Below are 119878 nucleotides of genomic sequence, written 5' to 3'. Positions count from 1 at the left end.
AAGTATTATTAAATATAGTGATATAAAAATTTATTCATAAATACATATTTAATGATAAAAATAATAATGCTGTTTAATTATTGCATTATGTGGAGTTAATAAGCATAATGTTAATTATACTTTTTTATCACTTAATTTTAATATCATAAAGAAGTCATATTTTTACCATGTTACACATAAAATTATAAATACTCTTTCCTTTTTATATTTTCATAATATTAAATATAAACATATTAATAACTTTTCTTTCTAAAATGTATAACTTATTTTTTTTTTCTTTTTACTATGTATGTATTTTCTATATTTTTAATGAAAAAAAAAATTATACAAATTATTAGATCATTATTAATATAAAATAAAATGAAAAACTATGACCATGTATTTTATATTGTAAAGATATTGATATATTTATTTCTATTTTGTATAAATAAATTCGCATGCCAAAATTTATAAATAGAAAAATTGTAAATAATAGCGTTTTCGTGATAACTATTGATGTGCTATTTTAAAAACATTTATATTTGAAGTATTTTATTTACTCCTAAATTGTAAATAAGTTTCGTATATATAAGTTAACATTTTTATTATTGACATACTCAGTTAATGTTTATATAATATATATATGTTTCCTAAAAAAGGTTTAATAAAATATTTATATAGTATACTTCTAAATATTGAAAACACACAATTATCTATACCAAATAAAGCTTCCTTATGTAAAAATGCATCTTTAAAACATAAATTAAAATAACAAAAATATATATATACTGATATATATATATTTGTAAACTATTATAAAATTATTCCAATATTCATTAAGTTATTTGAGAAAGTCATATTTTCTTTAGAATTTTACATATTATCCTACGTTGTGATTTTCTTTATCTATTGTGCTTACTATATATATAATATATTCAAATACAACAGTTAAAATATATAATATATTAATAAATGATAAACTATGTTTATTTACATATTCTCATATATCATTATTAAGCAACATATAATAAAAAGAAATAGGGTAGAATGTAAGGCATTAAAATAAAAAGAAAGAATACAACAAAAAAAATTCATATAAATAAAATCAAAAAATAATAAAATATTAAACAATTAATTCTTTAATACAACAGTTTGATTAAAGATAAATAGAACAGATTAATAATTTGTGTTAATTAACTATTTACCAATATTAATTATCAATTAATATATTTTTTTTTTTTTTTCATTTAACCTTCTCTCCATTCATTATCTCTTATGTACTTATTTCAAAAGAAAAATTAAAATTTGAAATAATTTATTTATATTATAATAGAATAATCAATCATTTTGGCATTAATTTTAAATCTTTATGTAATTTTAATTACCAATTAATGTGCTAAAAAGTATTCTGTATTAATTCATGACTTTTTTTTTTTTATATTTCCAAATAAACATATATATGTAAAAAATATATATTCATGTAATTGTCAAATTCAAAATAAGAACCAGGAATAAATAACATAATATTAATCTATATATTCGAATATATATATGAACAGTTACAGAAAAGTTATTGGAACACATCCATATATTTTGTTTTAAATATTGTAAGATATCATTCTATTTACATTCAGTTATATTATTATGATTTCTCATTATAAAGTTCTAATTTATTTTACATTTTTTAACATAATGCTTTAATTAATTCTACTGTAATATATACTAATAATTTTTCGCATGTTCAATACGTGTTCAAATATAATTTAACTAATTAATATGCCGAACGATACATTCTATTAATTAAAATATGTAATCAAAATTAAATAGTTCTTATTCGAAAGTGACAAATAACATATAAAATAAAACCCATATATGTAATAAAGTGTACTACTTAAAACTATTACATAGCATAATACACATACTATACATTAATAATTTTTAGGTAATTCATATGTATATAGTATTAAACGGTACAAATACATTATAACGATATGTAATTTCAGCAACAACATATACATTATACCATAATTTATATAATATTAAATCATATCTATAGATACAATATATTAAAAGTAAAAAACTATTAACAAGAAATTTACAACACTATAATATCGCCGTATAAAAAATTAATAACTAATCTAACACAATAAAAAAGGAACATACCCTCAGTAATAATTACGATTTGGTTTATGAATTATTCATTTTAGGAATATCAAAATATAAAAAAGAATTATTTACAATAATACAAGTAATAATATATATAACATGTGTATATCTGTACTAAAAAAACAAAAAAGGCACCATCCACATATTGGCGATAAATTTACACAAATACAATATTATTTATTAATGTAACTTATATCTAATATATTATTGTTAGTCATTTGTCTCTCCCTTTATAAAGTGAAATTTGATATTTTATAAAATTATATAATTTACTGTAACTTAATTTCAAATTATATATATCATATATCTCCACTTGTGATATATTTATTTAATGTAATAAAAGGTAGGAGCAATATAAAATAAATATTAGTGTATCCAATTATATAACAGAACATATAAAAACGCATATCCATTAGATAATCCTTTAATTTCTGTTAATATATATTAATTTAAAATTAAGCTATTGATATATAAAAAGATGTAAATTTGCATTGTTCGTACAGGTGATTGTTTATGACATACTAGAATAATATTATAATGCCACTATGTCAACGATAAAATTTATTGCTTTTTAGTATCATTAAATTTATGCATAAATTATGTATATATGAACCAGATATGATCATGTAAATAATATGAAAATTACTGTTTAAATAATTCTTACTAATTCTTTTGAATCCATAATTGGTTAGGATACGGATATGCTGAAGGAAATTACGTTTTCAAAAAATAATACAAAAGAATTGGAAGATATTTTGTAAAGGAAACTACTTTATCAAAAGACAAAGACAGAAAAAAACAAATTTAAACAAAAATTCTTAGTAATGGCTAAATATCTAATAAAAAAAATATTTCACCACCATATACTTAACAGAATGTTCGGAAACTAGTACATAAGAATCATTTTGAACATAAAATTGGAAAGCTTAATAAATGAAGTGGTTTTTCTATCATTATAGATTATATGGATAGAACAATTTTGCAATTAATGTATGAAGAAGCTAATTTTCGAGAATAAAGAAAAACGTACATAGATGAAATACGGACCTATAAATAACAGAAAAATACGTATAATTGTAATGGATATAGTTAATGTATAACTACATTTAAAGATTATAATTCATGGCTTACATAAAGAAATACCTATTTAGGAAAAAAACGTAAATCCTTAAAATAATTCTAAAATAATAAATACCAAAATAAAAATTAGAACTCTAATTTCATCGTACAAAATAGTCAAACATTTAAAAAACACTTTAAGTGCTTAATCTATATATTTATAGCTTCAATTTTATATTATCTAGAAGATGTTAGAAGTGCACTATAATAATTTTTTTAATAATTATGTTTTGTAACATATTTTTTATAAAACGTAATTTATAGACGTTATATTATGTTTTTTACTTAACATAAAAAAAATATGCACAAATACCAACAAAACAAGATGCATTTACAATCTATCGTTAAAAACCGAAGAGTATACTTTTACTTCTAATTTAAAACCAGTAATATATTTTCTTAATAACCTAAAAAAATAATAATTTTATACTTCAACCGTATATACAATAGAAAGAACTTATTGGTTATAATATAAATTATCACAAGAATTCTATAATATTATATGAATTTTTCTATTATATATTTATGTTAGTTCATATATATAAGGCTTTTATAAAAATGAATTTAAATAGGAAAAATAAATATATATTATTACATATATATTTAGGCTGACATAATATTTTATGTTAAGAATTGAAAAATATTAAAAGGTTAAAATTCACAAAAAAGTTAAGAATTTATTTTACACTTTTGTATAAAAGATGACACATATATGCAGGTTTATTTGTAAAGCTTAAGTAATTATAGCTACATTTAATAAATAGATGACTAAAGATATTATAAATATTACTTCACATCAACAACTTCTTTATAAAAATAAATATATACATTAGCATTTAATTATTTTTTCGTGAACTTGATATTTTCAAATTTTTTAACTTTTTTATGGTAATAAACAATCCATAATATAAGTGTGATACCCAATATAATGAAAGGTAAGACATAAATTAGATAAACAAAAAAACTGCTTACATATGATTCAGTTACCTTTGTCACCTTTCCTCCCAATTCTCTTACTACTTCTGATGTCACAATGCTTTTCCCTTTCTTGAAAAACCAACCTAAATAAGAAGTCCTCAGAAATTCATGAAAATTGTTTATCCAGTCTGGTGTTAACATTGTCAAAAAGTAAAATAACCAATTTATAAACCCATAAGAACAAGAATAATCTAATATGAAAGATATTGGTAACAGAACAAACGTTAATAAAGGTAATACAAGTCGTAATCCGTACTTTTTACATATTATTTTTTTGTAAAGTTTATCACTAATCGTCCTATTATTTTTAAGATAATTCTCATAATCAAGTTCCTTGAATATTTTTTTTTCTAAATGGGAATATTTTTTGGTTTCAAACATACAGCATTTATTTTTCATAAGATTTTTATGGTATTTCTCATTCATTAATGAAGTTCTATGTGATATTTTCTTTTTTCCTCTGACTCCAATTTCACCCTCATGTACATTATATTTTTCTTGTATTCCGTTATTTGGTATCTCTTGTATTAAACGTACATTACTTGAATACTTATCCTTTGTACATTTTGCTAGTAATCGATAATATCTTCCACACAATATTGTATCATGTTTGTATTTCTCTTCAAAATATGTGTTCCAAGTGCTCTAAAAAAACAAAGAATATATTCATTATTTAAAATAATAATTAATTTTATTCAAACAAAAAGTATTAATAAAAAAAACACACGATATTTTTGAATGAAACAAACTTAATTTAAAAATATTTCCTTACAGAATCATTATAAAATTGGGAAATCCAAGTTAATAGGACAAAGGCGACAATTTTAATAAATAAGAGTAACTTCATTGTTTGTTCCTTGATGTTAATTACTTATATTTTAATATATTCATAAAATAATAACTTAACAATAGTAAAATATTAATTTAATGTTAAAGGATAACTTATTATTGATTTAATTTCTTTTTTCTATTCTATTTTATTTTTTCTTAAAAACATCATAAAATATATATATATAATTTTTTTGACAATAGAGACAAATATAAATAACTTTAAATGTATATTATATAATTTTAATTTTGAAAAACTAATTTTAATTAAAATAGAATAACTTGAATTTATCCCTAAACATTCAGAATATATGATTAAATTATTTAATAGAGTAACTAAATAATGTTTTAAATTAAAACTTTAAAATATATAATAATAAAAAAATATAAAATTTTTTCATATTTATAAATATAGATTTAATGCAGAATATTAACTGTAAATACTATAGTATATGTAGAATATAGAATATATAGAATATAGATATTACACTATTCTCTATATTGAAATGATTATAACTAATTTTGACAATGTTTTATTATTAATATAATTGTATAAATATTATATATTGGAATAACTTGTTATTATTGTTTAATGTTATTAATTAATATAATAATATTAATAATGATAAGTACAAAAATCAAAATTTTGGCATAACATCATATGATATATTAATTATAACAATATCTTTCTTTAATGGTCTATAATATATTTAAAATATTTAATGTATTATATTCAACCAAATATATAAAACGTTTCATATCTTATTGGTGAATAAATTATAATTTGTTATTTTTCTATAACAATTTTTTTAATTTTTAATTTTTTATTATTTATAATATTATGTGTAAATGTAATATTTTAAAATTGCATACTTAGTATATTATTTTTTTTTTTTTAATCATATATATAAAGAATATAAGTTAATATATATTCTGATGAACAATAAAATAAACAAGCTGAAAAAATAAAGTAATTTTCAAATATATATAGTATTACGATTATTTTTTCAATACGTAATAAAAAGTATTTGTTTCCAAAAGGAATCAGTTATTTGATATATGCTTTTACATAATCTATTAGAATATTTCCATATATTTTTTATTTTTCCTTTATTAGGAACAATGTATTAACAATATATTTCATTATTTCTTCATTCTCTTTCATGTCACATACTTTCTTATGGTTACGCCTTTGTAAGCTTTTCTCTATTACTCTTACAGTATTTGTATTCATAAATTTTTATTTTAATTCAGATAAATTAGCATATTTAAACCAAAATGATTCTTTTTAATAATAATTCCTCGTCAAAAATGTTCTTACCTTGACAAAAAGTTCTTCAATCTTATATATTTACAATTCCTTTTTTTCATCATGTTCGACATGATTATTTTATGTTTTCCTCGGTATCTGAATGATTTTATTTTTTATTGATATAATTTAAATTCTTCATATTTTTGATTGGTAAATATAAAAAGAAACATTTTGTACTATGTATATACTTTATTCATATATTCTTCTAATTTCATTATATATATTATTCCAAATAATTGCGTCGTTAAAATTTTTATTTTACAATTATGAAATTCATTGAAATCTTCTTTAACTTTTAAACTTCCTAAATTATTGTTAACGAACATTCTTTAACTCCTATACCACATATATATATTTCTCATTTATATATCTTAATCAATTTCATAAATTATCATTTAAAATATTATTCTATTATGAATAATTTCTTCATTAGTCATTTATTTATTCATATTTCTACATTTTCTCTACAAAATATAAAGCAGTGAAATTTACAGTTCATAATGTTCACTTATCTTCTTATATATACATAAGTTTTCCTATTCATTCTTTCCATATAATCTTTTAATTATGTAATTGAACTTATATTTTGCCTACTATTTTATTCTATAACTCGTTTTATATTTGCAAAATAAATTAAAATTTCATAACGCATTTTTTAAATTCAAATTAGACTCATTTTATACAATATATATAGTTGTTTTTTTTTCATGTTTTCCACGTAATCCTACATATATTTCTAAATAATATCACTTTTTAAATATTCATTTATCATTTTTTTATTGATATGATAATTCTATATTTATATTCATAATACATTTTTTATGCTTTTTTTTTTTAAATATATTTCTATATTCATGTATGACCATTTCTCGATTTCAGCTACCCTTTTTACAATCTCAGTGACAACATAGGCTTTTGGATCCTTTTACGTTTATGCAGAAAATAGTAATTACCTATTATTAACAGTTTATTAGATATATTTCTTTTTTTTTAGTTTTTTATAAATTATAAGTATAAATAATGGTATCAATAATTTGAGATTAGGTTTTTTTTATAAGCGGAATTTTATATAAAACAATGAGTGAAAAAGAACAATATGTGAAGGCTATTATGTTATATTAGAATACCTTGAAACTTTTTATTTTATATTTAATATTAGGTAAAAGTACTTATCTATTTTTAATTATTGTATATTAAAAACAAAGATTCTAATCTAGAACAAATACTATATAATTTCCTTTTTATTCAGTAACACCAACTTGAAGAATTACCTATGTACTAAAAAAGTAAATTAAAATTTGTTTTGAAACTATATATTAATATAAATTAATAAGTTTTTAATAAAAATTTAATTTACATATTTTACATGGAAATGTACAAATTGTGTTTTATACTCTTGCATTTTATATATGGCAAACTTTATAAATGTAAAATCTCGTATTTACAAACAAAAAAAAAAAAATAATACTTGACAAAATGTATCAAAAAATCTCTAAATAATGTCATATTAATAATTGCTCTAAGAAAAACGGAATGCTATATAATATATCACACATAAGTACATTTAAAATGAGCAAAATAATGATAATTATGTATATTCATAATTAATTGGTGAATTTATAAAAATTCTTCAAAAGAATGAAATAGAAATATAAAAATATATTAAGATTAAAGCATAGACATATAAAATTAAAGACAAATAGAGCTTTCAATAAAATGAAAATAGTTATTAAAAAGGAGTTCCGTAAACTATGGTAATTTACAGTGAAGACAATAACTTTTTCAAAGACTTTTAATAATTATTCGTAAAAAAGTGCATATTGAATTAAGATGAAAAATAATAAAAAAATATAATTACTAAAATTATTAAAAAATACATCACTACTGAATTAGAGGAATTCCTAACTTTTTCACATAATCAAAAATAAATAAGTTGTAGTTATATAATTACTTAAACTATGCATCTGAGAAGATGGCGTTTTAATCTTATCCTTTTTTGTTAAAAATACAAACACTTTCTTATATGAGAACAAAATACTTATGATTTCTATACTGTTAAAAATATTTTGATTCGTTAGTTATAAAATACATTCCATGAAATAATAAATGCGAATCATAGTTAATTTAAAATTCATATTACTTAAAAATGATTTTAATTATACCAATGAGATGTTATACGATATAAACATAAATAATATTAAAAAAAAAAAAAAAAATTTATTTCAAAAAAATGATCTACAAATAACTGAATAAATTTATTTCATTAATTTAATATATTAATGATATAAAAATATAAATATAATATATAGTTCATTAATATAGTAATATCTGTATAATATATATTTAATTTATTTATACAAAATAGAAATAATTGTATTATTAAGGACAAATAATAAATGATAATATGTTTTAAGTTTTCTTTTAATTTTAATGATTTATAATTTCCAAGCCATTAATCATTTATAAATAATACATAATGGAAAAGATATGTTTTTTTATTATATATTTATAGTTTCACATTTATACAATGAAATAAAAACTAAAAGCTAGTTTATATTATTTTTACAATAAATATGATTTGTTGAATATTTATCAAAATTTTATATTACATAATAATTATTAAGTCTTTTTTTTATTAAAATATATACATTTATACATATATATATCAATTTAATATAAAACATTCATTCCCGTATATAGAATACAAAAGACGGCATATCTATTTTTAATTAAAAATCATTAACTGATTTTCTTAAAAACCTGATAAAACAATAATATTAGACCAGAAAAAGATACAAAATAAAAAGAAAAATAGTTTAGTATAATTATATATTATAGCAGTTCCACATAATTATTTGAACTGTTCAATTATATATTCGTTCTAAAGCATAAATATATATATTCATAGAAATATATCCTAATACACAAATATATATGTTATACCATAACATGTAGATAAGAAAAACACGTTAATTAAAATCCAAATTAGGAAAATTTAAAACATACTAATAAACAAATAAACGTAAATGATATATTTTTATTGTTGTATATAAGGTGTTCAGGTACACATATGTGCACTTATAATATAATATGATATTAATTATATATATGCTTCTTAAGTATCTGACTAAAATTTCTACAATTATTTCGTCATATTGATGAATTCATTACAAAAAAGTATATATAGCTGATTATACAATTTACTTAGTCATTAATTTAATTTTGTTATATTTTTCATTATTTCTTAAGATCTTATACAATCCAATAATAAGCATAACTGATAACGTAATCATAATTACGCTAAATAATGCTAAGTAAATATAAAATTATTCAATCTCCTTCAACTGTTCTATAGATTTATACAATTCACCAATTAATGGGATACTTTCAATATTATTCTTTATACTACCCCAAAATGCGAATGTTGGTAATATTGATAATCCCACACCAAATAAGAAAAAAATAAAAAATTGAGCAACTCCAAAACCGTAACTTCTAAATTTTATTTTTTTTAAAGCTATGTCACAAATTCTTCTATTTCGTTCAACTAAATTATCATAATTTTTCTTTTTTATCCATTTTTTTTCAAAATGGAAATGTTTTCCATCGAACATTCCACTATCATAATCCACAACTTCTGTATAATATTGCGCCTTATTTAATAAATTTCTATTAATTTTTTTGTTATTTTCGTTGGCCCATTTTTCACTACTAGATACATAATTTTTTTTGCACCTTTCATTATTTAGTGAATCCCCTTTTAAATGCGCAATATTTGAATCCTTATCTAGTTTATATTTTGCTAATAATCGATATTTTCTTATACCTAATTTTCTATCATTATTGTAGTTGTCATAGAAATATTTGTTAAACTTTCCCTAAAAAATCAATATATTTTTAATTTAAATAATAATTAATTTATGTTAAATAACAGTATTAATAAAAATAATATAGTGAGAATATTTAAAATAAATATTTCCTTATATATTATTTTTTTATTACGTTATTGCTAAGATCACATATCCAAGTTAAACCTATGAAAGCATATATTTTAATAAATAAGAATAACTTAATTTTATGTTCCATAATAAAGGTCTATAATATTCTAATATATAAAGTAAGTAAAAATTAACAATATTAATATAATATATTTTTAATGATAAAATGCATTATTAGTTTTTATAAATTAAAATTGATAGTCCTTTTTAAATACCTAATAAAATATATTAAGTGTAATACATTTTATTACAAGGACAAAAAAAGTTTTTAGAACATATAATAAATTATTTACATAATTTTATTTTAATGTAAATAATTTATTCAATAATAAAATAATCTTAGTTCATTGAAAAATATTAAAAAATAAAAAATAAAATAATTATGTAATATAGTGTAATAATTAAATAACTTTATTATTAAAACTTTTTAAAATAAAAAATGATTTCTAAATATTTATATAGAGAGAGTTTATATAGATTATAGATAATATATAATATAGATAATTAATTCGTCCTTATAGTAATAGAATAATTACTATTTCATAAAAGTTACAAATTAATAATTTTTATTTTATATAAGTTATGTTTTTGAAATTTTTTTATTATTTCATGAAATGTATTAATTATTATTATAATAGTAACAATAGATGAAAATAACAATATATGACATATCGTTCTGTGTTATTAATATTACCTCCCTCAGTTACTAGGCGAAAATATGCATTCTTGTTTGTTTTATAACATATTTTAAAATAATAAACATAATAAATAATATATGATAAAATATATATTTTAAGACTAATTAAAGATTCATCTTTTATTATTACAGTATAAATTTTAATTATATATATTTTATACTATAATTTTTAAATTAAAGATTTTTAATTTTACAAACATAATTTTTTTTATTTTATTTACATATATATATATATATATTTATGTGTATTTTGATGAAATTAGATTAAAGAAAAAAAAGTGACGATATACATAAATTATTTTATAAAATATAATAGAATCAAAAAGTTTTTAATCTAAATATGTATTAGTTTAATTCAATCAAGAATAAAAATACATATTTTTTGATTATTGAATTAATTTATACTAAATTGTTAAGTGATTCCTACGTAGTACAATTAAGCAATTGTAACAAGAATGTAATATATGTATTTAATCTTTCTTTCATTAATAGAAATCTGTAATACACAAATTAATAATATTCTACTAACTTATCCCCTTGAATTTAAAACTGTACTAAAGAAAAATTTTTAATATCCTTCCTTTAGTCATAATCCTAGGACAAAATCCTTACGTATGTATATATATCAAATGCATAAAAAATATTATTTCGTAAAATATCATAACTTTGTATATTTATAAAGAGAAAAAAAATTAATGTTCTTACTACAATTTTCATTAACAAAAAGATCAATATTTCTTTTGTATTTATTTACAAATATTAAATTTAAGATGCTGAGTTTTAGCTGTATTTATGCTAATAAATGTAATTCTTAATATTTTTCTTGGATATGTAATACATTTTCAAATGTACGTACCTCATGCTTAACAAATTGAATAAGAATCTTAATTTAAGATTTATTTTTGAAATTACGGGAGAGCATTTTGTGAAATATTATAATTATTCATACTATAATACTCATATATAAATATCACAAAAATTCATATAACCTATCCTTATGTAAGTAATCCTTATATACATAATAGAGAGTAATATTTTAATTATAACATATAATAGCTTATAAAATTAGTAAAATAATTATTGAACATGTATGAACTATATATATATATCAATTTACTATTGCAATATATTTATATTTTTAAAAGGAAGTGTAATGTTTGAAAAAAATCTTAGTCATTAATATAAATTAATTATATTTTTCCATATATATAAGTTTCCATTAATTCCCTAGTAAAAGCATAAAGAAAAAATTCATTGAATAACAAATGTATAAATAATCATCTATATATATTGATCTCATAAGTACAAATAAAATTTATCCTTAAAATTTACTTAAATATTATATTATGAATAACTTAATTTCATTATATATATTTTACTCATTTTAACTATATACATGTAGTTTCAGAAAGAAGAAAATAAGTAATTTCTGTATTATGCATTTCAATATTAGGCTAACTTTGGTTCAAATATATATTAGCTACATAGTGTCGATAACAAATATTTATATTACCCGTCTATAATAGATATAAAAGTAATATTTATTAAAAATAATTAACTTCATATATAATATAACATAAATAATAAAATATCAATCTTGATATAAACCACTCTTTTAATTCAAATATATTATAAATTATTATATTCTTAAGGAGCTATTAATATTTGATTGTAATAAGTAAAATTATATTAGTACATATGAATATATCCTAATTAAAATATAGAAAAAAAATATATATATATAATAAAAATATTTTTGTATGAAGTTTTGTAATATGTATTTCTCATTATAATTTTTATTTCAAAATAGTGTTTGCTAAAAATACATTAATATAAAAAATAAATATGCAACAAAAAAACAAAAAAAAAAAAAAAATTAACAAAAATAATAGTAAAATTTTCTCTATTCTTCTCTATCTTGTAAATGAATTAATTATTTATATTCATGATTACATGCCAGAGTTGTTTATATACAGTCTGCATTAATACATATATACATTTCCTAATGTGCTTATTTATTGGTGTAGAATATTATAAACATGGGTATCTACGAGTAATTCAAAGTCAGAATATTTATACTTATATTCATATATAAAGGGTGCTACTTCGATTTAAACTAAATTAACTTTTACGTTTGTATTTATACTTTTTCATTTTTTACATTCTTGTTTCATATTTCCCAGTTTTTACAATAAATGTACAATATAAAAAACCCTCTAAAAAAATCATCTATAAATGTATTCAAAAGTTTACAATTTGGAATCGATATAGAATGGGGATACACTTCAATTATTATTTTTTACAAATTAATTTAAACAACCTCCTGTACAGGAGGATTAATGTATATTTTATTTTTTAATCATTTTAATTATTAACAACATTAAGAGATCATCTCTTTCAATAAACTTTATGCATTGGTGATATTCTCCTTTTCGTTCATAATAATTTTATCATATGTTTTATACTTTCCTATTCACATAAACTTACAATTACATGCAAATAACTAAAACGGGGGAACATCAGAAGGTAGTTAGAGACCTAACGTGTAAATAAATTTTCAGTACACAACATTTATATATATATATATTTATTTATTTATTTATTTACGCGCTTCCTGTTATGACTTTTCAATATAAACACTCTAACACGCGCAAGAAAAGCTAGTACATGAAAAAAAAAAAAATATATATATAAACATGCTATATGCGTACGTAAGCATACATTTATGAATAATGATATTCGATGAGAGTACACAACATTAAACTAATTGGTAACCCATAATTTTTCATTTATTTATATACTTAAAATTACTTAATGATAATAAATAACCTATTCGATATATTTTATTTTAAATGATTTTAATATGCATTGGTGTTTTTATAAAAGTATTCTTCTTATGGGTTCCTTCGTTCGCTTCACATATGTACGAAACAACAACATAAAAAAAAATCTACATATATATATATAAAGCTCAGACATCAAAATGAACTGCCATAATGATTTCATAAGACAAAATAGATAAATGAAGTTGTAAAAAATATATTTCATTTGTTTTATTAGTTATTATTATTTTTGTGTACCGTCTGTTTATACAAGAAAACACACCTCTATCAACCGTATTATAAATATAGATAAATAATTAAATATATTTTTCACGTTTAAAAAAAAAAGATACGTCTTTTGAAATGTAGAAATATACATGTATTAAAATATATAAATGGATACATTATATTGTATAAGTATACATATTTATATATAGGCACGCGCCTATACGCATTTACATACATGTATGTTCATCGCCAATGCATATATACATGGCATATCAGAATAGATGACATATATAAATTTTTCGAAAACAATATTTATCAACTTTTATATATCTAATTCCCAACAAATTATATAATTAAATGCTTAATTTTTCTATTTTTCACCCTCTCATTCATGCTAAGGAAACAAAAAGTAATTTAGGAAAATGCTTTAAAAAGATACACAACCATTTTATTTCTGTCTCTTTTTCATAAAGTACTTGTGTGTATATCCATTTTCCTTTTTAGAAAAACATCTTTGTAATTTCTGTTTGAACTTAAAAAAAAACGGAAAACAAAATTATCTTAAAATATCAAACTATACATATACATTGTGTATCAGTATTAACCATATTTCATTATATTTTACTTTTTTTTATTTTACTGGAGCCACTTTCCCATGGCCTTATCAGATAATGTTTATCTCCTTTTTTATTCCTCCTTTTCTAACATAACCTTCATTCAGGATGATTAATTTATCTTGATAAAGATACAGTTAACCTATAAAAAGAAAGCGTATAATTCATGTACCCAGCGATAATTCCCTCAATTCTCATATTTTATATTTATTAGAATTTATGCATTTACATTTCATTAATATTTAAGCCTACAATGATAAGCAATACACCAAGTGAAAAAAATAAAATAAGTATACCAATTAGTATTACATGCATTAATACAATAATTATAACAGTTCTATCTTATACTTACCATACATTGACTTTTTTACAATTGTAAAGCTAAATTTATAATTTATCTTATTTTTAAAAATTTATACACAAGGAAATACTATTACAATTTATTAATATATTATTTTTTTATTTTAATTTTTTACATACTAACTTCAAAAAAAAAGAAAGACAAAAAGTTGGGTTAAAGTCAGATAAAAGGGAGAAATGAAAATTTCAAATAAAGAAAATTTTAGGGATATATATACATGTACATTTTATATTATATTCTCATTCATACATGTATATACATAAAAAGCGTTCAAAAAAAATGAAAAAAAAAAGATAAAACTGTATATATAAATTGAAGAGACTCCATAATGAAACAATTTATATACAGTAAAATCAAACAGAAATTAAAATATATACATCGAAGTATATAATATATATTGGAAAAAAATTAAAAAGAAAAAGAAAAAAAGTAATAATTTTTTTGTGTTTACACCTTGTATCATATGCATAGTCTTCAATTTATAGTTATATTTAAAAAAAAAAAAAAAAAATCATTATAACATTAGAACAATGCTATATATTGACATACAATGTCATTTTATATATAACACTTGTATTAAAAGAGTGTATTATATGTTGTTTTTTTCATATGGTTATATATCACAGTTCAGTAACTTATATGTCTGTCTATATTAAAATGTAAAAATAAAAAGAAAGAATATTTTAAAAAATTCATAATATATGAATTGAATTCTTATATAATACTCTAATAATACATATATAATTTGTTCACAGATATTTATTTTATTTATTTATATATTTGTTCTCCTATACTAATTTTTTTATATTGCAATTCTATATAATTAACAATTAAGAAGGTTCCTTTAAATATCGTTTACAGCTGTTTTTTAATTAATATATTTTATACGATTTACTTAAATTAACGTACTACTTTATTTCGAAATTTCACAATTTTTTAAATTATAATATTATCTAAATATTAAAGACGTCATAGACGAATATAAAATGATTGTGAGTTACTATAGTAATCCTGTTTAAAAGTCAGTGCAACTAAAAATATTAATTATCTGTAACTATGTTTTCATATTATATAAAAATATAATTTTTATATATCATTATCTGTTGATACAAAAGTAACCATAAAAATCATAATCAAATATAATATTAGACCACTTCATTTATAATTACAATAAATAATAATATTTTAATTATAGTGTTCTTTGAAATATATATTCTATGAATTCCGCGGAAACGTACAAATAATTACAACAAATATGACTTCTTGTGTGTAATGTTCCTTTCTATAATTTTCATCCTATATTCAATTAAAATAATTATATAAAAATATAGAAATATTTAAATTGTTCTTTGATTTATCCATAGTATCTTATATTTACATGGGCTTCTGTAATAACCATCGAAGTCTAGTATATTATTATAATTCTGATAATATTATTTGATAGAATATTTGTATAAACCTCGTAAAATACTTTAAACAGTTTTTATAAATTTATAAATCATTTTTATTATAACATATAATCTAAAAAAATTTTAAATTCATGGATATTTCAAATTATTATGAACAATATAACAATAAATATATAGGTTATTTTATGAAATAAAAAAAATGAAACAATTGTAATAAATTACCTTTCGATATTTCTTCCCAAAATTTTAAGTAAATAAGTATCGATATTCTCAATTTTTACATTGCCTTTTATTAAACAATTACCATATAAAATAGAATTGATTCTAATTCAATTAATAATTTTTTTTTAATATAGTTGATAATGTAAACGTAAAAAAATACATTATCACAATAATTTATGCCATATATATGCTTATATTTTATTTATAGAAAAAGATATTCTATTCAAATAAAATAACATTTTATGTTAATAATATATATATAAATATATATGTTTTTTATTTAAACAATAATTAGAAATATTTTCGCTGTCATACAAAATTTTCTATATATGATGTTATTATGATCTTCAATATATATGCATTTATAAAAAATGGGATATTTATACGTTATTTAAGAGATTAAACGATATATTTTTAAATTCATTCTATTATTGTAACTAAAATATATATTAAAGATATATTATGAGTTTGATTAGAAAATATGAAAAATTAAATTTAATATGTGAATTTTATTTATTAAGTTTACTCGAAAACGGTTGAGAGCAGAAACATATTCTTTAAATTTTTTAACTAAACGGTAAAAAAAAAATATATTAAATTTTGGATTATACCTTATTTAAGAATATATAACAAATATTGAAAATATTACGCATTTACAAGTTATATATTAAAACAAAATATTCCTTAACATTTATTTTGTTTAAAAATTGTTATTATTTTTTGAATATATTATAAATTAATATAAACATTATTATTATATACAATTAAAATTATTTTAACAACTTACATCATATATTTATGCAAAGAGCGTAAAGAGCACGAATATGTAATTATTTATTTACAAATAATTACATGTTTTTACAATGGTATTATATATATTTTCATTCTATTTAATGAAATTTTTTTATTTTTTCCCTCATACAGAGTATTTTTCTAAATTTACCATCATGAAAAAGCCTTAATAATAAGACTAAATTGCGATGTATTAACTAATACAAACGAATTAAATTCAGTTCACTATTTTAAACATTCAACGACATAGGATATATAAAAAATACTTAATATATTTATAAATAAATTTTCAATATAATAAATATAAAAACAATTTTTAAAGAACGTATTAATGATATAGTAAATCATTATAATAATGAAATATATGTTTTTAACTCTTTAAGTGCATATAATTAATTTTACCACGATAGTAAACTATTATAGATTATTCATATTTTAATATGACATTTTTTTTTTTATATTTTTAATGTCTACATTATACTAAGCATATAAAATTAGCAAACATATATTAAAATATTTTTTACAATAAATATATTTTATTATACGTTTATTATAAAACCTTAGGGAATAAATATCAAGTTTTCTTAAAAGTAAAAAGAAAAACATAAAACTATATATATGAATACATCAAAATACTTTCACCACATTACTTTAAACATATAACAAGATACATTCATTTTTACCCAAAAAATAACAAAAAATATTTTTAGTTTAGTCAATATATAATAGTTTTACTCTGGAATATTGAAAATTAGAATGTACAATATTTTATAATTCAAACATTGATTAACACCCTATTTAAAGACAATTATATAAATTGTCTTATTATATATGAATTATAATATAAAAACATATATTTTTCATAAGAGTCCATTGACATACTCACATATATATTCTAATTCATGATGTATATTTAGTAATTCTGTAACAATTGCAGAATATACATGTTTAGAAAAAAGGAAATTTTAAATTCACAAAAAAACTAAGAACATATACTTTAACTATTGTACCCTAAAATTATCACATATATATGGGTTCAATTATAAAATATATGAAATTATGGGAAGGTTTATTAAGCATAGCAATAAGGATAATACATATATCAGTTCATATTGAAGATTACACAAACTAACATATTACGTATTATAGATTTTACCTTTTCCTGAACTTAATTTCTTGATATTTTTTTACTTTTTTGTGGTAGTAAAAAATTCCTAATATAATGGTGATACCCAGTAATAGGAGAGGTATACAATAAATTATATAAATTAGAAAAGGTTTAGTTATAAAAGTCCAGTCTTTTTTTAAACTATTATTTACAGTAACCTCAGATGTATACCACAAAAAGTCTAAATTAAGTTTCCGCAAGAAAGCACGTAAGGGTCTTGACCATTTACTTTCTAGTGTTGCATTCAATATTTTTAACAACCCCCCAATAATTCCATAACCACAAGAAAAATCTAATATTATAGAGATTGATAAAAACAAGAATAAGAATAAAGGTAAACAAATTCGTACTTTTTTTTTTTTAAATATTATTTTTCTGAAAAACTTATCAGTAATAGTTCTGTTGTTTTTAAGAAAATCTAAGTAATCTAATTCTTTGAATATTTTTTTTTCTATACGAGAATATGCTTTTGTTTCAAACATAAAAGATTTATTTTTCATATGTTGCTTATGACCTGCTTCATTCACTGATGCGCTTCCATTTGACTGCTTTTTTGTTTCTGGGGTTTTTTCTTCATTGTTAGATATGTACCTTTTTTTGTTTGATTCATATTTTGGTATATATTCTTGTAAATATAAAGCACATGAATCCTTATCTTGTTTATATTTTGCTAGTATCCTATATGTGCTTTCATCTATTTTCTTTTCAATCTTGTAGTTATGAATCGTAGACATCTTAAATATACTCTAAAAAAAACAAAGTAAACATTTGTTATTTAATGAATGAAATATTTTATGCTAAAAAAGCTTGTTAACAAAAATAAAACACTAAAAATGGTAATAACCAAAATATTTTCAAGTAATACTTTCATACTACGTCATTTTTAAAATGGTATGTCCAGGATAAAAGTATAAACGCATAAATTTTAGTACGTAAAAGTATCATCATTGTTTTTTCCATGATATAAAATTTTAATACTATAACTTATTCAAGAAAGAATAAATAAACAATAGTATAATATTCTTTTAATGTTAAAAAATAATTAATTATATATTTAGTATTTTTTTCATTTTTCTTTTATGTATTTATGATGCGATAAAAAAAAAAAGTACATATAATATCTTTAACAGCAGACACAAAGAAAAATATCTTTAATAATATATAATAAAATACTTATCTTTATTTTTCTCTTAATAAATTAATTTTTATTAAAAAAAAATAATTTGAATACATTTATAAATATTCAAAAAATATAGTTTAATTATTTAATGTGGAACAATGATTAAATATTTTTTTATTGATCACTTATAAATATGTTAAAATAAAAATAAGTTTACTGAATATTTCTAAACATATATTTCATGTAGCAGCATATATAATGTAGAGAATATAGGTAATGAATTTTTCCTGTATTTAGATAATAACCAATTTTAGCAATATTTTTATTTTAATAATCCTAATTTTAAGAACCATTTGTTTTCAAAAATTGGAAATTAATGTTATATAATATAAATTATTATAATATTCTAATAATAATAAGGTTAAATAAAGCATAGTTACTACAACTGTTTATATTATATTAATTGCGACGCTTTAATTATTTAATGATCTATAATGTATTTAGAAAAATATAATTTACTAGATATTACAAAATATATAATTTAATATATATTTAAAAATTCAATAAATGAGAATTTTTTATTTTTGTATAATAATTTTTTTAAACTACGATTTTAAATTAAGTTTAATTCATATTACTTGTAAATGAATTGTTTTTAAATTCTACTATATAATTTATTAATTATTTCGTTTTTTAAATAAATATATATATATATACTTAGAAGAAATTTTAATATTATATAATAAAATAAAAGTAATAATATATATTAATACTTGCATAACTCCATAATTATTAGAATATCATTGTTTCAATAATATATTTTTTTATGCAATAAACAATAAAAACACATAGATATTATTCTTTACGTTTTATTACATTAAGCACATATAAGTAATAACTATAAAATGGAATTAATTGAGGAACTACGTAATAGTAATAATTAAATATTAAAAGTACGTATAAACTTATATATTACAACAACTTTGTCATAAACCATATTAATAATAACACTCATGCATTTTATAGTAAAAACGAAATTACACTAATTTGTGTTGAACAGTTCTTAGAAATAACTTGAATACTAACTCGCGCATATAAACCAAAAATATATTTGTATATATGAATTGTATATAAGAAAACAGTTTGTGTTTTTTGTTTTGTTTTATTTCATTTACAAAATGAGAATTTAAATATAAGTGAGTTCTTATCAGTGAATATAAACTATATGTATCATTTCGCATTTTTGCAATAATATTAAATCTTTACTTATATATTTATAAAAGACCATAAATATAGTACAAATATATAAATAAATACCTACATATGATGAAATGATTGTAAATATATGTATTTATTTCGATTACTATTGATGATAATTTAGATTTTTATAGATACATATATTGTATGTTTATCATGGTACAATTATTAGAAATCAAATCCCCTCCCCCAAAAAAAAAGAATTTTACGTAATTAATAATAATATATAATTAAAGTTAACTCATTAACATAATGATTTAATAACATAAAAAATAAATTCATAATATATAACGTAAGTTTATTAAATTTCAAATTAATAAATATTTAATTGATTTTTACTAAATTTAATTAACACTCCAATTAGGAATAATAATAAAATAATTGGTGTAAACTCTTTCCATAACTGTTATTATATTGAATCCCTCAATTAGTAAGAAGTTATAAGCATAATTAAAAAATATAATTTTATTTTATACATTTATAACTGTACATTTATTAAATCTATAAAAAACAAAATATCTGTTAAAAAGACGTTTACAATTAATTTAAAGAAAGTAATACTTCTTTTTAATTAAGTCACCGATTAATAATTTTGGACTAAAAAAGTAAGAGAGTTGAAAAAAAATTACATCCATGTTTTGCTATTAACAACACGAAATACCCTATTAAATTAATGAGATAATGCTTTATGCTCATTTATAAATGAATTTTATACAACATATATGTATATATATATCATTGAATAAAAATATACATATACACAAATATATTATGGAAAAATATCAAATTAGGTTAAATCAATTCTCTATATAGCAGATTTTAAAAATACAACAATGAAAATCACTAAAGATTAAAAAAAAGTATTTTTATATTTAATATCAAATAGTTAGATATATATATGTGTTAATATAAAAAATTTGTATGCACATCTCTTATTTATATATTATTTTTAAGTATACTATCATCATTTTATTCCATATTTGATGTTCTTCTTATTAGTAGAATTAAAAATATTATAACATATTTTTAAATTACCTTCCTTTTTTATTTTAAAATTTTCAGTCTTATTAGAAGTATAATTAATACCTGATAAAATTGAAAGATCCATAAATACTAAAAGCACATAAATTGCTGATAATTTTGGAATTAGTATAAAGGTGATTATTTATGAGCTACCTTCATTCTCTTAAATCAATTTGCCACAACATAAATAAACAAAAATGTATGATAAACACAAAAATATAAATATATTCTAGTTTTTTTTTATTATTTATTTATTTTATTTTTTTTTTTTATTTGATGAATAATTAACAAATTTTGCAGATATTAAGATACTGATATTACTTATTTTTTATTAAATTCTTCTAAACAATTTACTAAAATATTAAAGTCTTGTCATTTTATTAATTTCACACATTTTAAAAATATAAATACAACAAAATGATAATGAAATTATATAAAAGCGTAAATATAAATATTACACAAATCAATCCTTTCGATTTTATGAATAATTCTTATTAAAAAATTTTCTTTTTTAATAATATGATGACTCTCTTGGAATTACATTTTTTATTTTTTTTAAATTTTGTTTTTCAGTATTTTTCTCTATTTTACATTTTAGAATTATGTTGTTCTGATTTAATTGTAATTAACCAATGTACATATGTAATATAGATTTTTAGTTATTGCCAATATTATTAATTATTAATACATTATGGAAAAATATATGATAATATATTTTGAATTAAAAACTTTTAGAAAAATATAACGTAATTAATTGTATAAAAAAGGAAAAAATTAGTAGATAATTAGTATAAGTTTACATGTTTGATATTGCTGAAATTCATGTATCCATATAAAAGAATATGATGACCATATAAGATTTAGAGTAATGCATATTATATTATAACAAAATTTTTAATTATATTATTTTATGTATAAATTAAAATAAATAAGTAATATTATAACATGTTACAGCTTATTTTTAATTTTTTTTTTGTGTACCATTTCTTTTCTATTTTTTAGAAATTTAATTATATATTAACATTTATTTGTTACAAAAAAAAAACTGAAAAACCCTAAATATATATATATGTTCATATACATGTATTCTGACAGATAATATATTGTTATTAATATTTTTTATGTCCGTCACTCATATTTGATTATATAATGTGCAGTATAAGGCATTTATTACATTTTAATTATAGTAAGTCCTTTAACATATGATAAATAATATATAATAATAAAAAATATTGCAAAGTTTTATGTGATAAGAAAGCCATTATTATTATACTAACATTTCACAATATTCAGATATTTCACTATTACCATTATTAATTTTAATAATATTTCTATTCTTGGCATTCGCTTTAAATATTGCAATTTTTATAGATATTTCTTTAAATTCTATTTTTATAGTTTTGAGAATTTTTATGAATATATTTATATATTCTCCCTTTATATTTATATATTTATATATTAATTTATTTAATAATTTTTTTTTTTTTAAAACAAAATTATAACACCTCAAGAATTTGATTTTTACTAAACTAGATTTGATCAACTTGTCATTGTAAATTTAAATGTAAATGTTTTTTTAAATTTATGATATTTGGTTTATAAAAAATATTACGCTGTATTTATAATGTTTCAAATATAATAGTAACTGATATAAACACACATAATACGAAAAACGTTTTAAATAATATTATTAAATTTTTGAATAGATAATATAATTAAACAAATATTACCCATAAAATTGATATCATTTAAAAATTAACCAAATCATATCTTTTCTTTTCCATTTGGATGAAGTTATTAAAAATCTATTTATAATTTATCATTATATGAATACTTCATTCTATTATCCTTCTTTCAATCTTAATTTTTCATTTTGATTTACTAACATATTATCTGTCCTTTAATTCTTTATACATATATTACTAATAAAATATTCATCGATTTTCATAATAAATACAACGATAAAAAAAATAACAATATAAATAACAATTAAACATTTCGAAAATATAATGTAAATAATACATTATTACTTATACACAGATTCTTGTGAAAAGCTTAATTAATAATAATGTAGAGCATTTGTTTTTATTAATAAATCAAAATAAAAATTGTGCAATAATTTAAAAATTTACGAATTAACCTATATAAAAAATAAAGATATATAAATGTGTTAAATCCTTTAATTTACTCTTATAAGTAAGTCCTCCATTCACATATTTTTTATTGTATAACCTACGATAATCTTTTGTTATATATATTTTGTCTTAATGACAAAATATAGGAAAAATGTATGAATGCATTATTAATTATATGAATATCTAATAGGCTCAATATACAATGAATACATAGAAATTTAGTTCAAAACTTTTTAAAAAATATATAATTAAAAACAATATTATGCAAAAGTTATAACTTTATAATTGAATCATAGGATTATTGTATTTAATTGTTAATAGTTTTAAAAGTTACATATTTTTTTGTTGCATAATCAAAAAGATTTACTATACGCTAAAACAAATAATATATTTTTTTCTGATTTTATATAAACACTATAATTAATATAATAAATTATGCACTAAAAAAGCAAACTACATATCTTTTAGAAACAATATTTAATATAAACAAAAGCATTATTAATATGCGTTTTATTTGTATTATATTTGGAAAAATAAACTAACTCGAGAACTCTCATATTTTTCATATTTCAAGTTTCATAAACATACAATTTTCAACCATACAAGCAAAAATTAACTGGAACAGTTAATAACATATCATACTGAACTTATAAATAATGTGATTATATTAATAGACAAAGTAATACAAAGTACATAGATATTATTTTCCTTACACTAATATATCCTGAAGTAAAAACAAAAAGAAAACTACAAATAGTATGAGTTAATTAGTGAACTCATAAAAAATTCCAAAAAAAATCAAGTGCAAAAATTAAAAAATGCCTAAAATAAAGCATGCATAAATAAAAATAAGAATACATAGAATTCATAAAAACACGAAATGTATTATTATAATAAATAGTAGTAACCTTCAAATTTATGGCATTCAAAGATAATCATAATTTTCTTATTCAAAAAGATCAAAAATTCAGGAAAACAAAATGTACATTGTATTAATATGAAAATGAAGAAAACATAAATTTTTATTCTTAAAGGGTTAAATATGAATTTTGTAATTTATGAGCATATTTACTATATTTTCGCTTATTTAAAAAAAATATATTTTTCTGATATAAAATTTCTTAGCCTTTGTAATTGAAAACAGTACATTTATAATAAAAACCTTTTCGATGAAAATAAAAACATTGTTTCATGTGAAAATAAAATATATGTATTAATATTAATTATTCAAAATTATATATATCATGAGTTACGTAAATTCATTGGGGAACTAATTAAGGACATTTATTCGTAATTTAAAATTCGTACTAATTATTAATATAAAAAGAACATAGATTATAATTAGGAACTATTATACTTTAAATAAACATATTTTTGCAAAAAAATAATAAATTATTTCAATTCAAGTTCTTTCAATATTTAATTAAAATGAATTCACTAATTTAATTATTTGATCACATAAAAAATAACCATATGTATTCTATTTATTTGTGAATTTTTTACCTAATTTACATATAAACAATTTTTGCAGAATTTAATTAGATTTATATTTAGTATCAATAATAACATAATGATCGTATTTAACAATTAACAAGATTGTAGTCATTTAGAACTCCAAGCTAGTAAACAGTAACAAATAGCCATAATTAAAAAGGATATTATTTCATTATATACTTATAATTTCACTCATATACCATAAAAATAAAACTAAATAACTTTTAAGTATGTGTTTTCAATATATATGTTTAGTTAAATAATTTCTGCAAAACATATTATATAAAATAAATATTAAGGGTTTTTTTAAGTAAAAATAAAACAATATATATATATATATATATATCAGTGCCTCATAATGTGTTCTGTTAGAAATATGAAATACGAAAGATGACATATTTATTGTTAATTTAAAACTAATAATACATTTTTTTTTATTACTCGAACTAATAATCATTTCAGGATATAAAAAATATAAAATATGAGACCACATATGTTATGTCAAATATAAAAAATCTTAGTTTTATAAAATTATACGAGCATTTCATTTTTTATTGAATTTAAAGCAAAAAGAACTATTATTCGTAGAAATCTATTTATATGCATAGATATATATATATAATTCCATATGTTTTTAATTAAGCAGAAATAATATTTTAAAATACAAATTTAAAATATGAAACTTTCAAATTCACATAAAATGAACAAGATATATTTTTATTGTTGTAAATAAAAGAAATTAGTTATACGCGTACTCATTCATAATACTTTGGAAATTATGCCTAGCTTAGTAAGTATATTACTAAAAATGTTACAGTAATGGCTTCATTTTAATGACTTATTTATAAAAATATATATATTCTTTATCATTCGGTTTACTCTCCCATTAACTTTATTTTATTATATTTTTCATTATTTCTTAAGATCTTATAAGTTACTATTATAAGAATACTAGATAAAATAGTCATAAGTACGCTAAATAATGCTATAAAAATGTAGAATTCTTTTCCTTTTATCAGTGGATCTATAAATTCTTTAAAAGTATACCACGATGAATCCTCAGGAATTTTATCCCATATATCCTTCAAAAATGACAATCTAGATAATATGGGCATTCCAATTCCCAGCAAGAGAAATATAGAAAACATAGCAACCCCAATTCTATATTTTCTAAATCTTAATTTTTTTAAAGCTATATTACATATTTTTTTGTTTCTTTCAAGAAAATGATCATAACCCTTTTTTTTAATCCATTTTTTTTCAAAATGGAAATACTTTCCATCAAACATTGCATTATTATAATCTATGACTTCTGTATAATATTGCGCCTTATTTAATAAGTTTCTTTTTGATTTCTGACTTCTTCTTTTGGGTACCTTTTCATTATTGGATATGTGTTTCTGCACATTCAATCGATTATTCAGAAATTTTTCATTAAGCTTTGTATTATTTGGATTTTTATAAAATTTATAATTTGATAGTGATCGATAATTTCTTATAACTAATATTCTATCAGAGTGAAAGTTATCATCTGCGGATTTATTAAATATACTCTAAAAGAATAATGTAATTATTTGCTATATATTTGTATACAAAATAAAACACTAAAAAAATAATTAATAAAAATAATATATATAAAATAAGAATAATTCAGAAAAACATAAATAATTTTGTTATACCACATCATTGTTAAAATGATAAATCCAAGTTAGAAGGAGGAATAAAATAATTTTAATAAATATGACTGAATTAATTTTATATTGCATTATATAGATCATTAATGTTGTAATATATTACGGAAAAAATTAAGGATTATATATTACACTTCTAATGATAATTAAATCAATATTTATATAAAAAATTATTTATATTATGGTTTTCTAAATATATAACGAAATGTACTAAATTATTGTAAAATTTATTACAAAACAAAATAAAATAACTTTAAAAATATATTACATAATTTTTACTATGACTTTATATAAAAAAAAAATCATTTCCATTGAAATACAACAATATTAATTGATTCATAAATATTTAAAATATTTAATTTGTTCTTTTAATATAATGCACTAATTAAATAAATAATTTTTTAATCATGTTAAGAATATATATAGATATAAATATTCGATTTAATATTAAATATATATTTTAAGTTTATATACTGTATGGAATGTAGAGAATATATATGTAATAGATTTCTATACATATTAATATAACAATTAATAATTTCAAGTATACTATTCTATTAATATTTCTAATTTTATAAATATTGTATTTTGGAAAAAATATTTATTCTTAATAGTATGTTAATTATTATAATAATATTAGTAGTTATAAAAAAATAAAACATATTATGATGTGTTGAATATAACACATTCACTAATTTATTCATAATCACATACAATCTTTCGTTATGTATAATTTTTATAATAAGTTCTATTTATATGTTACTACTTAATTTATGAATAAATAAGTATTCTATTGAAAAGGAATAATTTATATAATATTTTTATAGGTTAACACTTTAAAATTACGATATTTTATTAAATTTAATTTATTCCATTATATTTAAATGATAAAGCTTGTATTTATATATTTAAATTTTTAATTATTTTATTTTTATTAATTACATATATTTAGAAAAAATATTAACATAGTTAAAAAAGATATTAAGAGCATAATCGTAATAGAAACATAATGTGCATTTACATTAATTCTAGTATATTTAAAACGAATAAATTCACAAATAAGAATAATATATATATTGTATAATATATACGTAATAAACAAGAAAGTTTAACCATATTATATATTAAAATTTATGATTTGCAAATTTTTCTGTTGTTAATTTTATAATTTATACATTATTTTTTATTCGTTTCGTTAAGAATATATAATGACAAGAACATATTTTAAATGTAAAACATAATAAAAAGACATAAATATATAAACAAACAATATTTTATTAAAATTATTTTTAACGACAAAATATATTAGACCTATATATTTATTGTTATTATATGCTATAATTAAAGGAAATATAATAATGTGTTATGTCCAAAATATAATTCTATACATCCTAAACTTTACATTATATTATGGTTTTCTTTAAAAATTTTTACTCCTCTAAATGAATAATTAAATAATTTTAAATGATTCAATATATTACAAAAATTATCATTATTATATTCTTATATTTATACAGTATTTATACATTCATAGTACTATGTATGAAAACTCTTATATAGCTTCGTATAATTGTTATCATAATTTGACCTTTTTAGATTTTTGTTCACATCTAATATTTCATTATAAAATATAATTCACACAATTTTTAAAATGTATAATAATCCATATATATATTATAAATTTAATTATGAAAAATAAGCTCACTTTATATTGTAATTCTGCTAAACAATTATTTATAAATAGTGCGTGCCTATTTTAGCAAGCATGATAATTTTTAAACAATATTTGAAATTTTTTTTAAAAATGATCTATAATTCTATAGATAACTCTTATCCCTAATTAAGAAATAAATAAAAAGAGGTTAATTTTTCCATAAAATACTTATTTTACTCTTTTAATATTTAAAACATAAGTGAATTACTCTTTCATATATATATGCATACTAAAGTCGTAATATTATTTCAATCGTCTGTAGATCCAATATTATATTCTGAAAGAATATTTTTTAAATCTATTTTTTATATTAATATATTTTATTTTTAGGCGTAATAATTTTCAAATCTATAAGATTTTAGAATGATTCATTTTTATTTTTCATTAAATAAAATTGCCTAATATGTACTTAACATATTTTTGCATTTATAGCGGAAATTTTAATAATCTTTTCTATATATTAAATTTTACAATTACTCCAAAATTCTTACTATTAAATTGGTGCACTTATTTAATTAAAACTTCTACAAAAATATATAAAAAGTTTTTTAATAGACTCATTTAAAGCAAAAGTAATCAAAAAAAAATCAAAAGAAATATACTTATGAATTATTTAATAAGAAATAATTTTATTTTTTAATTACATATTATTTACAAAAGAAATGTTATCTCTATAAATTAATAAGTAATTATCAATATAAACTACTTATATTTTTATACTACTTCATAGCAATATTAAATATTTATATATTAATAAAGATAAAAAATGAGAAAATATACATAAAAAAATACTCGCAAATTATTATATGAATGTAGAAAAATTATATATCTTTTTTCCTTATCTTTAATAATAATTTATCCTTTATGCATACATATAAATGTATTTCAAGCCTTATTATCATAAAAAAATAGACAGAAAGAGGATTTGTATATATCTTTTATTAATTTTTGATTACATTTAATTTATTCGTTTAATCTTTTAATAATAAAAATTATTAGTATATTTATATATAAATTTCAGTGTAAGTTATATTTAATTAATTATTGTGATAATGATTTAATATCACAATTCACCAAAATAATAAAATAATAAAATAATAAATAGTGTTAATTCTCCATTTTAATGTGAATATATAAAATTATTAAGATAACTATTATAAGAACCCTAAATTTAATAAATATATTTTATTATATATTTATATTTTTTTTTTTAAATCATGCAGAATAAAGTAAAAATCCCTTAATAAATGCTTTAGAATGAAATTTTTCCATATGGTCGTTCGCATAACACTTATTTTATTTAATAAATATTAAGTTTTCTCTTATTTAATATATACAGACAAATACAACAAAATATATTTGCTTCGTTTTATGAAAACAATAAAGGACATATATCCTTTTAATTTAAAGCTTACTAAACATTTATATATATATATGTCAATTAATAAAGGTTTTATTCTAAAAAACGATAAAAAATATAAACAAGCATTATTTATAGTTAAAAAATAAATTAACACAAGACGTCAATAAAATTATATGAATTGTCTTAATATATATTAATCATAGTCGACAAGCTTGTATTTTTTATAGGAATTTATTGAAATACACAAATATATATATTAATACAAAAAATTCAATTAAGCTGAATAGATACCTTAAACTACGAAATGAAAAATGTAAAAACATTCACACTCGCTAAAAACTAAGAATATTTTTTTTACGATTGAGTAAAAAAGGCCATATATATATATGTTAACATATATAAATCAATAAATTATCGTTATATTTTTTATGTAAATACATATAATGAAGATATTAATTCATATTGAATACTTAATCTCAGAAAGAAAAATATTACTTATTATATTTTTTATCTTTTTTTAAACTTAATTCTATTATATTTTTTAACTTTTTTATGATAATAAACAATCGCTGATATAAGTACGAAACCTAATATAAAGAAAGGTAGAAAATATATTATAAAGTAAAAAAATGCACCCACGCAGTAGTTAGCATACCTAGTAGCACCAGCCTTTTCTAATTTTACTACAGTATTGAAGAGCCAACTTAAAGGTGAATTTGTCAACCATATATGTAAAGATTTTATGGCTGGAGAAATTGCATGATCATAAACAGTTCCAACAATTGTGCTGTCAGACACAGGTGAAAAAACATGTATTATATTATACAAAGCATTTGCAAGACCATATCCACCAAATTTATCTAATATAAATGATAATGATAACACCAGAAGTAATAATAAAGGTAAAGCAAATCGTAGTCCGTATTTTTTACTTATTATTTTTTTGTAAATATTTTTGCTAATTGTCCTGTTTCTTTTAAGAAAATCGATATAATCCAGTTCTTTGAATATTTTTTTTTCTAGTTGAGAATATTCTTTGGTTTCAAATATACAAGATTTATTTTTCATATCTTTTTTATTACATCTTGCATTCTTTGGTAAACTTCCATTTGATAGTTTTTTTTTTACGGACGCTCTCTTTTCATTATTAGATATATATTTTTTATCTTTAATTCCATTTTCTATATCTTCTTTTAAGCATCCGTAACTTGAATTTTTATCCTGTTCATATATTTCCAGTAAACGAAAATTTCTTGTATATAATTTTGTACGATGATTATAGCATTCATACAAAGTTTTATTATGCGTACTCTGCAAAAAAAAAAGTTATCATTTAAGTAAATGAATGGACTCTCAGTAAAAACGAAACACTAACAATATAAATAATATAAATATACTTAGATAATATTATCATACCACATAAACGTAAAAACGACATATCCAATTTAAAAGTATAAACTTAGAAATTTTTTTAAATAACAAGGAATTAATTACTTGTTCCATTATACGTATTTTTAATACAATAATATATTCAGGAACGATATAATTAATAATAATAAAATGTTATTTTAATGATGAAGGTCACTATTATTATTTAATTTATTTGTTCTTTATTATTTCTTTATAAACACATAGTAAATAGTTTATAACTGTAATTTTTTTTTAAAACAGACTTAGAGAAAAATAATCTCAAATATAAACTGTATATTTATTATCTTAATGTTATTTACAAAAGACATAACTTTAATTAAAATAATATAAATTGAGTTCATTCATACATATTAGGAATAAATAAATTATTTATTTAATATAATAATGTAAAGAAATAACTTTTTTTATTAATTCTTTTCAAAATTAATAACTAATATATATATGACTTCTTAATATTTCCAAATATTGAGTTTATATAGAATATAGAGAATATAGATAATACACTGTTCTCTACATTATAAGAATAATTAATAATTTCAAAAAAGGTTACCCATTAATAATTATAATTTTATAAAAATTACAGTTTGAAAAAATTTGTTATTTCTAAAATAAAATTAACTATTATAACTGTGTAATAATAGTTATAGTAAGTCATGAAAATAACATTTTGTACAATTTTCTTTTTTATTTTATATGTATTATTAGCATTAGTTACTACGTTAACCTATGAATCTTTTTATGTATTATAATAAATTTTAATAATCAAATATATAACAAAATATTTATGCTAATAAAAGCGTATACGTTTCAGAGGCAAATAAGAAATGATCTATGTTTTTTTTAATATAATATTTGAACCTTAAACATTTTAATTACATATACCTTATACTCTTATTACCAAATGCAAAGTTTGTAAATTTATGCACATATATTTTTTTTTCTTTTCTTTTTTATTTAACATATGTTTTTAGAAAAAATATAGTTAAAAAATTATAGTTATTTATATATATACATAGTTATTGTTGCATGAATGTAATAACATGTGAATATTCTTATAGGAATAACGTTGCTGTTTAACTATTCCAATTATTAAAATAAATGTAACATTTTACTGTCAATATATTTTATCATTTATGTTTAATTAATTTTCATAAGAAAGTATTAACTCCAAGAACTACATAAATTAAAACGTAAAATAATAAATGTTCTTTAAGGAACTCATTTAAATATAAATCTTCATGAATTACAAAGTTAATAATATACATATAATAATTCATTTTTAAAAAATAATTATTTTATTACATAATCATAATTTCATAATTGAAATATAAAACAATCCTAAATATATAGTAGAAATATTCGTACATCAAATAAATTAAGAAAAAACACATATATATTATAATAATTTTTTAATGTAGATGATATATTATATGTACCTTTAAATAAAAAATACATATAAGAACAAATGGACTAATTGTTCTGTTTTGTAAAATAAAGAACAATGTAATTTATTAAAATTAGAAGTAGTATATATTATATGTATTAAAAAAAATTATTCAAATAATTAGTTACAACCTTAAAAAAAAAGGGAAAATTTTTTTTTATAAATATATAAATTGCCTTATTTGTTCAGAGTATTTATACAGATTGTAATTTTCTATATTAAATTGAAATATCACCAATTTATTAAAATGTAAATCCACATGAAATATATACACGTATAATGCTTTCATATAAAGCACATATTGTTTTTGTCAATATTGCTAAAAAATTATTTAACATCTTTATGTATTTTCCTCCAATATACATATATATTTATATTAAGTCAGAACACTATATTACCTCAAAAGAATAATTTATAATAAGAAAATAAATGTAGAGATATTTATATTGATAAAAATAATAAATGTGCATATTTTTACTTTTATTTATTAATATACATTTTCTTATTATATAGGATGAAGAAAAAAAAATATACAGATATAGAAGAATTTATTTTTTTAATAACAAAATTTCGTTAATAATAAGGTAAATTTTTATTTTGTGTTTGCAAATGATTATTTTTAAAAACCATATTTTAATTATAAGTATGTTTATATTTCATTTACTTCTGTTTCAGCAGCTTATTTTAAGAATTTTATCAATGCACAAATAACTATTAAAATACTTAAAAAATAACTAAATGTAATACAATATTTCACTCCTGTTCAAAATTATATAATCATCTTATTACGTATATCTTAAAATATAAAGAATTACTTAATGGGATAAGAAGTAAAAGAAGTAAAAAAAATACAATGATAGAATGTATTCCTTCATATTAAAATATAAAACGCTACTCAAATATATACAATATCTTAATCTTTATTTATTGGCAGTATCGGTACATTTCCTGTATTTATATGAAGAAAAACCTCTCATTTATTTTAACTTATCAACAATAATATATTTATCACTGAAAATGACTTTTATATAACGCATGTCCATTCTTGTATAATATTTGAGATACAAAATTTGAATTATCATTATATTTTCACCAACTCTTTGCATTATATATAATTCAGCGTTATCATCTGTACTTTTGGAAAAATTATATTAAAATCCAATTAAAATTTATCTAATCCTACATTATTTGTACACCCCACATATTCTGATAATAATGTATCACTTTTTAAATCTAGCGGTACTTTTTCACGGATATAATTATTTAGAAGTATATGAAGCTATAATACAATAAAAGGAAAATATTTTTAATATTTATAATTTGATTAATTTAATTACTCATAAAAGAAATTTCATTATAGGTATATACTTATACAAAAGGCGAAATAGATAAAAAAAATAAAGCAAAATTGATGTTATATTAATATATCTCACTACGGAAATAAGTTGATATACAAATGAAAGGGGTTAATTAAAGAGTTTTAACTGTAGTAATATATTTATTTTTTTCATTCTAGTTAGAATTATTTAATTTATAATATATGTACGTTAGTACAAAATTCATTCCTTTTTGCATAATAGTGTTATAATGTATAGTTATATCTAATGTTGTTTTATTTTATTTTTTAAAAAAGTATGCCTTACATAAATAAAATATAGATATAATGTAAAAAGAAGGAAAAGAACATTTTAAAAATATTTTCGTAAATATTTCCTATAAAGTTATTTATACAAAAAGCAAAGTAAAAATAAATCAACTTTTTTAAAAGTAACTCTATTAATAAATGCTCAAAATATACATATATTCGTATATGTATAATAATACTTTTACAGAACTATTCTAAACCATTTCCATAAATACATTTCACAAAAAATAGATTGTTAGTTCATAAATATTTTATTTTAAAATTACAATAAAAATTATACGGTAATAGTACATATATTAGCATATATAATACACATAGTTTTTAATATTTTGCTCAGTTTTCTAATGATAAGATTAGATATATAAGTATTTTATACCTTTTAAATATTATTAAATAACTGAAAAAACACAAATCATTGAATAACATCTAATAGTATTCATAGGATAAAAAAAAAATTAAAAAAAAACAAATTTTTTTTTTCATAGTATAAATTATAATCTAACAAGTGCCATACATCTACGACATATAGTACATTCGTACAAGAATTAAAAAATTCCTTTCTAATATTTAATTCAAATACTAATTTTGATGTTTCATAAATTATTATTCGATTAAACACTTGTATATATTCAAAATATACAAATCTCTTAGAAACAATAAAATTTTTATGTTATTTAAAAAACTGTATTTTTTTTGCTACTAAAATAAAATTTATTAGATTTAAGGATCATTAAATTTATACTTTTTTTTTCTTTTATTTTTTTGAGAAAAAGTATAAATTTGTAGGTTATACAGAAAAGGTAATTTAAATAAACAAAAAAAAAGTAAATGTAGTAAAAAAACAGTTCTAGGAATTATAATAATTACAAGAATTAAAACTACTATAAAAGCAAATATAATATATAAAATAATTTAAGATCTAAATGATTTAGATAACAAATACGAAAAGATCATGTGATAAATAACATGCAATACAATTTAAGAAATTATATATTGCATTTATTTTCATATTGAAAACTTTATAAAAAAAATAACAGTGAATGTACTTTTTATTAAATTATTATAAATATTAAAGCAAATATTATATTAAATTAGAGCTTTTATGTTATTTGAGAAGAATATATAAAAACTTTATGTTTTTAATATGTTACATAATGCATATTATCCTATGCTATTTAACAAAAACAAGATAATTATTTATTTATTTTGTGTTTTCGTATTCAAACAGTAAATATATTGATATAAATATATACAAAATAATTTTTCATTTTAAACATTTATATAAGTTTTTCATGCTGATAGCACTTTGTAAAAATTTACAATTTGTGGTTATATAAAAAAGTATAACATCCCTTAATAAAAAATAATATCTAATAGAAAGGCTACATAATAATATATATTATATAAACAAATAATCTTCCTTTAATTGTTTTCTAAAACTCCTTGTAATTAAAAGTGATTGTAGTTTTTAGAGCATCAGTTTTTTCTATATTATTATATTCATGCTATATTTATTAAAAATATTGAAAAAAATTTAAATTAATTGTGCATATTAGGTAAAATAAAAGAATCAACTATAAAAAATTTTGATTTTTCTTGAAATATGTAATTAGGTCACAGGTGAATCCATTCAACATAAATGAATAGCATTATTAATTACATGTGTTTATTTTAGATGTGTATCCATTAATTCACATATAAATATTTATATTAATCCCTTAATACTTTAAATTATTCTAGATATAATATCACTTGTATTAATGATTTTTTATAAATATAATATTTAAAATTATATTTCAGGCTTCTTTTAATATAACGTGTTGTTAATGTTATAATAATAATAAGACATATTATTTTTTGTATTTTAATATTTCTCTTAAAAATTAATTAATGTACGACAAATATATTGTCAGTGAAATTATAATTTTCCTGTTGTTCCATTAAATAATATTTTTACAATAATCTTAATAATATAACTAGTAGATAGTTTTTACAACACGAATGCTAATGTGATTGCTACTGAAATATGTTAAAACAAACGTAGATAAGCTAAAACAATATATAGAATGAGGACAATTACGAGCTTCATCGACGCTTCTTACATTTTAGTCTAAAATTTAGCTGACTTTTATTTTTTTTAAGTGATTTTTTTTATTTTAAATATATATAATAGTTTCATATTACAAATAACTTTATGTATATTAATCTAATATAATTTTTACAAAAATAAAAAAAAATTATAGAAAATATGGTATAATTTTGTTTTTTTTTAAGTTCCAATTGAATTAATACTTCATATGTAAATTTTCCTGTATGTGCAATTGATGCAAGCTTTTTATTATTACATGCGTATGTTTTCTTACAAATTTTTTTATTCGTATTGAATATTATAAACATGTGCGTGCATACATAAGTTCATTTTACTCATATGTATATATATGTGTATACATGTAGTTTGTCCTCGGAACTACAACAAACTTATATCTTTTATGTTTTTCCTTTATACCTTTACATTAAGGTCGTGTATTGGCTTTTATAGTTCTCGCTACAAATAAACTACTCAAAAATCCGTATTGGAATCTTTAATAAGGTTAATAAAAATTACGCTTGCACTTTTGACTAAATATAAAGTGGGACTGCTGTTAAAGGAAATTCCTCTGTAACTAATAAATTTAAACAATGCTCTCTTTAGGAGGTTTACATAGTTTTTCATGCCCCGTTTCTTTATTAATATCTTTAAGTGGAATAACTATTTTATTGAACTTTATACATTATTGATATTATCCCTTGACATATATCAGAATTTTATTAACTTACTCATTCTATCCTATATACATAAGTGTTTACATAGACTCATCTACAATGTAGTTATGTAAGGTACTAACATGTTTAAATACTTATAAAAAAATTTCCACCATACAAGCCTTTGCATATAAATCTGTGTGTATATGCACTCATATGCGACTTGCCAACGTAAATATTCTAACAAACCGAAAGATAGTTCATGAAAAAAAAAGAAAATATATACATATATAAGTGCTTGTTATGTGCATAAATAATCATACACTAATGAATAATACTATTCTAAGAATGTACATATACATAAATGTATCCTCAAAATATTTTATTTTTTTATCTTAATGAAATTACAGCTCAACAATAAATATATTGTCCGATTTACTTTGTTTTAAATTATCTATGTTCACATTAGATTCTTTATAAATGTATTCTTCTTATAAGGACAATAACGTAAAAAAAATTTGACACATATGCATATGACACTTAGTTATATTATGAAATTCCTAAAATGATATAGTAAGGGGAATTAAATAAATAATGTTGTATAATGTGCACTTTTTATTACATGTGTTTGTTCTAATTTTATCATGAGAACTATGTGCATGAGAAAAATCTTGCATGAAACTTTTTAGAAACAGTACCAAATAATGTATAGTATTTTACTAGTTATAAAAATAAATATATATTATATGAAACATAGAAAGGTATATATGCGGAAAAAAGTAAATGCACTCATCATCCTAGGAATGTATGCATATATATACACATATGCATGTAAACATACATGTACATGATGTAGCAACATAAAAAATACATAAACAAATTTAGAACATAATAGATTTTATTTTTTATATTCCCAAATCACAATGGAATACATAATTACAAATTTATTTTCATACCTTTTTATCTTTATATACAAAGACAAGTGAGAATAAAGTAAAAAAATAATGTGAACATTTACTCTTCACTTTGATTTTATTTTTTTTTTTTCATTTATTTTTTGTATTAAATATTTACATTTATATCTGTCTTATATTTTTGGAAGAATATCTTTCTAATTGTCCACTCACAATGGAAAACAAAGTTAAAAAAAAAAATATATATTTTAAAATGTGTGTTACACTTATATATTCGTTATCGTACATAGTTATACTTTATGTTATTTTGTTTTTCTTTTTTTATGATTCTTTTTTCATTTGTTCTGGTTTTACTTTCGTTTGTTTTCTCAGCTCTCGTTTTCATTTTTCTTCGTTCTCTTTTTTTTTATCATGACTACCATTTATGAGGATTATGTCGTTTTCATAAAGACGTAAGTAACCTAAAAAAAAAAAAGTTTATTTACCACTATATTCATATTGCTAGTTTCACAATGTACATCTTGTTAATAGTTTCTATACTTTATTTTCCGTTGTTCTAAAATATACCTATGCATACTCCTTTATTATTTAAGGGTACAACGAATAATATATCCAGAAAACAAAACACCTAGACATATACAGTTAACATGCTTAATTTACAATTATTATAATATCCTAATTCTCTATTCATATTTCAGTGAGTTCTTCACCATAATAAAATCGTAATTTATCTTTTTCCTTCTTTGTAAATATTCCTATACAAGTTATTTTACTTAAAGTTTAACAATTTGTTTTTATTTTTAATAATGATTGTTTAAAAATTAATTACAATAAATAAAAGTACAAAAGAAAGATAAAAGGAGATAGTTTATATAAGAGATAAAAGAGAGAAACAAAATATTTAGATAAAAAAGATAATATAAATTATAACCTATATGATGCTTTATAAATGCAATTACATATGTGATATATATTATTTGCTTATAAGGGCATACAATTATTTATAAAGGGCTCAGAAAATTTTTCTAAAAAAAAGAAAATATATTATCGTAAAAGATTCTTTTACATACATGTGCATATATATTATACATATATGAATAAATATTTTAATAAAATACAAACTTACTAAATATTAACTAAAAACACCTATATATGTATATGTATTTTACACTAAATTAAATAATAGTAATCTATTCACTTTAACCATTCAGAATAACCCATATATGTTACTCTAACTTTTTCCACGCCTTAATTATATTTTTGCAAAAAACAAAACTTTTTCATTTTCTATTTAATTGATAAAATAATAATTTAAAGTGTATATTAAAGTGAGATAATTAAAATTTATATTAATATTACAATCTCATTTGAATCCATATAAAGTCAAATTGAATAGAGGTTTTATAATCATTAAATTTACTAAAGAATTGTTGTACATAAAATTGCGTAATTTACAGTTATTTAATTAAAACATGTAAAACTAATATAAATTAATTTTTAAATAAACTCAATTAAAATTTATATAACCAAAAACGCAATATCATATATTTACGAATTATGTATATAAAAATATAACTTTTTTTAATTTTAATTTAAAAAAAAAAAAAATAGTAATAAATATAAATGAATTAGTAATATCATCATAAACTATGTACATTTTTATATATCCTTAAAATCATATTAATTCATTACTTAATATATTTACAGATATAAAGATACTATATAAATAATGTTCCTTCATATTATTATATATTGTAGAAATTACATATTTATTTACGTACCAGTAAAAAGAATATAGCATTTCTCAGAACTATACACATTTTAAAAATTGCACTATTATAGAAAAGAATGAAAAATAATTTATTCATATTTGCAAATAATATGTGATTGCATTTAATTCATACATTAACTTTTGAATCACGTAAAAAAATAAAAAAAAAAGAATATACTTTTTTTTATAAATTTACATTATATTCTATATATAAATAGTTTATTCTAAATTAAATAAATTACAATAATAAGAACAAAAAATATATAACATGTTCTTCTAATTCTTCATTTAATTGTGTAAATATGGAAACAATAAGTCCTTAAGCATTTATAAATAATGGACATTTAATAAAGATATTATTATTATTATTTATTTATAACTTCAAATCTATATCATGCCCAAAGAACTAAATTACATTAAAAATCATTTTAAAATAAGTATTTTCATAACTTATTTCCAATAAAACATAATTTATATAGTAAATATCAAGTATTCTCTTTAATAAAAAAAATATATATACATAAAAATCAATACAACAATATATAATTACTATCATTTTACTAAATATAAAAGATAAAATATTTGTTGCAAATATAAAATTTTTAATGCATTTTCTTAATAAACTAAAAAAATAATTAATTTATATTAGAAAAAGATAAAAACATAAAGTAACAATTTTTATATCATTTATAAATTATCGCACTTCAATTAAACTATATTAATTATTTTAATACATATTTATTTTAATACACATATATTTTTTATGAAAATCTATTTAAATATAAAAATAGATATATGAAGTCACTGTGCTTATTTAGGACAAAACTGTAATTTATAATACAAATTTTAAAGCGTTAGATTCTTCAAACTTACTAAAAAACTAAGAACAAATATATTTTATTGTTTTATACCAAAAAGTATAGGTATAAGTATTATCATCTACAAAAATTAATTAATTCTGAGCGTATTTATTAATCATATTATTAAGGATATTATATATATTCTTTCAAATTAAATAATACATTACAGAAAAAGAAATATTTTTTGTTATTCATTTTACCTTTTTCTATACTTAATTTTTTGAAATTTCTTAACTTTTTTATGGTGGTAAATAACCGCAGATATAAATGTGACAAATAATATAAAGAAAAGTATAAAATATATTAAAAATTCCATAAACTGCATTACGCAATCTATATGCAGAATCTTTACATTCCTAAATCCCGTCCCTATAACTTTTTTTACTTGTTTATTTTCTTCTTTTACCACTAACTCAAAAAATACACCTAAAGGAGAATTCTTCAGAAAACCTTGTAATTTATCGTACCACCCTTTTGAAGCAACATTCAATATCTTAAACATTCCTTTTCTAAGTCCATAAGAACCAGATAAATCTAATATGAGTGACAATAACAATAATAATAACAATACTAAAGGTAAGGAAATTCGTAATGCTAATTTTTTACGCATTATGTTTTTATAAGTTTTATCACTAATTGTCCTGTTATTTTTAAGAAAATATATATAATCTAGTTCTTTGAATATTTTTTTTTCAAGACAAGAATATTTTTTTGTTTCAAATATATTAGATTTATTTTTCATAGTTTGTTTAATGCTCCGCTCACATTTTGATGAATTACCATTTAATTGTTTTCTTTTTACTAGATCCCCCTTTTCATTATTAGACATTCTACTTACTAAACGTATTTTATTATTTCCTACTTCGTCCTTTAACCCTGCAATACATAAATATTTATCTTGATTACTTTTTGATAGTATTCTATAACTTCTTGTAGTTAATTTTCTATCATGTATGTAATTATTTTCCATATTTTTCTTAAATATGCACTAAAAAAAATTAAATAGTTTTTATTTAATGTATAGTTAACTTCATTTTAAAAAAAGTATTAGTAGTAATAAAACAAGAAAAAATGAATTATTTATATGCTGTTAAGTAAAATAATAATACCAGATCATTGTTAAAATGGCATGTCCATGTAATAAGGATAAACGAATAAATTTTAACAAATAAGGTTATAATAGTACTTCTTTCCATTATATATATTTTTAATATTATATATATTCAGTAACGTAAATATTACGATTAAGATAGTATTTTTCAAATGATGAAGTATAATATATAATTTATTTAATTTTATTCCCTGTTGTCATTTATTCTTTTGTCGAAACATAATAAAATATATATAACTATAGTCTTATTTATAACAATGATAAAGAAGAATAACTTTAATAATGTATTATATAATTTCTATCTTATGGGTATTTAAAATAAAAATTAATTCATATTAAAATAAAACATTTTTAATTCATGCATAAATGTTGAGATATATGATATAATTTTTTAATACAGTAGATTAATTCAATAAATATATTATTAATCCTTCTACAAAATAAAGTAAAACAATAAAAATATAAGAATACTTAATTTTTCTGAAAACTGAATTAATTTAAAATATGTTATATACAAACTATGATACATATAAAATATGGAATATATTGAACATGGAAGGTATAGAATATATATAATATAATATGTATATAACATAGAGAATACTCTGTTCTATATGTTGAGATAATAACAAATATATTAATAAATGTTTTTTTATTAATAATTATAATATAAAAATATTGTATTTTGTCAATATATAAAGTTATTTTTTTATAATATTAAGTATTATGATCATACAATAGTAGTAATAATACCAAGATGAAAAAATATTTTTTTACAGTTCATTGTATTATATTTTTTATGACACTTTCATAAGTTTCCATGTAATCATGAACTTCTTTATGATCTGTAATATAATTAAAAAATAGTTTTCGTAATATACTACCAAACATATAAAATAATATATATATATATATATATATAGGTAATTGAATTATAATATTTTAATTTTGTATAATATATAAAAAAAAATATAATTTTTAATTATTTTTAATATATATCACTAGTTGTAACTTAAATATTTCCAAATTCTACTACTTCATTTTTTCTTCTTTTTTCATTTTTTGAAATATACATAATAGAAGAAATATAATTAAAAAAATGAAAAAAGTATAGCAAAAGAAATAAACTATACAAATTTTTTTTCATGAACTATGCTAACATCAAAATGATCTTGTTGGTATAGTATTTAAGTTTAATTATTCAAGAATAAAAATATGTAATATTTTTAGTCATGTATTTTTTTTATCATAATTATTTAACTAATTTTTATAATGTACAATTAAATAAACAACTGTGTAAGTATAATAATAAACTAGTAACTTCAGGTTTAATCTTATAAGTTAACGTAATATAATGACACATGTTTATTAATAATCCTATACTAAAAATGTTTATTGATAATAAAACCATCCAAATTATGAGTATTTAAAAGAAATAGTATGAATCCCACTTCAGAATGGTAAACCCTATATCTCTATTTATAAATTACATATAAAAAAAAAATTATTTTTTTTACTATTATTTTATTTAAACAATGATCATTATAATTATAAAAAAATTAATAATCAATCTAAACTATACATATTTTCATATAAACTTGTGATAATATTAAATCACTACTTAATATATTTATACACAAGCATAAAAAATAGTATATATATATAAATAAATACCTGCATATAATGAAAAATTTTTAAAAAATATATATTTATTTCAATTGCTAACTATATTTTAAACTGTTAAATATATATAACTTTTTTGAAATTTACATTTAAGTTAAAAATATATATATATTTGTACATAATATCTATAAATACGTGATAAAATTAAATTCATTAACGTAATATTTGAACAAAAAGGAATAATAAAAAATTATGTAATATATATATTCATTTTCAATTTGATATAAGTTTAATTAATTTTAGATGACTTAAATTGAAGCTACAATAACTATAATTATAAAATAATTGGTATAAAGCATAACTGGAATAATTTATAATCCCCAAGATATAAAACTGTTATATATAACTTATAATTATAAAGTATATTATTTTATTATATTCTTATCATTCTCATATTGAAGTTAAAAACATATTTACAATAATTATGTCTTATTGGACATTGATCTTAAAACATATTTTATAGAATAAACATGAGGTGCCGTTTCATTAAAAATATATATACATATATAAATATATCGAAACAACATAATACATTAACTTAGTTTTATTAAATGAAAAAAAAAACACATTTATTTTTCATTTAATGCTAATAATTCATTTTCTTAATTATGTGAAAAAATAATTATTTTAGAGTATAGAAAGATATCAAATAGAAAGAAATGCTTTTTAATATATATATAAATTGTGCGTGTTCTATTACAATATATGAACTATTCTATTATTTATTCATTTTGTAGCAAATATATATGTTTTTTACATAAATATATTTTAATACTCAAATATATACATTATATAAAATATATTCAATTATTTTGACATAATTATTTAAAATACTAATTAGAACACATTAGAATATAAAATATAAAATAATAATCCAGGAAATTATTTTTTACTGTTGTTTATTAAAAAAAAAACAGTTATTCCTACTTGAATTTATAAAATTATAGCTACGCATGTCATTAGTATATCGCTGAAACCATTACCATTATTAATTGATATTAAAGAATTATTTATACAAAAACATACATAACTTATTATTTATTTACTCAGCAATCAACTTAATTTTATTATATTTTTCATTATTTCTTAAAATCTTATAAATCGCCACTAAAAACATAATAGATACCATAATCATAAGTACGATATATAATATTGAATAAAGATAGGGCTGTTTATCCTTTATAAAAGTTTTTATACTTTTACATATTTCTTTCAATAATGTAGAATTTTCAATAAGTTTCCATGTATTTTCCAAAAACGTTAACTTAGGTAACACGGGTATTCCAATTCCCAACAAGAAAAAAAGAACAAAAAGGAAAACTCCAAATCCGTAACTTCTAAATTTTACTTTTTTTAAACCTATATCACAAATTCTTCTGTGTTTTTCAAGAAAATAATCATAGTCTTTTTTTTTTATCCACTTCCTTTCAAAATGGAAATGTTTCCCATCAAATATTCCTTTATTGAAGTCTATAACTTCTGTATAATATTGCGCCTTATTAAATAAACCTTTATTGGATTGTTCATTCTTTCCTTTTCCTTCCTCATAATTACCATATATATTCTTTTTTTCATTTAGTCTATTATTTGGAAACGTTCCCTTTAAACATACATTATTTGAACCATTATCAAGTTTATATTTTGCTAGTGATCGATAATATCTTGTATCTAATTTTTTACCAGGGCAACAGTACTCATCCAGAGATTTCCTAAATATACTCTAAAATAACACGGTAAACAATTATTATTTATATGAATATATAATGTAATGCTATAAATCAGTATTAGTAAAAGTAAAACACTTCAAAAATAAATAATACAACTGTCCTTAAATAGTATAAGCACACCAGGTTATTATCAAAGTACAATATCCTAGTTAAAAGGAGAAACGTAACAATTTTAACAGTAATATGTAATTTTATTTTTTTTTCCATCATATAAATTTTTAATATTTTAATATATACAAGAGAATAAAATTAAAATAATATATTTCTAATGATAAAGAACGCTATATATACATGAAATTTTATTTTTATAATTACTTCTTACATATTTAGTAAAATGCATATAACTAGTTTAAATTTTACTATATAAATAATATAAAATATCATTAATTAAAATAAAATAATTTTAATTGTTTCTTAAATATTTAAAATATATAATATATTTAAATAAGGGAGTTCACTAATTAAATAATTCTTTTAATAATCCTTTTCAGTATAAATTAAGTGATAAATAAGTAAAATCACATTATGTGGAAATACTGAGTTTATATACTACACAGAATGTAGAGAATATATATATAATATATCTACCTATATATTAATACAATAGTTAATAATTTAAAAAATGATATACTACGAATAATTATATTTTATAATCATAAAATTTGAAAAAAATAGTTAATTTTAACAAAATGTTAATTACTTTAAAAATATTATAACGATAATAGAAAATATATAAAAAAACAACATTTTGTATTATATCCATTGTAACACATGCTTTAGTTAGTCTTTGAGCACAAAAAATATTTTACATCCTATAATACATTTAAAAAACAGAATTTATATGGTACTACGAAATTTATTTCGAAATATATATTTTATAGGTATAAAAGATCAAATACTTTTTTATGTATCACAATTTTTGAAAATTACAGTTATTAATAAAGTTTAAATTATATCAATATTTATAAATGAAATTATTAAAAATTTTACTACTTAATTTCTTGTTTTTAATTAATATTTATATTTAGAATAATTCTTTCTCTAATAAAAAAACAAAAATCTCTAATTCTTGAATTAAACGCATTATTATGGGAATAAACATACTTCAGTAATTTATTTCACTATTATTTCAATTATGAAAATGCATATCTTCTTTTCTTATAAATTTATTATATCATACTATTCAAGAAATATATATACAATAAATTTAATCAATAATGACGAAAGTGCAATAGTAAAACAATAAATATTTATTTTTTCCCACTTATTGATAAATTAAGAAAAACACAAAAATAATAATCTGATACATATTACTCGTTCTAGATGATAAACTTCTACACAATTTTTTTTGGATATTTCCTATTAATAATCCCCATCGTAAGGAAAAAAACTTTTATATGTAATATTTATATTACTTACAGAAAATAGTATTATATTTAATGTTAATAAAAAAAAGAATGAATGAAAGAAAGAAAAAAATGTTTACAAAATTAAACTACTGGTTTATCTTTATTTAAGTTTTCCTAAGTTTTTGTCATCCGCATTGACATATTATTCATTATTTATTACATAAATAATATATTTTTATAATGCTTTATTATGGAATAAATTAAATTAACTTATTTCTATCTTTAATGTATTACCTGTTGATATATATTTTTATTACTAGTATGTTGTACACATTCGAAACATAATATGTAACATAGATAGAATAATAACTATTATATAAAGAATTCTTTTTTTTAAATTTAAATATTTTTTTTTATTATATAGATTTCTTAGAATTATTTATTTGTTAGCTTATATAATATTCGTAATTCTATTTATTTATTATTTCAAATAATATTTATTCAAAAGTTTCAAGTTTTAAGTTAAAGGATTATTCAATAATACTAAAATTAACTTTTTCTGATAATAATGTACATTTATATTATATCTAAATAATATTATAATTTGTATTTATATTTTCATATTTAATAACAAAGCCACTATTAGAATAAATTTGATATTCTTATAATCCTAATAAACAGTAATATATAATAGAAAAAAAGGAACATCTGTAATTGCAATTGGTTGTTAATTTATTCTATTTTTCTTTATAATTTTTTTAAAATTATTTAACATATTCGTAAGTTATTTTATTTATTTTTTTATATCAATTCTGGCAATTTCTCATATTCTGAGTAAATTTATCAGACAAAATTTTTCACAGTATATAATCATATTTATTTTTCCTATCATACTCTCTTTCGGAATTCTTTGTCACTTTTATGTATTTCACGTCACTCAAGCTTACCTATATAATATCCTCACATAGTTCTTTATTTTTTAAATGTATTCAAAAATATTAAAATATTAATCCAACATTTAGTTTATTTTTCTATTGTCTGATTTTTAATGATTTATCTTACATTAAATTTTTTATTTTAAAAAAAATACAATTTAGTTTTTTTATATATTTATTTCTACTTATGAGAAGCAATTATTTATACTAAATAATTATAGTACACAGCAAATTCAATAATAATGGAAGAAATTTTTTTATTATTGGAGTAATATTTATTTAACTATATGAAAATATATTTTAAGTTTTCTTAAAAGTTCATAGCAAGATTAATACAAAATCTAATATAACATTAGCAACTACTAAATTATTAAGGATGGAGCATATATGTTTATAATATTATTCATAAAATAATTCATTTCATATATCTTCATAGTCTCATTATAAATAATGCAATATATTAAAAATAACGTCCCATATATATATAATAATGCTATATTAATAAATACGCAACATAATAAATTCTCAATGTATATATAGATCCTGTTTATTTTCTTCTACCTATTTAAAAGACATCTTTCTCAATAATGATTACACAAAGAAAAAATAATATTTAAATTATTAGTATGTGTATAAATAAAAAATAAATTAATCTACTTTCCATATTCATGTACTAGTGAACATAATTGTTCGTTTTTAAATTAAATAAAGATATACCATTGTATATTTAAATAATATTAAGATAATTAAAGCAAGATAATACTGTTGTTCTGTATATATAAATTATAACATGACAATTAATATTAGAATTTATATTACAGCTATATATTTATAAATACGTATTGAATTATTTATTATCATTTCCTTACATTCTAATAGGAGCATTATTATTTATTGTAAATGCTGATATATGGAGAAGACATATATGAATAATATAGTACCGAATTTAAAAATATAATAATATAATTTATTATAATAATTTTTTTTGTTTATAAAAAATAAAATAAATGTTATTTATATATCGTTATAACATAATATATACATTATAATTTATATAAATATGTATTGTAATCTCATTTGCACATATATACTATTCATATGCAGGAAACAAAAATGTTTCATAATAATTTTTTTCTATTTATTTAAAATTATTTTAGAAACCCCACTACAAATTGTTCTGTTCAAATTAATTTTTATAACCTATTTTTTTACTTTTAAAATTTAATGAAATAATTCGAATCTCATAAAAATTTTAACTACTGATGATTGTAGTAACATAAAATACAGTGATTTCTATAATTTGAACTAAGTACAATAATCATATAAATTTATTATCTATATGTTATATAAAATTATTTAATTAATGTAATTATAGATAATAATATTTTGCAGAAGAAATATATATTTTTTAAATAAAATATATTATATTTATTGTATATTTTTTTACTAATCTATAATATAATGTAATATTTCTAATAGGTTATAAAAAAATTAGCATTAACTTTAAGGTTCTATATTAATAAGCATAAAATATTATTTGTGCAATATTTCCATGTGTTAGTTATATTCTCATTATATTATTTATTATTCTTTTTACTATATAATAAAATATTCCAAGAATTAACCGTTTCATTTTTTACATCATAATGAAAATATAACTCTAATCCAGAATTAAATGTAAATTACTATTTTTCTACAGAATAATAACCTATAGAAATTCTTCCGTTTTCAGAATATAAATTTTCATTTTCAGAAGATTTTTCTAATAATTCATATGATTCTTCTGGAATTATGTTCTCAATTATTCTTTTATTTTTATTTAGACAATTGTGAATCCGTGGTCCAAGGGGACTAAACTATTATATAAAATGAAAAAGAATGAAATATTCTATATATATATAACAATAATAATATATTAATAAAAATTAAGTATACCTTTGTTCGGACTTTTTATAATTTTTAACGATAATTTATATAATACCTTATACAGAAGAAAAAAAGTAATAAGAAATGCTCCCAAAATTGTAAAACTAACCAATAATGCAGCCTTCAATTCAAGTGAAATAGAGCAAGAATAATTAGTTGTCTTTCTATCACATAAAAAAATGTCACCTGTATCATTTTTTAATAGTTCCCACAATTTCTCAATGTACATCTCCCATAATTTTATGTTATTTTCACTACTAGAACCATTAAATATATAATGATTTTTTTTTTATTTAACCATTCATTCAATAATTCACAGTGCTCAATATCACTAACACTATCATTTATTAATATAGTTAATGTATCTTTTTTTTTATAATTATTATGAAGCTTACAACCAATTTTATATAAATTTTTATATGTATCCCTTATAGTACTTAAAAATTCATATGATGTTCCGGAAGTGCTAAGATCATATTTTTCATCAAAATTTTCTAAAATTTTAACTTTCTTTCTTGTTTCTAATATCTGAAAAATAAAAATAAAAAAATAAAACGAAATAAAAGTGAGAAAATACAATTATATTAAACGTTTTAAAAACTTAATGCTAAATAATATATACAATATAATATTCAAGTTGATTCATAACATTTATAAAGTATATTAAATGTATTAATATATATTTATCACCATCTTTTAAAAAGTCTACTAAATGTGATTAAATTATCTGTGAGAAATTGTAATATTCACATATATATTTGTTTTTATTTTATTTAAAACGCATATTCATATTTACATTTTTTGCTCCAATGCTTAAGAAATTAAAATATAAATTTTTTGTTAGCACATAAATTATTATTAAATATTAACAATGAAATAATAGAATATGACTTATGTATTAATACTTCTTTTAATATTTTAACAAATACAAAACGATTTTTATTCTATAAATCTTAGGGAAGCTCATATTTGTACATTTTTTGCATTAATTACTTATTATATATATATTCAAGAATAAATTGTTATTTATATAAAAATTTAAATAAAGTATTATTTTGTATAAAATTTTATATTTTCCAATAAATTTATTTCAAATATAACTCTTAAATATCATTTATTTATAATCATAATAGAACAAATATAATTTTTTATTTTATAATAATTCAAAGATAACAAAAAACATATAATAATAATTAAGTGCTTTAATCTACCATTTATTATGACATAAACCGTAAGCAACAAACATATATGTATATATTACATGATCTTTCTTATTGTAATAAAAATAAAACATAAATAAAAGATTGAATTATTCTATAATTTTTTTCATATATTATTATGTTCAATTTAAAAAGGCTATTCGTTCAAACATCGCTACTCCTCTAGCATGCTTATATTTTAACTGTAAAAGATATAATCTAATCATTTTTTCATTTTATTTTTTTTATATTTTTATATATGTATAACATTAACTCATGCAGATAGGGATTAATAAAACATAAAAGTTCTTTTAAAAAAAAACTTCAAAAAAAACAAGTAAAAAATTTTGTTCCGAACTAATTATAAAGATTTAGAATTATAATAACTTTAATATTGTAAAAATGAGAAGAATTAATAAAATCCATTTTATTTCATAGAAACCCATAAAAAATAAAAATTTTCTTCTTGGTCTTAAAACTATTATAAATTTTTATAATAATTAAAGCATGAAATGCATTTCGGTAAATATAATAATATTATATTCACTTATGATAATTTATAGATATTGAAAAACTAAATGGTGTAGGTAAAATTAAAAAATTTTTAAATATTACTCAAATTCATTTTATATTTCCCTAAATATAAGTAAAAAATAAAAAGTATCAGTATAAAATGGAATTTTTATTTTTTTTCGAAATAAACAAAAATTTTAATATTATTAAATATAGTTAATATATAAATTATAATTTCCATATGCTTTCTTTCTCCACAAGGCCTTATCATTTATCAAATTTATAAGCAATATTTTCATCAAAAATAGAATTTAGAATTTTAACAATTAAACTAAAAAAATAATGTATACATTAAAAATATGCACTTTTAAAAATTCATATTTTTTATATTGAAATTACAAATATTTGAAAAATATATATATTTTTATTTTCAATTATATATGACGATGCAGACTTTTTTACTGTTACTTCGTCATTAATATGATAATATTAGTAGTGAAATATATTAAGGACATAAATATATATATAATGTATATTTAAATACAAATTTAATTATGTATATGCATCGCAAAGTGTAATTAAAATATATTGAATAAATTATTATGTTTAACCAACATTAAATATAATTACTAATTTTTTTTTAGAAATTCAATTTTTTTGAGTATATTTTTTATTATATGTAATTATTAACAAAAATACGATTTAACTTCCAATTATGTTTATATTTAGAATATTTAAATAAATCACTTAAAAAATGTTGGTTAATAATATAGCAAAAGCAAAATTAGCATGTTATACGCCTTCATTAATATATAAATATTTATATAATATCAAATTTTCTCTATATATAAATTATTTTCTCTTTAAAAATAAATTTTATTAAATAATTTTTTTACATTAATATATTGATTATCAGATTATAACTTAAGCATAAACATCATTCGTATATTCTTATATATTTATTTACTTCGTACTTGTATTATGAAACAAGATATTTTAATTGTACTAGAAAACGCAATTTTAATATAATTTGAATGTTAGCATACACTTATTTGGAAATTTCATTGCTGTTTTTCATATAACTTTTATATATATAATTTGAAATTTATGCAATTATATATCGATTTTCGTTATGCATAAATATTTTGATTTTAATTATGAATATTAATTCATATTAATTTTTTATATTATTCATTAAAATGTATTTTTACATATTTATATTATAATCTATATAGATTCCTTATGTATATTTGTATTTTTTTCCTCTTTTTTGAATATAAATAAAAATTATAACATATTAAAAATTCAAAGAATAGGAGAAAAATATTATTTAAAATTTTATTATTAATTGGTTTAAGTAGCCTAATACACAGTACACTATAATGTACCCTAATGTTACATAAAATATCAATAAATATCATTATATTTAATGTAATTATTAGTAAAATACGACAATAATAGTACAAATCACATTAAGAAATTATATATAATCTTTCCATCATATCAACCCCAATTAATGATATTTAGAAAGAAATCTAACAAATAATCTATTGATATTTTTTAATTATTTCCCAATAATTTAATCATATAATAGTTTAATAAATAAATATATAGATTATTTAAAGATAAATTTTAAATATATCATTTATTTGAGTAATTTGTTAAACATTGTGTAAACATCACAAATATAATAATAATAATATAACATTTCAGATAAATACTTCTATTAATTGTAATGATTTATAATTTCGAACTTTATGAGCATTTATAAATACTGTAAATTTAAAAAGTATATTTTTTCTCTCTATATACGTAATTTCACATTTAGACTATATAAAAAATTAATTCTGTTGAAATGTCTTTTAGAATTCGCACCTTATGTAAAATATTCCGTGTAAACTATGTTTTATAGAATAAATATTTAGTTTTTTTATTCTATGAAAAAAAAAATATATGTATGTATCACTCTTACAAAAATTATTCATATACATACACTGAGTGCAAAAAAAAAATATTTATTGTTAACATAACAATACTGATTTATTTTCTCGAATGAACTATGTAAATAATCATTTTATACTAGATCCTGGTAAAAAACAAAAAGCAAAAAATTCTAGTCGAATAGAAATTAACACACTCCAATAAAATTATATAATTTATTTCATTATATATCAATTTTAACGCATATATGTATATTATTCATGATATATATTTTAACACTAAGCTGTATACATGAAAACAAATTATTTAGTTAAGCTTAAGATATTCCTTAAAATATAACTTAAAAATTATTCTGACAAAAATTCAAATTAACAAAAGAAATAAGAACATATTTTTTTACAGTCTCCCGAAAAAAAAATAGGTATATATAGGAGTATTCTTAAAATATAAATAGTTACTGTTAGAATTGTTAGGTATAATATCAATGATTTTACTATAGGTTAAATGCATCTTTAAAAAAAACATATATTATTTATTATTTATTTTTTTTTTGAACTTAATATTTTCATATTTTATAACTTTCTTATAGTAGTAAATCATTCCTAATATAAATATGATAACAAATATAAGAAAAGGGATACAATAAAAGAAAAGATTTGCTGCAAGTATTTTATCTGAATTACCCCATTTTTCTATATCGAACAAGGTACTAAACAGTCCCTCTACCGATTCCGAACCACCTTTTTTACTTAAGTATATCAAACCTAATGAACCCAGTAATCCACCTGTTACAAAATTTTCTAATGAAAGATCTAATATGGGTACAAACAATAAGAAGAAAAAAAAAATACAACTAAAACAATTCGTATTCTGCGTTTTTTACGTGATAATTTTTTATATTCTTTATCTTCAATTTCCTTGATGTTTTTAAGGTAATCTTTATAATCAAGTTCTTTAAATATTTGTTTTTCAAAATTAGAATATTCATTTGTTTTAGGTATATCAGGTTTATTTTTCTCATTATTTTTACAGTATTCCTCAATGTATAATGAACTTAAACGTGATATTTTGTGTTTTACATTTGCTCCTTTTTTATTAGTGGTTACACATTTATTTTGTTTTACTCTATTATGTGGCAATTCATCTTCAAATTTTATAGAATATGAATCCCTATTCGGTTTATATTTTGTTAGTAATCGATAATTTATAATATTTAACTTTCTACTTAGTTTGCATTTTGCATTCAAATTATTTTTTGAAGTGTTCTAAGAAATGAAAGAAAAATGTAAATATTCCTAATTTAAATGGAAAAATATTCTCATCCTAAATAAATGCATAAGTATATATAAAATAATATAATATAAATAATACAAATGTAATTGTATAATATGATCACACCTCCTTATTGTAAAAGTGACATATCCAAGTTAAAAGTATAAACGCTGAAATTTTAATATATAAAAACAACATAAATTTTTGTTCCATCATATATGCTTCTAAAGCTGTAATTTATTAAGAAAGAATTATATTTATAATAAAGTATTATACATTCAACTACAAATTGTACAATCTATATTTTTTCAATTTTTGTTTATTATTTCTTCATAGAAACTTAGTTATATATATATATATACCTAAAATACATTTTATATTGGGGAACAAAATAAAAAAGCTTTAACAATATATTATAAATTTTTAATAGTTTCGTTGTGAATAGAAAAATAAATTTCAATAAATTACAATAATATTAATTCATTTATAAATATACAAAAACTACAAGTTAAATATTTCATATAGTTGAGGAATTAAAATTTTTTTTTAAAGATTCTTTTCAATGTACAAAAAAAAAATTTGATATAATAATATTTCAAAATGGTCATTTAATTTACAGCATATAACGTATAGAATATAGATTAATTGAAATATATTTTGTATTAGGATAGTAAATTCTAATTCTAATAATATTTTCCTATTGTTAATTTTAATCTTTATGATTTTACACTTTGAAAAAAGGTGTTATTTATCCTAAAAATATTAATCATATTATCTATAAAATAATTGCAAGAATTAATAAAGTAACTCATAACTCGTACAATGTTTTTTGTTCTGTAAAATATAGCACATTTTAATTTTTACATAAACTTTTATATGAGGTTATGATTTACAGTATATTCAAGAAGTTCAATATATAACGTACTACTCAATTTACGAAAAATTATATATACTTAAAATTAAATAAAAGCTTATTTTTCTGTTGTGTCGTATTTTAAAATAATTTCATTCGTAATTAAATATAATATGTTCCACTATTTCAAAAAAAAAAATTTTAAATTAATCTCTTCAGTGTTTTCATTTTTTAATAATATATATTTTATGTAATATTAACACATTGGAAAAATTAAAAAAAAAAAGGATACAGTAATGTTAATACATGAATGTTTCATACAATTACCATAATTTAATAATATTACAATTAATATAAATTTACCTATGAGATTAGCATACGGAATATTATATATAAAATAAAAATATGGAAGTGTAACAATATAATTTATCATAATATATTAATATTTATAATAACAATTTAAAAGAAAATTAATTAGTTTTTGTTTGGTCTTTCACAAACATGCTTTGATAGAAAATATTTTTTACAAATACAGATTAAACAATGAATACAAATAAATACAAATGTTATTTTTAATATTACTTACGGATAAAAAAAATGATCTTTTCCATTATTACTACTGATATATAATATAAACCAAATAACATCTATTATGAAATCATTATATTCGAAACAAATACTATAAAAATCCGAAATTATGTATTATTTTATTTTTAGAAAAATATTATTCTTCGATTAAATAATTTAACAGATTAAGAACAAAGAAAAAAAGGTAAAATTTAAAATACTAATTTAATTTTTCAAGAAAAAAGAGAAAAAGTATCGGTGCAGTAATACAATTACTTAGTTTCATTATGAAAAGGACGGAGAACGTTATTTGTTAATTTAAAAATAATAATTCATTTTCTTAATAAGCAAAAAAAATAATAATTTTATACTAGAAAATTACAATAAAATACAAAGCAGTAATATTTATAGTTAAAATGTAAATTAACAAATGAATTAAATAAAATAATATTAATTATTCCGTTATATATTAATTTTAGCGTTCAAATATATTTTTTTTGTTTAAATTTTCATATAAACAACAATATATATATATGTATATTAAGCCATAATAATTAAATCATATGAAGAATACATTAAATTTCATATTAAACAAATTTTACGCATTCAAATTCACAAAAAATGTAAAAACATATTTTATTTACATATACATATAAATACAATTTTGCATATGTACATTCATACATAAAATATAATCGATTATTCTTATATTTAATATGTCATTAAAAATATTACAGATAGTAAATAACATTAAAGACTTCTTTACCGAAGTAAACATATTTCTTACCATTCATTGAATGCTTTCAAGAACTTAACTTTTTTATGTTTTATAACATTTTTATAATAATAAAAAACTCCTAATATAAGTAAAATACCCATTATTAAGATAGGTACACAATATATTAAAACACTTTCGGCTTTGTATGTTACAGAAAGATTTTGAGAAAAATAAGTGATCCAGGAAGGACTCGGCGCGATTTCAGCACCATTTAATGCAACCCCCAAACCAGCTGATGTACCATTTTCGAATAAGTTAAAAAATTTCATTAATAAATTACCAATTGATAAATCTAATACAGGTATCATTAATGCGACTACGAACAATAATGAAAGCAAAAAAAGTCGTAATCTATATTTTTTATGCTGTAATTTTTTGTAATCTTTATCATTAATTAACAACATTTTATTAAAAAAAGCTTTATCATCAAGTCCATTCATTATTTTTTTCTCATAATGGTTATATGATTTATGTAACATAGTACATTTATTTTTCATAAGTTGATTAATTAATTTTTCCTTATATAATAAACTTCTATATAATTTTTTTTCTTTTTTTTTGTCACATTTTTCGTTTTTTTTTTTAGTATTATGTGGTATCTTCAATTCTAAATCTCTAACATTTGCAAAAATACCTTTTTCACAGTTTCCTAATAATCGATAAATTCGTTTACCCAATTTTCTACCAGAACCATATTTCTCATCCAAAATTTTGTTAAACCTGAACTAAAAAACAAAAAGTTAATATTTTATATATAAGCAGATAAATGTTTTCATTCCAAAAAATTAATTAATAAAAATGTACAATAAAAATATAAATAATACGAATTCATTCAAGAACTATTATCATACCGTGTCACCGTAAAAATGACATATCCAATTTAAAACGATAAACACATAAATTTTGACAAAAAAAATAAACTTAATAATTTGTCCCATGTTATAGATCTCTAATATTGTAATATATAAAAAAAGTAAAAAATTAACATCAAGTTATACTCTTTAACAATAAAAAATTAACCTTTTTATTTTTATAATATTTTTTCTTAAAAAATTAATATATGTAGCATATTTTATTACACAGTCAAAATAAAAATGCCTAAAAGAGAATTCTATAAAATTTTATAATTAATGTTATTTATAATAAAATAACCTTAATTAAAAAGAAAAAATTTCAATTCATTCATATATATCATTATGTTATAATTTAATTACATTTTAGGGTAATTAAACAAATTTTTTTCTATGATTTATAATTATTTGCAAATTTTTACTTTATTTACAATATGTAATGTATAAAATATAGATATATGTTATTGTACTAGTTATTTTTAGAATAGTCACTACTTTTATATTTTTTCAATAATCATTCTAAATTTATTAATATTTTATTTCATAAGTGTATTTATTATTAAAAAAATGCTATTATTTACAACAATGAAAAAAATTATTAATAAATTCAAAAAATATAAATATTCTAAAAAATTTCGTATTTTGCCAATTATAATACATGCTTACTTTTATGGTGTAAAACCTATTTATAAGAAATCGAATTCCTAATTTAATGTATGTTTTGTTCTTAAAATATATGCATTAAATTTAAAAAAAAAAGCGATATTTTAATATTTTATTATAGTTTTAGAATATTTTATTTTTCAATTAAGGCCAGTTTACACCTTTATTTTTAAATGAAAAATATTTATATTAATACACTAAGAAAATGTTTCTTTATTAATTATATATTTAGAAAAAAAAATTAACACAGTGAATGACAAAAAATGTATTAAATATAATGTTTGTATAGAAATATCGTAAAAAATTTCATTAATTCAAAAATATATCAGAAGAAATATATATACAAATTATATACGGGTTATATCATGTACGTAACACATAAAAAAACATAACAATACATATTACTCTAACGCGTGCTTTAGTAATTTTTATATTTACAATGTTAATCGGAAACTATTATTTTTATATATTCTTCTAAAATTATATAATGCGTATAATAAATATATTTTAGAGGTAAATCAATATAAATAGAAATATATATATAAATAATAATATTTTATTAAATTTAACATTATGATACTTTTATTATTTTAACTTTCATACTAATTTCATTATAAAATTTATTGAGACTCCAATTTATTTTGTTCTATGTTTTCTCACAATGCGAACAATCCATATTTTTTCTATTGTTTAGCCTTTCCATGTATAACGCTTTTTATTCCATTTTAAAATCTTATAATATCCTATGTATATAAAATGTGACATAAAATATTACAGATAAAGGCACTATATAATAAAGTCCTAAACATATATATATAAATGATCTTTTTTAGTTTTTAAAACACCTACTTTTCCAAAGCTTTTTTCTATCTATTTTTTTAATAATTAAATCTAAATTTGTCAAAATTATTTATATTCTGTAAATTAAGAAATTACAAACAAAAAATTTAATATGCAGAAAAATATGTAATTTTTTCCTTATTAAGCCTATACATCACACATCCACTGTATATACATATATATATATATTTTATATTATTTACCTATCATGTCATTTTTATATGTAATAAAATATATTATCAATATTTAATACATATAAAGAAACAAGATTAATATAAAATAATATTAAATTTAAATTTCCAGAATATTATATCATATTTATAATACATACGTATTTCAAAATCTACGAAATATAATACATTTATTTAAATGTTCAATTTTTATCTAATTAAATGTGTTATTTTTATTGTTTCAATATATTTAACTAAAGATCTATGCTTTTCTTGTTTTACAAAGATAAATTGTTAATAAGTTCCCCCTTTTTCATATTTTTAATACAAATTATTTGTTTTCTAATTCTATAAAATTCCAATACTTCAGTTAATATTTAGAGTATTGGTATATACGGAGAAAAATGTTAATTATTATATAATTGACTATTTATGGATGTGTTTTACAAAATTGTCATATCTTTTTTTGTGTAATTTAAAACTTTAAAAATGAATATAGTAGTTCTAAAAATAATGTGGCTAAATTCGATGTGCATCAAAATTAAAATTTGCTAATGAATACAAGAATGTATTGAATATCTACGATATTTAATTTAAGAAAAATCATCATTCGAAGGTTTACAGTCATCAGAGAAAAACATTATGACGATACTTCACATGAATATACAAAATTTTTTACAATAAAAATATTACCATTTGTTGCAATATTTTTATTATTTGTTTTATATAAAACTATAAATTATTCTCCTTAAAAATATGAACGATCACTTCCAAATCTTCATGCTAGTCAGGAAAGGCACTACCGTCGTAATAACGCTATATTTACAAATACGTTGTATTTTTTAATAATATATTATACTATTTTAAAATTGCTGTTATTTTCAAGAAAAATTAAATTAAGAATTTGAAACATCAGGATGAAAGACAATACCAATAAACTATTCATGATTCTGATATGATCTTACATATTCAGGTCACATTAAATTTAATTTATCTTAGAATATTTTGAAAAATCCTAATTTATAAATATTAAACAATAATAAACTTTCTGTACAAAACATAAAGCTTTAAAGAGTTTACTTAAAATTTATTTTGAAAAAGTACAAAAAAGAAGATTAGAGTAAATTTTTTAATAATTATACTGGAAATATAATAGTATATTAGTATTGTTCTAACAAAATTATAAAAAGTTCTTATATAAAATCCACAGTGAACTGGTTAAACAAGGTAAAAAAATATATATGGTATTAAAAGACAAACATTTTATTCAAAAATTATAAGTTATGCAGAGAAATAGAAAATATATAAAATCATTAATTTTAATTTGATCTCCAATATACATATTATTATTCAATATTAACACATTTAGGATAAATAATATTCTTTAGAAGCAATACATCCATATAAAAAAGGTTAATTGATACCTAAATAAAAGGAAAAATTAACAGTTAAATGATCGAAACATGAACAGTAGTTGTAATATATAAACATAATTATTAGTAAATTATCTAAAAATTCGTAGTAATAAGTGTATTCCACATATCAAGGTTGTATTAATATATAAATTATTATTTATATACTATGATACTTATATTGTGAAAAATGTAATAAATTATGAAAATAATATTTTTATATATCAGAGTTATATCCATACAATATGATATTAAATGAATTATGTATTGCACTATAATCATAAATCAATTGGACTAAATGATAGTAATTTATACTTAACTATAATATCATATATTATATATTAAAATAATGTGGATAAATAATATTTATTGCATTATTAATAAAATTCCATGTAAAGACAAGTTCGTTCTATAATATAATTCGATTTAAAATTTACGTGTATTAGTAATAGAATATAGGTAAAATTAAAATATATTTATATTGAAATAAATTATTTTATTATATTTTTCATGTACAATGCCTTTTAAAAATCCTTACATTATGAGTATATATGAACAATCATAAATTATAGGATGACATGAAATGAATTATGAACTTCAATGGATAAGTGCTTTTTATTATAATATATATCAGGCATATTACATTGTACTTTTATACATATTGAAAGATATAAATTCTTACATATTATATAATTTAATTAAAAGTGTTAAATAAGATTAATATTATGTATATTTTCAGCTTCATCATTTGTTATTATACATATATATATATTGTAAATCCATTAGTGTATTTGATGTGAAAATTTTACTTATTCAGTAAGTATATTATAATGTTAAATATTATTTTTTAAATAAATAAATTAATAATACTTATATGAAGAAATATTCAGTAAAATGTATGGGTATTTTTTAATTTTTTATTATTTTAAATTAAATGTCATGAAAAAACAATTGTACCATAAAATATATTTGAATAAATGTTAAAATAAAATAACGAGAAATACATCTACAACAAAAAAAAATACTTTATATATATATTTTAAAACATTTATTGTATATTTCTCCCAAAGTGCTTTCATATATTTTAGAAACTCTTATTTTCTTTTACTTTGCCACATAATCATCCACTATTACATGTTAATTATGTATTAAGATTACCATATATAAAAATATTCAAATTTTTTATTTTAATATATAATACCTTAAAAAATGATAAATTATTTTTATATTATTTCTTCATATATTACTATTAATTAAGGTATTTTTAGATGTAACTTGATAAAATTGAAAATATTAAAAGAAAAAAGAAGAATACAACAAAAGGTATGTATAAATGCAAAATTAAAAATTAAACGTATATGAAAAAAAAAATTTTTTATTACTTTTGATTGATTTAACATAATTATAATAAATTAAATAATTATGTGAATTAACTACTTACAAAAAATTAGTACCAATTAATATATATATATATATTTTTATGTATATATTTTTTTTTTTTTTTTTTTTAATAATTTTACATTCATTATAGACTTGTTTCAAACTAAGGATTAAAATTATAAATAATATATTTACATTATAACAGAATAAGCTACGTTGTTCAATATACTTTTAAATAGTCCTGTAATTCCATTAATAAACTCATATAATAAAAAGAATTATAAAATAATACATGATCTTTTTTAGTTTTAATACTAAATAAATATTCATCAGTTATACTAAAACGATACTTACATACATTTATCAAATTCATTAAAAACGAAAAAATAAATTAAATATTTTTAATATATTTATTCTAACATATGTATTAATTATTAAACTAATAACGTTATAATACTTCATTACTTGTTGTATTATTTAGTTTAATATATTATTTTATTTACAATTAATTGTAATAATATTGTTTTTTATGGTACAGTTTTAATTTTTTTTAATTATTTTTAATGATATAGAATAATTTTTTGGTACACGTATATATAATAATTTTGCATATTTTCATTAAGTAGGCAATCTTTTTTTCATTAACTGATATTCCTAAATATACACTTTATTAAATAAAATATAATCCATATTTAATCAATCACATACAAAAGTGGTAATAGATATAAACAGAAGAACATTATATGTATAGTAAATTATGCTATTTTAATAATATCCGTTGGTACAATACATATTATAAATAACTAATATATAGGTAATTAATATATACATATATAATATTAATTGCCATAAATACTTTTCAGTTGTTTGTACTTTATGCATCCATACAAATTATTTAGTATTATTTATTTATTATTGATTCTTTTCTATCTTCAGGGCATCCTAAATTTAAAAAATTGCTAACAAAATAGTTATATCATTATAATGCTTAAGATCAAACATAAATAACAAAATAAAAAAAAACATGACATCAGCTTTATCAATGATTTGATATAAAGACTATTTATTTTCAGAAAAAAAGAACAAAAAGTATTATTTATAGTAACACTAATAATAGAATTTATATGTTGTGCATTTAAAAAAAAAGGGTATATATATATATATATACTAATCGTAAACATAAATTTAATATCATTTATTAATGTTACTTATATGTAATTTTGTATTTTTAACAATTTGGATTTTACTTTATATGGGGAATATGAATTTTATATTCGAATGTATATTTAACTCTAACATAATATTAAATTATTATTAATATATATCAGATATTTTATTTAACGTAAAAGAAGATAATAATCATATAAAATAAATATTAATGTATTAAACTATTTTATTGTACAATTATGAATTCTAATATAAATGATAATTTTATAATTACTCTTTATTGATGTATATTAATTTAAAATTTTCTGATAGATAAATAAAAAGATATATATTTTTATTTACAGCTCTCTAAAGTACTAATGCATATTCGCAATGGACAAATGCTTACCCACGGTAATATTCATTGTTTTTTAATATTCTTAAATTTACGTGTAAATTTTCGTTACCATAATATAACTGATAAGACAAACATGAAAATTTGTGCTTAAACAATTCCTAACAAATCTTTTGAATTTAGTATTCTAGGGTCTATGGCTATACTTATTTCAGGTACAAAGGGGAACCACTTTTTATAAAAGTTGTAAATACTATTAAGAATAGTATTAATGACATTATTGTTAAGAAAGATAAAGAACAATTAAGGAATAATTGTCTATATTTGGCTAGCTATCTAGTTAACAATAAGACTCCACCGCCTTATTATATAAGAGAAAAAGAAATATGGGAAAGAACATTAAATGAATGGTTACATCCTCATTATAAAAATCTAGATGAACTAGGAGGATGTCCTCTGATTATGGACGAAAAACATTTAGAAATTTTACAATTAAAATATGAAGTAGATGACTTTTGTAAAAAAAGAACTAGTTATCTAAGAGATTTACAACAGTTAAAGCAAAAACCTGATTCTTATGGAAGTTATACAAGGAAATGCGATGAATATAATACATGGATTGAAGAAAGAAATAAGCATTTTAGGACAAAAAAAAACCTTTTTGAATCGTGTTACGATAGAAACCAAACAGAAAAAGATCCAAAAAAGATTTGCAACATAATGGAAACTGAAACATTTAAAAAACAGCCTAATTGCACGCCTTCGCATCCTGTACCATCTGGTCAAATCCCATCTAAGAAAACAAATAAAGATCCACTAGAAGAAGAAAATACATATAAAGGTGAATCTAGAAGTCAAGATCAATACAAGAAAGCTCTACAAGTGACCGAAATTCAACCTGAATCTCAACTTCAACTCCAACATCAACCACAGCTACAAACTGATCTCGAAAACAAATTGAATAACGAACTTCCTATTCAATCCAAAACAACATTATCATCTGAAGATTCGCCAAAGGAAAATGAATTGTGTTGTGATAAAGGTGCAGAATCTACGAAAGCTGAAGTATTACAAGCTTCTAAAGGTTTAGTTTCTCAGGATGCAAAAAGTTCTCCCGAACCTATACTACATTCAAGACTTGATGTCTCAGGAGAAAATACAGATTTTCAAACTGTTACTTTGTCATCTAGAAGATCCAAAGATGCTACACAATTTCCTGATACCCATACACCCTCTAAAATTCCAGGTAACATCGATACTAATTGATTTTCTATTTTTTAAGTAACTACATTAAATACACATTTAAATTACTACAGGTCAAGCAGAAAACTCACCTGTTCTAAAAATATCAGCTATTTTACCAAGTGTTGTAATTATTATTGTATTTTCCCTATTTATTAATGTAAAATAAATATAGAATTTTATAAATATAATAAACATTTTATTAGTGTAATAATTCATTTTATGAATCTATTTTCTTTTTTTCCGTATATTGTAGTATGCCTTAATAGGATTGTTTAAAAAAAAAAAAAAGATAAAAAGAAGACATATGAAATTTCTGAAAATATTAATACCCTCACTTTCCGACAAAACAGATGAGCTTTTAACGCATGATCATTTAGAAAACTTAAAATACGATAGCGAAAAAACCATTAAAAATATATTAATAAATGAGCATAACATGAGTAATAAAGTACACGTGTCAAACCGAAAAAAGGATAGGTACAAAACCATCATAGAAGTACATATGGAAGTACTCGAAGAATACAGAAATACAAAATGGGAATACAAAAAAAGAGAATTTTTAGAAATATGCTTAGAAATGTTAGCAAAAGAAGAATATACAGTATATACTAATTTGACCAATTACGAACTAATAATTGAAGATGCTAAAACTGTCAGTTACAAAGAAAAACAAAAAATAATATGGAATAAATGGATAGAAAGACATAGAAATCTTGCTGAAAAATTGAAAAAAGTACATTGGTTTAATAATTTAAAAAATGATTGCAAAAGGAAACTAGCTAACATAAAAAAAAGAGAAGAATTAAAAAATGTTCCTTCTTATGAATTTCAAAATATTCCATTTTCAGAAAGAGAAAAACATATATGGAGACAATGGATATGGGAGAAGTTTATAATTATTAAGCAATATATTGAACAGGACGTATTTAACTATTTTACTTATGAACTCCCGATTACACCAGATGAATATGAAAATAAAGTAATTAATGATTCTTTTCCATTAATTAATAAAGTAGAATTGTCGAACAAAGAATATTGTCAAGAATTATATAAATATATGAAAAACAAATTACTAACAAAATTGTGTATCCTCGCGCTCATATTAGTATTCGAAGAATGCAAAAAAGAGGAGTACCTTGATAATAGGGAATCATATTTGGATAGTTCCATAAATGAATTCAACGGAGAAGAAAAATCAAATATCAAATCGGAAATTATGGAAAATATAAGTGAATTTAACCGATCTTTTTTCGAAAATATGGAAAATGCTGATTATACAACGAAGGATCACTTAGAAGAGTGTTAGTATGTTGGATAAGAGAATATAATATATATGGAAATTCTATGGAAAAAAAGAATATTTCAGACAAATACGACTGATTTATGCAAAAATATATTTTTAAAATTTATAATATGCATTCTCAAAATAAAAGCATAATATTTTTGCGTAAGCATGTAAACTATATAAAACTTATTTCATAAATTTTATTATTCACTATGGAAACAATAAAAACAATAATCTGAAAAAATAGTAATAAAAAAAAGAAAAGCAAACATGAAATATGAAAATTGAAAAGAAGATGTATAAAATATATTTTAATTATATATACTATATTTTATTTCTTTAAGAATATCAATTTGAACTTTACATTAATATTTGATTAAATATAAGTAGCAAGGTATATATATAAATAAAAATTATGTTAATGCATTCCAAATATATTAAACTTGTAGGAAAAACATTAATATGTCGGAAAATAAAAAAAAGCAAAAACATAAATTTTGCAATACTTTCTTTTAATTTATATATAAGAATTACTTATAATTTTAGAATTATATATTATTTCATTATTTCTATATATATAGTTATTTTCATATTCATGAAGATACTTATTTGTATCATTTAAATATTCCTATCAATTAACCGTTTAGGAATTTAATTAATATAAAAATAACATTAATATAAAAAACAAAAATACGTTAAAACTCACGAAATCATAGTGAAAAAATATACATAATTCATATAATTTAATATATTATAACAAAGTCATATTCTATATAATTAATGAAATTCTTCTAGGCCGTTATGATTTAATAGATGTTCGTATATTATAATTTTTTATTTATTGTAAGTTTGTAGCAATTTATTTGTTATATATTAATATTTTATTTTTTTTGAATTATTTATATCTTTGCACAAAAAAAAAATCATATTTAAAAATTTTATCTCTTAATAAAGAATTCAAATTTTTTAATAACAAATATTTTAATTTAAATGAAAAATTTTTACACATATTTATACATATTTATAACACTAATTTATTCTTTTTTGTTTATGTAACTTTTATTAAAACAAATTTAAAAAATAAATGAAATTAATAAAGTAACAGAAACATGATAATAATGAAATTATGCTGAATATATACTTTTGAACATTAACTTGTATTTAATATTCTCTTTTATAAAAAAACATAAACAAATAAATAAAAAATATTTTAATGTAGTTTTTTCTTTAATTTCTATATTATTATATAGTAATATATTTACTAATTCAAAGTAATAAAAGTCAAATATTAAAAATGTATAATTTATACAGTACTAGATTGATAAGTTTCAACATTTTTTTAAAACTAAAAGGAAATGAAACAAAATATAATTATTTTATAGTAAATTTAAAAAATATGATATATTGATATTTGTTTTCTTTCAATTAAATTTTTTATTTCATTCTTATTATATTATATTATATTAATAAAAACTTTTCAATCACTTTTTTTCTACACTTTAAAGAGATTTTATTAATTTTGACTTTCATCGTTTTCTTTTTTTCTTTTTTTCTTTTTTGCTTTTTAGTAATTACACACTAATATGCTTCTTTTTTCTACTTAGTTAAAAAGATTAATAGTTATTAGTTTTTTTTTTTATTATTTTTTATATTGTCAATATATATATTAATATTTATAAAATAAACGAATACTATATTTATTTGAGTAAATATATAAAATTCAGATTGATATATAATAATGTTATACTTTTATTAAATACTATTAAAAAAGTTGTTTATAAATTTTGCATTTAATGAATTGTACTAAGCAAATACTATAATAAGAACTTTTTGGCAATTGTTTGGAGATTGTCATTACACAGAAATATTATTATTAATTAAAATAAGAAAAAATATATTTTCTGATATTATAATTATTTCTATCGATTAATACAATGCTAATTGTAATATGCATGCATCTTTGTAGTACAATGTCATTATAATACAGAAAACAAATATATTATTATATATTAATAATATTTCACTGCGAAAATAATTATCTTTAGTTATTAATATTAACATTACCTTTGTTTCAACAATTTTGAATAAATTCAATAGCATATAAATATTATGATATCGTATTACCATTAATTTATATATAGTTCTTTTAAAGTATATTAGGTTAATATATATAATACTCAATTCGATAAATAATTTTATGCTTAATTATATAATATAAATAATATATAAGTATTTAATTAATATAAAGTATACATTACAAATATAATAATTTGTTTTGTTTTCTTTTATGTTTTATTTTTTATATATGAAATGATACTCAGTTAATTTTTTAATATAGTTTTAGTACGTTAAATCTTTTGAGAGTATCATGGAAATATATTAAATAAGAAAAATTATAAAAGAATAATAGCATACATAAAACTATAAAAGTAGTTCTTAATTAACAGTAATCTCCCTACAGTACAACAGTAATATTTGGAAATATATTGTGCATTTTGATAGCCGGTCGATGTTATTAAACGAAACTAATATATAAAAATTAAAAAAAGACAGTATTATTATAAATAAAAAGGAAAAATAAGAAACAGAGTATATCCTACGTAAAATAATTTTAAAAAATATTTATTTTATCAATAATAATTATTACTATTCTAAGTTATATTCTACATTAATCATAAACAAAAACACAATACATTCTATATAAGTATTACTAATAAAAACAATATTTTATTTTATTTTATTTCATTTTTTAAAAAATATATATTTAATTATATATTAAATGTGTTAATAGAATTAAAACATCATAACGTATAATTTATGTATATTGCTAAATGTATATGAGCCTAAGTTATTTTACAATAATATTATATATAAAAAAATATGAAAAATTATATATTATTTTTTATAAGTACATTGAAATAAGACTTATTTTACCGTTGAATTTATATGACATATAATAGAATTAAATAGCATGACAATAAAATATACAAAATTGAAAAATATTATATTTAACAATTATTCTATAATATATTGACTGTAAAACACAAGTCGTAAATATATTTTCTAATAGAATATATGATACAGATTATAACGAATAATTTTAATTCATATAAAACTATATAATTTTATTATTCTATGGATAAATAATTTCAATAATATATTTTATTAAATGATTTAAGACAATTTTGAAATTTTGTTTTTCTTAATTTTTAAGTTATAATGATAATCAATTTATTGTGCAACATTATCTATATTTTTTCTGTATATTCATATTACCATTATAAATATGTATATTATACTGTCATGTGTGATAAAGCAGAATGGAAAATTTTAACTTTCATATGTAATACAATAGATAGAATAAATCTATTATTCTATATATTTACAATATGTTCTATTTATGAAATAATATTTTTATAATTAAAACAAATGTTTTGAATAAGCATATTTTTAATTTAACGAAGGAATACTTATTTTCACATTTTATATTTACATTTTAGCTAAATTCCTTCTTCATTTATTTAAATTTTAATTTCAGGCATAATCATGAAATTTAATTTTTTAATAAGCGCTTATATTATTGTAATTCTTAAAAATTAAATGAATTAATATAAGTAGTATTATTTTAAACTCAAATATAATTAGTCCTTAATAAGAGAGAAAACTCTGTAATTTTCAGTGATATAGTATTTATGTATTTATAATATGTTAAAAAAAAAAAATATCATCTTAAATATATATTGAAATATAATGTTTATTTTGTATAAATATGTACTAACCTTATTTTATTTTCCCGTGTAACATTTTAATAAAATTATATAATCCTTCATTGAATGAAAATTATAGGAAATTTTATATTTCTCTGTAAAACATTTTAATTAATATAAAGTAAACCTGTTTTCGAAATTTTCATATTTACGGTAAAAAGCTTTTGTGTGATGCATTCTAACTATTCCATCTTATTTCTGTTTTAATGAAAATCTAAAGAGGAGTTTTTGTTAGGGAATCTTTTTTTTTAATTCATTGTATAATAAAAGAGGAAGTACCACAAACAACCGTTAAATATATCATTTTTATATTTATATAAATATTCACTATATATGAATTTATTTTTTGTTATTAATTCACAAATATTTTAATACAATGATATCCGATGATGTAGGGAAGAATTCACATTTTACCTATATTTTGGAAATGATATATATATTATGTCATATCAGGAACATATTCCAGAAATGAAAAAAATATTATTTTCCAAGAAAGTAAGATTTTGGGTATTTACATATTATAATTTTTTATTTTTATTTTTAGGATAACTGAGTGAAAACATTTCTTGTTTTTGAAAAAGAATTTATATTACTTACCCAACAACCTATAGGAAATGATTCTGACTTTTGTAGGGACATTTTCCCACAAAGTGAAGATTCTTATAATCCTACTTCTTGTAAATATGTATGTCAAAGAATTCATAAATACGTAAATATTACATCCCAGAAGGATTCACATAATACGGAAAATACGTGTAAATACTTGAGTTATCTTATGCATGAAGAATATATTAATAATTCATACAACTTGCTTCGTACACATAATGAACTTTCATCAGAAATTAAAACGAATATATGTAAGAATTATATAAAAGAAATAAATTCTGATATTTTAAAAAAATTTATAGGGTTATATAATTTATATGAAGATTTTAACAAAATTATAGATCAAAAAGATGATGCTATTAATGATAGTGGCAATGATGTCACAAAATATTATAAATTTTATATCAAACATTACGAGGGTTGTAATAAAATTAGTAACAACTTTTGCAAGGAGTTAAAAAATTTTAAGGAAGTATATAATAATATAATGAAAAAAGTAAATGCCTGTCCTCATGTATCAAGAATTTTAGAACTTAAAAAAAGTTATGTATTTGTTGCTACTTTAACAAGAGTTTCCGTATTTCTAGCATCCTTTATCTTTCTTATTTTATATTAGGTCAAAGAAAATTATACTTAAAATTGTAATGCTGTACCAAAATTTGTAAATACATTTTCACAAAAATTTATCAGTACAAAATATTTATACTTTTATGTATATATATAAATAATTATTTTTTTCATATAGTTTATTCCAATGAAATCCTGGTTTCATAGTCGTTTACAAAGGAAAAAAATGGATGAACTTAATAAACTTAAAGAAATAAAAAAAGTATCCTTACAAAATACACAAGAAGAAGTAAATAAAAATTATGAACAAAGTTTTCACAATATAAGCTATCATGCTCAACGAGACTTTTGATACAAAAATTGAATTTCATATTATTTGCATTAGAACATAAAACACATACAGTTATAAAAGATTTATATAAACGGAAGTTTAATAACATACGATATAAATGAAAAATAAATAATTTAATACAATCACATTAAAATTAAAATAATAATTATATGAATATAATGCAAAGAAAATGTTAACGTAAATACACTACTATTCTTAGAGTTAGAAACAAAGAAATATACTTATACATTATATTTTCCTTAAAATGCAAAATAATTTTAAAATACAAATATATATGACACAAGACTATAATAGTACATATTGATTTTTTTATTCATTCATATTAAGTAAGGTTTCACACATAAATAATAGAAGAAGAGGAAAAAGAAATACAAGAAGTAACAAAATTATCAAAACTAAAACCAACAATATTATTACATAAATAAAAAACAAAAATCCTTAAAATAATATCATTATACAGTAAATAAGGTATGTATTTATTTTTTCTTTAGAGCTGAATTTATTATAAATTTTAATTATTTTTCCCCTTTCAATTAAATTTAATTAGAAATTTAAATCATCATATAACAATTTTAGCATTTTTTTCGTTAGTATGTAGATTTTATATGTAATACTGTTCTAAGAATATTTACATTTAACGATAACGATGATGAATTCTAATCCTTTTTGAATTTAAATTAGAAAATTTCTATCTATTAATATTTTAAGAAAAAAGTCCTCCCAGTGTACTATTCTTAATATTTTTTATTCCCTTATAGCCCTTTTATGCATTTAATATCAAAAGCAGTAAACAAATCGATATACGATTAATATAGTGTATAAAATTTCTATATAATTATAAATATTTCTCTAGAGTAAATTATAACAGTAAAAAATTATATTTAAATTTATACATTTAATTATTATTTAATTTATGTCAAAAGAAAAATACAACCAATATTCCCATAATAACAACTGAAGTAATATGACGATAGGTAAAGGATAAAAAAAACATAAGAGTAATAATTTCTTTCTCCACGTTTATGATATAATTCAACTTTTATTGTCTATATGGTGCTTTTTATCTATATATCCTAACATAAATAACATCTTAGATATAAGGTATTTCGTATATTATCATGTGAAAATTTCAGATTCCATATTATTGCGTAAATTAGAAATTATAGTATGCACACTAATTTAAAATAATACAAGTAACTATTAATGTCCTTAAATTATATTATAAATATAATTTTTATAAATTAATTTATATATAAAGTTTTTGGATTTTATATAATATCGCATTCAAAAAATAGAATAAATAATATATATTATTTTAATTATGCCACATTACTGATAAATAGTCATTTCCATGTAAATACGATAAATAGAAAAATTTACATACGGAGATTTTGAGTTTTATTTTTCATGATTATTTTCGTAAGGTAATCATATATTTTGTAGCAACAAAAATGCTCAGCATATGATAGTTACTTCTAATAAAATTAAAGATTCTATATTGTTGTATTTGTATATTCCTTCCTTTTGATTTTACCTTAATTCATATATCTATATATATTTTTTTTTTTTTGAACTTTTAATTATGGCATATAAGTAAAAATAATAAAATAATAATGTAAAATTTCTTATTTTAATTATGTAATACCAACATAAAATACTTATAAGTTAATTAGCATATAAAGTATATTTACTTAATTCACATAAATATTAAACACGTAGTTAATATTTTATTTTCTATAAAAAAATATTTTCAATAATAAAACAATTTCTTCCATTTATAATTTATATATATACAGTTTAAATAAATAATCTTTTTACGTATTAAAAAAATACCTTTATAATTTAAATTGTATTTTTTGTAGCTTTTTTTACTTTTTATTCGTATTAACAAAAAGTCATTTGAATTTCTTAAATTTTAAAGATTTGTTTTTTTCTCTTTAAAAAAAATGAATTGTAAAATTGATAATATATATAAAAAAAAAAAAAAAATTAAAACATATACAAGAATAATATTAAAATATTAACTATAAGCTCTGAACGCAGAATCATATTTTAAAAGGATATTTATTTGTTATATATCTATAATATCACATTTATACGATGAAAAAAAATTTAATTCTAATATAAGTATATTTATGATATATATGTTATCTTCTGTATATCTAATCAATGTATTTTATGGAATAAACATTATATTTAAAAAAATATATATATATGTATATATCATTTAAAAACAAATATATATGTATCATTTTATTATATAAATAGCAAGACACTTTTACTGATAATTTAAATATATTAACATATACTAATTAATAAACTGAACTAATAGTTATAATGTTGGTCAAAAAGTAGATTCAATTAGAAAGAGGCACTTTTTATTACTAATGCAAATTATCACGATTTTATAATTTTTTATGAATTGTGACATTTTATATTCTATTTATGGAACAAATATATATATTTCATAGAAATATATTTAAATATATAAATATAATCATTAGGCCATATATATATAATTCGACATATATTATACTTTAACATACAAATTAGAAAACTTTAGAATATTAAAATTTACAAAAGAAAAACAACAAATTTTTTTACTGATATTTATTAAAAAACCAAATACGTAAACGTACATTTGTAAAAATAGGGTAATTATAGGTATGTTTATTAAAAATATATCACTAAGGATATTACACTTATTACTTCATATTAAATATTTCATTACAGAATAATATGTATTCCTTATAATTCTTTTTATTCAGTCATCAACTTAATTTTTTTATATTTTTCATTATTTATTAAGATCTTAGTAATAGATATTATTATAATAATAGATAATATTATAATCATTATAGAAAATAATAATGGATATGTATATGAACTTACTGTTGCACTATTTTCTAATATACCAGTCGATTGTAGTAATTCCTTGATCTTTTCCAATGCCTTATTCAAGTATCCTAATCCTTGTAATATAGGGTATCCAATTCCAATTAAGATAAATATAAAAAACATAATGACTCCAAATCCGTAATCTCTGAATCTTATTTTTTTTAAGGCTATATCACAAATTCTTCTGTTTTTTTCAATAAAATAATCATAATCTTTTTTTTTAATCCATTTTTTTTCAAAATGGAAATGCTTTCCGTCAAACATTCCATTATCATAATCTGTAACTTCCGTATAGTATTGTGCCTTATTTAATGGAGTTCTACTTGATTTGCTATTTTTTCCTTTTGTTTCTTTTTCATTTTTACGTATATCTTCTTTTTCGTATTTTCCTTTATTTTGTATATTTTCATTTAACCTCGCAATATAGGAATAGTTGTTTTGTTTATATTTAGATAGTGATCGATAATTTCTTGGATATAATTTTTTATCAAGTTTACAGTTCTCAACCATGGATTTACTAAATATACTCTAAAAGAACAAAGTAAATATTTTTTATTTAATTTAACAAACCTAATTATAGAAAATTGTATTAACGGTTATAAATAAATAAAAATATAAAAAATACAAAATACAATTATATAATGTTATTATACCACATTACTGTTAAAAAGATATGTCCGGAATATAATAACAAGAGTAGAAATTTTTATAAAATGGTATAATTTATTTTTTCGATTCATTATATAGATATATAATATTATAATATAGTTGAGCACAGAAAAAATTATAATAATATAATATACTTATATAATAAAGGAAAATATAATTATTCATTTAATTTTTTTCATATTAATGTATTTTATTTTTTCCTAAAAACTTAGTGTATATAACTATAATAGTTTATTCTCATATACAAAATAAAATAACTTTACAAATATATTGCATAATTTTTATTTAAATGTTAATAAAAAAAAAAATAATAATAAAATAATTCTCATTAAAATATATATTGTATTAATTCATTAATATTTATAATACATAACTTACGTAATGTAGTGTATTAATTAAATAATAATTTTATTAATCATTTTAAGTATTATCCATGAATTAAATATGTGATTTCTTATTATACTTAATTATTGAGTTTATATATTGTAAAGAATATAGAGAATATATATATAATAGATATATATACATATTAATATAATAATTACTAATTTCAAGGACACTATCTATTAATTTTTCCAATTTTATAAATATATTTACTTCAGAAAAAGGAATTAATTTTAAAAAAAATTATTAATTTTTTAATAACATTAGTAATAATAAAAAAATAATATACAATACTTTATGTTAATTATAATACATTTATTAATTAATCCTTAACCACCCACAATCACTTATCCTGTATAATTTTCTAGTATGTCGAATTTATACAGCACTACGTAATTTATGAAGGAATATGTATTCTAATAGAAATAAGAACTCATTTATTTATTTTAGTACCATAATTTTTGAATGTTACATATTTAATTAAGTTTGATTTACTCTATAATACATAAATAAAGTATATTTATATTCATATACTAAATTTTTTAATTAATTATATATACTTAAATGAAATATTAACATATCAAAAAAAAAAAAAACATTAAAGGTATAATAGTTATAGAAATGCAACTTGTAACTACATTAATTATAGAATACATCAAATGAATATATTCACAATTAATAATAATATATATGGCTTATAATATATATGTAATTTGTAAATAAGAATAACAATATAATTTACTAAAATTTATGATTTGGTAGTTTTTCTGATTCCATTTTTAGAAGGTATAAGTTTTTTTTTATTAATTCCTTCAAAAATGCATTATATCAGAAACATATTTTAAAGGTTCAACATAATAAATAGACGTAATTACATAAACGAGTAAAATTTTATTAAAAATATTTTTAACGAAAATATATCATACATAAATATTTATATTCATTATATGTTGTAACCAAAGGAATTATAATTATAAATATATTATAAGCCCAAAATATAATTAAAAATATTTCAAATGTACCATTATTTTATTGTTCTTTTGAAAATTGTTACTTTTTTTGGTAAATAAATAAATAATTAAAAAAGAGAATAAATATTACAAAAGTTAATACTATTATATTTTTACATTATTTATACATTCATTATACCACTTAGGAAGACTCGTATACAATTACCTTTACTTAGTACCTCGATTTTTTCTTTTAATATTTTTATTTACATTGAATATTTCTATATATAATATAAAACGTCAGTTTTTAAAAAGTATAAAAATCCATATATATATTACAAAATTAATTACGACAAATAAGAACATATTATATGTAATTTTGCTAAAAAAGTTACTTATAAAGTCTATTTTTCTGTTTTACAAACATTCATGATTTCTAGATATTTTTTGAGTTTTTGTTTTTTTAAATATCTATATTTTTCTATATTATCTATATTTTCTTTTAACTAAGATATAATATGCAAAATAATTAATTTACTTACAAAATATTTATATTTTTACTACTTTAATACGTCAAACATATGTAAATCATCCACTTAAATATGTAAATTCGTATTAACATCATACTGCTATTTCATTAATCCGTATATCCAATATTATTATTTTAAATCTTATTTCATATATCTATTATTTTTATCAATATATTGTATTTTTATCTAACAACGTTTTCAAATCTATAAACAGCTAGAGTAAATCATATTTTATGGTTAAAAATTATTGCTTAGAGTGTAATTAATATATTTTTACATTTACAACTTCAATTTTTTTACATTTTTTATTTTTTAACAGTTAGAAATTCTTCAGCATTCTTAATATTAAAATATTGCACTTAATTAAAACATGTAAAAAAATATATAGAAATCTTTTTAATATACGTACATAAAAACAATGTAATTAAAACAAAGAAAAAAATATACTTATTAATTTAAAAAAATAATAAATAATACCTTTTTTTTAATTTCCTGCTTTTTTAAAGAAGCGCTATTTATGTAAATCAATAAGCAACTGTCAAAATATACAACATATATTTTTATACATAACTAATATAATAATAACTATTTACATAATACATTAATAAACACAAAAATTGAGGAAATATATATATAAAGGTACCTGTACATTATTATATGCATAAACAAAAAATATATATTTATCCATTATCCCTAGTGATAAATTATCTTTTCCTATAGATAAAGTCATTTGTAATTATACTATCAAGAAATAGGCAAAAAGGAATATATACATACAACATGTTGATGTTTAATTACATTTAATTCATTTTTTTTTTATTCTTTTAATACTTCAGAAAACGAAAAAAGTATATAGATTACATATTTGGGAGTTTTCAATATAAAATATATTTAAATATTTATTCACAAATATGCAAAATAATAAGAAAATAAAACAATTTTAGCATTTAAATTAATTGTTAGTATTAAGAAATACTAAGTTATTAAACAATTATATATAGTCAATATTTAAAAAAGTTATTTTACTGTATATTTATATTCATCCTTTTAAATTATGCATAAAATTTTAAGCGTTTGCTAAGAATGGTTTTATGAAGAAATTTTTTCCTAATATACTTTTCATAAAAATTCCTTAATATAATAAATACGAAATTTTCTTGTATGTAGTACATATACAGAAAAATACATTCATTTAGAATAATTAAATATAAAACAATATATATTTTTTTTTAATTCAATCCTAATAATTACTTTTCCATATACATCAACAAATAATATTTTTAGTAATACAAAGATAAAATATATATAAAGAAATATTATTTATAGTTGGAACATAAATATACACAAGTAATCAATAAAATTATATAAAATTTCCTACATTATATTAATTATAACGTACAAGTACATATTTTTCACACAAATATATGGAAATATGCAAATACATATAGTTAGCCAAAATATTCAATTTAGATGAAACTACACTTTAAACTACAAATTAAAAAATATAAAAATATTCAAATTCACAAAAAAAAATAAGAATAACTTTTTTACTGTGGTTCACAGATAAGACCAGTTAGATGTACATATATATGTAAAATTTAAGCAATTATATAGATATATATTATTAATACTATTCAAATTATTGTACCCATTTGTCCTATTGAAGTTTTCGTTTCAGACAGAAAAATATTTCTTCTTATTCATTTTATCTTTTCCTAAACTTAATTTTTTCATATTTTTTAACTTTTTTATGATAATAAACAACTGCTGATATAAGTATGATACCTAGTATGAAGATAGGTACAAAATATATAAGAAAACCAAAAAACCCTGTTACACAGTAGTTTCCTTTAATAGTACCACCTTGTGTTTCTACAACAGAATTTGTGAACCAACTTAAAGGTGATTTCGTCAACCACACATGCAAAGTTGCTATGGCAGGAGAAGTCTCCTTCGTAAAGAACTTTGAAAGATTGTTTTCAAAAGCTTTAAGATATGGATAATTTTTAAGTTCACTAACTTGTACGGCAGGTGAAATAAGAACTATTACTTTAAACAAACCAAATGTAAGCCCATATCCCCAAAAATTATCTAATATAAATGATATTAATAACACGAAAATTAGTAATAAAGGTAAAGCAAATCGTAGTCCGCATTTTTTACGTATTATTGATTTATATATCTTATCACTAATTGTGTTGTTTTTTTTAAGAAAGTCTACATAATCAAGTTCTTTAAATATTTTTTTTTCTAAATGGGAATATTTTTTCATTTCAAATATACAAGATTTATTTTTCACACATTTTTTATTGCCTCTTGCGTTTCTTGGTGAATATCCATTTGATGCATTTTTTTTTATTATGTTCTCTCTTTCAATATAAGGTATATCTTTTTTATTGTTCACTACAACTGGTATCTCTTTCTTTAAACATACAATACTTGAATCCTTAACGTGATTATATTTTGCCAGTAAACGATAATTTCGTATATATAATTGTCTACGATTTTTGTAGTATTCAACAAAAGATTTGTTATGTGTACTCTGAAAAAACAAAAAAAAATTTATCATTTACTCATATGAAAAAGCTCACACAAAAAAAAAACAAAAACACGAAAAACATAATTAATACATATATCTTTAAGTAATAGTACCATACCTTATAAACGTAAAAATGATATATCCAACTCAAAAGGATAAAAGTAGAAACCTTATAAAATAACAGTAACTTAAATTTTTGTTCCATTATATAGAACATTAAAATGGTAATATACTGAGTAGGGATACAATTCAATATAAAATAATATTCTTTTAATTATAAAGGATAATATAATAATTCATTTATATTTCTATATGTTTATTTTATTTGTTTTTATAAAAACATTATAAAAAAGGTATAAACATAATCTTTTCTACAACAGTGACAGAAAAGGTACTTTAATTAAAATAATATAAATTGAAATCATTAATAAATATTAAATATACATAAATCATTTATTCAATTTAATAAAATGATTAAATAATTATTTTACTACTTTATGTCGAAGTAATATATATAAAATTACTTATTATTGGAGATATTTATTATATGTAGAATATAGAACGTAGAGAATATAGATAATGCATTCATTTATACATTAAGAGCAGTATTAGTAATTTTATCGATGATTTCCTATTAATAATTCCAATTTTATGAACGGTATGTTTTTGAAAAGCTGGTTATTCCTAAAAAAATATTAATTATTTTAACAATATAACAGTATAAGTTATAAATGAAAATTTTTTTTATAAATTTTTGTTTTATATTTTGATATCGAAATTAGATATTACATAAAGTTATACATTTTTTTATTTTTTTTAACATATGTAAAACATTATATTTATAATAAACAACCTAATATACTAAAAAGGTATATAGTTGAAAGATAATTAAAAACTTATCTTTTATTATTGCAAAACATTCTTTTAAAGTTATAATATTTAATCAGATCCAATATGAACTATTATTTCCAAATGAAAAAATCGCAATTTTATCGAGTTAACTTTATTTTTTTTTTAGTTTAATATATATTTAGAAGATATATTATAAAAAAAATAATACGTAAACAAATAAAAGATAGAATAATGTCATATAAACTTAATAATAATCTTGATATAATAATATATTTGTTTAAATCTATTAGGTTCCGTAATGAATATAATTTTACTTAGATATTTAAATAATTTTTATAAAATATTTTCAACTATAACAATGACCTAAGATAAAAAGTTAAGTAAGAAGTGTTCCTTAATTCCCTCATTTAAATATAAAGATTTATGAATCTGGAAATTGATTAAGTTCTATTAATAATTCATTTTTTAAAGGAAAACTATATTATTATTTATTCATAATTACATACTTAAAATATGAAAAAAATATAGAAATTTATTAAAATATTTTTAAATAAAATAATTCATAAAGTATATGATGCTTATAATAAATTTTTCATTAAGTTATCTGTTATGTTTACCTTTAAATATTAAATGCATATGACTACAAACGTAACCACGGTTTTAGTTTTGGTGAACGAAGAATCACGTAATATATTAAAATTAAAAGTAATATATGTTAAATATTTAAAGAAAATCATTGAAATGTTTATTCAAAACTATTACAGAAAAGAGTATAATATTTAAAAATATAAATTGCTTTACTAAATCAGGGAATTCATATAAATTGTGAATTTAGATATAAAATTAGTTATTGTGTATTTTTTGTAATAAATATATACATGAAATATTTAGTTTGTAAAATTGTATGTAAAGTACATACGCTTACTGTATGTACTGAGAAATGTCAATTCCACATTTTACCGTATCTGACCAATATATTACATATATATGTTATAACACAAAATTATATTACCACTCTCAAAAAAATTATAATACAAAAAATTATAAAAACATGGAAACTGTTATAAAAGTTTAATGTGGAATTCCTTACATTTATATATTATCATATATTTGTATATTACCTGAGATCCATAACAAAATATTTTGAATATACAACAATTAATTTTTTTTTAAAGTACAATTTCATTATTTATAAATAAAAATTTACTCAAATCATTAAAAATAGTATTTCTGATAACAATATACTAATTGTAGCTAGGATTTAACTTCATTCCCTCCTACTTCTAAGGTTTATTCAAAAAAGTTTACCGGATATGCATAACCACTAAAATATATAATAAAGTAACTAACAATAATACAATTGTATCTCCTTCCTTCGAAATAAAATATATACTTAGTTGTTCTTAAACGAATATATATAGCTAATTATATAATAGAATAAAAAATAAAAAAAGTAATAAAAATTGTACAATAGATTCTTATGTAACAGATGCTAAAGCGAAACGTACACATGCAAAATGTTTTAATTTTTTTTCTTGGTATTATCTTTTCATTTCTACAAATATAGTATTAAATCCTCTATATAATATTTTTTTAAAAAAAATATATTTATCTCTGCAAATGAATTGCACATAACATATATCAATTTTTTGCATAATTTATTGTATTCAGATCCTGAATTATCAATAACATTACACTAAGCTTTTTCACCCAAATCTGAGTAAACATAATTATATTCATTGCCTAAATCATAATGTCAATTTCCAAATAATATATCATTGTACCCTTATTATTATCTAATAATAATATAATATTTGTTGAAACTGAAGTTCCATTGGTACTGTTCTACTTATCTAAAGTTTTATCAAAAATATAATACCACGAAAAGTAAATATTTTTTTATTTATAATGAGACACATTTACTCATATATATCGGGAAATTTCTTATAAGTGTATATTTGTAATACAACTTAAAACATCTAACAAAATAAAAAAAATATTCTTCTATGTTATTTTTATATCACATTATTAAAATAAAAATTTATTCAAATAAAAAAGATAAATGTAAAAGTTTTAAATAAAACAGATATTTGTTTTTTAAATTTAGGGACAGATTATTTTATTTTATAACACATGTAAGCAGCTATAAGTTTTTGTGCATACATACAAAGTATTTATAAAAGGATATAGTTAAATTCATTGATATTTTATTTACTTAAAATTTTACTAAATTTACAAATAAATTGCAAATATAGAGGATAAAAAAAAAAAATTAAATTTTCAAATATTTTTTTTTAAATATTTCCAAAAATGTTCTCTATAAAAAATGTAACATCAAATACAATAATGTTACGTAGAACCAATTTTATTAGCGAATTGTCAATATATATATATATATATATATTTTTATAGTTTAAAAGAACAATTCTAATCTTTTTTTTATCAATACTTTTCATAAAAAAAAAATAAAATAGCTTTTGTGGGGCATTAATAATTTATTTTATAATTATGATAAACAAAAAATATGCGAAGAGTACACGTTCATTAACACATATTAAATTTGTAGTTATTACTCTTTAGCTAAGTTTCTTAGTAATAATGTTTTTTTTTGTATAAGTTGTACCTTTTAAACATTATTTTATAGTTGAATAATATAATATTATTTTATAACATATAACACTTTTCAAGGGTTAAAAAACAAAAATAATAAAGTACAAGTATTTTTTTATAGCAAAAAATGTAATTCAATATCTACCATATGCTTACGGCATATAGAATATTTATGCAAGAAAAATTTCCAAATACCATTATAGGATTTAATTTATGTGCTAAGTATTTATTTTTTTATGTCGTACTATCTAATCTAACTTTTTTATATATTCATGCCATATGCTGCATGCCGAATACTAAAATTTCTATTTACTAGAAAAAAATGTATTTTTTTATTTTAACCATAATAAAATTTATTAAATTTAATAACCATAAAATTCGTACATTTTATTGGCACTTTTTTTTTGAAAAAAAATATAAATTTATAATTTCTATAGAAATGATCATTTTGAAAAAAAGAATAAAAAAGTAAATATAGAAAAAAAATATATTTAGTAAACAAGATAAATAAAAACACAAATAAATTACCATAAGAAAAATATTTTGCATAAGATAATTTAGAACATAAATGATATAAACAAGAGATAATAAAAGATAATATATAAAATAACGTAAAATAAATTCTAAGAAAATCCTTAATTCATTATATATCTTTTTGACAACTCCGTGGAGAAGATACTAGTGTATGTATATTTTATTAATTTATAAATAAATATTACTCCAAATTATATATTAAATGATTTCTTTCATGCACTCTAAAAGAAGTTAAATATTTATGAATTATACCTATATAAAATGAAATAATAATGTACTTACTGTTTCTTGAATATAATGAATCTAGATATTTATAATAATATAATATATTTAATATATTATTATAATTGTATAATAATAAATTGATAATAATTTATGTTAACATATTATTTTACTAAAATCAAATTAACTAAAAGAAAATATATAAAAACTTAAAATTTTTATTTTTCTCTATAATACATATTATCCTACATTATTTCACAAAAATAATACAATTATTTATTTATTTCATTCTTTCGCATTCATAATGTCTATGTATAGACATAGGTATATTTAAAAATATTTTTCTTCTTAAAATTTTAAATAATTCTTCCATGTGGATATCTCTTTGTCAACATTTACTGATTTGTGGTAATTTAAATGAGTATAACTGTACTATTTAATAAATAATACAATCTGTTATGAAGAATACATGACGATAAATATTATATAAATATGTTAGCTTCTATTTATTTGTTATCTTCTAAAATTCCTTGTAATTAATGTAGTTGGTAATTTATAGAGTATTAATTTTTACTTACATTATTTTATTCAAGTTGTATTTTTTTAAAATATTCATGCAAATTTAAATTAACTATGCATATTCAGTAAAATAAAAGAATAAACTATAAAAAATTTTCTTTTTTTTGAAATATTTAATTAGGACCTGAGTTAATACATATAACATTAGTTAAAGTTATTATTATATATATATTTATTTATTTTATATACGCACATCTATTAATTCATATATATATATTTATATCAATCCCTTAAAATTTTTTAAATTATTATATATATAATGTTACTTGTAATATTCCTTTTTCACAATTATACTTTTTGCAATTATAGATTAGGTTTTTTTTTAATTTAACATATTCTTAAGATTATAATAAGGCATATGTTTTTCTTTACTTTAGTGTAATGCTTAAAAATTAAATGATGTGCGTTATATAAATTTTCAGTGAAATAATTAATTTCCTATTATTTCATTAAGTAATGCTCTTGCAATCTTCCCTACTATAGATCTAATAATTCTTTTTTATGATACTATTACTACTATGTTTCCAATAGATGTATGTTAACAGAAACATATATATGTTAAAATAACCTATAACATGTGGACAATTACAACTTTATCTATGTATTCTTCATACTATTCTAGAGATTTACTAGTATTTATTTTTTCTAATTAATGTTTTTTTATAAAACATATATAGAATTTCAATATCACAAATATGCTTACAGAAAAAATAAAATTACAAAAAATACGGTAAAATATATTTTTTTAAGCTTCATTGAATTAATTCTTTATGTACATCTTTGCATAAGAAAGTTGTTTCTGCATATTCTTCATTATTACATATGTAAACATCCTTACATGTTTGTATATACATTGTGAATATTATAAAAATGTGCATTCATGCATAAGTCCATCTTACACATAAGCATATCTATGGGTATGTAAAAACTTTGTCCCATCGCATTATGACACACTTATAACTTTTACGTTTTTCCTTTATACCTTTGAAGTTTACATACTTGCATTTTTTACATTTGTATATTGGCCTTCTTAAAGTTTATAATGAATATACTAATTATTACTCGGTAAGGGAATATGTGATAAAGATCATAAAATGTACGTGTGCAATTTTTATTTAGTATAATATGGAATACTGTTAAACGAATTTACTGTGCAACTAATTAATTTAAAAAATTCTTTGTTTAGATGGATTGTATATTTGATCATATTCCTTTTCTCATTAATGTCTTTAAGTGAAATAGCTACTTCAGTGAATTTTATACATTGGTTGTATTATCTCTTGTCGTATATCAGACTTTTATTTTTTTTCTCGTTCTTTTCTATATGCATAAACTTTTAAATGGGCACATCTACAAAGTGGACATGTGTAAAGGTAATGAAGATAAATATGAGTACACAAATTTTCAACAAGCAAAAGTTTGTATAAATGCATGCATGTGTATTCATCTACAATTTTTCTACATAAATATTCTAACACCTATAAAAAATGATAGTTTATGAAATAAAACGAAAAAAAAAATATATATACGTTCGTATTATATTTATAAATAAGAAGGCACTCATGAATGGTGCTATCATGGGTACACATATAGGCATATACTTAATTGTGCCTTCAAAACTTTTCAGTTAATTTTATACATAAAATTACATACGGACTATAGACAAATTATTCTATTTATTTTGTTTTAAGTAATCTATGTGTACATTAGCGTCTTTATAAAATTATTCATATGAGAAAAAATCGTAAAAAAGTACTTATGCAAACGTGCACAAAATTTAATCATAATAATTTGCAGAATTGATATTGTAAAATGAAAAAAAATAAAGCACATCATAGAAAATTCATTTTATTCTGGTTTTTTGTTATAATTTTATTATGTGAACTTTTTCCAGGAGTAATAGCTTCCATAAGAACTTTTAAAAATATGATAAAATAATTCAAAGTATTTTACTATATATAAAAATAAATATGCATTTTGTGAAATTTAGAAAGGTACATATGTTTAAACACATGTGTTAAAAAATAATCCTATTGAGTGCATTCATACAAATACACATATGCATGTGCACATACATGTACATGGTGTGTCAACATGTGCGATTCATAAAAAATTTTCTAATAAAATAGATTTCATTTTTTATAATTCCAAATCTTAGTGGAGTACATAATTACAAATTTTTTTCGACAGTTTTTCTTCTTCGTACACGATGTAAAACAAGAAAAAATAAGGTAACAATATATTGCCAACTGTTACTCATCCTTTTGTTTTTAGATTTTTTTTTTTTCATGTTTTTCTTGTATTAACGTTTTATTATATATCTGTCTCTTTTTTATGGAAGAATATCTTTCTAATTGACCACTTACCAAGTAAAACAAAGTAGAAAGAAAAATATTTTAAAATGTATATTACACTTATATATTTGTTATTCTTAATCATAAATTATGTTATTTTGTATTTTTTGTTTCTATTTTTCATTTTTCTTGTTCTACTTTCGCATGTCTACCAACTATCGTATTTCTACTTTTCTATTCTCCCTTTTCCCGATTTACTTTCTTTCAAGAAGATTAATTCTCATTTGTATAATATAATTTAACCTAAAAACAAGGAAATATATTGTTCATTATGCGCACTTCACTATTTTTTCAATGTACATGTTATCAGTACTCTCTATTTACCTTTTTCTGTTTTACTAATGTTTTTGCACGTATTCTCCTTTACTAATTAATGGTTCAACGAATATTATACCAAAAACGGAAAGTCACTTAAAATTTAGAATTATATTTACATATATTCCACCAATTATTATAACAGTTCAATACTGTTTTCCTAGTTCAGTAATTATTCAGTGTCAAAATCCGAATTATATATTTTTATTTTTATAAAAATTCCTATACAATTTAATTTACATAAAATTCAATAATTTTATTTTTTTAATTATAATTTTTCGAATATTAATTCAAGAAAAAACAAAAAAGGAAAAAAGGTAGGTAAAAGTGTTAAATATGAAGGTGAGGTAAAAGATGGAAATATAAATGATAGGATGAAAGGGAAATAAAAAAGTGAAAAACTCCCTAAAAAATACATGTACATTAGTAAAATATATTAATTAATGGCATATACATGTAAATATTTATAAATGATTAAGAAACAAATTAAAAATAAAAATAAAAAAATATAAGTATGTATATAAAATGGAGACATACAAATATTAAACAAGAGTTATTGAATCTATTGAACGAAATAATGAAATAAAAAAAACAAGGCACAAAAAAAAATAGGAAAGAAGTACTAAAAAATAAGAACATATGCAATGTTATAAATAAATTCTTATTCTTCAAATGATAAAAGTAATATGTGTAAAACATTTTTATCTTCCAACTTATAGCTGTAACTCCGCTCAAATATACACATATATATAAGAAATATGTTAATAATGATAAAATCATAACAATTATATAAATGATTCCTTTATTTTATTATTTTAAATAATAGTTAATTATTTTATTATTTGCAAAAATTACTTAATTTTAATTTATTTTTATTTATATTAAATATTGCATTACCATATATTGTACACATATAATCATATTATACTATTTAAAACAAATTATGGCATACGGATTAAATTACCTATCATATAAAAATTAAATAACCATATAATAATTTATCAATCATCTATATATTATTTTCTTATTTATATATTTTCTGTCTGTAAAATAATTTTTTCTTTTAACTAGAATCAAGAAAATTCTAATTAAGTTTTTTTTTTTTTTTTAATTGTTATAATATTTTTTATTATATGAAATATAATATTACATAAATTCAGATACACTTCAAATTAACATATAATATCGATGAATTTTATTAATATATGTTTTCCAATAAAATTTCCCTAAATATATTAACTTTTGTTTTTATTCTTAGGGCATAAAAGTAGTTATATTCTATAAATTTTTTATAACTTGAAATAAATCACAAATTATAACACTAAACAAATATATTTATATATTATTTAGTTAATTATTAAATAAAAAACAATATTTAAATTATTATATATAAAATATTACCTATTCATTAGCTGAAACTAAAAGTATAAAAAATGTAAAATATAAATGCCTTTGTATATATTCTTTCACACTTAGATGTTCCATCGTAGATTTAATAATAATTATTATTTTAAAAAAACACAGAAAATTTTAAACTTATTTCTAAGTATCATTTTTCTAATATATAGCATTTACTTTAATTAATATATATATATTTATTAAATAACTAAATTATAACTTCAGCTGTAAGACTATTATTTTGTAAAATATTTACATATTTTTTAGCAAAATTTTAATAGTTCTAATAAATAGTTCAAATATTTTTATACCAATAAACAGATCAAAAAAAAAATGAAATAATTACATATTTACATGTATGCATTTTATATTATTAATAAATATAAGAAAATTAATATAACCAGAGTTATACGTAATACATATGAAATCAAAAAATCTTGATAACTTTTATATTATTAAAAAATTTTTCTAATTCCATATGTATATATACATAGATATATTTAATGTTTAGACAGTTTGTAATTTAACAGGTACAAGATGAAACAGAAATGTTTCTATTAGGAAATAATATTTTTATTTATTATATTTGGAAATGTAGATATAAAAAAATAATATATAGTTTATTTATATATAATTTTTCAATATCACATATATATAATTCAATTTTTAGAAAAGAATTAATAATTTATTTAATCAAAATAACGAAATAATAAATTTTATATACTCATAGTTTAATGTTAAATCTATAGGATCCCTATGTTAGCAAAATATTATAAATAATTTTTAATGAGGATATTTTTTTTATCATGTAATTGTAATTTCAAAGATATATCATGCAAAACAAACTAAAAGTACATTAAGAAGGTATTCAAACTAATGTTTTATAAAATATTTCTCTTAATGTATATTATATACAATAATTATTAAATTTTTTCTTTAGTAAAAAAAATATATATATATGTATCAATTCCAAAAAAAAAAAAAATACATCCACTTCCCTCTATTAGGTAAAAAATGAAACACATTTATTGTCAAATTAAATCAAATACTTCATTTACTTAATTAACTTACAAAATAATAATTTTAGATTATAAACAAATTAAAAATAGAAAGAAAACATATTTACATTAAATATAAATTATCATAGTTAAACAAAAATTATGAATATATATTAATATTAACTCATATATATTTTTCATGAAAATCTATCTAAATACAAAAATAAATAAATAATACCTAATATTTTGCGCCAATCTCAAAATATGCATTGTAATATAAAATAAAAAAGCATAAAATATTCAAATTTACAAAAGAAATATAAACATAATTTTTTAGGGTTCTATAACAAATGGTTCACGTCAGCGTAAATTCACTAATCAAATTTAACCAATTATGAATATTTTTAATAAAAATATAACTAATTATATTTCATCACATTAAAACCTTCATTACGAAAAGAAAAATTCTTGAATTTTCATTTTACCTTTTCCTGAATTTAATTTTTTCATATTTTTTAACTTTTTTATGGTAATAAATAACCTTTGATATAACTGTGATACCCAATATGAGGAAAGGTATCACATATACCAAATATCCAAATAATTGTCCCAATATGCATTCATTACTAACTATTAATGCCTTATCAGCTGCACTAAGACCAGGAGCAGCAGTATCAGCTGCTGCTTTGCAAGAAGCACAATTGACCATCTCCCCCCATGTACTGTGCTTGAAAAACCCACTTAATTTTGACAATGGAGTTAAAATAAAATCTAGCGATTTAGCTAATTCTTTTAATTGGGCCTTATCGAATCCTATTAGCGCCCATAAGCTTTGTTCTTGCACTATACCCAAAGTCAAATCTACAATGAATACTGTCAGTAATAACAACAATATTAATACAGGTAAAGCGATTCTTAATCCGTACTTTTTACATATTATTTTTCTATAATTTTTATTACTAATTGTCTTGTTTTCCTTAAGAAAATCCATATAATCTAATTCTTTGAATATATTTTTTTCTAAATGGGAATATTTTTTGGTTTCAAATACACAAGATTTATTTTTCTTATCTTGTTTAAGTCTTCTTGAATTTTTTGACGGACTATCATTAGATAAGTTACTTTTATTCTTGGCTAATTTTTCACAACTATATATATTTTCATTTATGAAATCTCCATTATTTTGCATACCATTTTTTAATCTTATATTATTTAAATCCTTATACTGCTTATATTTTGCTAGTAATCGATAAATATTTGTATCTAATTTTCTAACAACCTTGTAGTTTTCATCAAAAAATGTAATAAATATATTCTATAAAAACAACGCATATAATTATTATTTAAAATATTATATCATCTAATGCTAAAAAACAGTCTTAATAAAAGCAAAACACATAAAATATAAATAATGTAAATATCCTTAGATTATATGGTCATACCGCATTATTCGTGAAGTAACATATCCAAGCTAAAAGTACAAATAAAGTAAATTTAATAAATAAGATTGGTTTAATTTTTTTCTCCATGTTATAGCTTTTTAATGCTGTCATATATTAACGAAAAAATTAACAATATTATAATATTCGTCAAATGAAAAAGGATAATATATTATTCATTTAATTTCATAATAATTATTATTTTATTTTATGTTAAAAATATAATAAAATTTATAAAACTACAACGTTTTTGATAACAGAGATATGCAAAAATAACTTTACAATTATATTATTTAATATTTATATTAATTTTATTTTTAAATATTAATTATCATTAAAATGAAAAAACTTTAAGCATTCACAAATATAAAAAGTACATAATTTAATTATTTGATATAGAAGAGTAATTAAATAATTTTTATATTAATAATTTTAATAATAAAATAAAAGAATATTATTAGATTTTTTAATTTTCCTAATTATTGTTTTTATCTTTAATATCGAATATATAGAATATATAGAATGTATAATATATAGATAATATTTTGTTCTATATTTTTAATTAATTGCAACTATTTTTAATGATGTATTTATTACTTATAATTGTAATTGTATAATTATTATATTATGCAATAACTCGTTATTATTCATAAATAGCATTTTTATTATAATAATAGTGATAATAAATCAGCAAAGGAATATCATGTACATCATTTTAATATATATCTATTATATTACTTGCATTATTTATCGTGAGAATATATATATTTTTTAATAGCCTGTAATTCATTTAATGAAATAAGTTTATTGCATACAACAAAATTAATAGAATAATGTATATTTTAAAGGTAAATAAACTATAAGTTTTTATTTTCATATATTAATTTTACAAAATTATGGTTTTTAATTAAGTTTATTTCATACCACTGTTTGTAAATGAAATATTTTAGTATTATTTTACTTAAGTTTTTCTTTTTTCTTTTTTTTTTATAAATAAAAATGTGTATTTAGAAAAAACGATCATATAATGTAAGAAAAAATAAAAAAAAAGTTATTCTTACATTAAAAGAATTATTATTGGAAAAATTTGGTTTCACAAACTTATTTGTTCTTTATTTCAATAAAGAACACTTATATAAGTCATTTTATCAATTTATTAAATTATAGATATTTAAGTAATTTTTATAAAATAGAATTAAATCAGCAGTTACTAAAGTATTATAATAGTACAATAAATGCACATGTATATACATTTATCTGTATATCATTACACTATTCTAAATTAATCATGTTAAAAAACAATTCTTACAACATTTCAAAATTATAATAATGCATATTTACCACTTCTTCTGATATCTATCCTAATCACTAATATGTAACTATATTTTCCTTTATATGTAATATGTTAGCATAATATTTGGACATATTGAACATTTTATTTCAGCAATTTTTAAAAATGAAAAATGGGTTTTTGATATTTAAAAAAATACAAATATTTTAAAAATGTAATTGTGAATTTAATAAAAAACAAAATCAATAAAAACTAAAAGTTAAATATTTATACATAATGAAACAAATAATTTTTATCGATATATCTATTTAGTATTATTTTATTAATATACAATTATTCGAGCAAATTTTTTGTTACAAGTTTTGTTATAATTTTTCAACTAGAATTGTGTATTTTACAGAAACATAAAATAATTTTTTGAAATCCTTAATAAATTATACATATAATTAGTAACTTGAAAACACCAATTTTGTTTTTGTGCACGATGGTATGTGGGACAGAATACTGAAACAGAAATAAATTATGTAAAATCTAGTATTTTAGAGTTGAAACATTATATTCACTTATTAATATTTCTAAAACTGTTTAAAATATGTCTTTTTATTGTTTATATTTAAATATTAAAAAAAATTATATACTTCAAGCTAGAAATAATAATATATATTTTTCATTTTGTAGCCACTATATTCAACATAATTGCTCACGAAAAAAAAAGTGAATTAAAATTTTCTTGGAAACTGTAGACTAATGTGAAGTATGGAATCATTAATGAGAGTTTAATTTGTATTACTTATATCCAATAATAAAAATTAATTTTAAAATATTTTCATTTTAAATATTTCTTATCTCATAAATATAATATTCTTTATATTGTAGATAAATAAGAAATCTAAAAATTTGAAAGTATATCTTAAAAAAATTATAAAAATTTTCCGGTATTAATATTTATTGTAAGATTCATAATATAAAACATGTTATTCCTTATATAAGTAAATTATAATAGATGAATAAAGTAAAAAAAAATAAAGCTCCAGTATAAATAAGTTAAAAAAAATATAAAAATATTTAAAATAAAATTAATCTTATATAAGAATAGTAAAAAACTAAAATATGAATAATGTAAAAATAATTATTAAAATAAGAAGCACGAAATATTCAAATTTACATTGTACGAAAACAGAGGAATAGTGCTTTTCAAAGAGCCCAAAAAATTTTGTATAAAAGATGATCAAAGAATTAAGATAAGTTCTAAAAAACAAATTTAACTATTTAAAATATTTGAAATATGAATCTGTTATTGCATGGGATCAATTTATTATAATTTTTTACAATGCAATAAAAAAATGCTGCAGTTATAAAATTACTTAACCATATCAGTTGAGTTCTTGGCATGTTCAATATATCCTTTTTTGTTAGAAAAAAAAACTTTACCGTATGCAATAAAAAAATACATATATTTTTTATTTATTTACAGTATTACGATTCATTACCTATAAATGTTTTTTCAATATATACTAAATGACACTCATATGTAATTTAGAATTTGTTTTAATTAATAAAATAAAAATAATTTAAATTGTACATCAGAAATATTATAGCATAGATTATTAAATAATACTAAAAAAAAAGAATTAATTATTCCAACAAATTAACTATTGATACCTGAATAGATTTAATTCATTAATTAAATCTTTAAATGGTACAAAAAAATAAATGAAATATATATTTTATTACTATAATAATTTTCAGTTTAATATATCACTAAGTAATTTTTATAAATCTGAATTAATTGTATTATTAAGAAAAATAGTATTATAATTTCATGCTCTAACTCTATATTTATTAGTAACAATTTAATATTTACAAGTAAGCAGTTGTAAATAATTTATAATTTAAAAAGTATGTTGTTTTATTATATATGTAGAATTTCGCATATATACGATGCATAATAATACTAAAAGTCCCTTATAAACATTTTTACTATAATTATATTATTTTGTATATTTCATATAAAACTTATTTTATATAATGAATGGAAATTTTTTTTCTTATAGTAAAATATATATATACGTATATATCATTGTATCAAAATGAAAACAATTCCACATATAAATACACAAAAAGACATATTTTCCAATTATATATCAATAATGCATTTTCTAAAAAAAATAAACAAATAATAATTTTAGACTATAACAAGATATAAAATTAAAAGCAAAATTTTTTAGTACAAATATACGTTATCACATTTCTATAAAATTTCATGAAGTATCCCAATATATATTAAGTTTAAAGCGTAAACATATATATACATAGATATATATTTAAATACGCGCATATACATATTCTTACATAATATTTAAGCTACAATATCAATTTAAAATACAAATTCCAAAATATTAAAGCATTCAAATTCTAAAAAAAACGAAGAAATAATATTTTTAAGGTTTTATATCCAATAGAGCAAGTATGTACAAAATTCTTTTAATATATTTTTGAAAAATATATATACCTATTAAGTTTATTACTAAAACCATTAAATTGTTACTTTATATTAAACACTCCCTTGCATAACTACATAAATTCTTTATTCTTCATCTTACTCTGTCATTAACTTAATTTTATTATATTTTTCATTATTTCTTAAGAACTTATAGATCGCTATTATAAAGATGATCGCTAATATAATCATAAGTATTCCAAATAATATTACATAAATAGTTCCTTCTTCTAAATCTGTCATTGCTTTTATATAATCTATAATCATTTTAACTGTTTCACCTCGTTGATTATCTAATTTTGGGTTAGACATCTCTAATCCTCGATATATGGGTAATCCTATTCCCAACAGGAAAAAAAAAAAAATATAGCAACTCCAAATCCATAATTTTTAAATTTTATTTTTTTTAAAGTTATATCACCAATTTTCCTTTTTCTTTCAATAAAATTATCATAATCTTTTTTTCTAATCCATTTTTTTTCAAAATGGAAATGTTTTCCATCAAACATTCCATTATTATAATCAACAATTTCTGTATAGTACTGTGCCTTATTTAATAAACTTCTATTCGATTGCTTCCTTTTTGCTGTTATATCCATTTTATTACTATGGATATCCTTTTTTTCATTCACTCCATTATTTTGAAATTTCTTTTTCAAATATACATTATTTGAATATTGTTGTTTATAATTTGCTAGTAAGCGATAAATTCTTGTAACTAATTTTCTACCAAGGCAGGAATTTTCATTCAGGGATTTACTAAGTGTACTCTAAAAAAAAAATTAATATATATTTTTCAGAATAAAAAATAATATAATTCTAAAAAAACAGTAATAATAAAAATTAAACGCCCTTAAAATATAACTAAAGTATATATCGTCAAATTATTCAATAATACCAGATTATTGTTAGAATTGTATATCCAAATTAAAGGGAGAAATACAGCAACATTTATAATAATAAATAAGTTTTTTTTTTGTTTCATGGTAATTTTTAATTTTTTAATATAACAATACCAGAAAAAATTAACAAATATATACTTCTAATGATAATTTGTGCTATATTTCTTTAAAAATGTATTATTATTGTTTTTTCTTAAATACTTAGTAAAATGTACATAAGTATTATACATTTTACGACTAACACAGAATAAAATAACTTCAAAAATATATTATATAATTTTTATTTTAATCTAAATAAAAAAGAAAATATTTTTATAAAAATAGTATATTTTCAATTGATTCATGAATATTTAAAGTTTATAATATATTTATTTAATGTAATGAATTAATTAAATAGTTTTTTATTGTTCATATCCACAGTGAAATGTATATTAAATTTTTCATTCCTTATTATATATAAATGTTGTGTTTATCTAGTATACAGAATGTAGATGGTACATACAGTTTATATTCTATATATTATGATAATTACTACAAATTTTAAGATAGTTATAATATTAATAATTTTGATTTTATTAACATTATACTATGAAAAAACTAGTTATTTAAAAACAAATATTAATTATTATTATATAATAAATTTAATAATAGAAAAAATATATTATATTATGATAATTATAACAAATATATTAATTCGTTTGTTAGTATATACAATATTTTATTCAGTACATTTTTTAAAAAAGTAAAATTTACAAGTAAATACTAGATATATATAGAAATAAGTATTCAAAAAGCAAATAAGGTTTTATTCTTTATTTTCGTATCACAATTTTTGAAAATTACATATTATCATTAAGTTTAATTTATTCTTTTATTTCCAAATTAAAAATTAGTACATTTATCTGTTTAATTTTTTAATTTACTTTTCATATAATTATATATATACATAACTAATATTAATTTATTAAAAAAACAAAAAAATAAATTAAAAGTAATCTTATAAAAAGGTTATATTCAATTTCATTAATTTAAAGATATATCAAATGTAATAATTTCCGCAATAATATGAAGAATAAAATATGTACATACAAAATTAGAGAGAATAACAATGAAATATCCAAGAATATGTGATTTAGATATTTTCCTATTTATAATTTTAGAAAAAACATATTATTTTTTACTTATTCTTTTAAAAATACTATAATGGGAAGATGTTTAAGAGATAAGGAATTAGAAATCGATCTAAATATATAAACAAACAATATTTCATTAAAAATACTTTTAACGACATAAATACAATAAGCCCGAATAATTCCATAACTATATTTTATATCTAATAATGTGATAATTATAAAAATAATATACGTACAATTATTGTAAAGATCTATGACGTAACTTTATAATATTAGTTTTAAACAGTTATATTTTTCATGCGAAATGTTAAAAAAGTGGAAAAAAGAGCAAAATTTAATATAATTTTTTAAATTATATAAATAATGTATATACTTATAGAAAATAACCCTATTACATTTACATTGTTATGATATATGTAAAACGTAGGTGACATTATATATGAAGGTACTTATATAGTTATTTTTAGGTTTTCTCACAATTTGGTCGTCACAAATTTTTAAAAACAATTAATGTTTCTTTATAAAATATATATTAAAACATTTAAATATTCATAAAAATATTCATTTAACTTATAAAATAAATTATGTAATATAAATATATTATATAATAAAATCCTTCTTAAAATTTACCTATAAATCTTTTCAATTCTAGCAACATGCATTTTCTCTAAACAATTTTTTAAGAATTTTTCTAAAAAATATATTTGTATTCACCTAAATTATTTATTTTTATCCTACATGAGTAAACCTTATACAAATAGCTACATTATCCTTTATACTATTTAATTATATCCTTATTATATATATATACATTAAGTGAATTTTATTGTTATATGTATATGAAATTTACACTATTTTTATATCAGTTTCTGTTATATATAATAAATAATATTATTAATATTTAATACAGATCTAAAATATTATTTATTCATAAAGTATTTATTAAATCCCAAAATATTATTTTCATGTTTATACTAGCTATATGGAAGAAATACCTACAAAGTATAAAATATACATTTAAGTGTTCAATTTTTATAGAATGAAATACAACGTTTATATGGTTACAACTATACTTTGTTTATGTAAATATATATTTTTTGCTTTACAAAAAGAAAAAACTACTTATAATTTTCCCCTTTTTTATATTTTTAATAAAATATATTTGTTTTAATATTTTTAAAAAGTTTTCATTTTTGAGTCAACACATACAATCTTTACGTATATGCTAAAAAATAAGACTGATTATATAATAATCTATATTCAGATGTACTATACAAAAAAGCAATAATTTTTACACTAAATTTCAAATCTTCAAATATAAATATGTTACTAATAAAAATTAAACTACAAAAGTTTTCTATTTATAAAATTTGATAACTAGGTACATAAATTTCCTGAATTTCAGTTAGTCCCATTCCTATAAGACTTTCACTAGAGTAGATATACATAGGAGAAGTACATTTGGATTATACGAAAAATTTATCTAATAATTTACAATAAATATATTAACATTTGTTGTATTGTTATATATATTTTTTCATTTTCTTAAACTATAAATTAATTCAATTAAAAATTACAATCCTCTTTTACAAGCACTTTTATTAATGACAATAAATTACTTCTGAAATCGGGTTGTATTTACAAATAGGTAATTTTTAATACTATTTTACTTTATTTGGAGTATGATATTGCCTACAATAAAAAGAAATTAAAAATTTTAAAGTATCTGGGTGAGCAAAATAATAAATTAATTAGACATTGTTATGAAAATTAACATATATACATAAGTAACAGAACGTACCATGCAGCATATTGTACTTCAAATAATGTTAATTTATAATTTTTCAGTTATAGTATTCATTGAAATTATAAAATGAATAACTTTACATATTAATTGAACTGTGTTTTAAAAAAATACAAAAAAAAAAAAAAAATAACTTAATAATTTTTTATAATAATAATATTGCAGAATAATATTATACAGCTGACGACGATTATAAGAGAACTACAAAAAGTTCTTATATAGAGACTCGCATTAAATATATTCGAGAGAAAAAGTGAACGCCCTGAAATTTAATAATTCTGTTGTTGAAATTTTTTATATCACTTAGAAAAAAGAATTATGGTTTAAAAATATGTTAATATTAATTAATAATATTAATGTTGTTTCTCATACTTAACCTAGTTCGGTCATATTATATTTATTACGACATATTTATCTATATTATTTATGTAAGGACAATTTAATAAATATATATATATAACACTATCACTAGATACGGCGAAAATTAATATTCCCATCGTATTGTCTAATAAAGTATAGTAATAAAAATATGGTATAAATTAATGTAGAATTAATACAAACACTATAATTCTTTTCAGTATGGAATTTAAATAGACAGTTATATGATAAAATGCACAATCACATTATAAAATATCAATGCTAGAGATATAGAATTTGATATAAAACATATAATATATAGAACAAAATTTTGTAATCCTATAGGATTAAACCATATCAATTAACATAACATTAATATCACATATTTTACACTACTATAATGTAGATAAATATAATTTATTTGTGATAATACGTATAAAAATATATTCCTATTATTGTATGTTGCGAGTCCATATTTATCTGTATAACCAAAAGTATATATGTAAAATTAAAATAAGTTTATCGTAAAGATACTTTTTTTATTTTATATTGAATATATATTATCATTTAAATACATATTCCTTACTGTATTATATTGACAATTATGAACTCTAGTATAAAATAATATGAATCATTAATTTAAATATGTAACTGATTTTCTTTAGTTATATATCTCAGTTCTCTCTATGGAAATTTATATATATTAAATAAAAAACAAAAAGAGAAATATAATTTGTCATTTAAGAAACTATTTTTTTTTTATATAAAATTGCTTTTATGTATATTTTTGTTTTTGTTCAGTGTACCTTCTTAATCATCTATTCATCATTTCTATTATTTTATATTATTTTAATAATTTACCTATTCAGCTATCAGTTTTATAATTATATGTTATATTATTAATAAATAAATAATGTTTCTATTAAACTAGGAAAAAAAATTCAATTATTCTTATTAATTCATTATAATTTTATTTAACGTTTAAATAAATCTACTGTTTAAATTGCATTATCAAGCTATAATTCTTATCATATATTAAAAAAAAAAGTTCGTGGAAAAATAAAATAAAGTTTTACATATAAACATAAAATTATAAATAATTAAATATAATATTTCATATAAACACAACACAAAACTCCTTGCTTTTTTTTTTCTTTAATCGTATATTAATATTATTAAATATAATTCATACAACGAAATTTTCGTTAATAGAGTTTTAAAAAATATTTCTCTGTATTTGATGAATTTTTTTTTCTAAGGATCTTCGTCTTGAATTAAGAAATACAAAATTATTTAACCAAATAAAATTATTAAGTAGAAAAAATAAACATAAAATATTAATGCACTTCTAGAATTACAAAAACTAGAAAAAAAAAAGAATAATAATTCAAAAAACTAATATGAGCAAAATGTTGAAAGAAAAAATGTATTCTATAATAGAATATTGTTTTATTTATTTGTTTTATTTCTTACTATAACTTATCCTAATAATATTATTCGAATTTCCATAATATAGAGCATAATATGATTACATATTATATATTTTTAATATATTTTTTAGCAATATATTGTGACAATTGTTGACTATATACATGAATATACAATCTATACAAGTATAAAATGCATCCTGTTAAATTCTTATTCAGAGTGAACATTTCTTATATTTTTAATTACATAAAGTAACACTACGTATATGTTACATAATTATATTTCGTAAACGTGGTTATTATTAATTAATATCCAACTATACGTAAATTAATAGTACACATATGTATATATATATATATATAAATATATTTAATATATTATAATTTTGTTAAGTTTATACATAAACTTCCTTGTTCAGTATTAATATTTATAAAAAGTATTTTTAAAAATTATTACAAGATAATTAGTATATAATCTCTAATTAAGCGTTTGTTATTCATCATCTAATAAAAGTTTTAAACAAAATTGTTCTAAAAATATTTTTCACAGATATGCTAATTCAAATTTTACTACTATAAATTTATCCTCTATTATATCGTTAATAAAATATTTTAGCTATCTATAGCATATATAATTTTTTTTTTTGAAATAAGTTGTATGTTGTTGAATTAATATTTTTATACATCTTTGTACACTTGAAATGTAATGAATCCTATTTTATTAATTTCATTTCAGTAATATGAATTAATAACAATTTAAAATAAAACTCTTATTTATTTTTTTTTTTTAATTATATATATTTTTTTGTTTTCCAATATATACTTCAATTATGCGTATTTAAAAACTAATATAAAGATTTATTTATATTGTCATTATAAAATACAATTAAAATATATTATAAATTAAACATTTAATAATTATTATTAAAAATGTGATCTATAACTAGTACCTTAATTATTGCAAAAGCTTTATCAGCATATTAAAATAAATCATTATGCAACAAAATATAAATATGCTTACCTTTTTTACAAATGCTACTGTTATTTCCATTTTAATATGTACCTGGAATTATTTCGATGAGGTGACATAATAATTATTTATAAATTGTTTTTGTTCTTTAATATTTTATTTTTTTATATAAAACATTTTCTTTATTAAAATAATATATAAATATACCCTTTTGTATATTGGATATGCGCCTCTACTTTTAGTTAACTATCGATCGTAAGGCATGGGACGAAGAATACTACGAAAGTAACACATTCGCTGTAAGATTTAGAAGATTACTAAGTAGTTAAACAAAAGTTGCGGATTCACGAAAATATAAAATGATAAAAAAAGAAACAAATGATTTATTATACGAAAGTGATGATTCATCGGTAGAAAGACCAAATTCACTGTAACATAATAATGAATTTCGAAAAATATTTACTAATTTAATGCAACGTGATATATCTGAGCTAGAATTTAATGATTTATTGCAATATACAAAATTTCCAAAACGACATTATTCATTCGACTCTAAACATAATTTAAAAAAAATATATAACTTAAAACATTATGATAATGTTGAAAAACGCAAAAACTCACATACATTTTTAAAAAAGGTAAACTCAAAGAATGAATCAGATTTGTTATAAAGAGATCAAGTAATAATCATTATCACTTTAAACATCAACATATACATAAAAATATTTTTTATTTAAGAAAAAAACGGCAAGAATATTCTTTAGTTAAGTCAAACAAGAAATTACTCAAAAAAATATTATTAGTTCTTTTTCATCTAACTATGTTATGTATTACTTTTATACTTTTCTACAACTATGATGCAACACTATGCGGGGGTGAAAAATGTGCTTATTTATCGTTACATCCAACTAGATAAATATTTTTGTTATAATAACATATATAAAATTATTTAATAATTAAAACCAAAACTAGTGATAAATATGAAAAATATATTCGCTTTGAAAAAATGTATTATAAAATTTTAAAATTATTACAGTATTTTAAGTTTACACAAAATTTTATATGTATAATAGTAAAGAATTGTACGCCCTTATACAATTATATAATACTTAGTTTTCTTATTTTTTCATAGTTAATTTTACAAAAATTACTTTTCATAATTATATATATCTCATAATGTAAGTAGATTATTTATATTTTAATTGTTTAAATTACTTATGTTCTATATTTTGTGAAAAAAATTATATTTATAAATTTAAAAAATACAACAAATTCTAATTAAATAAGTTACACTGAATCAAACTTCTCACAAAAATATAACGATTTATAATTCTATTTATTTTACAAAAACATGTATCTATCATTAATTTACGCATGTTATTTAGGTAAATAATTTATAATTATTAAATAGGGATATCTATATCAGACGATGTATTTTTTTATTTGCTTTTTCTTTTTATATTTTACAATAAATATTGCAACTAAATGTCCTTTAAAAATAAATAAATTACAAAAAAAAAAATAATTACAACACATTTGTTTGTATAATCACAACAAAATTATACATAATATATTTGCCATAATAGAGAAGATAATACACTAATATATGAAAATGAAAATCAAAATAAATACAATAGATATCTTTAATTTTTTTAAGTTCCCTTTTTCTATATTAAAATAATAATTTATACTACATTTACTGTTAACCGAATACTCATTAAAATATGATTTATATTTTAATAGGTGCTCCCTATGTAAAATAAACATCAGTATATATATTTAGTATAACTCTCTAATCAAAAATATTTCGTTATATTATTAATTATGATAATAAAATCGTTCTCTCACTTCATACATAAACCAACAATTGTAAATATTAGTATGGATTATTTACATATATAATTTATTTAATTAATTTATCTTATAAAAATAATATTATTTTACTAGCATCATTAAATAAAGAGATATAAAATAAAAATTAATACATAATTTATTGTTTAAAATTATTATTATATTTAATTATTCAATAAATATATAAAGTTTTAATTTTACACTATGAACGCAATCAGCCATACTTTATACATCATATAGAAACATCGCACACAAGATGAATACTGTTTTAAATGATATCTAATGATGTTCAATATATATAATTTTAATTATTTTAAAATTTCCCAGTTAATACTGTTCTATTTTGTAATAATTTTTTCTACTATTCACTAAATTGTATATTAATACGCGGATAACAAGCTCACATAAATGAAACTAATCATTATTAATTTTATAACTCGAATAATGTGCATGCAAGAAATTTACAGAAATTAATATGTTGTATTCATATATAAATTATAATATTTAATATATAAGTATAACTTTTCACATATTTTTAACTTATGTATTTTATTAATCAGATAAAAATAAAGGAAAAATTTTAACAGTATAAAAATGTAGCTCTCTTTTAGTTTTATATTTTTATTTTAATTCCTTATTTTTGAAATTTTATATCTCCTTAATATAATCAATTTGAGTTGATGAAATATAACTTTTTTAGTATATTAGCTTAATTATTAAATGTTATAATAAAGGACAAATTATATTTTTCATGTAACACTATAATGTATTACTCCTGTTAATATATATAACCTTAATTATATCATGTTATAAAAACTTGTATAACTGAAAATTAAAATGAATTCATTTCAATATATCACATATATATGTTTAAATATGAAAATATATTTGACATATTATTCGACACATTAGATTGATAAATATTCACTTTAAAAGGGAAGACTTATTTATGGTGGATTTATATTTTTTCCTTCATACATAGTGTTATATGAGGAAATATGTTCTTTATTAATATTCTTAATAAAATAAAATACAATATAATAAAAATGTGTAATCGTATATTAAAATAACTTTAATAAAATAAATTATATATTTAGGAACAACAGTAATTTTAACCATCGTAAATAATGATACTAATGGCAAACAAATTACATTTACCTTATTAAAATATTCTTTATTATACCTCTTTTTAAGAATATATATGTGATATTCGTTAAATTATATTAGTATAATACCATGATACTTTCATTACGTAATTAAATGTATATGCTTAGTTATTCCTTATTATTTTCAAGAATACGTTATATTAATTTCATCCCTATCAGATGCATTTATACACATTAATTGACATTACTCTTTTTAAAATAAATTAGTTTAACTATGAAATATATTTATTTTCGATTGTGTATCAATAGAACTGATAAGGAAAAAAAATAATTTCAAGAATTCGTTGCATTATATAACAATGTAAAATAATATAATACTTTAAATGACAGACACTATATACAAACCGTATGAAACATTAATAATGATATTTAAGCAGATTCTCAAAATAAAACAATAGAAACTTCTTCATATAAATAAAATTTTTTTAGAATGTACATATAAAATTATTTACATACTGAATGACAAAAATACAGGTCTTACATTGATAGAAATATAAAATTATTATTTATTGATGTTAAAATGAGAATAAAGTTTTAAATAAATATGTTAACACATTATTATAGATGTTACCAAAGAAGTTAACAAAATTTTTTTTTCTAATATTAATGATTATATCTTTTTATTTAATATCTATTTACATTATATATGTTGATAAAATAAGACTATTTAGGAAGAGGAAAAAATTGATGAATTATTATTACACATATAGAATAAATATATTGTAAAATTATTTCACGTATGAATATATGTATTTCACCAATAAAATATAATTTCCTAATAAATAAATTAAATACATTACAAAATTTGCATATATTTATTAATTTTTCTTCTATTTTGAAAAAATTCACAAAAGAAAATTATTCAAGCTTTCATTTCAAAAGTCTACCTGAACGAATTAGATTGAAGTGTAATCCATAATTGTCGACATGCATGTTTAATATCTTAACTGATTAATAGCATGTACAGATTTAGTCATACATTTGTTATACTGCATAAAAATTTATTTTTTTAAAAGTTTAATAAATGATATAGGAGATATATTTTTTTTTATTTCTAAGTGATATAATAAGCATGAACATTTAAACATATTCATTATATAGTATAAAATAAAATGGAAATGCGTAAAATAAAAAGAACTAATATAAAAATTAACTAAATCTAACTGTTTATAAGTATTACTTAACTTTTTAATTTTTTTTTTTTTTTATTTCATTACTTATTCTTTTTAAAATATATTTATTGAAATTTACATATATTAATATATCTAAAATAAAATGATTTATGATTTATATATTATTCTAAATATACATATGTGTAAAATATTTTACAGCAATAGGATATATAAAAAGAAGCAGAACTAAGTCGACTATTCTCTAATTACCATTAAATAAATGTTATATTACAGTAGAACTCATATAATATATAACACAATTAAATAAAATAGAACTGACCTAGATAAAGTTGGAAGATATTATGATATTAATCTTCGCAATTTTTTTATTACATATAGAAATAAAACATCTATCATAATCAAGTATATTCATGAGATATATGCTATATACATTATAATTATAAATTTTTACTGACATATTAATCTATATTTTTGTTATACTACAACTACAAACGATTTCAATAACAAATTTTATTGAAGGAGGTACGATAATTATTAAATATTTCTTATTTTATTTTTGTTATATAATTATAATCAATTTATAGTATAAAAATTTTTAATTTTTCTGCATACATTTATATATGCAACATAAAAATATATATTATAAGAACTTAATTGTTATAAAAAAGAAAGTAAAGCTTTAACTTACATATGTAATAGAATGAAGAGGATTAACCTTTATTTTATAATTATACGATATAATCTATTTATGGAATATTGCATTTATAAATTAAATAAAAATTTTGAGGAAATATATTTTTAATTTAACAAATAAATACTTATTGTTATATGATATACTTCTTTTTAGATAAATTTCTTTTTTATTAAATTAAATTTTAATCCCATTAATATTCACTATGTTCAGTTTTCTAACGAATACATATATTTTTATAACTTATTATAAATATGAAATGAAATAAATAATAAGTATTATTTTAACTTTAAAAACAGTTAATCATTAAAAAAAGAAAAAATTATATATATTTTAAATAGTTAATATTTATGTAATTATTCCATTTTGAAAAATAAAAAGTATTTCTAAATGAATAGTCCAATATAATGATCGATTTTTATGATAATACACTAAGATTAATATATTTTTTTGTATAACTAATCAATACAATTGCATAAAAGTTATATGAATAAAAAATTTAAATTGGTATTTTAGTTTACAATATTTTTTAAGTACAATAAAATAATTCTCCCTTTCAAAATATTATATTTAAATTTAAAACGTTTATTTTATGCTGCATAAACTGTACTTTATATTAATATTACGAAATATTAAAATGTTGATTTTTTTATCGATTTTTCTTTTATAATTTTATGTATGAAAAAAAGGAATAAATCACACATGCACATATTATATATATTTTTTTTACTTATATATATATTAATATCATACCAATTTAAAGTTTTCTAATTAATTCAATTAAATATAATGACATTCACAGATATAGGAGAAAACGTAAAATGTGTTTTTATATTATTATAATTATGTATATTACTGTATTCAAGAATTCGTAGTTCTAGAAATAAATAAAAATATATTTTATGGAAGTGCGATTTTGATAATTTATATGTTAATATTATTATAATTTTATTTTAGGACAATTGTGGGGAATTATTTCCTAAATATAAAGATTAATTTGATACTGCTATAGCAAATATTAGAGAAAGCATTTTAAAGCCGGAAATGTATTGTAATATTAGTAAACATCGTTTTCTTACTTCTGACAATACTTTATTACTCATTTTCAAGATATTGGTCGATATTTAATTCAAATAAAGGATATTTATAATCCTGAAAGCTCCAAACTTTGTAGGTACTTGAATTACCCGATAAATGCAGAATAAAAATACAATACTAATAATAATCCTATTTTGTTTAAGGCTTATAAAGATATTTCGTCTCAATTGGATAACATACTCTTACAAGAAATAAAATAAATTAATTCTGAATCTATAAAAAAACTTACAAAACTATAAGACTTATATAAACATTTTGACAACTTTAAGGGTTACAACGTCCTGCTTAATGGAAGTAGTTGTGATCATATTGAAAAATGTTATGAACATTATAATAATAATTACAAGAAACGTAAAGGAAAAGAAAGCGATGATATTTGTGAAGAATTAAACAATTTTTAGAAAGTATATAAAGAAAAAGTGCGTACTGTAATTCATTGTCCTGCTTTACCAATAATTTTACCACGCACAAAAGTAAATTATGCATTTACTGCCAGTTTAACATGTGCTTTTAATTATTAACAACATATACTTTATTTTGTTTATATAAGGTTAATAAAAATTATACCTAATTAAGTGAATGTTCTATTACAATTCATATAATATATTTTCACAAAAAATTACTAGCGTAAAACTATTATATTTCTAATAATACACACAATTGCCTCTATATACAGTCTACTCCAACGAAATTATGGTTACATAGTCATTTAAAAAAGAAAAAAATTATTGAAATTAACAAAGTTCAAAAAGAAAGAAGAGAATCTTTAAAAAATATCCATGAAGAGGTAAATAGAAATTACGACGGAAGTATTCATAATATAGGTTATCATTCTAAATGAATTACTTTATGTAAACATTACAGTTTATATTATTTTCACTAAAAAATAGAACACTTATTTATCTGTATACTACTCGCACTATTTGGAATTTATTATTTAATATGACATATTAGAAATACAGAAATTAATAAAAACTTGTAATATTTACAATTATAATAATATAAACATTATACATAGAAAAGGATACCATAAAAAAAGAACTATTTTAAAAATTAGTAACACAGAAATCAAGTTATATATCAGATTGTAATTACAATGAAATATTAATAATTTCAAAAATTAAATATATAACAAAAGATAATAAAGCAAGTGTTGATATCCTTATAGAATAATTTTCAGTAACATTTATTATCTAAGTATTGAAAAAGGAAAAAGAAAAAGAAAAGAAACAAAAACATTAAAAACAGTATCAGTAATACTTCTGTATACATAAATAAATAAAATATAAAAATTATAATATTATTTAAATAGTAAAAATAATATATATCTTTTCTATAGAACTATATTTTTAATTGTTACAACTATTAGTTCCTTTGAAATTAAATGGAATTAAAAATGTATTCCTTTATAAAAAAGTTTTAACGTTGTTTTTGTCAATTCATACATATTATATTTGGTATTATATTAATGATATTTATACATGAAGGGATATGAATTCTACTTTTCCTTAAATTTAAATGGGAAGGGCACTAATCGTTAGTTGAAAATTCATAATTATGTTCTACTTAAGGATTATTCTTATTTTTTCCCCCTCTTATTAATACATTTTGAAATGTATAACTTTAAGAAAAGTTAAATAAATGGATATATGTTAAATAATGAACATATATAAAATTACTTTAAAAGTACAAAATTTTCTCTAAAGTGAATTATACTAATAATAAATAGCATTTATAGTTTTATATTTAATACTTAATTATATTTTAAGTGAGGGGAAAACACGACAAGCATTCCTATATATTTAATAGTTTTTAACATAATAATATGCAAAGGCTCAGAAGCATGGAAATTAAATCATACATTTCTTGAGATTTCAAGTAGAATTCCATTGTTATATTTTCCACGTAACTCGTTATTTTTATATTTCAATACAAATGACAGTTTAGAAATGGGAACACTCATTTTTCATCATATTAAATTTTCAGATATAGCTGTAAATTGTCATTTATAAAATTCATAAAACATTTTCACTTTAATTATTGCATTTTATCATTTACAGTCAGTATTATAATATAAATGTGAAGTTTGGTTTTTAATTTATGTACATGATATTTTGGATTATGTATAATATCACAATCAAAGTTACAAAACAAAAAACAAATAATACATACATTATATAAAATTACTTATAGAATGAAAGGCTCATTTGAAAAGGAAGATTTCAGACGTTTTTATAATAAGGATATAGTCAATTTTTTTTTTTATAACAATTTTTTTATATTAATCATAAATTTTGAATACGGAGAAATGCTCAGAAAATTGCTCATAATACTAATAAATATAAAAGCACAATATAGTTATATTTTTTTAATTTTTTAACATATTATATATATGTATATATAATATATATTGTGTACTGTATAAGTACAATAACAAAACAAAATAATAAAAATAACAAAGTAATGTTTCCTTACAAATTCATTCATGTAACACCAACTTAGAATGTACATAACAGAATAAAACTAAAATTTCACTCTTAGTTCATTTGCAAATTTAACGTGTTGTCAGTTTATATTTTATAATTATAATATTTTTTTATTTATAATAAAAAAAATATTATATTAAAGTAAAAAAAAAAATTTAGCAGATTAAAAAAGCATTTTTTAAATTTAACTTGTACTTCTTTTAACTTTTTTTTGTATATATATGATAAAATATTTCAAGTTTTTACAATCGTAATGTATATTTTCTTACTCTTAAAAAAGAACTAATTGTTTACTTAATAATATAAATAAGCTAAAAAAACAAAGTAAACTAATAAGGGGAATAAAGCATTAACCAAAATCCCTAATCTACTAGCTATATTTAAAAAGGATATTATTTTATTATATATTGTTCTACATTATTTCTATGAGGAAAAAACTAAATTGTGTTAAAACTATTTTTACAGTGAGCACAATTTATTACATATTTCATGTAAAAAAATATAATACAGAATAAATTATTATTTCTTTCCTATGTAAAGAAATACATATATATATATATGTACATTTAACAAAATAAATTCATTTTTTTTCATTAAATATATAAAAAGACAAATCCATTTTTAGTTCAAATCTCATAGTTCTTTTTTCTATTATCTTCAAGAAGTAATAATTTTAGACTATAACAATCTATAAAGTAGAAAGCTGAACGTTTTAGTGTAAATATAAATTATCGGTTCTCTAAAATTAAATGAATTTTTCTATTAGATAGACGTTTTAAAGTGCAAGCATATATTATTCTTAAAAATATATTTAAATAAGAAAAAATATTATATCACAATTTTTAATTAATCTAAATAATAATTTAAAATATAATTATAAAACCTTAAAACATTCAAATTTACAAAAAAACTAAGAATATATATTTTTATTATTCCGCATAACACAGATAAGTTATAGACGTTTTCTTTTATAATAGTTTAGAAATTGTATGTATTTTTTTTAAGTATATTATTAACGACATTAAAATTATATGTTCTTATTAAAGACATCTTCTCATAAATATATATATTCCTTAATATTCATTTACTCTGATATTAACTTAATTTTTTTATATTTTTCATTATTTCTTAATACCTTATAAAACGCTACTATAACTATAACAGATAATATAGCCATAAGTACGCTAAATAATCCTATATAAATATAAAATTTACTGTCATTACCCAGTTGACCTAACTTTTCACACAAATCCTTCAAGAATGATTTTTGTTCAATCCAGTCAAAAACATTTTTCAGAAACTCTAATTTTGGTAGTACCGATAATCCTACTCCCAACAAGAAAAAAATAAAAAATAGAAAACCCGCAAATCCGTAACTTCTAAATTTTATTTTTCCTAAGGCTATATTGCAAATTCGTCTCTTTCTTTCAAGAAAATGATCATAATCTTTTTTTTTAATCCACTTTTTTTCAAAATGGAAATGCTTCCCATCGAACATTCCATTATTATAATCTGTAACTTGAGTATAATAATGAGCCTTGTTCAATAAATTTCTATTAGATTCTTTTTTTGTTGTCCATTTTTCACTATTACATATATTTTTGTTTTCGTATTCTACATTATTTGGTACATCCTTTTTTAAATATACAATTTTTGAATCTTTAATATTTTTATATTTTCCTAGTAATCTATAAGTTCTCGTATCTGATTTACTACTACGGTAATAATTTTCATCCAAAAATTTACTAAAAGATCTCTAAATAAACAATGTAGATATTTATTATATAAAAGAATAAATAATCTATAATTACAAAATATTATTAATAAAAATAAAACATAAAAAATAAGAATAATATAAAAATCCTTAAATAAAGTTATTATACCAAGTTGTTAAAATGACAAATCCATATTAAAAGAATAAACCAAGCAATTTTAGTAAATATAATTTTCTTAATTTTTTGTTCCATTATATATATGCTAAATATTCCAATATATTAAATAAAAAAAAATTAATAATAATATAATGTACTTCAAATGATAAGAAAACCTATATTTATTTGAAAATTTATTTTTATTATAGCTTCGTAAATTCATAATTAATGAACATAACTATAATATCTCTTAACACATATACAAGGTAAATTAACTTTTAAAGAATATTATGTAATTTCTATTTTAATTCTACTAAAATAAAATAAATTTTCATTAAATTAAATTAATTGGTATTTATTAATAAATATTTATAATATATAATTTATTCATTTAATATAGTGCATTAATTAAATAATTATTTTATTAATAATTTTCAGAATAAACAGAAAAATAAACATGTGATTTCATATTTTATGTAAATATTAAGTTTATCTACTATAAGTAATATAGAGAATATATATATATTATATTCCTTTACATATTAGGATAAAAATTATCAATTTTAGAAATTCTATTGTATTATTAATCCTAATTTTATAAATACGTGTTTTTTGAAAATCCATTCCTTTTTAAACAAAATTCATTATTATAATAGTAATAATAAAAAAAAAGAAAGCATCATATGCTGTGTAAATTATAACACTTTCGTTAATTAGTTCTGAATTACATAAAATATTTTATTGTATATAACATTTTTAAAAAGTCATGATTATGCAGTTCTATCTTGTTTATGAATATATAATGTATTCTAAAAGTAAATATGAATTGATTTTGTATTTTTTCATTATAATTTTTAAAAATTAGACTTTTTAAAATTAATTCATGTTATTAATTCTAAATAAAAAAATTTTATATGCAACAATTTAATTATTTAATTTTTTTTTAATTATAAGCTGTTAGAAGAAATATTAATATATTAAAAAAAGAAAAATAAAAATAAAAAATGGATGAATGAATAAACTGTTACAAAAATATTACATGCAATAGCATTAATTTATATACATTACAAATTAATTAAATTTACAAATAATAATAATATATATATTGCATAATATGTACATATCGAATATGATGAAACAACAATATAATTTATTAAAATGTTTGATTTAGTAACTATCGGCTGTTATTTTTACAGGATATGTTATTTTTCGTTTTTTCCATTACAAGTACATAATAGCTAAATATATTTTAAAGTTAAATTGCAGAAAATCTATATTAATATATAAAAACTAATATTCTATTAATAATACATTTAGAAACAAAAATATGTTATATCAAAATATTTATTTTCCTTAGGTACTATAACCTAAGTAATGATAATTTTTAAAATATTATATGCATAAAAAATTATTGTAATAATCGGAAATATAATATTATTCTTTTCTTTAACAAATATAATTAACCCAATATAATAATTGAAAAATTAAAAAAAAATGAAAATATTAAAAGTGTTAACACTATAATATATTCATAGATTTACACAATATATACATTTATCTTGCCATTTACAAAGACTCCTATTCATATACTTTAAATTTTTACTATCACTTGATTGTTTAATATTTTTTCGCACAAACAATATTACTAAATAAGACGAAACCAACTAATTTATAAAACATAATATGATCCATATATATATTATAAAATTTATTATTATATATAATCTAACTATCTAATATAATACTGATAAAAACACATTTGTAAACTGCTTTTTTCTATGTTAGCAATACTAAGGTTTTCCTAAAATTTATGGAATTTAAATTTTAATCTAAGCTTTTTTACGTTATCAATGTTTTTTCTAAATTAAGTTATAATATAGAAATAGAATAATTTCTTCACAAAATATTTATTATTCTACTTTTTTAAAATATATAAGTGGATTATTCTTTTATATATATATAGTCCTATTAATGTTATATTATTATTTCATTCACCTGTAGGTACAATATTATTTTTACTAATATATTTTATTTTTAGTTAATAAGGATTTCAAAATCTATAAGTATTTAGATTAATTTATTTTTTTTTTTCATTCAATATTATTGTCTAACTTCTAATTAACATATTTCTATATTTACCATAGACATTTTACTAAATATTTTAATTCCTTAACTCTTACAATTTCTTTATTATTTTTAATATTAAATTATTACACATAATTAATTAAAACGTCTACAAAAAAGAATATATAAAATTTTTATTAGACAGAATTAAAACCAATATTACACAAGAAATAAAGTAATATACTTATAAATTATTTGTAAAAAACAAAAATTAATTTTATTTTTATTTTAAATTATTTAAAAAAGAAGCGATATTAATATAGATTAATAATTAATTGTCAATATAATATACATATATTTTTAAACATCATTAAATCTATATTAACCATTTACATAATCTATTATTTAACGTAAAAAAATAAGGAAATATATATAATAGACTATCTGAACATTATTAAAATAATGTGGAAAAATTATATATTTTTCTATTACCACTAAGGAAAATTTATATTTTTACATAAATATAAATATATTTAAAATTTTACTAGTGTTGAAAAAAAAAACCCAAAAAAAGGATTTATATATATTAATTATTAATATTTGATTACATTTAATTCATTAAATTAAACTGTTAATAATGTAAAATATATAAAATATATATAGTTTATTTATATATAAAATTTCAGCATAATACATATTTAATTGATATTCCAATATTAATTTTACACTACAATTAAATACAATAATAAAATAATAAATGATTTCAACTCATTTAATTGTAGAGACTCATAATTACAAAGTTATTTAACTGTTATAAATAATTCATATTTTATAAAGATATTATTATATTATATATTGTACCTTTTATATTATGAATAAATATCTTATTATTTGTTAAAAATATATTATAGTGAAATAGTTTTATAAAATATTTCTCATAATACTTTACTATATAATAAATCCTAAGTTTTTTTAATATAATACATATGTAAAACAATGTAAAAAAAATACTTTTGTTTCGTTATATTAAACACAAATGAAGACACATGGTTTTATAATTTAAAGCTAAACACTTTTCTAAATATGTCAGCAAATAAATATTTTACAATATAAGTTAACAAGATATAAGGTCGTATTATTAATAGTAAGAATGTAAATTAATACAAGACATCTGTAACAATATATAAACTGTTCTAATATATATTAATTATAACTCACAGTTATATATATATCAAAGAAATATATTGAAAATACACAAATATGTATATTAGTCCAAAATTTTCAATTAAGTTTAAACGAAACCTTAAAATATATAATGAATAATATTAATGAATTCAAACGCACCAAAAAAATAAAGATGTATTTTTTATAAGTTCTGTTTAAAAAAGGCGCCATATGCGTAATTTCACATATAAAAATTAAGAAATTAAAGGTATGTTTACTAAGCATACAACTATAAATATCATATATATTAGTTCAAATTGATTAACTCATTTAGGAAAGAAGCATATTCCTTATTATTAGTTTTATCTTTTTCTGAACTTAATTTTTTCATATTTTTTAACTTTTTTGTGATAATAAGCAATTCCTAATATTAGTATGACACCTAATATAAAGAAGGGTATGAAATAAATTAGAAAATTAAAAAAACTTTGTACACAATAGTTTGCTTTAACACCTTGTATTTCTACTACATTATCGAACAACACATGAACAGGTGACGACCTCAAAGTGTCAGATAGAGATTTTAAGGCCGCATTAATTTGTTTATTAGCTAATGTCCCAATGTTTTTTACTTTAGTAGGCAGAAAATAAACTATTGCATTAAACAATCCTGCTACAAGCCCCGAACTACAAGAATAATCCAAAATGAAGGATATTGATAACAACAAGAATAGTAATAAAGGTAATGCAAATCGTAGTCTGCATTTTTTTAGCATTATCTTTTTATAAATACGATCACTTAATGTCTTATTGCTTTTAAGAAAATCTACATAATCAAGTTCTTTGAATATTTTTTTTTCTAAATGGGAATATTTTTTGGTTTCAAATATACAGGATTTATTTTTAATATTTTTTTTAAGTCCTCTTGCACTCCTTGGTGAACTTCCATTTGAGTAATTATTTTTCCCTAAAGAAGCTTTTTCATTATTAGATATATCTTGTTTATCATTCACTCCATTTGGTGTCTGTTCCATTAAATATACAATACACGAATCCTTATTCTGCTTATATTTTGCCAGTGAACGATAATTTCTTGCGTATAATTTTATATGATGACTATACAATTTATTCAAAGATTTGTTATGCGTACTCTAAAAAAACAAAAAAAAAGTTTATCAATTGATCAAATGAATAATCTCACACTAAAAGAAGTACTAATAAAAATAAAATACGAATAATAGAAATAATACAAAATATCCTTAAATAATATTATCAAACCGTATAAGTATCAATATTACATATCCAACATAAAAAGATTAACGTAGATATTTTTTTAAATAAAAAGGTCTTTATTTTTTGTTCCATCATATATAACTTTAATCCAATGATATCCTTAGCAAGTATATAATTAACAATAATAAAATATTTTTTTTAAAATATATTATACTATTATTATTTATTTAATTAATCTTTGTTATTTTTCGTAAAAATATAATAAAAAGTTCAAATATATAATTTTTCATTTTAAAAGAGACAAAGAAATATAAGCTCAAAAATAAACTCTAAAATTTTTATTTTAATGTTATTTATAAAATAGTAAGTTTAATTAATATAATACAAAATGAGGTCATTAATAGATATTCATAATATATTAATTATTTATTTAATATAGTGAAGTTATTAAATAAATTTTTTATCAATTTTCATAAAAAATAAATATATATATATACTTTCTTAATATATATATATATACATATATCGAGTATATAGAGAATACAGAATGTAGAGAATATAGATAATTCATTACTCTACATATTAGAATAAATATCACTTATTTAAATTATGTTTTCCTATTAATAATTCAAACAATTTTGAAAATTATATTTTAGAAAATCTGTTTATTTCCAAAACAATATTAATTATCATAATAATAAAAAATAGTAACAATAAAAGTAGAAAATAATATTTTGTACAAATTTTGTTTTTTTATTATTTGTAGTATGGAAATGTTTTACTATTTAAACATACGCATTTTTTTATGGTCTACAATACATTTTAATTATAAAATATAGATTAATCACTTAAACTAGTAAAAAATAACAAATTTAAAAAGTAAATAAATACGGATCTTTTATTATTGTAATATTATTTTTGAACGGTAATATATTTAATTAGTTATATTTTATATTATTTTTTATAAATGAAAGGATTTAAATTTTGTTGATTTCTTTATATATAGTTTGTTTGAGCTAATATATATATTCAGAAGAAATATAATAAATAAAAAGAGGACAATTGTTTTATATATTATATTCACATAATAAGAATGATGATATGTTAATATACTTGTTTAATTATGTTAAATGTATACATGAATATAATTTTTTCGTACAAATATATTTTATCATAAAAGAATAAGTAATTCATATAAGAAAGAATTATGTCCAGTAATTTTACAAGATAAAAAGTAAAATGATAAATTTTCATAAAACTACTGTTTTAAATATAAAGCTTCATAAATTCTGAAATTAATAATGCTATGTTAATAATTGCTTATTTGAAGGAGAATTATATTATCATTTAATTATAATTTCATATTAAACTATAAATAAATCCAGATATTTATTAATGCATTCTTACATCAAATAACTCATAAAACATATAATTTTTATAAGAATTATTTTTTAAAACAGTTTTGTTATGTTTACATTTAAATAAAAAGTATATTCTAATACAAAAAACCACATAGTTTGTATTAAATAAAAATTAAATGTATTAAAATTAAAAGTAATATATCATATATTTATTAATAAAATCATAAATGAAAACTTAGAACATTTAAAAAAAAAAGAGAAATTGTTAAAAATATAAATTACTTCAGTATCTAAGCGAAGTTACATTAATTATGATATCATATAATAGTTTAAACATGAAATATATATTATAATATAAATCCAAGGGAAACAATTACACATATAGTTGTTGCATATAGAGCACATATTTTAATCCCGTTTATTGAGAAATTTAGAATTTATATTTTAATGAATAAATAAAGATATATTATATATATATATATGTTCAGAAAAATATATTGTAATACCAAAAAAAATATACAAACTTGAGTAACGTTAATATTGCTTAATATGTATATTATTACTTTTATATATGAGCATATAATTGTACAATATCTAGGTTCCATAAGAAAAAAAATATAAGTACACAACAATTTATTTTTGTTAACATATTTTCATTAATAATAATCAAAAACTTCATTAGATACAAAAAAAACATGTTTTCGAAAAAATCTATCAAATATAACTGAGCTTTAATTTTATCTCTTTCTATTTCAGCGGGTTTATTTTGGAATTTTAACAGTACATAGAGCATTAAAATACATAAGAAATGAATAATAAATATACTTTTGTAACTCTCAGTTAAAAATTAATTAATCACGTTATTTCTTCTCACTAAAATATATATTACATATCCCCTAAACTATTAGGAACTAACAAAATAATAAAAATACTATAAAAAAATGAATTCCACTGAGTAAATGCTAAAGTTGTATCCATACATTCTGAAAGTTTTAAACTGTTTTTCTTGGAAGAGAATCCATATTTTTTGCTTTTATTTATAGGAATAAATACTCCTTATAGCTTTTTTTTTTTTAAATGTATAACGATATATGCATTAAGTACAACATATATTTCTTTCATGAATAATTACTTGGACACATATCTAGAATTATCATTATCTTTACAATAATACATCACATCATCTTTTAATTCAACTTTACCTCTTCATTGCATAAATCAATATCTACGTTACCATTTAACATATATTTAATTTTATACTATTTCTTCGCTTCTTATTTTCTGAAAATAAAATAACATTTTTTCTGTATAATATTCCATCTTCACAGTTCTAATTATCTATAGTGATATAAAAGGTGCATTAAAATGACATAAAAACATTTTTATTATTTATAAGGCGATAAATTTCCTTACGCGTAATAAAATTTTTTTTATAAATATATATATATATGTATATATAACATGCAGAACCAAAAATATAGAACAAATATTATGCTAACTTGTTATTCTACAGTAATTAAATATGGACATAAAGAATTAAAAAGAATAAATTCATGTGATTATACAAATATAAAATATTTATTTTTTCCATTAAAGCTGTATTTAATTAATTTTATAATAGATACATTCAGATAAAAATGCTACAGTATATTAACAATTCAGGGATATAAGCGTAAAGTAATTTCTGTATCTATGTTATTTTAATTTTTGAATAATTATTAAATTCCATAAGTAATGTGCAAGTTATAAAAAAGCTAAATTATTTTTTTAAAAATATTTTTGTTAATATTTCAATTAAATTTATTTATAAAAGAAGCAAAATAGAAATGATATTCGGGAAAACTAATTTTATTATTGAATGATTAAAAAATATACATATTTTAATAGACTAAGAGAACAGTTCTAAATTTTTGTTATTAATACTTTTCAAGAAAAAAAAATTGATTTTCTGGTAAACAAAAGTTTTATTTTATAATTAGAATAAAAAAATTACATATTTTTTGAGATTAATAATATTAGCATACATTAGAAAAACAATTATTTTATTACTTAACTTCGTAATAATATGCTTATTTAGTTCTAACTTTTATACTTTTTAAACGTTATTTTGCATCTAAAAAACGCAAGTTATTGTATAGTATACAATATTGTTTGAAGGATCGAAAAAAAAATAAAAACAGACTTTATTTTTATGGCATAAATTATAATCTAATGTGTGCCATATATATTCGACATGAAAATAATTTGGACTAGAATAAGTTTAAAATTATATTCTATGATTTAATTCAAATAAAAAATTTAAATCTATTAAAGAG

The 119878-nt window shown here is 18.8% G+C and overlaps 16 protein-coding genes and 2 pseudogenes across 18 annotated transcripts; 2 read left to right on the top strand and 16 right to left on the bottom strand.

Moving 5' to 3' along the window:
* Window positions 1-4104: 4104 nt before the first annotated feature.
* Window positions 4105-5089, bottom strand: MKS88_000088 (fam-l protein; the record flags this gene model as incomplete). Its single annotated transcript, XM_067219420.1, has 2 exons — window positions 4105-4887; window positions 5015-5089. The coding sequence occupies 2 exons, from the start codon at window positions 5087-5089 to the stop codon at window positions 4105-4107; spliced, it is 858 nt and encodes a 285-aa protein (XP_067070246.1).
* A 4619-nt stretch (window positions 5090-9708) lies between these two features.
* Window positions 9709-10468, bottom strand: MKS88_000087 (fam-m protein; the record flags this gene model as incomplete). Its single annotated transcript, XM_067219419.1, has 2 exons — window positions 9709-10260; window positions 10385-10468. The coding sequence occupies 2 exons, from the start codon at window positions 10466-10468 to the stop codon at window positions 9709-9711; spliced, it is 636 nt and encodes a 211-aa protein (XP_067070245.1).
* Window positions 10469-18677: 8209 nt separating this feature from the next.
* On the bottom strand, window positions 18678-19653 carry MKS88_000086 (fam-l protein; the record flags this gene model as incomplete). Its single annotated transcript, XM_067219418.1, has 2 exons — window positions 18678-19439; window positions 19567-19653. The coding sequence occupies 2 exons, from the start codon at window positions 19651-19653 to the stop codon at window positions 18678-18680; spliced, it is 849 nt and encodes a 282-aa protein (XP_067070244.1).
* Window positions 19654-26597: 6944 nt separating this feature from the next.
* MKS88_000085 (uncharacterized protein) lies at window positions 26598-27488 on the bottom strand (the record flags this gene model as incomplete). The annotated part of the gene is made up of 2 exons (XM_067219417.1): window positions 26598-27275; window positions 27402-27488. The coding sequence occupies 2 exons, from the start codon at window positions 27486-27488 to the stop codon at window positions 26598-26600; spliced, it is 765 nt and encodes a 254-aa protein (XP_067070243.1).
* Window positions 27489-30760: 3272 nt separating this feature from the next.
* On the bottom strand, window positions 30761-31993 carry MKS88_000084 (uncharacterized protein; the record flags this gene model as incomplete). The annotated part of the gene is made up of 3 exons (XM_067219416.1): window positions 30761-30787; window positions 31130-31801; window positions 31907-31993. The coding sequence occupies 3 exons, from the start codon at window positions 31991-31993 to the stop codon at window positions 30761-30763; spliced, it is 786 nt and encodes a 261-aa protein (XP_067070242.1).
* A 9500-nt stretch (window positions 31994-41493) lies between these two features.
* Window positions 41494-42493, bottom strand: MKS88_000083 (fam-l protein; the record flags this gene model as incomplete). Its single annotated transcript, XM_067219415.1, has 2 exons — window positions 41494-42285; window positions 42407-42493. 2 exons carry the CDS (start codon window positions 42491-42493, stop codon window positions 41494-41496), a joined length of 879 nt encoding a protein of 292 aa, XP_067070241.1.
* A 2640-nt stretch (window positions 42494-45133) lies between these two features.
* MKS88_000082 (fam-m protein) lies at window positions 45134-46025 on the bottom strand (the record flags this gene model as incomplete). The annotated part of the gene is made up of 2 exons (XM_067219414.1): window positions 45134-45811; window positions 45939-46025. The coding sequence occupies 2 exons, from the start codon at window positions 46023-46025 to the stop codon at window positions 45134-45136; spliced, it is 765 nt and encodes a 254-aa protein (XP_067070240.1).
* A 3762-nt stretch (window positions 46026-49787) lies between these two features.
* MKS88_000081 lies at window positions 49788-50721 on the bottom strand (annotated as a pseudogene). Its single transcript has 4 exons — window positions 50719-50721; window positions 50327-50556; window positions 50138-50192; window positions 49791-49958 (listed from the first exon to the last, which is right to left on the bottom strand). Coding segments are annotated over exons 1-4 (456 nt in total).
* A 3488-nt stretch (window positions 50722-54209) lies between these two features.
* MKS88_000080 (uncharacterized protein) lies at window positions 54210-55166 on the bottom strand (the record flags this gene model as incomplete). Its single annotated transcript, XM_067219413.1, has 3 exons — window positions 54210-54493; window positions 54565-54946; window positions 55080-55166. The coding sequence occupies 3 exons, from the start codon at window positions 55164-55166 to the stop codon at window positions 54210-54212; spliced, it is 753 nt and encodes a 250-aa protein (XP_067070239.1).
* Window positions 55167-57156: 1990 nt separating this feature from the next.
* MKS88_000079 (uncharacterized protein) lies at window positions 57157-58089 on the bottom strand (the record flags this gene model as incomplete). Its single annotated transcript, XM_067219412.1, has 2 exons — window positions 57157-57876; window positions 58003-58089. The coding sequence occupies 2 exons, from the start codon at window positions 58087-58089 to the stop codon at window positions 57157-57159; spliced, it is 807 nt and encodes a 268-aa protein (XP_067070238.1).
* A 5917-nt stretch (window positions 58090-64006) lies between these two features.
* On the top strand, window positions 64007-66519 carry MKS88_000078 (uncharacterized protein; the record flags this gene model as incomplete). The annotated part of the gene is made up of 3 exons (XM_067219410.1): window positions 64007-64027; window positions 64152-65214; window positions 65480-66519. The coding sequence occupies 3 exons, from the start codon at window positions 64007-64009 to the stop codon at window positions 66517-66519; spliced, it is 2124 nt and encodes a 707-aa protein (XP_067070237.1).
* A 4122-nt stretch (window positions 66520-70641) lies between these two features.
* On the top strand, window positions 70642-71790 carry MKS88_000077 (annotated as a pseudogene). The gene is made up of 3 exons: window positions 70642-70708; window positions 70877-71367; window positions 71617-71787. Coding segments are annotated over exons 1-3 (729 nt in total).
* A 2760-nt stretch (window positions 71791-74550) lies between these two features.
* Window positions 74551-75428, bottom strand: MKS88_000076 (uncharacterized protein; the record flags this gene model as incomplete). The annotated part of the gene is made up of 2 exons (XM_067219409.1): window positions 74551-75216; window positions 75342-75428. 2 exons carry the CDS (start codon window positions 75426-75428, stop codon window positions 74551-74553), a joined length of 753 nt encoding a protein of 250 aa, XP_067070236.1.
* Window positions 75429-78926: 3498 nt separating this feature from the next.
* Window positions 78927-79965, bottom strand: MKS88_000075 (fam-l protein; the record flags this gene model as incomplete). The annotated part of the gene is made up of 2 exons (XM_067219408.1): window positions 78927-79763; window positions 79879-79965. 2 exons carry the CDS (start codon window positions 79963-79965, stop codon window positions 78927-78929), a joined length of 924 nt encoding a protein of 307 aa, XP_067070235.1.
* A 10138-nt stretch (window positions 79966-90103) lies between these two features.
* On the bottom strand, window positions 90104-91151 carry MKS88_000074 (fam-l protein; the record flags this gene model as incomplete). The annotated part of the gene is made up of 2 exons (XM_067219407.1): window positions 90104-90937; window positions 91065-91151. The coding sequence occupies 2 exons, from the start codon at window positions 91149-91151 to the stop codon at window positions 90104-90106; spliced, it is 921 nt and encodes a 306-aa protein (XP_067070234.1).
* A 3800-nt stretch (window positions 91152-94951) lies between these two features.
* On the bottom strand, window positions 94952-95837 carry MKS88_000073 (fam-m protein; the record flags this gene model as incomplete). The annotated part of the gene is made up of 3 exons (XM_067219406.1): window positions 94952-95190; window positions 95274-95622; window positions 95751-95837. The coding sequence occupies 3 exons, from the start codon at window positions 95835-95837 to the stop codon at window positions 94952-94954; spliced, it is 675 nt and encodes a 224-aa protein (XP_067070233.1).
* A 15117-nt stretch (window positions 95838-110954) lies between these two features.
* On the bottom strand, window positions 110955-111837 carry MKS88_000072 (fam-m protein; the record flags this gene model as incomplete). The annotated part of the gene is made up of 2 exons (XM_067219405.1): window positions 110955-111626; window positions 111754-111837. 2 exons carry the CDS (start codon window positions 111835-111837, stop codon window positions 110955-110957), a joined length of 756 nt encoding a protein of 251 aa, XP_067070232.1.
* A 3494-nt stretch (window positions 111838-115331) lies between these two features.
* Window positions 115332-116334, bottom strand: MKS88_000071 (uncharacterized protein; the record flags this gene model as incomplete). The annotated part of the gene is made up of 2 exons (XM_067219404.1): window positions 115332-116120; window positions 116248-116334. The coding sequence occupies 2 exons, from the start codon at window positions 116332-116334 to the stop codon at window positions 115332-115334; spliced, it is 876 nt and encodes a 291-aa protein (XP_067070231.1).
* Window positions 116335-119878: the final 3544 nt, after the last annotated feature.

This window comes from Plasmodium brasilianum (genome assembly GCF_023973825.1).
Source record: "Plasmodium brasilianum strain Bolivian I chromosome Unknown PB_00_02, whole genome shotgun sequence".
NCBI lineage: Eukaryota > Apicomplexa > Aconoidasida > Haemosporida > Plasmodiidae > Plasmodium > Plasmodium brasilianum.
Note: the sequence above shows the minus strand (reverse complement) of the source record. Positions and strands in the feature narration are given on the sequence as shown.